General features: G+C 44.7%; 24 non-coding genes across 24 annotated transcripts; 11 read left to right on the top strand and 13 right to left on the bottom strand.

The window, feature by feature from the left end:
• Positions 1-6,128: 6,128 nt before the first annotated feature.
• trnay-gua (transfer RNA tyrosine (anticodon GUA)) lies at positions 6,129-6,221 on the top strand. The gene is made up of 2 exons: positions 6,129-6,165; positions 6,186-6,221. It is a non-coding gene; the product is annotated as a tRNA-Tyr (tRNA).
• A 41,296-nt stretch (positions 6,222-47,517) lies between these two features.
• On the bottom strand, positions 47,518-47,591 carry trnan-guu (transfer RNA asparagine (anticodon GUU)). Its single transcript has one exon. It is a non-coding gene; the product is annotated as a tRNA-Asn (tRNA).
• Positions 47,592-52,331: 4,740 nt separating this feature from the next.
• Positions 52,332-52,413, top strand: trnas-uga (transfer RNA serine (anticodon UGA)). The gene has a single exon. It is a non-coding gene; the product is annotated as a tRNA-Ser (tRNA).
• Positions 52,414-56,622: 4,209 nt separating this feature from the next.
• trnat-agu (transfer RNA threonine (anticodon AGU)) lies at positions 56,623-56,696 on the bottom strand. The gene has a single exon. It is a non-coding gene; the product is annotated as a tRNA-Thr (tRNA).
• Positions 56,697-65,940: 9,244 nt separating this feature from the next.
• On the bottom strand, positions 65,941-66,022 carry trnas-gcu (transfer RNA serine (anticodon GCU)). The gene has a single exon. It is a non-coding gene; the product is annotated as a tRNA-Ser (tRNA).
• An 8,586-nt stretch (positions 66,023-74,608) lies between these two features.
• trnav-cac (transfer RNA valine (anticodon CAC)) lies at positions 74,609-74,681 on the bottom strand. The gene has a single exon. It is a non-coding gene; the product is annotated as a tRNA-Val (tRNA).
• Positions 74,682-82,657: 7,976 nt separating this feature from the next.
• Positions 82,658-82,730, bottom strand: trnar-acg (transfer RNA arginine (anticodon ACG)). The gene has a single exon. It is a non-coding gene; the product is annotated as a tRNA-Arg (tRNA).
• A 2,630-nt stretch (positions 82,731-85,360) lies between these two features.
• On the top strand, positions 85,361-85,452 carry trnar-ucu (transfer RNA arginine (anticodon UCU)). Its single transcript is given in 2 exon segments — positions 85,361-85,397; positions 85,417-85,452. It is a non-coding gene; the product is annotated as a tRNA-Arg (tRNA).
• Positions 85,453-98,440: 12,988 nt separating this feature from the next.
• On the top strand, positions 98,441-98,514 carry trnai-aau (transfer RNA isoleucine (anticodon AAU)). The gene has a single exon. It is a non-coding gene; the product is annotated as a tRNA-Ile (tRNA).
• A 526-nt stretch (positions 98,515-99,040) lies between these two features.
• Positions 99,041-99,130, bottom strand: trnap-ugg (transfer RNA proline (anticodon UGG)). The gene is given in 2 exon segments: positions 99,041-99,076; positions 99,095-99,130. It is a non-coding gene; the product is annotated as a tRNA-Pro (tRNA).
• A 1,874-nt stretch (positions 99,131-101,004) lies between these two features.
• Positions 101,005-101,078, top strand: trnai-aau (transfer RNA isoleucine (anticodon AAU)). The gene has a single exon. It is a non-coding gene; the product is annotated as a tRNA-Ile (tRNA).
• Positions 101,079-101,604: 526 nt separating this feature from the next.
• Positions 101,605-101,694, bottom strand: trnap-ugg (transfer RNA proline (anticodon UGG)). The gene is given in 2 exon segments: positions 101,605-101,640; positions 101,659-101,694. It is a non-coding gene; the product is annotated as a tRNA-Pro (tRNA).
• A 1,874-nt stretch (positions 101,695-103,568) lies between these two features.
• On the top strand, positions 103,569-103,642 carry trnai-aau (transfer RNA isoleucine (anticodon AAU)). Its single transcript has one exon. It is a non-coding gene; the product is annotated as a tRNA-Ile (tRNA).
• A 526-nt stretch (positions 103,643-104,168) lies between these two features.
• trnap-ugg (transfer RNA proline (anticodon UGG)) lies at positions 104,169-104,258 on the bottom strand. Its single transcript is given in 2 exon segments — positions 104,169-104,204; positions 104,223-104,258. It is a non-coding gene; the product is annotated as a tRNA-Pro (tRNA).
• Positions 104,259-106,132: 1,874 nt separating this feature from the next.
• On the top strand, positions 106,133-106,206 carry trnai-aau (transfer RNA isoleucine (anticodon AAU)). The gene has a single exon. It is a non-coding gene; the product is annotated as a tRNA-Ile (tRNA).
• Positions 106,207-106,732: 526 nt separating this feature from the next.
• On the bottom strand, positions 106,733-106,822 carry trnap-ugg (transfer RNA proline (anticodon UGG)). The gene is given in 2 exon segments: positions 106,733-106,768; positions 106,787-106,822. It is a non-coding gene; the product is annotated as a tRNA-Pro (tRNA).
• A 1,890-nt stretch (positions 106,823-108,712) lies between these two features.
• Positions 108,713-108,786, top strand: trnai-aau (transfer RNA isoleucine (anticodon AAU)). Its single transcript has one exon. It is a non-coding gene; the product is annotated as a tRNA-Ile (tRNA).
• Positions 108,787-109,312: 526 nt separating this feature from the next.
• On the bottom strand, positions 109,313-109,402 carry trnap-ugg (transfer RNA proline (anticodon UGG)). The gene is given in 2 exon segments: positions 109,313-109,348; positions 109,367-109,402. It is a non-coding gene; the product is annotated as a tRNA-Pro (tRNA).
• Positions 109,403-111,276: 1,874 nt separating this feature from the next.
• trnai-aau (transfer RNA isoleucine (anticodon AAU)) lies at positions 111,277-111,350 on the top strand. The gene has a single exon. It is a non-coding gene; the product is annotated as a tRNA-Ile (tRNA).
• Positions 111,351-111,876: 526 nt separating this feature from the next.
• On the bottom strand, positions 111,877-111,966 carry trnap-ugg (transfer RNA proline (anticodon UGG)). The gene is given in 2 exon segments: positions 111,877-111,912; positions 111,931-111,966. It is a non-coding gene; the product is annotated as a tRNA-Pro (tRNA).
• A 1,866-nt stretch (positions 111,967-113,832) lies between these two features.
• On the top strand, positions 113,833-113,906 carry trnai-aau (transfer RNA isoleucine (anticodon AAU)). The gene has a single exon. It is a non-coding gene; the product is annotated as a tRNA-Ile (tRNA).
• Positions 113,907-120,033: 6,127 nt separating this feature from the next.
• On the top strand, positions 120,034-120,119 carry trnak-uuu (transfer RNA lysine (anticodon UUU)). Its single transcript is given in 2 exon segments — positions 120,034-120,070; positions 120,084-120,119. It is a non-coding gene; the product is annotated as a tRNA-Lys (tRNA).
• Positions 120,120-134,830: 14,711 nt separating this feature from the next.
• On the bottom strand, positions 134,831-134,901 carry trnag-gcc (transfer RNA glycine (anticodon GCC)). Its single transcript has one exon. It is a non-coding gene; the product is annotated as a tRNA-Gly (tRNA).
• Positions 134,902-138,353: 3,452 nt separating this feature from the next.
• On the bottom strand, positions 138,354-138,435 carry trnas-gcu (transfer RNA serine (anticodon GCU)). The gene has a single exon. It is a non-coding gene; the product is annotated as a tRNA-Ser (tRNA).
• Between the last annotated feature and the right edge of the window lie 5,744 nt (positions 138,436-144,179).

Below are 144,179 nucleotides of genomic sequence, written 5' to 3'. Positions count from 1 at the left end.
GTGCTCAAAGTAAAAAAGATTTTCGGTCCAGATGTGATGCCTCCGAGATTACTGAGGGAAGTCAGGGTGTAGATAGCGGAGGCTCTGACCACAATCTTCCAATCCTCCTTGGATATGGGAGTGGTGTCTGAGGACTGGAGGATTGCAAGTGTTACACCCCTGTTCATAAATGTGGGAGAGGGATAAACCCGGCAATTACAGGCCAGTCAGCCTAACGTCGGTGGTGGGAAACTTCTAGAGACCAGAATCGGGGACAAAATTAATTCTCACTTGGAAGAACGTGAGTTAATAAATGACAGTCAATATAGATTTGTTAAAAGTAAAATCACGTCTGACTAATTTGATTGAGTACGTCAATGAAATAACGGAGAGGGTTGATGAGGGTAGTGACTCGATGTTGTGTCCATGGACATTTAAAAGGCGTTTGGTAAAGTACCACCGAATGGACCTGTTGGTAAAATTGAAGCCCATGGCAGCATGGATACAAAATTGGCGGAGAGACAGAATGCAGAGAGCAGTGGGGAACAATTGTTTCACAGACTGGAAGGAAGTATACAGTGGTGTTCCGCAGGGATTGGTATTCGGACCATGACTCTTTTTGATATGTATTAATGACCGAGACGTGTAACTAGTGGGGTGCTGCAAGGATCAGTGCTTGGGCCTCAGCTATTTACAATATATATCAATGACTTCGATGATGGGACCGAGTGTAAAGTATCCAAGTTTGCTGATGATATAAAGCTAGATGGGAAAGTAAACTGTGAGGAGGGCACAAAGAGTCTGCAAAGGGATATAGACAGGTTAAGTGAGTGGGCAAGAAGGTGGAAGATAGAGTATAATGTGGGGAAATGTGAGGTTACTCACTTTGGTAGGAAGAATAGAAAAACAGAATTTTTTTTAAATGGTGAGAAACTATTAAATGTTGGTGTTCAGAGAGATTTGGATGTCCTCGTACAAGAAACACCGAAAGATAACATGCAGGTACTGCAAGCAATTCGGAAGGTAAATGGAATGTTGGAATTTATTGCAAGGGGGTTGGAGTAGAAGAATAAGGAAGTCTTGTTGAAATTGTACAGGGCTTTGGTGAGACCACACCTGGAGTACTGTGTACAGCTTTGCTCTCCTTATCTAAGGAAGGATATACTTGCCTTGGAGCTGGTGCAGCAAAGGTTCACTAGATTGATTCCTGGGATTAGAGGGTTGTCCTATGAGGAGAGATTGAGTAAAATGGGCTAATTCATTCTCTCTGGAGTTTGGAAGAATGAGACATGATTTCATTGAAACTTCTCAGATTCGGAGAGGGCTTGAGAGGGTAGATACTGAGAGGATGTTTCCCCTGGCTGGACAGTGTCGAACTAGGGGCATAGTCTCAGGATAAGGGGTCGGCCATTTAGGACTGAGAAGAGGAGGAATTTCTTCACTCAGAGGGTTGTAAATCTTTGGAATTCTCTACCTCAGAGGGCTGTGAATGCTCAGTCGTTGAGTTTATGCAAGGCTGAGATCGATAGATTTTTGGACTCGAAGGGAATCAAGGGATATGGGGATCGGGCAGTAAAGTGGAGTTGAGGTCGAAGATCAGCCTTGATCTTATTGAATGGCAGAGCAGGCTCAAGGGGGCGTACGGCCTACTCCTGCTCCTATTCCTTATGTTCTTATGAACCGTCACATTTTCTTCCTCATTTACAGACTCTCCCTGACCTTCACCATTTCTCTTTCATTTCCAGATGCTCCCTGACCAATCATCGTTTCTCCTTCATTTACAGACGCGCCCTAACCTATCTCCATTTTACAGATGCTCGCTGACCGATCACCATTTCTCCTTCATCGAGAGACGCTCCCTGACCGATCACCATTTCGACTTCATCCACAGACACTCCCCGACCGATCACCATTTCTCATTCATTTACAGAGGCTTCCCGACCGATCACCATTTCTCATTCATTTACTGACACTCCCCGACCGATCACCATTTCTCATTCATTTACAGACGCTCCCTGACCGATCACCATTTCTCATTCATTTACAGACACTCCCTGACCGATCACCATTTCTCATTCATTTACAGACGCTCCCTGACCGATCACCATTTCTCCTTCATTTACAGACGCTCCCTGACCGATCACCATTTCTACTTCATTTACAGACGCTCCCTGATTCGATGAGTCACGAGGTTTGACGCTGACTCTGCGCATGCTCGGAGGCCGCGGGCCGTGTGTTGAGTTTCGGGTCTGATCTAAACCGGAGCCCCCGGAGTGTAGAGAGAGAGAGGAGAATGTTCACTGTTTGATATTCGGGCCCGGGGCCGCACTCGGGGTTTGTGAAGCCCCCGCCCCCTCCCCCGGGGTTTATTAACCCGCTCCCCCCGCCCATCTCTCACCTGTTGCGGACACGATCTCGGCCTCACTCCCCGCCCGCCGCGCATGCTCAGCTCACACTGCCCGGGTGATTGACGGGAGCTCCGGACCAATAGGAAGAGCGGAGAGGGACTGGAGGACCGAGCGGGCGGTTGGTCCTCCAACCAATGGGAGTGGGTGAGGGGCGGGACTTGCGGCACCGAGTGGGCGGGGCTGAGCCCGGATCTCCCTCATTGGCTGAAACTCTGCCTCATTTTGAAAGCTGATTGGTGTGAAACTCTTGGGGAAAACTGGCCCTTTGTGTTGTGGAGAAAAACCGATGGAACCGAGTGGGTGGAGCAAAGATTTCAACATTGGGAATGAAATGGATTAATTCAGGACAGACAGCAGGGATTATTGGAGGGAATAACACAGTGTGGGGATAAAATGCAATGGAGGTTGTGAAGATGGATTGTTAAAAAGTGTTTGAGAAGATGCCGGACAGGAGGCTTGTTGATCAGATTCAAGCTCACGGTATGAAAGGGAGTGGGTCAGTGTGGATGGGAAGTTGGAGAAAGGGCAGAGTGGTGGTTAATGGATGTTTTTCAGACTGTGGGGATGTAAACAGTGGTGTCCCCCAGGGGCAGTGTTGGGACCATTGCTCTTCTCAATATCGAGAAATGACCTGGGCTTGGGTACAAGGGCAGAAGATCAACATTTCCTGACAACACCAAGATAGGGAGCATTAAGAACTGTGAAGAGGAATGTTAGCAACTTCAGTGTGGCATCGGAACATAAGGAACAGGAGTAGGCCATTCAGCCCCTCGAGCCTGTTCCACCATTCAGTGAGATGGGTGTCAGTGACTGTGGGGTTGGATTATATCAGACAGGAGGATGTTGGTATCAGTGACTGTGGAGTTGGTTTTAATCAGTTCGGAGGAGATTTGTGTCAGTGCCTGTGGTGTTTTTTTCATCAGACTGGAGGTGATTGGTGTCAATGACTGGGTTCAGGAACTGGAATTAGCCATTCAGCCCCTGAAGCCTACTCCGCCATTCAATTGGATCAGGACCAATCTGTATCACAACTCCATTTACTTGACTTTGCTCCATATCCCTTGCAACCCTCACACAACACAAATCTATCAATCTCAATATTGAAAATTTCAATCGAGCCCCAGCATCCACAGCCTCTCAGGGAAGTGAGTTTGTGTGAAAAATTGCCACCTTATTTTGCTCTTAAATGACCTCGCTCTAATTTTAAGATTATCAAGAAGGTGGCAGATGGAGTACAATGTGGGGAAATGTGGAAATTATTCACTTTGGTAGGAAGAATAGAAAAGCAGAATATTTTTTAAAAGGTGAGAGTCTAAGAAATGTTGGTGTTCAGAGGGATTTGTGTGTCCTTGTACACAGAGCACAGAAAGTTAACATGCAGGTACAGCAAACAATTAGGAAAGCAAATAATATGTTGGCCTTTATTTTAAGTGGGTTGGAGAATAAGAGTAAGGAAGTCTTGCTGCAATTATATAGGGCTTTGGTGAGACCACACCTGGAGTACTGTGTGCAGTTTTGGTCTCCTTACCCGAGCAAGGATATACTTGCCTTAGAGGGAGTGCAACAAAGGTTCACTAGATTGATTCCTGGGATGAGAGGGTTGTTGTATGCGGAGAGATTAAGTAGAATGGCCCTATATTCTCTGGAGTTTAGAAGAATGCGAGATGATCTCATTGAAACATCTAACATTCTTGGAGGGCTTGACAGGGTCGATGCTGAGAGGCTGTTTCCCCTGGCTGGAAAGTCGAGAATGAGGGGGCATAGTCTCAGGATAAGTGATCGGCCATTTAGGACTGAGATGAGGAAAAATTTCTTTAATCAGAGGGTGGTGAATCCTTAGAATTCTCAACACCAGAGGGCTGTGGATGCTCAGTCATTGAGTATATTCAAGAATGAGATCAAGAGATTTTTGTACACCAAGGGAATCAAGGAATCAGGCAGGAAAGTGGAGTTAAGATAGAAGATCAGCCATGTACTTACTGAATGGCAGAGCAGGCTCGAGGGGCCGTATGGCCCACTCCTGCTCCTATTTCTTTTGCCCTCTTGTTCTGGATTCCCCCTCCAGAAGAAATCATTTCTCTGTATCTACCTTATTGTTAACCTTTATTATCTTAAACATCTCGATGAGATCACATCTCAATGTTTTAAAATCAATGGAATAAAAACTAAGTTTATGCAACACGTCCTCATAATTTAATCCCTTTAACCCCGGCATCATTCTGGTGAATCTGCACTGTATCTTTCCCAAGGCCGATTGATCTCTCTCTTTCGGTTCGGTGCCCAGTTCTCCAGGTGGGGTCTGACCAAGGTTCTTTGCAACTGAAGCATCACTTCTGTATTCCAACCCCACTCAAGATAAAGGTCAACATTAAATTAGACTTGTTGATTATTGTCAAGATTTGTAAGGTATTTGCAAAGGATTCGAGGGAATCTTAGAGTTGGGATTTTTCTTTATTCTGTCCACTCAAGGAGTTTGATAACAGACTCTTTTGAATTTATTGCTGGATTATTGAGCCGTGATGTGTTTTCTTGTTTGTATTTTGTTAAATACATTTGCAGAGTGGATTTAAATTTAAGCCGAGATTCCCAGGCCTGATGCTCTATTCACGCATTGAAGGTGATGGAGATGCTGTGGGACACACGATAAGTCCAGTAGCTGAAAGTGATTCACAGGCTGGGTTTTGTGTTTAGTGATCCCGGGTACATTACCAATACCTTCCCTGGATCCCAAGGCTGCAAAATGCACTCAGGAAGGACCGGGGAACTGGGACTTGGCCATGAGAGTAATTGAAGGTATGCGAACTGAAATAATTTACAGTGAGAAAGGAGAAAAGGCATAATAATCGGTAATTAGGACATCAATTAGTCTCTTATCTTGAATTCAGCAAGTAATTGAACCATTCTGTTTGAAACAAAGTTGATTTATTTGACATAAATCCAGAATATTGAATTTCAGTCCAGTTATAGCGGTTATTAACATCAGCAGAAACAAATCCAAATTGCCAGTATGAAGTTCTGCTGCTGAAACCCTCATCCATGCTTTTGTTTATCTCTAGACTCGACTATTCCAATGCTCTCCAGGCCCGGCCTTCCACTTTACACCCTCCGTAAACTTGAACCCACAATATCCAGATCGATAATCAGTCGCATTATTCATTGTGTCACTGGCCCAGGCTGTGGAGAACACGGAGCAGCTCACACTCCCACAGCACTGCGGTATGAGCAGGTACCGAGTCAGCCTCAGTCATGAGCAGTGGAATCCACGAGTCCGGGTGTGTCAAAGGTGCACGGTGAACAATCACCAAAGTGAAGCATTTTGCGCTTCCCTTCGATACCTCAGCTGGTCAAGTGACAAGACTGTCGTGGAAAAAAGACATAGTCATCCTTATGTCATTTGTTGAATTCCGGCTTGAAGGAGTACGTGTGCTTTTGCAATAAGCAGCAATTAGTTCAAGGTCACTCTCTTAACTTTACAGGCACCTTACAGATTAACATGTTGCCATGAAGGCACAGGACGCCTCTTTTCCTTTCTCAAACTTTAAAACTTTTTGTGTCTGCCCAAACAAGGCTGTTTTGCCTCTGCTCACCAGCAGGGAGTGCTTTTGAGCAGCAATACTTCAAAACACTCAGCTCTCGCTTTCAGGCAAAAGAAGTCTTTGATCAGCACCGGACTCCATGAGTCTGAACATGTCAACAGGCGCACGGTGAACAATCACCAAAGACAATCCTTTCTATCGCTTCCCTTCGATAGCTCAGCTGGTAGAGCGGAGGACTGTAGTGAATTAAACAATTAAAGTAATCCTTAGGTCGCTGGTTCAATTCCGGCTCGAAGGAGTGAGTGTGCTTTTGGAATAAGCAGCAATGACCTCAAGGTCGTTCTCTGAACTTTGCAGGCACCTCCCAGATTAACATGTTGCCACTGAGTCACAGGACACCACTTTTCCTTTCTCAAACCTGAAAGCTTTCTGTGTGTGCCCGAGCACGGCTGTTTCACTCGAGCATTTCCCTCTGCTCACCAGCAGGGAGTGCCTTTGAGCAGCAACACTTCAAATCGCCCTCAATTTCAGGCAAAAAGGTCTTCGATCAGTCAGTCAGTCAGGGCTCACGCTGCTCCCTCAAGCTCGGGCGGCTGTTGCTTTCCGGTGACCTCGTCTTCCTTCCGCAGGCTCGGGCTCTTCTCAGCATCATTCATGATTACTGTGGCTTCCCGTTCTGCTGTTCCTCACTTGTTGATGCTCGATACCGCCGATTGGAGCAAAGTATTTAATATATTCAGGGAGCGGCAACCCAAGGCAAGATTTCTCTGCTGGTCGTGGAGCAGCTTGGAGGCGAGTGCGAGGCGGGAACTGTGAAGGACGATTTACAAACAGCAAACGAGGAATTAGCTCAACTGGCAGAGCGCTCACTTGGCATGTGAAGAGTAGCGGGATCATTGATTATATTCTCCACTCACCGATTGCCTTGGTGCAATTATACAGAAACAAGAGTGTTGTCAGCGAGTCCATAGCCCATGTACTTCCTAAACTTCACTGTGTGTTTGGGTACAGTGAGGACAAGGGGCAGCAAATCTTTTGATGTGCTGCAGTCAGCAAAAGTTCTTGATTTTGCTATGCAGTAAAGATGGAAAGATGAGGTGAGAGATGGAAAAAAAGCTTCGTAATCACTGAGGTCTTCTGTGAAGATTGAATTCAGGACTCTCAGATTATGACACTGATGCATTGCTTGCTGCACTGAGAAGGCACTTACCAGGTATGTAGCCAGGCAGCACAACCAAGTAGGACAGCTTGCAAGGTATTGAATGCGATAAAATAATGCACAGTTTTCAAAAAAAAACCAAGCTAGATAGGAGTCAAACCTACAGTGTTGTCATCCGTAGTCAGATGCGTTATCCATTGCACCACTGGCCCAGGCTATAATGAGTTAGTAGCAGTGGGAGACAGTGGGCATGGCAGAGGTACTAAATAAATACTTTGCATCTGTCTTTGCCAAGGAAGAAGATGGTGCCAGAGTGTCAGTAAAGGCAGATGTAGTTGAGATACTTGATTGGCTAAAAATTCATAAAAAGGAGGTACTTGAAAAGCTGGCTGGACTTAAAGTGGAAACGTCACCTTGTCCGGATGGGATGCATTCCAGGTTGCTGAGGGAAGTAACGGTGGAAATTGTAGAGGTACTGCCCATAATCTTCCAAACATCCTTAGATATGGGGGTGATGCCAGAGGACTGGAGAATTGCAAATGTTACACCACTGTTCTCGAAAGGGTGAAAGATAAAACCCAGCATCTACAGACCAGTCAGTTTAACCTCAGTGGTGGGGAAAGTTCTAGCAGCGATGATCCGGGGCACAATTAGCAGTCACTTGGACAAGGATTAGGGAAAGCCAGCACGGATTTGTTAAAGGCAAATCGTGTTTAACTAACTTGATACAGATTTTTGATAAGGTAACAGAGAGGGTCGATGAGGGCAATGCAGTTGATGTGGTGTGTATGGACTTCCAAAAGGCGTTAGTTAAAGTGCCGCACAATGGACTTGTCATCAAGATTAAAGCACATGGAATAAAAGGGGCAGTAGCAGCATTGATACAAAATTGGCTAAATAACAGGAAACAGAGAGTAGTGGTGAACAGTTGTTTTTCGGAATGGAGGGAGGTGGGCAGTGGTGTTCCCCAGGGGTCGGTGCTGGGACCACTGCTTTTCTTGATATATATTAATGACTTGGACTTGTGTATACAGGGCACAATTTCCAAATTTGCAGATGACACAAAACTTAAAAGTGCAGTGAATAGTGAGGATAATAAACTGTGAGGAGGAGAGTGATTTACTTCAAGAGGTTCCCAATTCGATTCGGAAATGCAGTGGATCCGTGACTCTAACACAGGCGGACACCCTAAATGGGAAGATATGGAGGAAAAATTAGGATAAATGAGATGGTGGCCGGGTATGAGACGGGATATTAAAGATCTTGTGGCGGGATGTGTGATTTGTGCTCGATCTAACCCTGTAAGGAAACACAATCGGGCGGCTCGGATGTGACAACCACCCTCGGGTCCATGAGATCGGATACAGATTGATTATACAGGGCCCTTACCGACTACCTCACCCGGTCATCAATATCTCCTGGTTGGGGGAGATCCATTCTTAAGGCTCTTCCCACCCGCAATCAGATGGCTGAAACTACCGCTACTAAACTTGTTTATGATGTCTTTACTCAGTGGGGAATCCCTCGGATAGTGGATTCTGATAATTGATCCTCATTTGTCGGGGCTGTGGTAAAAGGTATCCTGGAAATACTCGAGATTGATCAGAAGTTCCATATTACTTTCCACCCCAAGCAGCAGGACAAGTGGAAGGTATGAATGGCCCCATCAAAAAGGAATTGGTCAAATCTCTGAATCGGACCTGTTCCAATTGGGACTTGGTCCTTCCCCTTGTCTTGATGCGGATCCGTGCTAGGATGTGCAAATCTACAGGGTTTGCACGAAGCACGGGCCGTCCAATGCAATTCTGGAAGAATCTTCTTCCTCCATTTGCCCCTGATGATCAGACACAGGTCTTGTATCAGAAGTGGATGCAACGCTTTAAAGAGCATCACCTCGCTGTACAAGTGAGTGTGGGAGCTACTGACGAAACTAACCTTGTCCGTAGGATTGTACGGTGTGATGATAGGTCAGATATTTCTGAAATGGAGCTTGGACAGAAAGTTATGGTCCTGAATCCAAGGCCCATGGTACATTTTGGTTCCACAAAATGGAAAGTTCGGTTTGCAGTCGTTGACAGACTGGGCCCCTCTTTATATGCTGTCAACATGGGGTAATTGGGCGTCTCATGGAAGCAGGTAACGCAAATTAAAACGTTTGGAATACAGAAGGGGAAATGAGGGGAAAAAAACAGCATTAAGATTCTTTAGCCTATGGCAGAAGTTCTTTTGTTTTCAGTGTCCTGTCTCTGTAGGAAGTCGGTGTGATGCTGTCTTTTTATAAAAGCCGGTGTCAATGTTTCGATGTTATTGGCTGTCGCTACATTTTCCCTCATGATTAAAGGATCAACTGCTGTCTCTGTGATAACAAACTGGTGAAATCTTGTAGATTGCGCTGCAGCATTGTTTCACAGAGTGGACTATTTAAAAGAAATCTGGATTTAGTTGTATTAGGACCTTTGTGCATCTTTTGCAGGCACAAGGACTGAAAAGTAGAAAGGATTTTTTTTCTTTTTCATTTGGCAAAGTTTTGAAAGAAAAGTTTAATTGAAAGCTGTGAGAAGCTGTTTGACACTGGTCAGTGATGTCTGGGTCCGTCTTCTTCCTGCCTAAAAATTGACGCCTTCCACAAGCAGCTGTGTCTTTTTTTTGGTTTCTGGTATGTGCTTGACTCGGCTTAAATCTTGGCAACATTCAGGAGAAGGACAAAATGTTGGAGTGAGCGATGAAAACTTTGTTTCTCCGACAGATGACCGCTGATAAAGAGTCTCCGAGAGTGAATCCAGCCACGATCCAAGGAGATGGTTCTACTCTCTTGTCTGTGGTGCATTGTTGCTCATGGTGGGGACAATATTGTTGGTGTCTGTTGGTCCGCAAAAAGCTTTCATCTTTGAAACTTCTGTCTCTGTCCCATCGAGCCCTATTAAACATGGGGCTGACTGGGTGGAAGGAGTAAATGATCAATGTCGTATCTCTGGGACTGCTTTTACCGATGTGACCCGAAATGAGACTTTGTGTATAATGGCTCGGTGAAATGTTTGGAGAGTCAATGGATGAATTGTGGTCGCAGAATTAAGATCCTTATAGGAATGGAATGCGGGGACAATAATATGTTTACGCCAGGGTGCTTACGGTGTAAATTAATTAATGATTCAGGCTTGATGCGTTATGAAGGAGGAATGTGCGTCGCAGGTACAGTCTATTAAGCGGTGCAGTGACGATCGTAGGGGCCACTATGATCGGTTACAATATCCATTATGAAGTCGTTCACAAGAAGGCCTCCATGTGGAGTGACATCAGTGGTCTGAGGTAACTGTCTGATAACGGAACCACCCTCAGTGTCTTGCGCTATGTGTGGTGGCATGATAATGAATCCTCTTACACGTAAACCTTTTCAATAAACACTCGAATATTGCCGTGAACATCTGTGTACATTCTTCACATACTCGCACAGGCAATATTGGGAGGTGACATGTAACGCTCCCACCGTCCTGACAGGCTTGTGTGGGACAGCAGGTGAAAGGATGTCGGTTTCTATAAGGGTGAACCCTTTGCCCTGCCTCAATGTGGATCCTAAACCACTCCTGTACCGGGAAGTGGCACAACAGTGTCACTGCATGATGTGAGCCAGCCCCAGATCAGGGCAGGTCCTCTTGTTCCGATGCTCCACCTGAATCTTACATTATATCAGGTTATGAATCAGAAAATAGTGCACGTTTCAAATCCATTTTCTTTGCTTGATGTGTCGCGGAAGTATAATAATTGTTCACAGTACGTGTCCAGTGTCCAAGTCAGGGTAAAACATGACCTTCTAAATACCCTAGCGACCGGAGCGGAATCTCCAAATGCCATGATTAATGAAGTCCAAGTGAACAAATTACAAACACTGGGTAAAGATGTAAAAGCAATGGCTCATCCCATTAAAGATGCGCTCGGGGCTGAATTTATATATTTTGTTTAATTCGTTCATAGGATGTGGGCGTCGCTGGCGAGGCCAGCATTTATTGCCCATCCCGAATTACCCTTGAGAAGGTGGTGGTGAGCCGCCTTCTTGAACCGCTGCAGTCCGTGTGGTGAAGTTTCTCCCACAGTGCTGTTAGGAAGGGAGTTCCAGGATTTTGACCCAGCGACGATGAAGGAACGGCGATATATTTCCAAGTCGGGATGGTGTGTGACTTGGCGGGGAACATGCAGGTGGTGTTGTTCCCATGTGCCTGCTGCTCTTGTCCTTTTCGGTGGTAGAGGTCGCGGGTTTGGGAGGTGCTGTCGAAGAAGCCTTGGCGAGTTGCTACAGTGCATCCTGTAGATGGTACACAGCTTGGCTACGTGGCACCGCTGGTGAAGGGAGCGAATGTTTAGGGTGGCGGATGGGGTGCCAATCAAGCGGACTGCTTCCTCCTGGATGGTGTCGAGCCTCTTCAGCGTTGTTGGAGCTGCACTCATCCTGGCAAGTGGAGAGTATTCAATCACACTCTTGACTTGTTCCTTGTAGATGGTGGAAAGGCTTTGGGGAGTCAGGAGGTGAGTTACTCGCCGCAGAATACCCAGCCTCTGACCTGCTCTTGTAGCCACAGTATTTATATGGCTGATCCAGTTATATTTCTGGTCAATGGTGACCCCCAGGATGTTGATGGTGGGGGATTCGGCGATGGTAATGCCGTTAATGTCAAGGGGAGATGGTTAGACTGTCTCTTGTTGGAGATGGTCATTGCCTGGCACTTGTCCTGCACAAATGTTACTTGCAACTTATCTGCCCAAGCCTGGATGTTGTCCAGTTCTTGCTGCATGCGGGCTTGGATTGCTTCATTATTTGAGGGGTGGCGAATGGAACTGAACACTGTGCAATCATCAGCGAACATCCCCATTTCTGACCTTATGATGGAGGCAAGGTCATTGATGAAGCAGCTGAAGATGGTTGGGCCGAGGACACTGGCCTGAGGAACTCCTGAAGCAATGTCCTAGAGCTGAGATGATTGGACCCCAACAACCACTACCATCTTCCTTTGTGCTAGGTATGACTGCAGCCAGTGGAGAGTTTTCTCCCTGATTCCCATTGACTTCAATTTTACAAGGGCTCCTTTGTGCCACACTTGGTGAATTGTTGCCTTGATGTCAAGGGCAGACACTCTCACCTCACCTCTGGAATTCAACTCTTTTGTCTGTCTCTGTTTGGATCAAGGCTGTAATGAGGTCTAGAGCCGAGTAGCACTGGCGGAACACAAACTGAGCATCGGTGAGCAGGTCATTGGTGAGTAAGTGATGCTTGAAAGCACTGTCGACGACACTTTCCATCACTTTGCTGATGATTGAGTGTGGACTGATGGGGTGGCAATTCGCCAGATTGGATTTTATCCTGCTTTTTGTGGACAGGAAATAACTAGTTAATTTTCCAAACTGTCTAGTAGATTCCAGTGAAGCAGCTGTACTGTAACAGTTTGGCTAGAGGCGCGGCTAGTTCTGGAGCACAAGTCTTCAGCACGACAGCCGGGATGTTGTCGGGGCCTATGGCCTTTTCTTTATCCAGTGCACTCAGCCGTTTCTTGATATCACGTGGAGTGAATCGAATTGGCTGAAGACTGGCTTCGGTGAAGGTGGGGATATCGGGAGGAGGCCGAGCTGGATCATCGACTCCACAATTCTGGCTGCAGATGGTTGCAAACGCTTCAACCTTGTCTTTTGCACTCACATGCTGTTCTCTGCAATCATTGAGGATGGGGATGTTTACCGATCCTCCTCCCCACGGTTAGTTGCTTAATTGTCCACCACCATTCACGACTGGATGTGGCATCACTGCAGAGCATTGATCTGATCCGTTGGCTGTGGAATCGCTTAGCTCTGTCTGAAGCATGTTGTTTCCGCTGTTTAGCATGCATGTAGTCCTGAATTGTAGCTTCACCAGGTTGGCACCTTATTTTTAGGTACGACTGGTGATGTTCCTGGCATGCTCTTCTACACTCCTCATTGAACCAGGGTTGATCCCCTGGCTTGTTGGTAATGGTAGAGTGAGGAATATGCCGGGCCATGAGGTTACAGATTGTGCTGGAATACAATTCTGTTGCTGCTGATGGCCCACAGCGCCTCATTGATGCCCAGTTTTGAGCTGCTGTATCTGTTCTGAATCTATCCCATTTAGCACGGTGGTAGTGCCACACAACACGTTGGATGGTGTCCTCAGTGCAAAGACGGGACTTCACCTCCATGAGGACTGTGCGGTAGTCACTCCTAACAATACTGTCATGGACAGATGGATTTGCCACAGGTAGATTGGTGAGGACGAGGTCAAGTAAGTTTTTCCCTCGTGTTGGTTCGCTCACCACCTGCCACAGGCCCAGTCCGGCAGCTATGTCCTTTAGAACTCGGCCAGCTCAGTCAGTAGTGGTGCTACCGAGCCACTCTTGGTGATGGACATTGAAGTCCCCCACCCAGAGTACATTCTGTGCCCTTGCTACCCTCAGTGCTTCCTCCAAGTGGTGTTCAACATGGAGGAGGACTGATTCATCAGCTGAGGGAGGGCGGTCGATGATATTCAGCAGGAGGTTTCCTTGAATGAAGGGGAAATGGTGATGGGTCAGGGAGTTTCTGGAAATGAAAGAGAAATGGTGATCGGCCAGGGAGAATCTGCAAATGAAGCAGAAGTGGTGATAAGACACGGATAGTCTGTAAATGAAGGTGAAATGGTGACGTGTCAGGGAGCGTCCGTAAATGAAAGAGGTATGATGATCAGTCAGGGAGTGTCTGTAAATGAAGGTGAAATGGTGACGGGTCAGGGAGCGTCCGTAAATGAAAGAGGTATGATGATGTGTCAGGGAGTGTCTGTAATTGAAGGAGAACTGGTGATGGTTCAGGGAGTGTCTGTAAATGAAGGAGAAATGGTGATCGGTAAGGAATCGTCTGTAAATGAAGAAGAAATGGTGAATGTCAGGACGAGTCTGTAAATGAGTAAGAAAATGTGACGGCTCATAAGAAAATAAGGAATAGGAGCAGGAATCCGCCATAAGCCCCATTGAGCCTGCGCTGCCATTCAATGAGATCAAGGCTGATCTTTGACCTCAACTCCACTTTACTGCCCAATCCCCATATCCCTTGATTCCCTTCGACTCCAAAAATCTATCAATCTCAGCCTTGCATATACTCAACGACTGTGCATTCACAGCCCTCTGAGGTAGAGAATTCCAAAGATTTACAACCCTCCCAGTGATGAAATTCCTCCTCATCTCAGTCTTAAATGGCCGACCCCTTATCCTGAGACAGTGCTCCTACTTCTACACTCTCCAGCCAGGGGAAACATCCTCTCAGTATCTACCCTCTCAAGCCCTCTCAGAATCTTACAAGTTTCAATGAAATCACCTCTCATTCTTCGAACCATAGAAAAGATACATTACAGAAGGGGGCCATTCGGCCCATCGTGTCCACACTGGCTCGAAGAACAACCAGGTGCCTACTCTAATCCAACCTTCCAGTACCCGGTCCGTAGCCCTGCAGCTTACAGCACTTTAGGTGCAGGTCCAGGTACTTTTTAAAAGAGTTGAGGGTCCCTGCCACTACGACCAATTCGGGCAACAAATTCCATACACCCACCACCCTCTGGGTAAAAAAGTTTTTCCTCATGTCCCCTCTAGTCCTTCCGCCAATCAGCTTAAATTTATGTCCTCTAGTTCTTGAACTCTCTGCCAGGGGAAACAAGTACTTCCTGTCTCCTCTATCTGGGCCCCTCATAATTTTGTACACGTCAATCAAGTCACCACTCAGCCTCCTCTGCTCCAAGGAAAACGACCCCAACCCATCCAATCTCTCCTCGTAGCTGCAATTTTCAAGCCCTGGCAACATTCTTGTAAATCTTCCTTGCACTCTCTCCAGAGCAATTATGTCCTTCCTGTAATGTGGTGACCAGAACTGCACACAATACTCCAGCTGTGGCCTTACCAGCGTTTTACGCAGTTCTATCATTACATCCCTGCTATTGTTTTCTTTACCTCGGCAAATAACGGAGAGCATTCCGTATGCCTTCTTCATAACCTTATATACCTGTACTGCCACCTTCAGGGACCTGTGCACGTGCACTCCATGGTCTCTCACTTCCTCACCACTCTCAATATATTCCCGTTTACTGCACATTCCCATTTTACTGTTTGCCCTCCCTAAGTGCATTGCCTCACACTTCTCCGAGTTGAACTCCATTTGCCACTTTTCCACCCACTCCACCAACCCATTGATATCTTCTTGGAGTCTACAGCTACCCTCTTAACTATCAATTACACAGCCAATTTTTGTGTGATCTGCAAATTTGCCAAACATGCCCCTAACATTCAAGTCCAAATCATTAAGATAGACCACAAAGAGCAACGGACCCAACACTGAGCCCGATGGCACAACACTGGAAACAGATTTCCATTCTCAAAAACATCCATTGACTTTTACCCTTTGTTTCCTGTTACTGAGCCAATTTTGGATCGAATTCGCCACATTTCCCTCTATCCCATGGGCTTTTACCTCTCTGACCAGTCTGCCATGTGGGACCTTGTCAAATGCCTTACTAAAATCCATGTAGCCAACACCCACTGCACTACCCTCATCAATCCTCCTTGTCACTTCCTCAAAGAATTTAATCAGATTTGTAAGGCATGACCTTCCCTGAACAAATCCATGCTGACTATCCCTTATTAAACCATGCCTTTCCAAGTGACAGTTTATCCTATCTCTCAGTATTGAGTCTAATAGTTTGCCCACCACCGAGCTAAGACTGACCGGCCTATAATTATTCGCCCTTTCCCTCGGACCCTTTTTAAAAATGGTCTTACGTTTGCAGTCTTCCAGTCCTCCGGTACCTCCACTGTATCTAGTGAGGATTGGAAAATGATCCTCAGAGCATCCGCTGTTGCCTTCCTGGCTTCCTCCAATAGTCTAGGAAACAATCCATCCGGCCCTGGTGATTTATCAACTTTCAAGGATTCCAGTCCCTCTGGTACTTCCTCTCTTCTTATGTTGACCTTATCCAATATTTCACAACTCTCCTCTTTAACTATTACATCCGGATCATCCCGTTCTTTGGGAAAACGGAGACAATATATTCATTTAAAACCCGATCCACATCCTCTGCATCTACACACAAGTTACCCTTATCATCCCTGATAGATCCCACCCTCTCATTAGCTATCCTCTTGTTCTTAATGTACTGATAAAATATCTACCATTCTTCTGAACTCCAGAGAGTATAGGCCAATTCTATTCAATCTCTCCTCATAGGACAACTGTCTCATCCCAGGAATCAATCTAGTGAACCTTCGCTGCATATACCCTTCCTTAGATAAGGAGAGCACAACTGTCCACAGTACTCCAGGTGTGGCCTCACCAAAGCCCTGTACAACTGCAACAAGACTTCCTTATTCTTCTACTCCAACCCACTTGCAATAAATTCCAACATTCCATTTGCCTTCCGAATTGCTTGCTGTACCTGCATGTTATCTTTCGGTGTTTCTTGTACGAGGACACCCAAATCTCTCTGAACACCAACATTTAATAGTTTCTCACCATTTAAAAAATTCTGTTTTTCTATTCTTCCTACCAAAGGGAGTAACCTCACATTTCCCCACATAATACTCTGTCTGTCACCTTCTTGCCCACTCATTTAACCTGTCGATATCTCTTTGCAGACTCTTTGTGTCCTTCTCACAGCTTACTTTCCCACCGAGCTTCATGTCGTCAGCAGACTTGGATACATCACACTTGGTCCCATCGTCGAAATCATTGATATATATTGTAAATAGCTGAGTCCCAAGCACTGATCCTTGCAGCACCCCACTAGTTACACCTCTCTGTCATTAATATATATCAAAAGACTCATGGTCCTAATACCAACCCCTGCGGAAAATCACTGTATACTTCCTTCCAGTCTGTAAAACAACGGTTCACCACTGCTCTCTGCATTCTGTCTCTCCGCCAATTTTGTATCCATGCTGCCATGGGCTTCAATTTTAACAACAGGTCCATTTGGTGGCACTTTACCAAACGCCTTTTAAATGTCCGTATACACAACATCGAGTCACTACCCTCATCAAACCTCTCCGTTATTTCATTGAAGAACTCATCAAATTAGTCAGACATAATTTCACTTTCAACAAATCTATATTGACTGTCATTTATTAACCCACGTTCTTCCAAGTGAGAATTAATTTTGTCCCGGATTCTGGTCTCTAGAAGTTTCCCACCACCGACGTTAGGCTGACTGGCCTGTAATTGCCGGGTTTATCCCTCTCCCACATTTATGAACAAGGGTGTGACACTTGCAATCCTCCAGTCCTCGGACACCACTCCCATATCCAAGGAGGATTGGAAGATTGTGGTCAGAGCCTCCGCTATCTGCACCCTGACTTCCCTCAGTAATCTAGGAGGCATCCCATCTGGACTGAAAGACTTTTTTACTTTGAGCACTGCCAATCTTTTAAGTACCTCCTCTTTATCTATTTTGATCGTCTCCAATATCACTACGACCACCTCCTTTACTGTACAATGGCAGAATCCTCTTCTCTGTTGAAGACGGATTTGAAGTATTCATTTAGAGCCTCAGCCATGCCCCCTGCCTCCACAAGAAGATCTCCTTTTTTGTCCCTAATCAACCCCACCATTCCTTTGACTCCCCTTTTACTATTTGTATGTTTATAAAAGACTTTTGGATTCCCTTTTATGTTAACCACCAATCTATTCTCATACTCTCTCTTTGCACCTCTTATTCCCTTTTTTAGATCTCCTCTGTACTTTCTTTGTTCAGCCTGGTTCACTACGATATTATGAACCTTACATTCGTCATAAGCCTCCTTTTTCTGTTTCATTTTAATCTCTATCTCTTTAGTCCTCGAGGGAGCTCTAGCTTTGGATGCCCTTCCTTTCTCCCCCGTGGGGATCTGTCTGCTCTGTACCTGAACCCACTCCTCCTTCAAGGCCTCCCATTGTTCAATTACTGTTTTGTTGCCAATTTTTGATTCCAATCCACCTGGACAAGATCCCTTTTTAACTCACTGGAATTAACCCTCCTCCAGTTAAGCCTTTTCACATTTGTTTGTTCCTTGTCCTTTTCCGTAACTATTCTAAACCGAATGAGATTATGATCACTGCTGCCCCACTGAAACATGCTCCACCTGCCCCACTTCATTCTCCACACCGAGCCCACTGCTGTACTCACATTCACTCTCTCACATTTGCTCTCCCGCATTCGCTCTCTCACATTCGCTCTCTCACATTCACTCTCTCACATTCACTCTCTCACACTCACTCACATTCGCTCTCTCACATTCACTCTCTCACATTGACTCTCTCACATTCACTCTCTCATATTCACTCTCTCACATTCACTCTCTCACATTCACTCTCTCACATTCGCTCTCTCACATTCGCTCTCTCACATTCACTCTCTCACACACTCTCACATTCACTCTCTCACATTCACTCACTCACATTCGCTCTCTCACATTCACTCTCTCACATTCACTCTCTCACATTCACTCTCACATTCACTCTCTCACGTTCACTCTCTCACGCTCTGCACATTCACTTTTTCACATTCACTCTCACACTCACTCTCTCACACTCACTCTCTCACGCTCTCTCTCCCTTTCACTCAGGGTTTAAGACCACTGAAAGATGATGCGATGGGTTTGGATTTCAGCACAGGGACGAGTGAGAGTGTGTGGGACGGGGATTTACAGCTTTGGGGGAACAAGAGAGGAAAGAATGTTCCATAGAAACTAGAATTGTCTGTTCCGAATTTTTATCCTGTAGTTACAGTGATGATTTTTGTAAACTCCTTTTACAGGGTATGAGAAGGTGAGGATTTGCAGACAGGAAACTCAAACCAAAGATCATGTCAAGATCTGACAGAGTCACTCGATTCATCAGGACCTGAATATCATCGGCCTTTGAATGTGGAAGGAGAAATGTTTGTCTGTTCTGTCTCTGGGAGAAGATTTCAAACATCATTGTGAGTGGAAAAGCACCGAGACACACACACCCGAGTGAGAGTGTTCCAGTGCCCTGACTGTGGAAAGAGTTTTAACCAGTTGCACAGCCTGAAAAAACCTCACATCATTCACAGCGGGGAGAAACCGTACACGTGTTCTGTGTGTGGACGAGGCTTCAACTGATCGTCCAACCTGGAGAGACACAAGGACACCCGGACCACGGAGAAACCGTGGAAATGTGGGGACTGTGGGAAGGGATTCAATTACCCGTCAAATCCTGAAACTCATCGACGCAGTCACACTGGGGAGAGACCGTTCACCTGCTCCGTGTGTAAGAAGAGATTCACTCGGTCATCCCACCTTCTGTCACACCAATGTTTTCACACTGGGGAGAGACCTTTAAATGTTTTGACTGTGAGAGGGCTTTAAAAGCACAAATGATCTGTTGAGACACCAACGCACTCACACTGGGGAGAGACTGTTCACCTGCTCCGTGTATGGGAAGGGATTCACTAATTCATCCCACCTTCTGAGACGGGTTGCACTCAAGCAGAACCGGGACCAATATCCTCGCGGGGGTTTTGCTGGGGGCGGGGGGTTAAACTAGTATCGCAGAGGGATGGGTTCCAAAGGGCAGGTACAGATAGGACAAATTCTGACCAGGAAACGGGAAGTGGAAAAGCAGTTACTTATGTCGTTAGTCACTCAGAAAGGCAAAAGAAGCAAAGGTTAAATGGTGTTCAGCACAGGACTTTGATGGGGTTAAAGGGCATATACTTCAATGGAAGGAGTATTACAAACAAAGCGGATGGGGTGATATAAATAGAGTACAAAATTATGTGGGGCCTCAATAGAGTAGACAGGAAGTACCTGTTTCCCCGAGCGGAGAGTTCAAGGACTAGAGGACAGAGATTTAAGCTGATTCGCGGACGGATTAGAGGGGTCATCAGGAAAATCTTTTTTATCCAGAGGGTGGTGGGTGTATGGAATTCGCTACCCGAATTGGTGGTGGAGGCAGGGACCCTCAACTCATTTAAAAAGCACCTGCACCTAAAGTGCTGTAAGCTGCAGGGCTATGGACTGGGTGCTGGAAGGTGGGATTAGAATGGGCACCTGGTTGTTCTTCGAGCCGGGATGGACACAATGGGCCGAATGGCCCCCTTATGTTCTGTATCTTTTCTATGGTTCTATTAGCTAAGGTCACAGATAGACACATGGCAGCATGATATCATTGCTATAACGGAAACCTGGCTTAAAGAGGGGGATAATTGACAGCTCTGTATCCCTGGATATAGAGTTTTCAGGCAGGATAGAGTGGGTGATAAAATGGAGGGTGGTAGCATTATTGGTTAAAGAATCAATTACAGTTGTGAGGAGGGATGATATGCAAAATGGATCATTAATCGAGGCCATGTGGGTTGAGCTAAGAAATAAAAAAGGGGCAGTCACACTACTAGGAGTGTACTATAGACCCCTGAATAAGGAAAGGGAGATAGAAGAACAAATAAGTAGGCAAATTTCTGAGTGCAAAAATAAGAAGGCAATAATAGTAGGGGATTTCAACTCCCCTAACATCAACTGGGATTCAAACAGTGTGAGGGGCACAGAGGGTGCAAAATTCTTGATCGGTGTACAGGAGAACTTATTAGCCAGTACGTGACAAGCTCAACAAGAGGGGATGCAATTCTAGATTTAGTCCTGGGAAATGAAGATAGGCAAGTGGGTGAAGTGACAATGGGTGACTATATTGGGGATAGTGATCAATTCAGTTAGTTTTAGTATTATTATGGAAAAGGACAGAGTTAAATCAGGAGTAAACGTTTTAAATTGGGGGAAGGCAAATTTTACAGCACTAAGAGGTGATTTGGCAGAAGTGGACTGGACACAACTGCTTGAGAAATCAGTGGCAAGCCAGTGGGAGGCACTAAAAAGTGAAATTCTACGGGTACAATGCAGACACGTCCCCTCAAAGAAAAAGGGTGACACTGCCAAATTTCGAGCCCCCTGGTTGTCGAGAAGTATATGGGGCAAGATAAAGCAGAAAAGGAAAGCTTATGACTGTCACAGAAAACTAAATACCGCAGAAAGCCTAGGGGAGGATGGAAAGTACAGGGATGATGTAATAAAGGAAATAAGGAAAGCAATGGTAGGGCATGAAAAATACTAGCTAGTAAGATTAAAGAAAACCAAAGATGTTTTATCAGTACATTAAGAACAAGAGGATAGCTAAGGAAAAGATGGGACCTATCGGGGATGATAGCAGTAACTTGTGTGTAGAAGCAGAGGATGTGGGTCGGATTTTAAATGAATATTTTGTCTCCGTGTTCACAAAGGAAGGGGATGATCCAGATGTAGTAGTTAAAGAGGAGAGGTATGAAATATTGGATAAGGTAAACATAACGAGAGAGGAAGTACCAGAGGGACTGGAATCCTTGAAAGTTGATAAGTCACCATGGCCAGATGGATTGTTTCCTAGGCTATTGAAGGAAGCCAGGGAGGAAATAGCGGATGCTCTGAGGATCATTTTCCAATCCTCTCTAGATAAAGGGGACGTACCGGAGGACTGGAAGACTGCAAACGTAGTACCATTGTTTAAAAAGGGTACGAGGGAAAGGTCAAAAAATTATAGGCCGGTCAGCCTTACCTTGGTGGTAGGCAAACTATTAGAATCAATACTGAGAGATAGGATGAACTGTCACTTGGAAAGGCATGGTTTAATCAGGGATAGTTAGCATGGATTTGTTCAGGGAAGGTCATGCCTTTCAAATCTGATTGAATTCTTTGAGGAAGTGACAAGGAGGATTGATGAGAGTAGTGCAGTGGATGTTGTCTACGTGGATTTTAGTAAGGCACTTGACAAGGTCCCACATGGCAGACTGGTCAGAAATGTAAAAGCCCATGGGTGGTGTGTGTATGGAATTTGCTGCCCGAATCGGTGGTCGAGTCAGGGCCCCTCAACTCTTTTAAATAGTACCTGGACCTGCACCTAAAGTCCTGTAAGCTGCACGGCTACGGATCGGGTGCTGGAAGGTGGGATTAGAATGGTTGATCTTCGAGCCAGCACGGACATGATGGGCCGAATGGCCCCCTTCTTTGATGTATCTTTTCCATGGTTCTCTGGTTAACTTAAATCCAGTAATAGCAGGTTTTGGTTGTTGTCAGAAATAGTCCCTTCATGGTCGCCAATTGTAGGATTTAAACCACTATTTTCAGGATTATAATCTAATCCAATCTAAGGACTGGTTCCTGACAACAACAAGATCACCACTGGTACTGGTATTATGGTTAAAGGCATATCACAATTCGTACAAAAAAGGTGATACGTAACAAAGAGGAATAGTCACTGTGTTCCTTGAAACCTCGGAAGTCTCCCTCCAAGTGACTGCAGCACCGTGTCTCTCTCTTGCTGTGATCTGTTGAATGAAGAGTTCTCTTCTTCCTTGCCAGAATCTCGCGTGCCTTCCTCCGCTTTTGAGGTCTCTTCTAATCCCCTTTTTCAGTCTATCTGGCAGTTCACTCTCACATTCACATCTCTCACTTTACCATTATTCATGTCTCTCAACCTTCGGAAGTTACATTCCAAGCATAACTCCTGGTACCATCGGTGCCTTGTTGTGACAGACTTAACAGTACCTTATCTTAGAGCAATGCCAGCCTTCACAGAACCGTTTGTATAAACACACTTCTATTCACTACCTTGTGGAGGCTCGAGATAGAGAGGCCTGAGCCTGCGTGACTCCTTGATTTAATTAACCTTCAGTCCCAGTTATCTACATCTTTTAGACATTATGCTATTCCAGCACATTCCTCCCTTAGTGCCTGTGATTTCCCCAAGGTCTGTTACTTCCCACTTTAATGTTGTCAGCATCCTATTAGTTTTAACTGCAAACTTGACTATAATAACCATCATGCATCATTCTCGGCCCACCAGCACTTTCTTATTGAATACACGTTACATGGTTCATACTATATTAAAACACAGTAGTTTACATATATAAATACATAGATTCATAATACCTTTCATTCTACTTCTATTGATTATAATTATACTAAATTATATCTGTTAATGGGTTAATCCTTACACATTGTTCTTGTTCTTCCTGACTCTTAAACACCATTGTACAGGACCCTTCTGTTCCGTGCCGAGAAGCCCTGAACCAAGGAAGAGAGCGGCTGGGACACATTTCTTACACGCCTCAAGATTAACCCGCATGGCGACTTTGCTGCCAGGGAAGAGAGACGACAAAGACCAAAGTGCCGTTTGCCCCTCTCAGTGTGGCCCTGAAGGACTGTGTCCAGGCTGAAGTTCTGTTCTACCGGACAATCCTCCCCCCAGATTGACCTTTCTGAACTCCAGTCAGGTGATGCTAAACACTCAGGTGGGAAAGACCAAAATCTACAACAAGGTGTTTAAAACAAAGCTGATTTATTTAACGTGTCCAGAATATTAAACTCTAGCCCAGTTATAGGGGTTATTAACATCAGCAGAAACAAACCCCAGCTGTCAGAATGAATATGGTTCAGTCCTGGATGTGATTAACAGCAGAATCCAACCCTGCAGTCATATGGGGAAAACTCTCCAGTGGCTGCAGTCATATCTAGCAAAAAGGAAGATGGTAGTGGTTGTTGGAGGCCAATCATCTCAGCCCCAGGACATTGCTGCAGGAGTTCCTCAGGGCAGTGTCCTAGGCCCAACCATCTTCAGCTGCTTCATCAATGACCTTCCCTCCATCATAAGGTCAGAAATGGGGATGTTCGCTGATGATTGCACGGTGTTCACTTCCATTCGCAACTCCTCAAATGATGAAGCAGTCCGAGCCCGCATGCAGCAAGACCAGGATTTTGACCCAGCGGCGATGAAGGAACGGCGATATATCTCCAAGTAGGGATGGTGTGTGACTTGCAGGGGAAAATGCAGGTGTTGTTGTTCCCATGTAGCTGTTGCTCTTGTCCAGGCTTGGGCTCATAAGTGGCAAGCAACATTCGTGCCAGACAAGTGCCAGGCAATGACCATCTCCAACAAGAGAGAGTCTAACCACCTCCCCTTGATATTCAACGGCATTACCATCGCCGAATCCCCCACCATCTACACATCCTGGGGGTCACCATTGACCAGAAGCTTAACTGGATCAGCCATTTAAATACTGTGGCTACAAGAGCAGGTGAGAGGCTGCGTATTCTGCGGCGAGTGACTCACCTCCTGACTCCCGAAAGCGTTTCCACCACCGACAAGTCACAAGTCAGGAGTGTGATGGAATACTCTCCACTTGCCTGGATGAATGCAGCTCCAACAACACTCAAGAAGCTCGACACCATCCAGGACAAAGCAGCCCGCTTGATTGGCACCCCATCCACCACCCAAAACATTCACTCTCTTCATTGCAAGTGCACTGTGGCTGCAGTGTGTACCATCCACAGGATGCACTGCAGCAACTCGCCAAGGCTTCTTCGACATCACCACCCATACCCGCGACCTCTACCACCTAGAAGGCCAAGAGCAACAGCGACATGGGAACAACACCTGCACGTTCCCCTTCAAGTCACACACCATCCCGACTTGGAAACATATCGCCGTTCCTTCATTGCTGCTGGGTCAAAATCCTGGAACTCCCTTCCTAACAGCACTGTGGGAGAACCTTCACCAAACTGCAGCGGTTCAAGAAGGCGGCTCACCACCACCTTCTCAGGGGCAATTAGGGATGGGCAATAAATGCCGACCTCGCCAGCGACGCCCACATTCCATGAACAAATTTTTTAAAATGTGAACTCGGTGGTGTCTCAGCACGTGTGGTGACTGAGTGAATCCCTTCCCACACACGGAGCAGGTGAACAGTCTCTCCACAATGTGCGCGAGTTGATGTGTCAGCAGTTCATTTCTGCTTTTAAAGCTCTTTTCACAGTCACTGCATTAAAAGGTCACTCAATAGTGTGAACAAGTTGATGTCTCAGAAGGTGGGATGAATTAGTGAATCCCTTCCCACACACGGAGCAGGTGAACAGTCTCTCCCCAGTGTGAGTGTGTTGGTGTTTCAGCAGATCATTTGTGCTTTTAAAGCCCTTCACAGTCAGAACATGTAAAATTCTCTCCCCAGGGTGACTACGTTGGTGTGTCAGCTGATTCCTGTTGCTTTTATATCTCTTCCCACAGTCAGAACATTTAAAAGGTTTCTCATCAGTGTGAACTCGTTGGTGTCTCAGAAGGTGGGATGACCGAGTAAATCTCTTACACACAGAGCAGGTGAACGGCCTCTCCCCTGTGTGAGTGCGTTGGTGTCTCCACAGTTCATATTTGCTGTTCGAGCTCTTCTCACAGTCAGAATATGTAAAACGTCTCTCCCCAGAGTGAACAAGTTGGTGCATCAGCAGTTTGGATGAAAGAGCGATCCCCTTCCCTCACACAGAGCAGGTGAACGGCCTCTCCCCAGTGTGAGTACGTTGGTGTGTCAGCAGATTCCTTTTGCTTTTAAACCTCTTCCCACAGTCAGAACATTTAAAAGCTCTCTTATCAGAGTGAACTTGCTGGTGTCTCAGCAGATTGGATGACCGAGTAAATCTCTTCTTACACACAGAGCATGGAAATGGCCTCTCCCCAGTGTGAGTGCGTTGATGTGTCAGCGGATTAATTTTGCTTTTAAACCTCTTCTCACAGACAGAACATTTAAAAGGTTTCTCATCGGAGTGAACTCGCTGGTGTATCAGCAGGTTGGACGACTGAGTGAATCTCTTCCCACACACAGAGCAGGAGAACGGTCTCTCCCCAGTGTGAACTTGCTGGTGTCTCAGCACGTTGGATGACCGAGTGAATCCCTTCCCACACAGAGCAGGTGAATGGCCTCTCCCCAGTGTGAGCGCTTTGATGTCTCAGCAGATTAATTTTACTTTTAAACCTCTTCTCACAGTCAGAACATTTAAAAGGTCTCTCATCGGAGTGAACTCGCTGGTGTATCAGCAGGTTGAATGACTGAGTGAATCTCTTCCCACACACACAGCAGGAGAACGGCCTCTCGCCAGTGTGAACTCGCTGGTGTTTCAGCAGGGTGGAGGACTGAGTGAATCTCTTCCCACACAGAGAGCAGGTGAACGGCCTCTCCCCAGTGTGACTGTTTCGATGAGTTTCCAGCTCTGAAGGGTAATTGAATCCCTTCCCACAGTCCCAACATTTCCACGGTTTCTCCGTGGTGAGGGTGAACTTGTGTCTCTCCAGGTTGGACGATTAATTGAAGCCTCGTCCACACACAGAACACGTGTACCGTTTCTCCCCGCTGTGAATGGTCTGATGTTTTTGCAGACTGTGTCACTGGTTAAAGCTCTTTCCACAGTCAGTGCACTGGAACACTCTCACTCGGGTGTGTGTGTCTCGATGCTTTTCCACTCACACTGATGTTTGAAATCTTCTCTCACAGACAGAACAGACAAACATTTCTCCTTCCACATTCAAAGGCCGATGATATTCAGGTCCTGATGACTCGTGTGACTCTGTCAGATCTTGACGTGATCTTTGGTTTGAGTTTCCTTCTGCAAATCCTCCCCTTCAAATACCCTGTAAAAGGAGTTTATAAAAGTTATCACAGTAAGTACAGGATAGAAATTCAGAACAGACAATTCTAGTTTCTATGGAACATTCTTTCCTCTCTTGTTTCCCCAAAGCTGTAAATCCCCGTCCCACACACTCTCCCTCCTCCCTGTGCTGAAATCCAAACCCATTGCATCATCTTTCAATATCCCTAAACCATGAGTAAAACGGTGGGAGAGCATGAGAGAGTGAATGTGAGAGAGCGTGAGAGGGTGAATGTGAGAGAGTGAATGTGGGAGAGTGTGAGAAACTGAATGTGAGAGAGTGAATGTGAGAGAGTGAATGTGATTACAGCAGTGGGCTCGATGCGGAGAATGAAGTGGGGCAGGAGGAGCATGTTTCAGTGGGGCAGCATTAGGTTTAGAACAGTTATGGAAAAGGACAAGGGACAATCAAATGTGAAAATTCTTAACAGGAGGAGGGCTAATTCCAGTGAGTTAAAAAGGGATCTTGTCCAGGTGGATTGGAATCAAAAATTGGCAGGCAGAACAGAATTGAATGGGAGGCCTTCAGGGAGAAGTTGGTTTGAGTACAGAGTCGACAGATTCTCACGAGGAGGAATGGAACAGTCTCCAAAGCTGGAACTCCCTGGATGACTAAAGGTATAGAGATCACTATTTCTCCTTCATTTACAAAACTTCCCTGCCCGATCATCAGCTCTCCTTCATTTACAGACGTTCTTTGACCAATTAGCATTTCTCCATCATTTGCAGACATTCCCTGACCGATCATCAATTCTCCTTCATTTACAGACGCTCCCTGACCGATCACCATTTCTCCTTCATTTACAGACGCTCCCTGACCGATCACCATTTCTCCTTCATTTACAGACACTCCCTGACCGATCACCATTTCTCCTTCATTTACAGATGCTCCCTGACCGATCACCATTTTTCCTTCCATTCCAGATGCTCCCTGACCGATGACCATTTCTCCATCATTTACAGACGTTCACTGACCGATCACTATTTCTCCTTCATTTACAGATGCTCCGCGACCGATCACCATTTCTTCTTCATTTACAGACGCTCCTCACTCAATACTATTTTTACTTCATTGACAGATGGTCCCTAACCGATCACCATCTTGCCTTCACTTACAGCTCCCCCCCTAAACGATCACCAGTTCAACTTCATTTATAGACGCTCCCTGACCGATCACTATTTCTCCTTCATTCACGATGTGGAGATGCCGGTGATGGACTGGGGTTGACAAATGTAAACAATTTTACAACACCAAGTTATAGTCCAGCAATTTTATTTTAAATTCACAAGCTTTCGGAGGCTTCCCCCTTCGTCAGGTAAATGTTACGAAGGAGGAAGCCTCCGAAAGCTTGTGAATTTAAAATAAAATTGCTGGACTATAACTTGCTGTTGTAAAATTGTTTACAATCCTTCATTCACAGACAGTCGCTGAACGATCACCAGTTCTACTTCATTTACAGACGCTTTCTGAACGATCACCATTTTTACTTCATTTACAGACACTCCCTGACCAATAACTATTTCTCCTTCGTAAACAATTTTACAACACCAAGTTATAGTCCAGCAATTTTATTTTAAATTCACAAGCTTTCGGAGATTTTCTCCTTCCTCAGGCAAATGTTTCAAGATCTCCTTGAAGCCTACGCATTTATACATATTGAACAATAATAAATGGTGTTTACAGACTGCCCCTGCAACTGCCCGTTGCCAAGGCAATCACCGTGTTCAGACAGAGAGGTGTTACCTGCAGAACCTCCGAATACACATTCAATAAAAAAACAAACAGGGAAAAAAAAGAGAAAAAAAAAACACAGGCATCGTATCAGGCAACGGAACCCTGTGTGAGAACCTCTCTGGATACATCGAGGGCATCCTGAAACCCATCGTACAGGGAACCCCCAGCTTCTGTCGTGACACTACAGACTTCCTACAAAAACTCAGTACCCACGGACCAGTTGAACCAGGAACACTTCTCACCACGATGGACGTCTCGGCACTATACACCAGTATCCCCCACGATGACGGCATCGCTGCGACAGCATCAATACTCAACACCAACAACAGCCAATCTCCGGAAGCCATCCTACAACTCATCCGCTTCATCCTGGATCACAATGTCTTCACCTTCGATAACCAGTTCTTTACCCAAACACACGGAACAGCCATGGGGACCAAATTCGCACCCCAATACGCCAACATTTTCATGCACAAGTTCGAGCAGGACTTCTTCACTGCACAAGACCTCCAACCAACACTATACACCAGATACATCGACGACATTTTCTTTCTATGGACCCACGGCAAGGAATCACTAAAGAGACTACACGATAACATCAACAAGTTCCATCCCACCATCAAGCTCACCATGGACTACTCCTCAGAATCAGTTTCTTTCTTGGACACACGAATCTCCATCAAAGACGGGCACCTCAGCACCTCACTCTACCGCAAGCCCACGGACAACCTCACGATGCTCCACTTTTCCAGCTTCCACCCTAACCACGTCAAAGAGGCCATCCCCTATGGACAGGCCCTGCGAATACACAGGGTCTGCTCAGACGAGGAGGAACGCGATGGACACCTACAGACGCTGAAAGACGCCCTAGTAAGAACGGGATATGACGCTCGACTCATCGATCGACAGTTCCGACGGGCCACAGCAAAAAATCGCATAGACCTCCTCAGGAGACTAACACGGGACGCAACCAACAGAGTACCCTTTGTCGTCCAGTACTTCCCCGGAGCGGAGAAACTACGCCATGTTCTCCGCAGCCTTCAACATGTCATCAATGAGGACAAACACCTCGCTATGGCCATCCCCACACCTCCACTACTCGCCTTTAAACAGCCACCCAACCTCAAACAGACCATCGTTCGCAGCAAACTACCTAGCTTTCAAGAGAACAGCGTCCACGACGCCACACAACCCTGCCACGGTAACCTCTGCAAGACATGCCAGATCATCGACACAGATACCACCATCACACGAGATGACACCACCCACCAGGTGCATGGTTCATACTCCTGTGACTCAGCCAACGTTGTCTACCTCATACGTTGCAGGAAAGGATGCCCCAGAGCATGGTACATTGGCGAGACCATGCAGACGCTGCGACAACGGATGAACGGACACCGCGCAACAATCGCCAAACAGGAGGGTTCCCTCCCAGTCGGGGAACACTTCAGCAGTCATGGACATTCATCCACCGACCTTCGGGTAAGCGTACTCCAAGGCGGCCTTCGAGACACACGACAACGCAAAATCGTCGAGCAGAAATTGATAGCCAAGTTCCGCACCCATGAGGACGGCCTCAACCGGGATCTTGGGTTCATGTCACGCTACACGTTACCCCACCAGCGAACAAATGTTATCTGTTTTTAATATAATGGGTCATTTGCTGGCTCTCTCTGCCTTCCGGATGTTTCTGCCTCTCTCTGTGTTTTTTTTTTCTCTTTTTTTTCCCTGTTTGGTTTTTTATTGAATGTGTATTCGGAGGTTCTGCAGGTAACACCTCTCTGTCTGAACACGGTGATTGCCTTGGCAACGGGCAGTTGCAGGGGCAGTCTGTAAACACCATTTATTATTGTTCAATATGTATAAATGCGTAGGCTTCAAGGAGATCTTGAAACATTTGCCTGAGGAAGGAGAAAATCTCCGAAAGCTTGTGAATTTAAAATAAAATTGCTGGACTATAACTTGGTGTTGTAAAATTGTTTACAATTGTCAACCCCAGTCCATCACCGGCATCTCCACATCATGACTACCATCGACACCACAAACTGCCGGCTCACAGTGGAAAGGATATCCAAGAAGATCGCGCATTTAGACACAGACATCAAGTTTTTACAGAGCTGCAAGAAAGCAGACAAGATCCCGAAAGGACTCCAGATCACGAACCCACTCAAGTCCACATACAACTCGGATTACGCTGAGAGACTCTGCCGCCGTACCTCTCGCACACTCCGCAACCATCTCATACACCAACTCTACAGCAGACGCCACAACCTCGAAACCAAGATAGAGTCCATACTCTCAACCTGTACTCAGGACACAGCAGACCAGCTACGTTATACCGCCAAACAGACGAGGCAACGGAACTACGCTGCCTACATGAAAACCAAGAGCAGGAAGCTTGAGAAACTCGGCATCACCACCAGCAACGACCAAGCTTCCCCTGGTACCACGGTTGCAACCACAGGGAAGTCTATTGTCAATTTATCCGACCACACCCTTCAACCAGACGAAATCGAAGTTCTCAGCCGAGGGCTCAATTTCTGCCCCACTACCAAAATGGACCCCACTAGTCTCGCGGCGGACACAGAGGAATTCATCAGGAGAATGAGGCTCCGGGAATTCTACCACAAACCCCAAGATTTCAGCAGCGAACCCAATGAGACAATCGACGATCTGGAACAGCAGACAGAGGGATCCGCGGTACAGCAACCGAAGAGGAAAGAGTCAAACTGGACTCCTCCGGAGGGTCGCTGCCCTCAGCTGGACATGTATGCTCAAGCTGTCAGGAAATGCGTCAATGCCAGATTCATCAGCCGCACTCAGAAGACAGTCCAGAATGTCACCCGAGCACAACGCAACGCCATCAACGCTCTCAAGACCAACCGCAACATCGTCATCAAACCAGCGGACAAAGGAGGAGCCATCGTCATACAGAACAGAACAGACGATTGCAAAGAAGCATACCGACAACTGGACAACCAGGAACACTACAGACGGTTACCCGCAGATCCGACCAAAGAACACACCCACCAGCTCAACAAACTGATCAAGACCTTCGATCCAGACCTTCAAAGCATCCTACGCATTCTCATCCCACGTAATCCCCGCGTGGGAGACTTCTACTGCCTCCCAAAGATACACAAAGCCAACACACCCGGACGTCCCATCGTATCAGGCAACGGAACCCTGTGTGAGAACCTCTCTGGATACATCGAGGGCATCCTGAAACCCATCGTACAGGGAACCCCCAGCTTCTGTCGTGACACTACAGACTTCCTACAAAAACTCAGTACCCACGGACCAGTTGAACCAGGAACACTTCTCACCACGATGGACGTCTCGGCACTATACACCAGTATCCCCCACGATGACGGCATCGCTGCGACAGCATCAATACTCAACACCAACAACAGCCAATCTCCGGAAGCCATCCTACAACTCATCCGCTTCATCCTGGATCACAATGTCTTCACCTTCGATAACCAGTTCTTTACCCAAACACACGGAACAGCCATGGGGACCAAATTCGCACCCCAATACGCCAACATTTTCATGCACAAGTTCGAGCAGGACTTCTTCACTGCACAAGACCTCCAACCAACACTATACACCAGATACATCGACGACATTTTCTTTCTATGGACCCACGGCAAGGAATCACTAAAGAGACTACACGATAACATCAACAAGTTCCATCCCACCATCAAGCTCACCATGGACTACTCCTCAGAATCAGTTTCTTTCTTGGACACACGAATCTCCATCAAAGACGGGCACCTCAGCACCTCACTCTACCGCAAGCCCACGGACAACCTCACGATGCTCCACTTTTCCAGCTTCCACCCTAACCACGTCAAAGAGGCCATCCCCTATGGACAGGCCCTGCGAATACACAGGGTCTGCTCAGACGAGGAGGAACGCGATGGACACCTACAGACGCTGAAAGACGCCCTAGTAAGAACGGGATATGACGCTCGACTCATCGATCGACAGTTCCGACGGGCCACAGCAAAAAATCGCATAGACCTCCTCAGGAGACTAACACGGGACGCAACCAACAGAGTACCCTTTGTCGTCCAGTACTTCCCCGGAGCGGAGAAACTACGCCATGTTCTCCGCAGCCTTCAACATGTCATCAATGAGGACAAACACCTCGCTATGGCCATCCCCACACCTCCACTACTCGCCTTTAAACAGCCACCCAACCTCAAACAGACCATCGTTCGCAGCAAACTACCTAGCTTTCAAGAGAACAGCGTCCACGACGCCACACAACCCTGCCACGGTAACCTCTGCAAGACATGCCAGATCATCGACACAGATACCACCATCACACGAGATGACACCACCCACCAGGTGCATGGTTCATACTCCTGTGACTCAGCCAACGTTGTCTACCTCATACGTTGCAGGAAAGGATGCCCCAGAGCATGGTACATTGGCGAGACCATGCAGACGCTGCGACAACGGATGAACGGACACCGCGCAACAATCGCCAAACAGGAGGGTTCCCTCCCAGTCGGGGAACACTTCAGCAGTCATGGACATTCATCCACCGACCTTCGGGTAAGCGTACTCCAAGGCGGCCTTCGAGACACACGACAACGCAAAATCGTCGAGCAGAAATTGATAGCCAAGTTCCGCACCCATGAGGACGGCCTCAACCGGGATCTTGGGTTCATGTCACGCTACACGTTACCCCACCAGCGAACAAATGTTATCTGTTTTTAATATAATGGGTCATTTGCTGGCTCTCTCTGCCTTCCGGATGTTTCTGCCTCTCTCTGTGTTTTTTTTTTCTCTTTTTTTTCCCTGTTTGGTTTTTTATTGAATGTGTATTCGGAGGTTCTGCAGGTAACACCTCTCTGTCTGAACACGGTGATTGCCTTGGCAACGGGCAGTTGCAGGGGCAGTCTGTAAACACCATTTATTATTGTTCAATATGTATAAATGCGTAGGCTTCAAGGAGATCTTGAAACATTTGCCTGAGGAAGGAGAAAATCTCCGAAAGCTTGTGAATTTAAAATAAAATTGCTGGACTATAACTTGGTGTTGTAAAATTGTTTACAATATTTCTCCTTCATTTACAGACGCACCCTGACCGATCACCATTACTCTTTTATTTACAGACGCTCCCTGACCGATCACCATTTCTCCTTCATTTACAGACGCTCCCTGACCGATCACCATTTCTCGTTCATTTACAGACGCTCCCTGAGAATTCCCAGTTTACACCGCGCATGCGCGGGGCCGCGGCCTTTTGTTGAGAGTTGGTCCGGAGCGAAACAGGAGAAACCGGAAACCGGCGGGTAGTGAGGGGGGGATAATGTTCACTGTTTTATATTCGGGTCTGGGGCCGCACTCGGGGTTTGTGAAGCCTGAGCCTGGGCCTGAGCCCGGACCCGGGCCCCGGGGTTTATTGATCCTCTTGCTCCGATCCTCTCACCTGCACCGAACGCGCTCCTCCCGCAGCCTCCATTGACCGCGCATGCTCAGGACACACTGCCCGATATAAAGTGTCACTACTGCGCCTGCGCTCTGTGCTCCACTGATTCAGATAGGGCACAATCTGTACCGCGCGGCATGCTGGGTGATGCAGCCGCCATTGATGATCTTAATATCTGGCCGAAAAGCGAAGACATTGGAAGCAGAGAGAGCGCGTTTGGACAAAGGACAATAAAATAAACTGAAACCGCAGCCCTTCGTGCCATTTAAACCGACAAAAACAAACAGCGTAGACGCCCACAACTTTGTTGCACTCCAGAACATATTTTGTCGGGACTTTTAATTTCGTTTTATTAAATGTTGCAACTGACGGGTTCAATTAATGTTAATTTTCCAACTGCACCGCAGGACCGCCAGTCTCACCATTAACCCGGTCTTGGTGATTAAGGAGAGTACCGGACCAATTGGAGGAGCGGAAATTTATGGGAATTTCCTGCAACTGGTGGGGTGCCGCAGGGATCAGTGCTGGGGGCCTCAACTATTTACAATATATATCAATAACTTTGATAAAGGAACAGAGTGTCCTGTGGCCAAATTAGCTGATGATACAAAGATAGGTGGAAAAACAACTTGCGATGAGGATACAAAGTGTCAGCAAAGGGATGTTGACTGGTTAAGCGAATGGGCAAAAATTTGGCAGATGGAATCTTATATGGGAAAATGTGAAGTCATCCACATTGGGAGGAAAAATAAAAAAGCAAAACATTATTTGAATGGAGAAATACTAAAAAAAATGCTGTAGAACAGAGGGATCTGGGTGTCCTCGTACATGAAACACCAAAAGTGAACATACAGTTGCAGCAGGTAGCCCGGAAGGCAAACGGAATATTGGCCTTTATTTCTAGGGGGATGAAGTGTAAAAGCAGGGAAGTCATGCTACAACTGTACAGGATGCTGGCGTGACCACATCTGGTGTACAGCATACAGTTCTGCTACCCTTATTTAAGGAATCACATACTTGCATCGGAGACAGTTCAGAGAAAGTTCTCTCTGTTGATTCCAGGTATGGAAGGTTTGTGTTATGTGGAAAGATTGAACAGGTTTGGTCTATACTCATTGGAATTTAGAAGAATAAGAGGAGATCTTATTGAAACATGCAAGATTCTGATGGGACTTGATAGGGTAGTTGCTGAGAGGATGTTACCCCTCATGGGGAAATCTAAAACTAGGGGGCATAGTATAAGAATAAGGGTTCGGCCGTTTTAGACGGAAATTAGGAGGAATTTCTTCTCCCAGAGGGCCGTGAATCTTTGGAATTCTTTACCCCAAAAAGCTGCAGAGGCTGAGTCATTGAATACATTCAAGGCTGAGTTAGACATATTTTTGATCAGCAAGGGAGCTAAAGGATATGGGGAAAGGGCGGGAAAGTGGAGTTGAGGTAAAAATCAGATCAGCCATGATCTCATTGAAAGGCTGAGCAGGCTCGAGGGGCCGAATGACCTATTCCTGCTCCTGTCTCTTATGATCTTATGGTAAATTGACTGAAGGGATGAGCGGACAGTTGATCCTCCAACCAATCGGAGTGTGTGAGGGGCGGGAGTTGCGGCACTGAATGGGCGGGTCTAAGCCCAGTTGTTCGTCATTGTCTGAAGCATCATTTTTAAAAATTAATTTATCTTAAGCTCCAGGAGAAAACTCGACTTTTCTTTTGTTGCTTGAAGTAAATGAACCCAGATGAGGTGGAGCAAACATTTCAACATTTGTTGGAAATACACATTAATTAAGAACAACCAACATGGATTATTTGAGATAACTCAAGTCCACTGATAAAGGGAATGTAGCGGAGGTTGTGTAGTTGGATTGTGAAAAGGTGTTTGATAAGATGCCGGACTGGAGGCTTGTTGATAAAATTAATACTCACAGTATTAAAATGAATGGGGCAGTGTGGATAGGAAGTTGTGTAAAGGGCAGAAAACAGAGAGTAGTGGTTAATGGATGTTCTTCAGACAGGACAGATGTAAACAGTGGTATCCCCCAGGGTCAGTGTTGAGACCATTGCTCTTCTCATTGTAGAGAATGATCTGAGCTTGGGTATGTGGGACACAAGGTGAAAATCTCTAGATGACGCCAAAATTGGCAGCGTGGGGAACTGTGAAGAGGAGTCAGTGACTTCATTGTGACGTCCACATGTTCGTAAACAGGCAGGTGAAGTTTAATGGAGAGAAATGTGACGTGATACATTTTGAGAGGAAGAAAAATGAGATGAAATGTAAACTAAATGGTCAAAGTTTTAAAGTAGAGGAGCAGAGAGACTTAGGGGAGGAAGGTCCTAACTAATGCATTGTCTTATTAATTAACAAGTCTGAGAGTCAGCAACTTTAATACCTTATTAAGAAATATATGAGCAAATTCTCTTTCCTCTACCGCACCAGAGTAAACATGCAAGTCCCCCGTGCACGCGAGGTGATCCCTTTGGATAGAACCTTAGGCACCCTGAGCTTGATCTCTGTGTCTCCAGTCACGACTGCCCCTTACATCAGTATCCCCTCACTTTTATACACTGTTGTGACCCATCCCTGTCACTGGAGCTGGAACTTCCCCAGTCTGTGGTTTACAAGGACACATTGCTTGGTTCCTAGCAGTTATTTTTCTTCAGTAGCGTTCTCATGACCCCTGAACTACCCTGCTTACTGTTAATTAGAATCATGGAATCAAAAGAATTTACGGCACAGAAAGAGACCGTTCGGCCCATCGTGTCTGTGCCAGCCGAAAAAGAAATATCCAGCTTAATCCCACTTTCCAGCTCTTGGTCTGTGGCCTTATAGTTGACAGCACTTCAAGTACATACCCACGTACTCTTTAAATGCGATGAGGGTGTCCGCCTCTACCATCCTTTCAGGCAGTGAGTTGCAGACCCCACAACCCTTGGGCGAAAGAATTTCTCCTCAGCTCCCCAATAATCCTCCGACCAATCACTTTAAATCTATGCCCCTGGTTACTATCCTCTCTGTGAAGGGATATGGGTCCTTTCAATCCACACTAGGCCCCTCATAATTTTGTTCACCTCAATTAAATCTCCATTCAGCCTCTTCTGTTCCAAAGAAAACATCCCCAGCCTATCCAATCTTTCCTCTTGGCTAAAATTCGACAGTCCAGGCAACATCCTTGTAAATCTTTCTTGCCTTGTATAAAATGTCTGCTATTTGAAAGTCGTAACATTGATCAAAGTCTGCGTTCCGTTTTCTTGCCATTTCTGTCATGATTTGGAAAAGATCTGCTGCCTGACACTTTAAATGTTACCAATCTTTAACTGTAGCTCACAGTGTCCGAACAGTCACTGTTATCATCAGCCTTTTTATGTATCTTACAGATTCTAGAAAGGTCCCTATGGAATGGAAGGTACCAAATGTAACTCCGCTATTCAAGAAAGGAGGGAGAGAGAAAACAGGGAACTACAAGCGATTAGCCTGACAATAGTAGGATGGAAAATGCTAGAATCTATAACTCGGGACGTGGTAAAAGGGCACTTAGAACATCATAATATGGTTCGGCACATGCAACACGGTTTTATGAAAGGGAAATCGTGTTTGACAACTCTATTAGAGGTTTTGAGGGTGTAGATAGCAGGGTAGATAAGGGAGAACCGGTGGATGTAGAATATGTGGATTTTCAAAAGGCATTCGATAAGGTGCCACACAAAAGTTTGTTTACCAAGATTAGGGCTCATGGGTTTGTGGGTGATATATTAACATGGATTGGGGATTTGTTGACGTACAGAAAACAGAAAGTCGGAATAAAGAGGTCATTTTCGGGTTGGCAGGTTGTAACTATTGGGATGCCGTGAAGATCAGTGCTTAGGCCTCAGCTATTTACAATCTATATTGATGACTTAGATGAGGGGACCGAGTGAAATGTATCCAAGTTTGTTGACGATACAAAACCAGGTGGGAAAGTAAGCTGTGAGGAGGATGCAAAGAGGATGCAAAGTGATGCGGACAGATTAAGTGAGTGGGCGAGAAGGTGGCAAATGAAGTATAAGTTGGGGAAATGTGAGGTTATTCACTTTGGTAGGAAGAATACAAAAGCAGAATATCTTTTCAAAGGTGAGAGACTACGAAGTGTTGATATTCAGAGGGATTTGTGTGTCCTTGTACATGGATCACAGAAAGTTAACCTGCAGGTGCGGCCAGCAATTTGGAAAGCAAATGGTATGTTGCCCTTTATTGCGAGGTGGTTTGAGTACAAAGATAAGGAAGCCTTGCTGTAATTAGGTAGGGCTTTGGTGAGACCGCATCTGGAGTACTGTGTACAGTTTTGATCTCCTCACCTGCGGAACGATACACTTGCCTTCGAGTGGGTGCAACAAAGGTTCACTGGATTGATTCCTGGGATAAGATGGTTGTCCTGTGAGGAGAGATTGAGTAGAATGGAACTATATTCTCTGCAGTTTACAATAATGAGGTGATCTCATTGAGTCATATAAAATTCTTAGAGGGCTTGACAGGGTAGATGCTAGGACGCTGTTTCCCCTAGCTGGAGAGTCTCGAACTAATGGTCACAATCTCAAGATAAGGGACCGGCCATTTCGTACAGAGATGAGGAATAATTTCTTCACTGAGGGGGTTGTGAACCATTGGAATTCTCTACCCCAGAGGGCTGTGGATGCTGAGCCATTGAACAGATCCAAAACAGAGATGGATAGATTTTTGGACACGAAGGAACTCAAGGGTTATGGAGACAGGTGGAGTCGAGGTCGAAGATCAGCAATGACCTGATCAAATTGGCGAAGCAGGCTCGAAGGTCTGGATGGCCAACTCTTGCTCCTTTCGCTGATTTTGGTCCGCTGGCAAAGCAGAACTTGCCAGCTGTTTTAAAAGTTTTAGCCTGAACAGGGACTTAAACCTGGACCCTCAGATCACTAACCTAGTTTAACAGTCTGATGCTCTACCGACTGAGCTATCCATCATACCGATTCATGGTCGGACTCTGAATTATCCCTGTCGATGTCGAATTCGGGTGAGGATCCCTTTTATACAATTTTCAGCAACGTGTTGAGGAGAATCTTTGTTTCTGTTGAACATGATGTCAGAAACATGGACAGCGAACTTGTGATTTTGCAATTCTTCTCGTTTCAACAAAATGTCTTGTCATTCGTTAGCAGCAATAAAAAAAACGCTTCACCCAATGGCTCAAAAGCTAAACTTGTTCCACACGGGAGCTGGAAAAGGCCTCTCGACATTTCAGCCGATCAACAATTGAAAGCTGAATAATTTCACCCGTCACACCGTGACACCAGGCAACAGATTTGCCTCCCGAATTTTCCCTACACGACACTTCAAACCGATGAATACCTGCTTCACGGAAAGAAGAATTGTGTTTTTGGTTCTTTAGATTTAAACATCTCGTGCCTGCCGCTTTACCATTTCAGCTGTCGCCAATTGCCCTCTCTCCTCTTACAAACAAATAAACTCTCACCTGCTATTGCAAGACGGTGGGCCAGAGGAGCATCAGTGCCCACATGGGGACATGAAGAAGTCGATGCGTTATGGAACCGGTTGTACCTTGAACTCCAGTCAAAATGTTTAAAAGGTTCAACTACTTTCGATGGCGCTGGAGCTCACAACCCCAGCATTTCTCGAGCGTATAATTATTGTAGAAATAACGCGCGCTGACCGATTGCGCCACTGGAGCCGCGCACGGTCTGTCTCACCAGTGCTCCCATCAAACAGCTTCATCCTCGGTCTCTCAATTATCGCTTCGTGATCTTTCCCACACAGAAGCCTCCAACCAAGAGGCGATTCGTTAAACATCCGCAGTGATCTTTAAAAGCCGTGGAATCTGAAACAAAGCCCCAGACGATCAGAACTTTTAATGATATTATTATTATTCACTTAAGGACAATTATTTCCATGCTACTTTGAGGATTTGGGGAAATTGGGAGCTGAAACTAAGAAACTCTCTCTGGGCTGTCGGTGATTGAAGAGATGGGCGTCATTTCATTTAAAAACCGAGGCTCGGAACTTTCTGATGCAGAAGTTTGACAGAAGATTGTGGTTAGTGGCAGTTGACGGGGAGATCGAGAGGAGAGGGAGAAAAGTCAAAGTCACAGCTGTGACAGCTCAAGTGCTCTGCTTATCTGTAATATTTAGAAAGTAATGTCAAATACAGGACAAACCAGTTCGGTGTGGTTATTACTAAAAGTCCCGGGTTCAAAGACGGATTTGTGAAGAGGTAACGGATTTAACCGCCAGACCGATATCATTCCCCATGAATCTGAAGCGTCTTGCGGAAAACGGCAGTGCGAACTGTTATGTTCGTGACATGACTTGAAAGACCCTCCAATTACCGACAGTGTCTTTGAACGAGTTGTGCAACAAAACCGCGATAGAAGCTGCTTTGCATTCGTCAAACGTGTAGGTGACGATATTGGGGTTGATCGGGGTCGATTTCAATTATTTGAAATCTCACCATGTGACCCGAAGATTGATGGCAGATTCGAGTTTTTCCTGTAAGTCCTGAATTGAAGGGAAAGGCGCAACAAGCAGGTCGGAGAAATGAAGAGCAGAAAATGTGGATGAAACTTGCACGAGTGAAAATCCCTGTCTGTTGGAAGACTCAGTCCCCAGTGGTGGAGAGGATTGGTATTTCAAGCTGTTTCACAGCTCACACACACACCATTGGCTCATTTAATCACCTTCAACAACTCGATGACATCATCACTTAATCTTCTATACACAAGGAAATACAAACCTTGTCTGTGCAACCTGTCCGACATAACTTAACTATTTTAGCCCCGGTATCGTTCTGGTGAATCTGCGCTGCACCCCCTCCAAGGCCAATATATCCTCCCTGAGGTGTGGTGCTCAGAACTGAATGCAGGACTCGAAATGTGGTCTCAGCAGAGTTTATATAACTGGAACATAACTTCCACCCCTATGAATTCCAACTCCCTTAAGATAAAGGCCAACATTCCATTCGCCTTTTGGGTTATTTTTTGCTACTGTCCACTGACTTTTAGTGATTTCTGCACTTGGACCCTTAAACATATTTCCTCCTACACAGTTCCTAGCTTCGAACCAGTTGGAAAATATTCTAACCTATCTTGCTTCGGTCCAACGTTCATACTTCCCCATATTGAAAGATTGAACAGACTGGGGCTCTTTTCCATCGGAAAGAGAAGGCTGAGGGGTGACCTGATATGGGACTGCAAGATTATGCAAGGGTTTGATAGGTCAGATGCAGAACAGGTGTTTGAACTTTTGGTGGTGATGATTCAAAAACTTGGGGCCATAAATAAAAGATAGTCACTAAATAATCCAATATGGCATTCAAGAGAACCATATATACCCAGAGACTCGTTAGAATGTGCAACTCGCTACCTCAAGAAGTAGTTAAGACGAATAGCATGGATGCGTTTACGGGGAAGCTAGATAAACACATGGAGGAGAAAGGAATATAAGGTTTTCCTCATAAGGTGAGATGAAGAGGGGTTGGAGGAGGTTCGTCTGCAGCATAAACACCGGCAGAGTCTAGTTGGGCCGAATTGTCTGTTTCTGAGATGTACATTCTATGTAATTCTATGTAAGCTCCTTCTGCCACAGTTTCACCAACTCACTTAATCTATCAATTTCCCTTATAACTTTATGCTCCGACCTGCACCACTCACTGTGCCACCTAACTTGGTGCCGTCGACAAACTTGGATATACGGCACTCATTCATTCATCTACGTCATTTATGCATATAGTAAAAAGCTGATGCCCCGGTTCAGATCCCTGGGGGACACCACTAATCACATCCTGTCAATTTGAGCACAGATCCATTATCCCTACTCTCTGTCTCCTAACTCCCAACCAACTCCCTACCCATGTCAATGGGTTGTTTTAATTTCCATGTGCTCCCATTTGTGTTAACAGTCTCTTATGTGGCACCTTATCGAATGACTCTGGAAGTCAATATACATATAACACCCAGAGACACTCCATTATCTACCACGTTATTATATCTTCAAAAAGTTCAACTAGTTTCGTTGGACTTGACTTCGTCTTTACAAATCCATGCTGGCTCTCTCTGATCAATTCATGTGTATCCAAGTGCTCAGTCATTCTTTCTCGAATAACAGATACTGGTAACTTCCCCACAACAGACGCCAGAATAATAGGTCTGTAATTTTCTACTTTATCTCTCCTCCCCTTCCTAAATAATGGAGTGACAGTGCCAATTTTTCAATCCATGGAACAATTCCTGATTCAAGAGAGTTTTGAATGATCATTACTGAAGCATGTACAATTTCCTCACCGATTCCTTTTAATCCCCTGGGATGGTAACCATCAGGTCGTGGAGATTTGTTTATCTTTAGTCCAATTACTTTCACCATTCCCATTATTTTACTTACACTGAATCCCCTTGATTTATTTTCAGTTTTCCTCGTGTCTCTGGGATATTACCCTCATACTCTTCTTTGAGTGTTTAGCAAGTCTGCCATTTCCTGATTTTCAATTACAATATCGCCCCCATCAGTCTTTCAAGGGCCCACACTACTCTAAGTCACCCTTCTTTCTCTTTGTGTACTGTTAATACCGTGAGAGTGTCCGTATTTTCCTTCACAAGTTTTTCTCGTTTTCCCGTTTTGCACCTCTTAAGATTTTTTAAAATTTCAGCACCACAATAAACAACACTTCGCTGTGAAATTTGCTTCATTAGTTCTTCAGTGTCAGAGCGAGAATTGTCTGATCCTCTAATTTGTTTAATGTAACAAACAAACACAAGCAAACATATCCATCCGTGTATCAACGCATTGATGGGCACACAAAGATAAACACAGCCTGAAACGTAGTCAGTATCGGGATTCACAGGGAAACGGGCAAGCGAAACAGACAAAGATGGAACAGTCTGAACCCCCAACAGAATGTGGCGTGTGGCTGATAGATATTAATGAGAGTAGGTAAAAACCAATACCAGGAATTGTCTCCTGTTTACTAGACAGGATCTCCTGTCGAGTAAATAGGAGATCCTGGGTTCAATTCCCAGCAGCGCTTTTATGTAGTTTATAATGTTTAGTGAATCTGACAAGCGAAAACATGCATTGCGGTGTTTGTCCTTGTTCAGAGAGCCAACACAGAACTGATCAGAATGTCGCTTCATAAATGCCCCTTCATTTTTCAGATCGACCTCTCATGGAATGTGACCGTAACACGTCAATGTCAGGACACGCTCTTGTCTCTGTGTTGGTTATGGTCGGGGTATAATTCTCAATTCGAGAGTCAAAGCACGGAGAAGCCTGAATTTAACCCCAGACTTTTGACCTTGACCTGCGGTTCAAACTTTTGCAAAGAGGGGAAAGAAGTCCCCAAATCACTCCACCTGAATCTCAAGCACCTTCGGAAGAAGTTCAGTTCAAACAATCAGGACTTTAAAGGCACCTCAATGACCTGCACTTTCATTGAACGAGCTTTGCTTACAATTGCATTCGACCTTGAAATCGCTCTGGGCTTTCATCTCACTGAAGCAGAGTGTGGCCGCTTTGAATCTGTGAGCATGTCGGTGACGAGGTTCGCTTTGATATTGGTCGCTTTCAAATTTTTAAATTTCACCAAGCATCGGGGAAAAGAAACCGAGAATCGAATTGTCCCTGTAAGTGATGAATTGAAGGGATTGGTGCTCCAAGCAGATCTGGAAAATGCGCAGTGCAGTCGCTCAGGAGTTCCAAATCCACCCTCTCGCCACTCAGCGATCATATTAACTGAACTTTACTCTGGCCCAGTGTCACCGCGCTGAAATCGAGTATTTATCCGGCACGTTTCTCTTAACTTCACAGTTGCTGATTTAAGAGTGAAGACCGGCTCGTTGGATTTTCACTCCTGCAAGCTTCAATCATTCATTTTGGACTGACAGTAGACAAATGTTATATTGGTCACTGCAACCTCAAAGATTGGCTGAGTGAATTATTGGTTCAGTCGGTAAATTCTTCACCTGTCTCGTGGTGCTATCGTTTGACGCGAAGGTTTGATGGTTTGAGCCCTAATTTTATTTTCCCTAAGGATTCATCGCCTCAAAGCTCCAGGGTTTCAATGTGTGTTTTGTCTGCAAGAAAATGTACCGTGATGATTGCCGGCTGAGCAGGGCTGATATTCCACCATTTACCCTGCGGTCGGAGAGCAGGCACATCAATCATATAAAGGAATGGAACATTGGCTTCACGGAAATCACAATTCATAACCCATTTATTTCAAGCGGGTTTATTTTAAATGAGTTAACGCCTGCCTTAAATGGTCGACTCAGGACTGTCACACAAAGAGGTTAAATCTTCAGAGAATAATTACCACAGTCATTTTTAGACTGGATGCCGCACGGCCACTTTGCTATCAGTGAACAGAGACAAGAAAGACCAAAGTGCTGTTTGCCCCTCTCAGTGTGGCCCTGAAGGACTGTGTCCAGGTTGAAGTTCTGTTCCCATCGGACGATCCTGCCCCCAGATTGTCCTTTCTGAGCTCCAGTCAGGTGATGCGAAACACTCAGGTGGGAAAGACCAAGATCTACAACAAGAAGTTTAAAACAAAGCTGATTTATTCAACAGATATCCAGAAAATTAAACTCCAGCCCAGTTATAGGGGTTATTAACATCAGAAGAAACAAACCCGAAATGTAAGAATGAAAATGGTTCAGTTCTGGATGGGATTAACAGCAGAATCCAACTCCTGCAGTCACTTTTGAACTCCCTGGTGTCTCAGCACGTGTGATGACTGAGTGAATCCCTTCCCACACACGGAATCATGGAATCATAGAAAATTACAGAACAGAAGGAAGCCATTCGGCCGAGCGTGTCTGTGCCGGCCGAAAAAGAGCTATCCAACTTAATCCTACTTTCCAACACTTGGTCCATAGCCCTGCAGATTACGGCACTTCAAATGCACATCCAAGTACTTTTTAAATGAGTTGAGGTTTTCTGCCTCGACCACCCTCTCAGACAGTGAGTTCCAGACCCCTAACAACCTGTCCGCTTTTGTGTATCCTGTTACTTTTTCACCGCTATCCGGAAGTCTATAAACAACTCCCACCAAAGTCTTGTATTCTATTCTGTTACTCATTTCTACGCAAAGCCTTTCTACTGCGTGCTCACCTTTACTGATATATCTTCTTTCTTATGCAGTAATAGTATCCCTCCTCAATATCGCTACTCCACCGCCTTTTCCAATGTCCCTATCCTTTCCAAACGGCTTATAACTTGAAATATTTATCTCAGTCATGCCCAGTTTGTCGTCAGGTCTCAGTGATGAGCACTACGTCATGCACTATAAGCTTAATTTACGCTTCTAATTCACTTGTTTTATTTCTTATGCTACGTACATTAATGTATAGAACATTTAATTGGGCATTAGAACTTGTCCGACCTTTATGCCCTGATGTTGTGTTTAACATACTTGGTAAATAAGGTTGGTGAGCTGCAGACACAAGTGGTAACATGGGATTATGTTATAGTGTCAATAATGGAGACCTGGCTCAAACAAGCGGAGGAGTGGCCACTTAGATATTCCAGGCTACAACGTATTCAGGAAAGGCAGGGGAAAAAAGGAGGGGGGGCAGGGCTAGAGGGGAGCAGGCACTATTGATCAAAAATACTGTGACAGCGGTAGAAAGGGTTGACATGCTTAAGGGTTCAAAGGCAGAATCTATTTGTTTAGAATTAAGGAACAATTGAGGAGCTATTACGCTGCTGGATGCATTCTATAGGGGGACCAAATAGTGGGAAGGAGATCGAGGAGCAAATTGGCAGGTAAATTGGAGAAAGATGCAATAATTTTAGAGTAGTGATAAAAGGGAACTTCATTTATCAGAATATAGATTGCGAAATAGCAGTGTAAAAGTCAAAGAGGGCGAGCAATTCCTGAAATGTGTACAAGAGAAATTTCTTAATCCGTATGTTTTCAGCCCAACGAGGAAGGAAGCAGTGTTGGATTTATTTAGGGGAAAGAAGTGGGGCAAGTGGAGCATGATTCTCTGGGGGAGCATTTGCAGCAGGTTTAGTGTAGTTATGGAAAATGCAAGGAAAAATCAGGGAGGAAAATACTCAACTGGGAAGAGCGAATTGCAGCGAGTTGAAAAGGGATCGGGTCCAGGTGGATTGCAATCAAAAATTGGCAGGTAAAACAGTAAATGAGCAATGGGAGGCTTTGAGTGAGGAGATAGTTCGGGTACAGACTGGATACATTCTTACTCGGGGAAAGGTTGGGCATGGAAAACTAGAGCTCCCTGGATGACAACAGAGTATTTGAGACAGCATTTTGTACATTCTGAACACCAATGTCCGGACAGGTGTGTCCGCGGTTATCAAACACAACCTCGTCACCTCCACGCTGACAGATAAAAAGCGGCCACATTCTGCTTGAGTGAGATGAAATCCGAGAGCGGTTTCAAGGTCAATTGCAATTGCAAGCAGAATGCATTCAGAGGACGTGAGAACATTGAGATACCTCCAAACACCCTGCCAGTTTGAACAGCAGCTCAAGATCAAAAGTCTGGGGGGGAAATGAGGGCTCGTCCGGGATTTCTCACATATTTAAAACAACAAACCCGAAGCGAGAATCATACCCCTAGACCAACGAGCCCGCTGAAAAAAAAAAGCAACAAGCAGTGGTTTCTGAGTATCAGCGGCCACTTTCCCCAAATCTCCCTTAAAGTACCGTAAACAAAAATGTGTCCGTACATTAGTGAAGAATCATAAAGCCAATTTCTTCACTGTTGTGTTTTGTTTAGGTCTCCTTACGCTGAGAAAGATGATTGGGGACAGTTGATGAGTTATGGGTGTGAGGGCGCAGAAACTCCGGTGTGAGGGCGCAGAAACTCCGGTGTGAGGGCGCAGAAACTCCGGTGTGAGGGCGCAGAAACTCCGGTGTGAGGGCGCAGAAACTCCGGTGTGAGGGCGCAAATACTCCGGTGTGAGGGCGCAGAAACTCCGGTGTGAGGGCGCAGAAACTCCGGTGTGAGGACGCAGAAACTCCGGTGTGAGGACGCAGAAACTCCGGTGTGAGGGTGCAGAAACTCCGGTGTGAGGGTGCAAATACTCCGGTGTGAGCGTGCAGAAACTCCGGTGTGAGGGCGCAAATACTCCGGTGTGAGGGTGCAGAAACTCCGGTGTGAGGGCGCAAATACTCCGGTGTGAGGGCGCAAATACTCCGGTGTGAGGGCGCAAATACTCCGGTGTGAGGGCGCAAATACTCCGGTGTGAGGGTGCAAATACTCCGGTGTGAGGGTGCAGATGCTCGTATTTAATGGTGCAGATACTCCGGTGTAATGGTGCAGATATTCCGGTGTAAGGGTGCAAATACTCGGATTGCAGGGTGCAGATACTCGGATGCAGGGATTTGTTGCCGCGACTGAAATGCGGCTTAGAACTGTTGTTTTTATCCAAGGCAGCGCTGCAGGATCCTTTCATGATCTCTCACAAATCAACTGAAACCCATCGGAATGTGAATACAATTTTGCGTTTCCAAAATAAAAGGGAGTGACATTTATTGTGGAAACAGTCTGGTGTCGCTCACTGCAGAAATATCCATGTCAGAGTGAAGCGGCTCTCCTGCAACCTTCGGACCTTGTCTGTGAAGAAGAATTCAGATTTCCGCGAAGCCAATCACAGGTGAAATGGTGGAAGATCGGCCGTGCTCAGCTGGCCATCGAAACCGGGCATTTGTTTTGCAGCCAAAACAAACATCAGAACCAGGAAATGCGAGACCATGAAGATAAAAGTTTCCCCACCGTCCCTGGGTGGGATCGAACCACCAACCTTTCAGTTAACAGCCGAACGCGCTAACCGATTGCGCCACAGAAACAGCACACGTTTGCTGTTGAACTCCTGATTCAATTAACTAAAAATTCAGGTTGCAGCGATCAAAATAAATTCTCTCCACTATCAGTTTACTTTTCCAAAATAAAGTGTGTGAAGTTTGCACGAGTGAAAATCCGTGCTCTATTATTCCTGAACATTAAACTCACCTTGCCATTAAACACCTGTGTGTTGGAAGACTCAGTCCCCTCGTGGTCGAGAGGATTGATGTCTCGAGCTGTGATTCGCCATTCTCTATTCCAGTAATATTCAGGTTTGCTGAAAATGAGATGAGATGAAATGAGCAGGTCCGACGAGCAGGTCTGTGACACGACTCGGTGTTTACAAAGATGTCTCTTGCACTTACAGTGAAGCGGACGGCAGTTTTCACTCTTAAACCAGTAACCATGATGTTCAGAAAAAGTGTGGCCGAGACATACTCGATTTCAGCGCGCTGACACTGGGTCAGAGTAAAGTTCAGTTCATGCGATTGCCGAGTGGCGAGAAGGTGGATTTGGAACTCCTGTGCGGCTGCACTGCGAGTTGTCCAGATCTGCTTGGAGCGATATTCACTTCAATTCATCACTGACAGGGACAATTTGATTCCAAGATTCTTTTTCTCTGCTGCTTGGTGAGATTTCAAAATTTGTAAACGACCCATACCGACCCCAAACTCGTCACTTCCACTCTGACAGATGTAACGCGGTCACACTCTTCACTTCAGTGAGATGAAAGCCGGGAGCGATTTCACCGTCGAATGCAATGGCGGACAAAACTCATTCCAAGAAAGTGCAGGTCATTGAGGTGCCTTTAAATTCCTGATTGTTTGCATTGAACGTCTTCCCAAAGCGTTTAAGATTCACGTGGAGCGATTTGGGGACTTATTTTCCATCTTTGCAAAAGTTTCAACCGCAGGTCAAAATCAAAAGTCGAGGGCGGAATGAGACGCCTTCCTGAAATTTGAGAGCCAGGGAAGCAGACTTTAGAGCAAGGTTCTGTTTATTGAGAAAAAGCAGATACAATATTCATCCCGGAACGATCCAGAATCTGATCAGCTCGAAAAGTAACGGTTACCCCGTGATTTGAACACGCAGCCTTCTGGTGACGCAATAAGTCATGAAGATTGAAGCAGGAAGTTGAAAAGTGGGAATTGATCGATTCAGTGAGTGGGCAAAACTGCGGCAAATATAGTTCAATGTGGGGGAGAGCGAGGTCATCCAATTTAAATCTAAGAAAGATAAATCAGAATGTTTTCTAAATGGTGAGAAACTAGGAACTGTGGAGGAGCAGAGAGATTTAGGAGTCCAAGTACAGAAAGAGCTACCAACTAGCGTTCAGGTACAGAAATTAATTAAAATGTCTAATGGACCGTCAGTACGGCCGGTTAACTCAGTTGCTTAAAGTATGTTGTAACGCCTTAATCACGGATTCGATTCTTATAATTTACTTTATTTATTTCGGCTTTTTATAACTTTTAAAATCGAAGCTTTACAAAAAAATATATAAAGACAGATTCGAGGGGACAGTTTTTTGAATAATATCCATTGTCACTTTGCCCCTGGACCGGAGAAACACGTCTTTCTTTTTATTCGGGATTTTTTGGCAACTGACCCTGTGACGCAATGGCGAGTGTGTTGGACTTCCACTTGTTTTGTTTGATAAGCCATTCAAAGTTTGTGGATTCGAGTTGCAACGGCGTTGGATTTTAGTTCGGGAGCTGGGAAGTGAAATTTTACAGCAAAACCGCAACAGGATCATTAATGTCCGTCAAGGATGTGAAACTGTCCCCGACACTTGATCTTACACAAGTGGCTCCAGTCCCAGCCGAATTCATGATTCTTAAACCACTCTGAGCTGGATTGGCGAAACTCTCTCAAGAAGGAGACTCAACATCTGCTCAGACCGAAAGTCAATCTGCTCGACTTCCGTCTCTTCAGACTGCATGTTCCTTCAGACAGGTTTCCAACTGGACACATGCATCCTGCTGCCGTGGCAGCATTGGTGCTTCAGGGGTAGAATTCTTGCCTGCAGTAATTCTATTCCTGTAAAACTAGCTCCTGAAGTGTAGGATGGAAAGTATCCTGGCTGAGCGGCCTCTGGCTCTGGTTAAAAGCTCCAGTTAAATCCCACGATTTGTTGATGTGTCAAAGTCATAGTTTGTGTCTCTAAAACCGCAGCCTCCCTCCTGTAAACAAGTAATACGAAACATCTCATCTGCGCTTACAACCGCGTCGTCCGGAGGAACCACATGGCAATTCAGATAATTAAATGAATTTTGGAACACATCAATTGTACATTCAACTCCGGTCGAAATGTTCACAAGGAAAAGGATTGTTTGATCTTGCTGAGATTCGAATTAAAAACCCCGGTATTTCCTGAGCCTGTAACTCAAATAAGGACCGATTGCGCCGCTGGAGCCCGGTCACTCTGATCACATGACCCACTCTGCTGGAAAGAATCTGAAGGTGAGATTTCCTTACCTGTGGAAACGTGTCCTGTCCCCGTGATGAAACTAATATCTGCACTTTCACTTTCAGCTTCTTTCACATCCTTTGCTCCATCGCACGACAATCGGGTTTTCTTTGAACAAGTCAAAATGGATATTTGCAGAAATTCTGTCAGTGGAAAATTCGAATCGAGAAACGCCCCAAACATTGAAACCAGCGATTTAAACCACCAGCTCACACTTCCACAAAACAAGGCCTGTCTTTAAAGGTCCGTTTAATGATGAAATAAATTAAATTAATTGAAGCTAATTGACCGCATTTGCCTCGTGCTAGGGTTCTTCGCCTTGGAGCAGGGAAGGTTCAGAGGAGATTTGATAGAAGTGTTCAAAGTCATGACGGGTTCAGATAAAGTAAATAAAGAGAAACTGCTCCCGTTGGCGGAATGGTCGAGAACTTGAGGGCACAGATTTACGGTGGTTGACAAAAGAACCAAAGGCGATATAAGGAAAAACGTTTTAAATCAGCGAGTAGTTATAATCTGGAATGCATCTCCGGAAAGTGTGGTGGAAACAGATTGAATCGTGACTCTCTAAAAGGAATTGGATAAGTATTTGAAGGAAAAATATTAGCGGGTCTACAGGGAAAGAACGGGGGAATGGGACGAACTGGATTGCTCTTAAAGAGAGCCGGGGAAGGCTCAATGGGCCGAATGGCCTCCTTCTGTGCAGTAACGATTCTATGAATGTATGATTCCATCTCGCTCAAGCTTCATTTCAAATTCTGCTAACTTGATAATCAAGCTTTTTTTCTATACTTAGATCTCTCTATCTCTCCCTGTCTCTGTTCCTCTCTGTTTTCCCCTGATGGACTTCTCAGGCTTCGTTGAACGGCCAAAGCTCATCGAACCTGCGACACCAGCAGAGAACGGTAAAGATCGAAAGACTGAGACGGTCGGAAAAGTAAAGGACCAACCCAGATGATGAATTCGTAGCCAATGCCCACATATTGATGTCTCTTCGTCCTCATAGTGAAAACATCAGTACTTTTAGCCCAGTATAAAAACAAAGTCTTTTATTTATAAAGCGCTTTTCACGACCTCAAGACCTCCCAAAGCGCTTCACAGCCAATGAAGTATTTTAGAAGTGTAGTCACTGTTATACTTGTGGGAGAGTGGATAATCTGCGGATGCCGAGACAGACAACAATGTCGCTTTAGAGCAATTAATTCTGCAAAGTCTCACTTGATAATACAACTCGCACATTCGAAACGAATGTGGTAAAGAGAGGCTAATATTGTTGATATGAAATAGTTAATGTACGTCTTCACATTGCCGTACATCGGAATAGAAAAAGTGATAGGATGGACAGAATGGTGGCCGATCGGCTGTGGGTGGCACAGAATTCTGCATTGGTTTCACCACTCTGTTATCAGTGGCTCGTTGGTCTTCGGGTATGATATCTCGCTTTGGGGATTTGCTGATTGTTATGTGAGAGATCCCGGATGAGCCCTGCGGTGTTACCATTTTTAGTTCAAAATCACTAATTGGCTTCTCACGTCTTGTCAGCGGTGTAGTCGGCAGGATTGTCTTAATTCCAGTGCACGGAGGACAGAATGCAGAGGTTCTGTCGACGACAACACACATGGAGAAAGGAAAATGTCACAAGATGGTGTTCAAATTGAAGCTGAATGTCAATGTATCCCAATTCACGTGAACTCATGAATGGAGAATGAAAAATGCTCCTCTATTGGGCGGTGATCGAACCTGGGCCTCCCGAGCAGAAATTAAGAATTTTATTACTGAAATAACAAAGTCCGCACAGCAGCCGGCGGCAGGCGCTCGCTTCGAAACCTGTCTAAAAGAACATACAGTCTCAGAGTTCTCCTGTCATAACCTTCTTCATTCTCTTCTGCAGCCGTGTCGGATTTGTCACTTGCAGCTGCGATGACCCAATGATTAAGGCGTAGGACTTGCAATGTGATTTTCCTCCCCAGCTTCGACGCAACACACGTGAAGAATGGAAAATGTCTCGAAATGGTGCGCAGTTTGAAGCTGAGGGCGAATGTCGCACAATTCACGCGATCGTATGAATGGAGAATGAAAATAATCCGAAACGAACCGGAAATCGAACCCCGGTTTCTCACGTGATAAATGATAATTCTATCACCGAGACAGCAAAGTCAGCACATTAACAAGCTGTAAGTTTCCAGTTGGAAACCTGTCTGAGAGAACAAAGTGTCACAGATCTCGTGTGATAACCCTACGCATTCTGATTTATAGCTGTGCATCATCGATGTTTGAAGCTGCGATGGCCGAGTGGTTAAGGCGTTGGACTTGAAATCCAATGGGGTTTCCCTGCACAGGTTCGAATCTTGTTCGCAGCGCTACTTTTTAAAATTTGTTCAGTATTCAAATTAATCTGAACTTGAACGAACGGACCTTGTTCGCTCCCTCAGAGAGGTGCTCCATCGCCAACGACGCTTTTAACTCGGAGCCCAATGATCTCTTGCAAAATTGCAAGACACGTGAAGGAATCTCTCCCAAGCTCCATTCTAAATTCTGCTCGTTCGCAGAACTTGACATTTATACAATTTATTTCTGTGTTTTAATCTCTCCCTGTCTCTGTCTCTTGACTTTGCCTGTTTTCTCCTGATGGACTTCTCAGGCATCGTGAACAGCGAAGAATGATGGAACCTGCAACACCAGCAGAGAAGGGTAAAGATGGAAAGACTGAGACGGTAGGAAAAGAAAAGGTGCAACCCAGCTGATGAATTCGCAATTAATGTCCACACGTTTATGTTTCTTCCCCTCACAATGAAAAAATCAGCAATTTGAGTACAGTACACTTATGGTAGAGTGTATAATATGCGGATGTTGAGACCGACAATCGAACCTTTGCCGTGGTGATGAAAGCGCCGAATCCTAAACACTAAACCCCAAGGAAACGCTGAAAATTCGTTGCTGCGAACAAGCAGAGCAACGCGGCCTTTCCTACTTGGCCCTTTGTAATTCAGGTCATTTTCCTGCCAGACAAACTGCTCGCACAAAATGGCATTTTCTGTTTGAAATAATATCGCGACAGAGGTGATGTTCAGGCAATGACATCACCAAGTGCAAGTAGGCATGTACATGAAATGGAAAGTGAGGTAAAATACGACCACAAGCTGCTGATGGACATGTTTCCGTTTCCAAAATTAACGCACCGAATGCAGCTCCTGGGAAAGCTGCAAGGTCACGCAGGTCCATCGTGAATCATTTGAAGCAACTGACAGTTTAAAGTGGCATCTCCTGCTGCTTCTGTGGGGAGTGAGAGAGAGGCACAGTCGGTATTTGCGTGCAGTTTGATTTTGCACAGAACTGCACAGAGAAACAGCAAATATACCGGGGCTGTGAGATGTTCTATATTATTCATATTTAGCCACTGGAATATCCGCAGTCAGAAGCTGAAAAGAAGGAGAGATAAGAGGCCTGAGAATAAACACAGAGCTGAATGAATTATGAAAGAGCGAAAGAAAAAATAATGTCATCAGTTCCACTTTGTCTCGTGCGCAATCTTGGGAGCTCCCCAATGGCCTGGTGGTGAGAATTCGGTCCTCTCACCGCCGCGAGGTTCGATTCCCAGTTATGGAATTAACTTTAAAAAGAGTTATGAACTTATTAAATTAATTACATGAAGCTAATTGAATCCTGTTCGTAGTTGAATCCCTGTTTTAATCACCATGAATCAATCGATAACTTTCTATTCCAGACTGAAGGCGATGTTGACGTGGTTACCGAGAGACGGTCAAAACTTTAATAAGATTTTTATGCTTTGAATGTGATGAACTTTTTTCATTTTATAGACTGCATCTTAAGAGTGGGATTAAAAACGCAGTGGAGTCGTTGTTAAATTTAACATTAACTGGCAATTGTCGCTGTTTATCACAGGAGCGCCCGAACTGGTTCTCCAATCAAGATGAAAGGAACGCAACGAGGAACATCTGATACAACACGAAAGGCATCGGGCTATGACAAAAATCCCCACCGTTTTGCTTTTCCAAAATAAAGGTGTGAAATTTATTCTCTGAACATAGAAACAGACTGGTCTCGCTCACTACAGAAATCTCCATGTCACAGCGAACCAGCTCTCCTGCTGCGAATGCGGCCTCCCTTCGGGCCTTTCGGGGGCTTGTCTGTCAAGGAGAATTGTAATTACCGTGAAGCCAATGTTCCATTCCTTTATATGATTCATGTGCCTGATTTCCGACCGCAGGGTAAATGGTGGAATATCATCCCTGCTCAGCTGGCAATGATTCCGGTACATTTTCTTGATTCCAAAACATGCGTTGAAACCCTGGAACTTTGAGGCGATGAATCCTGAGGATAAAATAAGGGCTCGAACCATCAAACTTTTACGCTAATGGATAACACCGCCGAGAACAGGTGAAGAGATCACCTGCTAAACCAATAATTCACTGGGCTAAACCTTGAGTTTGTTGCGACCAATATAACAACTGTCTGCAGTCAGTCAAAAATGAATAGTTGAAACTTGCAGGAGTGAAAATCCAACAAGCCGGTCTTCACTCTTAAACCAGCAACTATGAAGAAAAACACGCCGCACAAATACTCGATTTCAGTGCGGTGACACTGGGCCAGAGTAAAGCTCAGTTAATATGATTGCCGAGTGGCTGGAGGGTGGATTTGGAACTCCTGACCGATTGCACCACGCATTTTCCAGATCTGCTTGGATCACCAATCCCTTCACTTCATCACTTACAGGGACAATTCGATTCTCGGTTTCTTTTCCATGACGATTGATGAAATTTTACAAATGGGAAGCGATCAATATCAAAGTTAAACACGCGACCGACATGCTCACAGATACAAAGCGGCCACACTCTGCTTCAGTGAGATGAACGTCAAGGGCGATTTCATGGTCGAATGTAATGGCTAACAAAATTCATTCAACGAAAGTTCAGGTCGTTGAGATGCCTGTAAAGTCCTGATTGTTTCCATTCAACTTCTTCCCAAAGCGTTTGAGATTCATGTGGGACGATTTGGGGACGTTATTTCCTTTTATGCAAAAGTTTCAACTGCAGTTCAAGATCACAATTCCTGGGACCACAGTTGTTCACAATTTATCGGTGCTGGGACCACTGTTCACAATTTATCGGTGCTGGGACCACTGCTGTTCACAATTTATCGGTGCTGGGACCACTGTGCACAATTTATCGGTGCTGGGACCACTGCTGTTCACAATTTATCGGTGCTGGGACCACTGTTGTTCAAAATTTACATTCATGATTTGGACACGGGAATCGGAAGTACAATTTCAAAATTTAGGGAGGACACCTAATTGCGAGCTGTAGTTAATACAAAGGAAAAATGCGAAAAATAAAGGAAGTCATTAGTAAAATTGCAGAATGGGCGTGTAAATGGCAAATTAATTACAATATTTGTTGTGTATTCCCTTGCCTTTTTGCCCCCCCACCCCCGACTAAATGCATTACCTCACACTTCTACAGATTGAATTGCATTTGCCACTTTTCCATCCACCTGTCCGTTCTATGGATATCTTCCTGCAGTCTACAGCTTTCCTCCTCACTATCAACCACAGGACCAATTTTTGTATCATCTGCAAATTTCTTAATCATGCCCCCGACATTTAAGTCCAAATCAATGATCTGTACCATGAAAAGCAGGGACCTATTACGAAGCCGCATGGAACCCCACTCGAAACAGCCTTCCAGTCACAAAAGCACCCGTCGACCACAACCGCTTGCTTCCTGCCACTCAGCCAATTTTGGATTCAACTTGCCAATGTCCCTTGGATCCAATGGGCTTTTACATTTTTGACCAATCTGCCCTGGAGAACTTTGTCAAAAGCCTCGCTAAAATCCATGTAGACTACATCAATCGCGCTACCCTCATCGATCCTCCTTGATACCTCCTCAAATAATTCAATTCAAACGACCTTCCCTTCACAAATCCACACTGACTGTCCTTGATTAATCCGTGCCTTTCTAAATGACGATTCATACTTTCCGTCAGAATTGTGCTCAATAATTTACCCACCATCGAGTTTCGGCTGACTGGCCTGTATTTACTCGATCTATCCCTTTCTCCCTTTTTAAACAATGGTACAACGTTAGCAATCCTCAAATCCTCCAGCACGACACCTTTTGCCAGGGTGGATTGGAAAATGATGGTCAGAGCCTCCACTATTTCCTTCCTTGCTTCTGTTAACATCCTGGGATATATTTCATCTGGGCCTGGAGATTCAGGTGGAGCGATTTGAGGACTTATTTTTACTATTTGCAAACGTTTGTACCGCAGGCCAAGATCACAAGTCGAGGTCCAAATTTGGACGAGTTCCGACTTTGAACCTCAAATCGTGAATTATGCCCCCACCACAACGAGCCCAGAAACAAGAACGTGTCCTTAAATTATCGTGTGGCAGGCACATTCTATGAGAGGTCTGTCTGGACAATGAAAGGGCGTTTTTGAACAGTCATCTTGTTATCCGTTTCCTCCTGAAACCTGAAAAAAGACAAACACCACAGTGTTACTTTGTCGCTTAATTCCACAAATTAGGTAAAATAATAAGCTGCACAAGGCACTGCTGGGAGTTGAACCCAGGATTTCCTGTTTACTGGACAGATGCTTTAACCAGCTAAGCCACAGCGCCAATTGATGATTCAGTAGCCCCACCTCCTCACTAATATCTATCAGCGACACTTCACTATTGGGGGCTCAGGCCGTTTCATCTCTGTCCATTCAGCTTGTCCGTTCACCTGTGCATTCCGACACTGACTGGATTTCTCGCTGTGTTTATCTTTGTGTATCCATCAGTGCGTTGATACACGGATGATTATGTGTGATTGTATTTGTTACATTAAATAAATTAGGGCTTCAGACAATTCTCGCTCTGACATTGGAGAACTATTGAGCCGAACTTTACAGCGAAGTGTTGTTTATTTTGGTGCTGAACCTAAAACATCGTCAGAGAAGCAAATAGGGAAAAAGGAGAAAAACTTGTGAGGGAAAATGGGGACAACTCTCAACGTTTTTACAAGTATATTAAGAGAAAGAAGGGAGGCTTAGAGTAACTTGGGCCGCTTAAAAACAGATGGAGGTGATATTGTAATTGAAAATCAGGAAATGGCATTTGCTCAATTTTTACTTTGCACAGTTGTCACAGAAATGGATGAGGCTAACACAGCAGAGACACGAGGAAAACTGTTAATAAATCACGGGGATTCGTATAAGTAAAATAACGGCAATGGAGAAAATAATTAGGCTAAAGATAGACAAATCTCCAGGACCTGATGTTCACCATCCCAGGTATTAAAAGGAATAGGTGAGGAAATTGTGCATGCTTTCGTCATGATTGATCAAAACTCTCTTGATTCGGGAATTGTTATTTAACGAAGAGCATCTGGATTGGAGGCTTCTGTTTGAGAAAGATCTCGAAGTGATAATTGAGAGACCGAAAATGAAGCTGTTTGGCAGGAGCGCTGATGCTTTCGGTTGTTCGCTGCTCTCGTGTTGCACAATTATTGAGCGTGCGTTACTTATTTATAGCAGTATGGGCTCCTGAAATGACCAGGTTGTGAGTTCGAGCATCTTCTAAAACAATCAAACCTTTTACTCCGAACATTTTGACTGGAGTTCAAGGTACAACTGGTATGTTCCATAACGCATCTACTTCTTAGTGTTCCCATGTGGGCTCTTGGGTTCCTCTGGTCTACCGTCTTGCAATAGGAGGTGCCAGTTTACTTGTTCATAGGGGGAGAGGGGGCTTTTAGCGGCATCTCACATGGCAAAGGGGCCGTTACGAGATATTTAAATCTAAAGAACCAAACAAGCAATTCTTCTTTTCGTTAAGCCGATATTCATCGGTTGGAAGTGTCGTGTGGGGAAAATTTGGAAGGGAAATATTCTGCCTGGTGTCACTGTGCAACGGAAGAAATTATTCAGCTTACAGATGTTACTACGCTGAAAGGTCGAAAGGCCTTTTCCAGCTCCCGTGTGGGACAAGTTCAGCTTTTGAGCCGCTGGGTAAAGTGTGATTTTAATTGCTGCTAACGAATGACAAGACATTTGGCACAAACAAGAAGAATTATAAACTCACGAGTTCACTGCCCATGTTTCTTACATCATGTTCAACAGGAACATTGATTCTCCTCAACACGTTACTGAGAATTTTATCAAACGGACCTCACCCTTGCTCGACGGCTGCAGGGATAATTCAGAGACCTCCCATGAATACGTACGATGGGAGCTTCTGTCGTATCGAGCCTGGGTAGCTCAGTCGGTAGAGTATCAGACTAAAGTGGGTAGTGAGATGATGGTTCAGCGTTTAACTCCCTATCCAGGCTCCAAATTGCTGAACAGCTGGCAAGCTGTGTCTTTGCAGCGGGACCTGCGATGTGTTGTCAAAGCTTCGGTATTATCTTGTATCCCAGGGATGGGCAGTAATGCGCTGTCTGAGGCGGTTCCCGATCAGGAATTCAACTTTTACAAAATACTTTACTGTATTAGTTCACTGTATTAACTTGTCAAAACTGATTAAACACTGTAAAAAAGACGAATATTTGTTCAAATCGCCATTAATCAACCAGTAACTTTCTGTTTCCGGCTGAAAGAAATGCTAACTTTATTTATGCGCTCATTCACCAGGCCGAAATTAGAGAGTTCAGAGGGGAAGTGAAAAAGGAAATATGAGTATAGACTGACGGCCAGCATAAAATGGAATCCAAAAGTTTTAGACAGGCATGTAAACATTCAACGGGTTGTAAGGGGAGGGGAGAGGCCGATTAGGCCCGATAAAGGAGATCTGCTGATGGAGGCAGAGGGGATGGCCTCGGTACAAAATGAGTACTTTGCATCTGTCTTTCCCAAGAAGATGCTGCCAGTGTCTCAGCAAAGAAGGTATAGTTAAGATACTGGATGGTCTAAAAATTGAAAAAGCAGAGGCACTTGAACGGCTGGCTGTAATTAAAGTGGATAAACCACCAGGTCCGGATGGGATGCATGCTAGGTTGCTGAGGGAAGTAAAGGTGGAAATTGCGGAGGTACTGGCCATAATCAACAAACATCCTTAGATATGTGGGTGGTGCCAGAGGACTGGAGAATTGCAAAGGTTACACCCTTGCCCAAAAAAGGGTGTACGATTAAACCCAGCAACTATCGGTCAGTCAGTTTAACCTCAGTGGTGGGGAAACGTTTAGAAACGATAACCCGGGATAGAATTAACAGTCACCTGGACGAGGGTGGAATGATTAGGGAAAGCCAGCACGGATTTGTTAAAGGCAAATCGTGGTTAACTGACCTGTTAGAGTTTTTTGATGAGGTAACAGAGAGGATAGATGAGGGCAATTCAGTTGATGTGGTGTATATGGACTTTCAAAAGGCGTTTGATAAAGTGCCGCATGATAGGCTTATCATCAAGATTGCGGCCCATGGAATAAAGGGGGCAGTAACAACATGAATACAGAATTGACTAAGAGCAGGAAACAGAGATTACTGGTGAACGGTTGTTTTTCGAACTGGAGAGAGTTGTACAGTGGCGTTCCCCAGGGATCAGTGCTGGGACCACTGCTTTTCTTGATATATATTAATGACTTGGACTTGAGTGCACAGAGCACAATTTAAAATTTGCAGATGAAACAAAACTTGGAATGGTCGGAAACAATGATAAGAATAGTGATAGACTTCAAAGGATATCGGTAGGCTGGTGGCATGGGCGGCGACGTGGCTGATGAAATTTAATGCAGAAAAATGAGAAGTGATACATTTCGGTTGGAAGAACGAGGAGAGGCAATATAAACTCCAGGGCACAAATGTAAAAGCGGTACAGGAACAAAGAGGGGTTTATGTGTACAAATCGTTGAATGTGGCAGGGCAGATTGAGAAAGCGGTTAAAAAGCGTACGGGATCCTGAGCTTTATAAATAGATGTATAGAGTACAAAAGTATAGCTGTCATGATGAAATTTTATAACACACTGGTTTGAACACAACTGAATTATTGTGTCCGGTTCTGGACATGGCACTTCAGGAAAGATGTGAAGGCCTGAGAGGGGTGCAGATAAAAAATACTAGCATAATTCCATGGACGAGGGACTTTAGTAACGTGGATAGGCAAGAGAATCTGGGGTTGTTCTCCTCGAAACAGAGACGGTTTTGTAGAGATTTGATAGAGGTATTCAAAATCATGAAGTGTCTGGACAGAGGAGATGGAGAGAAACTGTACCTATTGGCGGAAGGATCATGAACCAGAGGACATAGATTTAAGGTGATTGTCAAAATAACCAAAGGTGACATGAGGAAAAACTTTGTTACACAGCGAGAGGTTCGGATCTGGACTGCCCGAGGGTGAAATGTAGGCAGATTCAATCATGGCCTTCAAAGGGGAACTGGATAAGTACTTGAAAGGAAAAATAATGCAGGGCTTCGGGGATAGGTTCTAGCTGGATTGCTCTTGCAGAGAGCTAGCACGGACTCGATGGCGCGAATGGCCTCTTTCCGTGCTGTAACATTTCTATGATTCAATTCTATGTGTAGGATGTAATGCAAAGGGAACAGAGCGTGCCACAAATCGACACGACTCTCAGTATCCTCCCAAGCAATGTAGTTTAAGAGCAGCTAATTCTGAAACGTCTCACTCGATAACTCAAGTCGTGGACTCGAAAGCAATTTGGTAAAGGGAGGCTAATATTGGTGAATGGAAATAGTTGGTGTACAACTTGATATTGCTGTCCACCCAAATAGAAAACGAGATTGGATGGACAGAAGTGGTCTGAAAGGATGGCCGATCGGCTGTGAGACGCAACGAACATTTATACTGGCTGCACAGCGAAACTAACAGCGGCTCGTTGGTCTAGGGGTATGATTCTCGTTAGGGAGTTTCGTTTGCGTAATATACGAGAGGTCCCGGGTTCAAATCCTGGTCGAGCCACTTTTTATTGGCTTCTCACATCTTTTCAGTTTTGTTGTTGGGAGAACTGAATTGTGGCCAGAGGATGTTTGAGCTCCAGTGGACTGAATGCCGAAGTTTCGTCGGCGCAACACACATGAAGCAAATAAAATGTCTCAAGATGATGAGGAGATTGAAACTTAATTTGGATTTTTCCCAATTCAGGCGGATATTAGATGACGGGATAGAAAGGCACATCTCCAATTTGCCGATGACACCAAGATGGGCAGCATTGTGAGCAATGCAGATGAAAGCATAAAATTACAGAGAGGCATTAATATAATAAATGAATGGGCAAAATTGTGGCAAATGGTTCTGAATTTCGTCAAGTGTGAGGTCATCTACTTTGGACCTAAAAGGATAAATCAGAGTACTTTCTAAATGGTGAAAAGCTCGAAACAGTGGAGGTCCAAAAAGACTGAGGGGCCCATGTACATAGATCATTAAAATGTCATGGACAGGTAGAAAAATAATCAAAAAGGTTAATGGAATGTTGGTCTTTATATCTAGACGACTAGAATACAAGGAGATAGGCATTATGATTCAGCTGTACAAAGATCTGTTTCGACCACACCTGGAGTGTTGTCTTCAGTTCTGGGCAACGCACCATCGGAAGGATATATTGACTATGAAGGGAGTGCAGCGTCGATTTACTCGAGTGCTGCCTGGACTCCACAGTTTAATTTACGCGGAGAGATTACATAAACTCGGGTTTGCCTCGAAATAAGTACTTTCAGTGCTGATTTGATCGAACATTTCAAAATATTAAGGGGAACTGGTGGGGGAAACAGAAAAAAAATATTTTCGCCCGTTAGCGTGTCGAGGACTCGGGGACAGAGCCGAAACATTTGGGTCAGGACTTTCAGGCGTGAAGTTGGGAAACACCTCTGCAAGCAAAGGGAGGCAGAAGTTTGGAACTCTCTTCCACAAACGGCAGTTGATGCGAACTGAATTGTCAATTTTAAGACTGAAATTGATAGATTTTTGTTGACCAAAGGCATTTAGGGATATGTGGCTGAGGCGATAATATGCAGTTAGGTTACATATCAACCAGGATCTCATTGAATTGCGCAACAGGCTCGAGGGGCGAAATGGTATACTTTTGCTCCTCAGTTCCTCATTGTTCCAGAATGATCCTGCATTGTATTGGGAATCGAACCAAGGTCTCCAGCGTAACAAGTAAGAATTCGACCCCTGCACAACCAATGCGCGCGTTTGTAACAGCAGCATGTGTCCATTTGGAATCCGATCTGAATGAACATGCCGTTTACAGCTGCGGTGGCCGAGTGTTTAAAGCGTTGGACTCAAAATTCAATTGAGGTTTTCCTGCCCAGGTTTGAATTCTGCTCGCAGAGCTGCTGTTTAAAGATCACTTCAGTGCTGAAATAGGTTAATTGGAGTTAATTGACCGCATTTATCTCTCTCCCAGAATGAGAGATTCTCCAGCGAGGCCTATGATTTTAACTTGTGTCCAATCTTCTCTTGCAAGATTTCAAGACCCAAGAAGGAATCTCTCCCAATCTGTAACTTAAATTCTGCTAGTTTGCAAAACCTGACATTTATACTCTTTATTTTCTTTGTCTGCATCTCTCCATCTCTCCATGTCTCTGTCTCTTGTCTCTCTGTATTGTCCACAATGGACTTCTCAGGCTTCCTTGAACGGCGATGGCTGATCTATCCTGCAACAATAGCAGAGAAGGGTAATGAAAAAAAAGACTGAGACAGCAGGAAAAGGAAAGGTGCAAACTAGCTGATTAATTCGTAGCTAATGTCTCCACATTCATGGCTCTTCGTTCTCATAGTGAATGAAAGCAGCAATTTGAGTAAAGTGTACTTCTGGTGGAGTGTAAACCATGACGACACCGAGACAGACGACAATGTCGTTTCAGAGTAATTCATTCTGTAAAGTGTTACTTGATAAAACAAGTCGTACATTCAAAACAAATTTGATAAAGAGTGACTAATATTGTTGATATGAAATAATTAGTGTAGAACCTGATATTTCTCTGCATGGTATATCGTACAAGAAAGCGAGATTGGATGGCCATGGTGTTCTGAAAGGATGCGGATCGGCTGCGTGCCAGCGAAATTTTACATTGGCTGCACGGCTCTGTTACCAGTTGGACTTTGGATCTGATTCCCGCTCAGGGAGTTTTACTGGCTCAAATCCCGGATGACCCCTGTTGTGTCCCCGTTTTTGGTCAATAATCACCAATTGGCTTCTCACATATTTTCAGCGATGTAAAAGGCAGGTTTGACTAATCTCCAGCAGAGCTTGTTTGAGCACCAGAGGACAGAATGCAGAGGGTTTGTTCACGAAACACACGGAGACGAAATGAAGATAATCTTTCAAGAAGTTGTACAGATTGAACCCGGAACATGAATTTATCCCAATTCAGGCGATCTCATGGGTGCAGAATACAAAAAGGTAAAGGAAGCTGCATTGGCCTGGAACCAACCCCTGGTTTCCCGCCGGCAGGCGAGGGTTCGACACTGAGCCACCAATGCACACACGGCTGCAGGCTGCACGTGTAGCTTTGAATACGTGTCGAGAACATGCAGTTTGACAAAGTTCCTGTGATAAGCCTGCGCAGTCTGCTCGACAGCCGCGTGCTACCTGTGGCTGACCAAAAGAGTAGGTCAAGCATGGCCTTGAAATTCACTGGGGTTCGAAATCACTTCACACCGCCACTGTGAAATGCTCAAATAAAGAAGAGCTGTCGTTACCAGGCAGTGTTTACTTCTCTCAGAAATAAAGTTATAATCCAGCCCTACAAAAACCTCTAAGATTTCACGACATTCGACAAATTTCCTCTAAGCTGCAGCTTAAATTCTGCTCAATCACAGAATTGGAGATTTATACGATTTTTCTTTGCATGTATCTCTCTATCTCTGTCTGCGTTTCTTCACTTTAGGTGTTACTCCCTAATGGACTTATCCGGCTTCCTTGAACGGCCAGGTCTGCAAACCAGGGATGGGAAAAGGCTGTCGGATCTTCGTCCAATTGTTGGATTTCGACGGGATGAGTTTTGCTATTTTCCGTCTCGGTTTTCGGAAAATATAAACCCAGATGGGATTTCCCCTGCTCGGGTCCCGTCACCTTCGGGTGCTGGGAATGAACCCGATCGATCACTCGGTCTTAATATCTGTATTCTCATTGTTTAACAATAAAATTACAGTTATTTTCAGGACACATTTTAGAAATTAACACATAACAGACTTATTCAAAAACGAGAAGCACGTGGGATTAAAGGACCGGTGGTCACGTGGGCAAGTAATTGGCTGAGGGACAGGAGGCAGAGATTAGTGGTGAACGGATGTTTTTCTGACTGGGGAGAAATATGCAGTGGAATCCCCCAGGGGTCGGGGTTTGGATTATTGCTTTTCTTGTTATATATAAATGACTTGGATGTGGGAATAGGGAGTACAATTTCGAAGTTTGCGGATGATATAAAAGTTGGCAACGGAGTAAGTAATGAGCAAGATAATAGCAGACTTCAGGAGGACATGGACAGACTGGTGAAATGGGCAGTCACGTGACAGATTTAACGCTGATCAGTGTGAAGTGATGCACTTTTGGATGAAGAACATGGAGAGGCAGTTTAATCTAAATCGAACAATTTATGGGGGTTCCAAGAGCAGAGGGGCCTGGGGGTTCATATTCATAAAACAGGATAAGTTGATAAGGCGGTTAAGATAGCGTTTGGGATACGTGGCTTTGTAAATAGAGGCATTGAATATAAAAAATGGAAATCATACTCATCCTTACAAATCAGTGGTTCGGCCTCAGCTGGAGTATATTGTACGGATCTGGGCACCAAACGTTAGGATGAAAAGGCATTGAAGAGGATTCAGAGCAGGTTGACCTGGATGATACCAGTGATGAGGGACTTCAGTTATGTGGAGAGATTGGAGAAGCTGGGATTATTCTCCTTACAGCAGAGATGGTTAACGGGAGACCTAATAGAGGTATTCAAAATAATGAGGGTTTTGAAAGAGCAAGTAGGGAGAAACTGTTTCCTCTGGCAAGTGGGTCGGTAACCGGAGATCACAGTTTTAAAATAATTGGCAAAAGAACTAGAGGGGAATTGAGGAGAATTATTTTCGCACAGAGGGTTGTTAAGATCAGGAACGCACTTCCTGAAAGGATGGTGGAACCAGATTCCATTGGATCATTCAAAAGGCAATTGGGCATAATTGAAGAGGACTAATTTGCAAGGTTATGGGGAATAATCTGGGGTGTGGGTCTAATTTGGACAAGTCTTCGAAAAAGCCGACACTGGCACGACGGCCGAATGACCTCCTTCTGTGATGTAAGATTCTCTGATTCTATGATTACCTTCTGAATCATTGCAATTGAAGCTATTCATTGTTGAGCAACCAAGAAAATTATAACCGTGATATTCGGCTTCTCCATTCCCTTATGAATATCGCAGATTATAATGTCCAGGCGGGGGTGGGACTGAATGGGGGATAGAGTGCGGAGATTGGAATGGAAGCCCAGCAGAATGAACTTGGTCTCATCAGTTTTTGTTATTTTTCCTACCAGTTGCCCGAAGCAGGCGGTGAACCTTCTTCTCGAGAGAGGATCGTCATTTCAGTTCAGAAGGAAAAAGGGTATCAAGAAAATTGGGTAAAACGCACACAGAATGATCCGGGACTTACAGCACACCCCTTTTAAACAGACACAGACATGGAATGATCCGGACATAAATCATAATTATGGTGCATAAGTTTCTCTTACGTTGACCATAAGATTTACTCTTTTTACAATGACACCAATGTACAATCTGATACTTCGCGACCTGACAATCTCAACACCATCCTGGAAGGAACTGTTGCTGATATCAGCAAACAATGCAAAACCCACCGTCTGCCGTTTCGAGAAGAATGGGACTTCAACCAGACCTTCTGGGTGGACTGAATGAGAGAAATAAAACTTAAACATCATAACGACGAGGATGGAATTCGAACCCACGCGTGCAGAGCACAATGGATTAGCAGTCCATCGCCTTAACCTCTCGGCCACCTCGTCGCATATGGAAATAGGCGAAAGCACCTTTATTCAAAATGAAAATACTGGCTATGTTGCCAACCTGAAACTGCAAACGTGCATCTCCTCAGCAGGTCAGGCAGAATCTTTCGACATAGAAACAGAGTTAATGTTTCAGGTCGATGGCCATCACATGAGTATTCCAACTCACTCAACTTGCGCCTTGTCGATGGTTGAACGGCTTTCGGGAGTGAGAAGGTGAGTCACTTGGCGCAGAATATCCAGCCTCTGACCTGCTCTTGTCGCCACAATATTTATGTAGCTGGTCCAGTTAAATTCCTGGTTCATGGTGACCACCAGTATGTTGATGGTGGGGGATTCGGCGATGTTAATAACGAATCCCCACAGAAGAGATTTACTATAATGATTCCAGGGATGAGGGGCATAATTTCATGGATAGATTGGAGAAGCTGGGATTGTTCTGCTTGGAACAGAGACGGTTACGAGGAGATTTGATAGAAGTATTCAAAATCATGAAGGATCCAGACAGAGTTGATAGAGAGAAACTGTTCCCATTGGCGGAAGGTTCAAGGAGCAGAGAACATCGATTTAAGGTGTTTGGCAAAAGAACCAAAGGTGACATGAGGAAAAACTTTTCTGCACAGCGAGTGTTTAGGATCTGGAATGTACCGCCCGAGGGGGTGATGGAGGCAGATTCAATCATGGTCTTCAATAAAGAACTGGATAAGTATTTGAAACGAAAGAAAATACAGGGCTACAGGGAAAGGGTGGGGGAGTGGGTCTATCTGGATTGCACTTGCAGACAGCCGGCACGGACTCGATCTGCCAAATGGCCTCTTTTCGTGCTGTGACCTTTCTCTGATTCTATTCTATTTGTCAGAGGCGATGCAAAGCGACCGGAGCGTGACGTAAATCGACCTGCTCATGTACATTCCCTGATAATAAATCCTAGTGTGATGCAAAGAAGAAATTCATAATTATGGTGCATATCTTTTATATTATACTGACTATAAGAGGTACTCGGTTCACCAGGGCGCCATTGTGCACATTGATTGATACTTCGCCGAGATCACCCCTTACAGTCCCAACACCTCCGTCCAAGAAACAGTTGGGTGGCAACCCAGACTTTGCTGAATTGTGCAAACAGGTGTAAACCAGCAATGCGGAAAAGCACTTCTTATTAAAGAAGGGTTTTTGGTGAGGCGGCCAAAATGAAAAACTCTACAAATTCTGGCAGCAGTAAGATTCGAGCCCACATAATTCAGAGATGGAAATCAGCATCTTCGACAGCGAAGTTACTCACGCACATGGCAAATCCTTCAGTTCTGATGATTGAGGTCATAGAGCTGAAACGTTCCCTCTGGTTCTTTCTCCACAGGTGCTGCCTGACCTGCTCAGCGTTTTCAGCATTTTCTGTTTTCATTTTTGTGCTTTCACAATGGCTGTTTTCCTGAAAACACCCAATTTGACCCAAGGACAAAGCTCCCACTTTACTTTCCTCACGCGCTTTAAAGTCTGTCGTTTCCGAACAAAATCCCCTCCGCGCCGGACATTCAAAGGACCTTTCGCTCACGGTCAATCTCCTGTAATCGACACCTTTTCACCATTCCCGCTCTTTTCATTTCTCCTCATTCCTTTTCAATCGGACATTTCCACAGACCTATTAAGATCAAGCGGAACATTTCCGACCTTCCTGCACCGCCCAGATTGCCAAAAGTGCACCTTTCAGCCGTCATTCGCAGCTCTGTCGCGCCGCCCGTCTCTCCCGCACATCAACTCCTCGGGGAAAAGCGCCAACGATCATGAAAACAAAACCCGTGTCACAAGATACCCCATGGAAATTTCACGGAAAATATGCGCTGTACTTCCGAATGCCAGCCATGCTTTCTTTGAGCTTGTCTCTGGAGCAGATCGAAATGTATCGACTGGTTTCAAGGCACAAATGAACATTGATGCGAACGGGACATGTGTCCCCGAGAAACAGCGGTCGATGCAGTGCAAACTTAAAGGTGTAAGACTGTGAAAGTGAGTGTTAGAGTAGGCAAGGCCGCAGGAAAGTCTCAATGAAATAGACCATGATTGTGGAAGGAAAAAAAGCTGGAAGAAGCGGCGGGTCGGAATTTTGGATCTTTCAGCAGAGAAACATGAGAGAACAAAGACAGGATACAGACAAAGGTGCTGGAGGCAGAAAGAAAAATAATAAAATAAGAGAAATGAAAAGAGAGTGAAAGAAAGGATGGGATAGAAGGCGATGAAAGAAAGAGAAAGAAAGAAGGGAGCGAGGAAATCAAGCGTGCAATACTCAGCCCGCTAATGGGCGCTGCTCCCAAACGGCTGCACTTCGCTCCACAGACCCTCATCCCATTCACACCATCCTACAATACACTTTCAATGCTGTGCAGTGGAACAGAGTTTGAAGGTATAAAGAAACACACACCGTCCTACAATTCACTTTCAATGCCTGTGCAGAGAGACAGGGAGTTTAAAGGTATAGAGACACTCACACACCGTCCTACGATACACTTTAAATACATGTGTAGTGAGACAGCTAGTTTAAAGGTATGGAGACATTCACCTTTTTTTCAAAAGCAGCACATCCCAGCAATAAGAGAGAGCGTGGGTCAGGCTCGTTCTCCTGATGTAGCTGAGGCTTGTCAGTCAACAGTCCCCTCCTCCCATTATTGGCTGTGGAGGAAGTACAGTGTAGATTTAATGGAATACCTTCAGCCTGACCGAGGTTAGGCTGACTGGCCAGTTATTACTAGATCGACGCCTTTCTCCCTTTTTAAACAACGGCACATCTTTAGCGGTCCTCCAATCCTCCGGTATCGAAACTGTTACCAGGGAGGATTGGAAAATTATGGTCGGAGCCTCCGCTATTTCCTTCCTTGCTTCTATTAACATCCTGGGATATATTTCATCCGGCCTGGGGATTCAGGTGGTGTGATTTGGGGACTTTCATTTTCCTGTTTGCAAATGTTTGCACCGCAGGTCAAGATCACAAGTCCAGGTCCAAATTCGGACTACTTCCGGGTTTAAACTTCAAATCGTGAATTATACACCAACCCCAACCGCCCAGAAACAAGAATGTGTCCTTAAATGAACGTGTTACAGACACATTCTATGAGAGGTCTGTCTGAATAATGAAAGGGCGTTTTTGAGCAGTCATCTTGATATCTGTTTCCGCCTGAAACCTGAACAAATACAAATTCCAGAGTGTTATTATGTCGCTAAATTCCACAAATTAGGTGAAAATAATAAGTTGCACAAGGCACTGCCGGGAGTTCAACCCAGGATCTCCTAGTTTACTAGACCTGATGTTTTAACCAACTAAGCCACAGCGCCAATTGATTACGGTGTGCCCCCACCTCCTCTCGCTAATATCTATCAGCGACTCGTTACTGTCTGTTTGGGGTTCAGACCGTTTTATCTTTGTCCATTTCGCTTGTCCGTTTACCTGTACATCCCGATACTGCCTGCATTTCTCGCTGTGTTTATCTTTGTGTATCCATCAGTGCTTTGATACACGGATGATTATGTGTGCTTGTGCTTGTTACATTAAATAAATTAGGGGATCAGACAATTCTCTCTCTGACAGTAAAGAACTATTGAGCCTAACTTTACAGCAAAGTATTGTTTATTGCGGTGCTGAAACTAAAACAAACAGAAGAGGTACAAACAGGGAAAAGGAGAAAAACCTGTGAGGGAAAATGAGGACAACAATCAAGGTTTTTACCAATATATTAAGAAAAAGAAGAGTGACTAAGAGTAATGTGAGCCCGTTAAAGTCAGATGGAGGTGATATTGTAATTGAATATCAGGAAATGGCAGAATTACGAAATATTTACTTTGCATCGGTCTTCACAGAAAAGGACGAGGCGAACATACCAGAGACACGAGGAAAACTGTTAATAATTCAAGGGGATTCAATATAAGTAAAATAATGGCAATGGAGAAAATAATTAGATTAAAGATAGATAAATCTCCAGGACCTGATGGTTACCATCCCAGGGGACTGAGAGGAATAGGTGAGGAAATTGAACATGCTTTAGTCACGATCATTCAAACACTCTTGATTCAGGAATTGTTCCTTTGATTGAAACATTGTCAATGTCGCTCCATTATTTAGGCTGAGTAGCAGAGATGATGTTGCAAATTATAGACCCATTAGTCTGACGTCTGTTGTGGGGAAGTTACTAGTTTCCGTTCTTAGGGAAAGAATGACTGAGCACTTGGATAATTATGGATTGAACAGAGAGAGCCAGCATAGATTTGTGAAGGGTAAGTCAAGTCTAACAAAACTCGTTGAACTTTATGAAGGTGTAACTAACGTGGTAGATAATAGAGTATCTATGGGTGTTATATGATATTGACTTCCAAAGGCATTGGATAAGGTACCATATAAGAGACTGTTAACGACAATGAGAGTGCGTAGAATTTAAGGCAACCTATTGAAATGGATTCGGAGTTGGTGAGAAGGTGGGAGACAGACACCCAGTATATAAATGACGTTGACAATGGAATAGAGGGCCGTCTATCCACGTTTGTCGCTGACACCAAGTTAGGTGTCTCAGTGAGTCGTGTAGATGGAAGCATAAAGTTACAAAGGGAAATTGATAGATTAACTGAGTTGGCAAAACTGTGGCAGATGGAGCAACATAGAATTACATGGAAAGTACATCACGGAAACAGGCAATTCGGCCCAACTAGACTATGCCGGTGTTTATGCTGCAAACAAGCCTCCGCCATCCCCATTTAATCTAACCCTATGAGCAAACCCTTATATTCCTTTCTCCTCCATTTCTTTTTCTAGCTTCGCTGTAAACGAATCCATGCTGTTCGCCTAAACTACTCCTTGTGGGAGCGAATTGCACATTCTAACTTCTCTCTGGGTAAATGTGTTCCTCTTGAATGCCATGTTGAATTAAATAGTGACTACCTTATATTCATTGCCTCACTGATTTGGAGTCCCCACCTCCACAAATGCAAACACGTTATCTACGTCTAACCTATCAAACCCTTGGATAATCTTAAAGTCCTATATCAGGTCACCCCTCAGCCTTCTCTTTACTATACAGAAGAGCCCCAGTCTGTTCAAAATTTCAATATGGAAAAGTGTGAGTTCATCTACGTTGGACTGAAGCAAGACAGGTCAGAGTATTTTCTAAATGGTGAGAAGCTAGGAACTTTGGAGGAGCAGAGAGATTTAGGGGTCCAAGTACAGAAATCGCTAAAATCCAGTGGAATGGGTGAAAAATTAATCTGAATGTCTCATGGCATGTTGGCCTTTATCTCAAGGAAGCTGGCATTCAAAGTGGGGGAAGTATGTTACAGATATAAATCCTTGCTGAGACCCCATTTAAAGTATTGCATTCAGTTCTGGGCACCACATCTCAGGAAGGAAATATTGGACTTGGAGTGGGTGCAGCGCAGATTCACCAGAATGATACCGGGGCTAAAATGGTTCAATTATGAGGACAGGTTGTGCGGAGGTCGGTCCTCATTTTTCTCTTATGAATCCGGCCCCATCCGTTTACTGTGGACGGGAACGCGTCTGATACTAAGTCAGTCAGAATCGGATGCAAATCACATCACGGGCACAGCGGGTCTGGGACTGGCGACTGGTTTTACATTGAGTCTTTTTTAAGGAATAGGCTGTACATTGTTTGTATAATAATAATAAGTTTGATACAATTAAGGTTTTTTCCGTTATTTCCCATTTCCACTCTCACCAGTTTTATATAGTAACAGGTAACAATGTTTAAGGGATGTGATGTACAGTGTTGGAGGAATCAGTGTAATTTAACTTGATAAATTGAAGAATCTCTTGTCTATCCCAGGCTCTTACCTCAGGTTTCGACCCTCAGCTAGTTTAAAATCGGTGACTCACTGATATCAATAAACCAGTAACAACCCCGAAACCTCAGCGGGTATATTTGTTCCGATGCTGAGTGACAGTCCCAATTTCCATTGAAATTACAATCAGCAAATCCCAGAGGCTGTTTCGGGTTTGACAAACTGTGAAACAGATTGTTTAAATAGCCGAAAAGAGGGAAAACCTGGTGGTAGATATAAAGTTTTATACATTATCTCTTTCTGTTTCAGATTTACAATTTCTCTTTGTGTGTTGCTGACAGGAGCGGCTATAATGGAGCACAGTGACTGGTTGACGAGCTGCACTGAATCATTGGTCTGTGTTACAGACCGGCTCGTTGGACCTGCTCATTTCGACTCATCCCATTGTCAGGAAACGGGAAATTACTGAAATTGAGGCTGGTGAATAACTGCTCGAAATACCAATCCTCTCCACCACTGGGGACTGAATCTTCCGACAAACAGGGATTTTCAATCGTGCAAGTTTCATTCACGTATTCAGCTCTTTGTTTCCCTGATCTGATTGTTGCGCCTTTCCCTTCAATTCACGACTTGCAGGAAAAACTCGATTTTACAGTCGATTTTCGGGTCATGACGTATAGTGATATTTCAAATAATTGAAATCGACCTTTATCAATCCCAATATCGTCACCTACACGTTTGACAAACGCAAAGCGGCTTCAATCACGGTTTTGCTGACACAACTCGTTCAAAGATACTGTCGGTAATTGGAGGGTCTTTCAAGTCATGACACGAACGTAACGGTTCGCACTGCCGTTTTCCCCAAGACACTTCAGATTCATGTGGAATGATTTCGCTTTGGGGGTTAAAACCATTCCCTCTTCACAAATCCGCGTTTGACCCCGTGTATTTTAATATTTTTGATAAGCGATACCAATTCGGTTTGCCCCGTACTGTACATTACTTTTTAAATATTACAGATAAGCAGGGCACTTGAGCTGTCACAGCTGTGACTTTGACTTTTCTCCGTCTCCTCTCGATCTCACCGGCAACTGTCACGAACCACAATCTTCTGTCACACTTCTCCATCAGAAAGTTCCGAGCCTCGGTTTTCAAATGAAATAACGCCCATCTCTTCAATCAACGACATCCCAGGGAGAGTTTCCCAGTTTCGTCTCACACTTTCCCCAAATCCTCCTTAAAGTACCATCAAAATTGTCCCTAAGTTAATAAAAATATAATTAAAAGTTCTAATCTTCTGGGGTTTTGTTTCAGATTCCACGGCTTTTAAAGGTCACTGCGGATATTTATCAAAGCGCATCTTGATTGGAGGCTTCTTGGAGAAATCGGAGAAAGATCTCGAAGCTCTTGTAGCGCAAGCGGTCAGCGTGCGGCACTTTTATCAGCTTCAGAAATGCCCAGGTTGTGAGTTTGAGCCTCACCGAGAACAGTCGAACATTTTACTCCGAACATTTTGACCGGAGTTCAAGGTACAACTGGTCTGTTCCGTCACGCATCTACTTCTTAGTGTTCCCATGTGGGCACTTGGGTTCCTCTGGCCTACCGTCTTACAACAGTAGGTGCGAGTTTACTTGTTCACAGGGGGAGAGGGGGCGATTAGCGTCAGCTGATATGGCAAAGGCGCCGGTACGAAATCTTTAAATCTGAAGAACCAAACACACAATTCTTCTTTTCGTTCAGCGGATATTCATCGGGTGGAAGTTTCGTGTGGGGAAAATTTGGAAGGGAAATCTGCTGCCTGGTGTCACTGTGTAACGGATGAAATTATTCAGCTTACAGATGTTAATACATGAAAGGTCGAGAGGCCTTTTCCAACTCCCGTGTGGGGCAAGTTTAGCTTTTGAGCCACTGGATAAAGGGTTATTTTAATTGGTGCTAACGAATGAGAAGACATTTGGCACAAACAAGAAGAATTGTAAACTCAAGAGTTCACTGTCCATGTTTCTTACATCATGTTCAACAGAAACAAGGATTCTCCTCAACACGTTACTGAGAATTTTATAAAAGGGATCTTCAACTCAGTTCGACGTTCACGAAGGATAATTCAGAGTCCTACCATAAATTTGTACAATGGATCTTTTTCGTATATTGAGCCTGGGTCGCTCAGTCGGTAGACTCTGAGATTTCTATAAGCGGCTCGTGATTTGAGTGTGCAGAAATCAAATCCTTGTTCAGGCAATAAACTTTGAAACAGCTGGCAAGTATCTATGTTTGCGGGACAAATGATGCCTGCGATGTGTTGTCAAAGCTTCGGTGGTATATTGTTTCCCAGGGATCGGCAGTATTGCGCTGTCTGAGGCGGTATTTGCGGCCTTCCGCCAGCAACCTGCGATTGGAGGGAGCGGGGCCGGACAGGCGGCCTGAATGTCGTTGCTGTCGTGGCCTCACTCAATCCGGGAGCTGGGGAACATCGAACTTCGAAAAACGGATGTGTTTGTTGCCGCGGTTGCCATGCTGTTTAGAACGATAGTTATTAACCGAGGCAGCTCTTCAGGGTCCTTTAAAAATCTCTCACAAATCAACAAAAACCAGTCGCAATGAGTAGCTTTGAGAGGAGATTTCTGCACAGGCAGGGCAGGAAACTGAAGTGAGGGAGATATATTTTCGGTATCTGTGCAATGTTTGAGTGTGTGCAGAACTGGACAGAGAAAGGAAAATATACAGGTTCTGTATTTTATTCATATTTCACTGCAGAGTGAAATCTTGCGTGTTTTCATATTTATTGATTTTTAGTGGATGACGTTTTGAAAATGTTTCCGCCCGGTTTCGAACCGGGGACCTTTCGCGTGTGAGGCGAACGTGATAACCACTACACTACGGAAACTCTGCTGTGCAAACGGTTATACGAAATGCTCGGAAGATAGTTGCCGTCTTCAAATGTTCTCAGTGCTGGGAGACGGGGCCGGGTCCCATTCAGGGGATTAAGTTTTACAAAATAGTTTGTTGTATTAATTTCGCAAAACTCATTAAACTCAGTAAAAAGACGAATAGTTGTTCAAATCGCCATTAATCAACCAATAACTTTCTGTTTCGGACTGACAGAAATCCAGCATGTTTTTCATTCATTCATTCACCAGGCTGAATATGGAAAGTTCAGAGGGGAAGTGAAAAAGGAAATGACGGGCAAAGAGAGAGTGTGAGAATAAACTGGCGGCCAACATAAACTGGCATGTAAACATTAAACGGGCAGTAGGAGCCGTACTCTGATAAGGGACCATAAAGGAGAGCTATTCATGGAGGCAGAGAGGATGGCAGAGATATTATATGAATACATTATATACGTCTTTACCAAGGAAGAAGATGCTGCCGGAGTCTCGGTAAAGGTAAATACAGTTGAGATCCTGAATGGGCTAAACATTGATAAAGAAGAGGTACTCGGAAGGCTAGCTGTACTTAAAGTAGATAAGTCACCCGGTCCGGATGGGATGCATCGTAGGCTGCTGAGGGAAGGAAGGGTGGAAATAGCAGGAGATACTGACCATAATCTTACAAACATCCACAGATACGGGGGTGGTGCTGGAGGACTGGAGAATTGCAAACGTTACATCCTTGTTCAAAAAAGATGTAAGGATAAAGCCAGCATCTATATGCCAGTCAGTTTAACCTCAATGGTGGGGAAACTTTTAGAAACGATAATCCGGGACAGAATTAACAGACGCTTGGACGACTGTGGATTGATTAGGGAAAGCCGGCATGGGTTTGTTGAAGGCAAATCGTGTTTAACTAACATGATAGAGTTTTTTGTTGAGTTAACAGAGAGGGTAGATGAAGGCAACGCAGTTGATGTGGTGCATATGGACTTTCAAAAGGTGTTTGATAAAGTGCCGCACGGTAGGCTTATCAGTAAGATTGAGGTCCATGGATTAAAGGGGGCAGTAGAAACATGGATGCAGAATTGGCTGAGGGACAGGAAGCAGAGAGTAGTGGTGATTGGTTGTTTTTTGGACTGGAGGGAGGTGTACAATGGTGTTCCCCAGGTGTCAATGCTGGAACCACTGCTTTTCTTGATTTATATTAATGACTTGGACTTGCTTGTACAGGGCACAATTTCAAAATTTGCAGATGACACAAAACTTGGAAGGGTAGTGAACAGTGTGAAGGATGGTGACAGACTTCAAGAGGTTATATATTGGCCTGTGGCATGGGCGGACAAGTGGCAGATGAAATTTAACACAAAATATGCGACATGATACATTTCGGTAGGAAGAACCAGGAGAGGCAATATAAACTAAAGGGCGCAACTCCAAAATGGGTATAGGCCCAGAGAGATCTGGTGGTTTATGTGCACAAATCGTTGAAGGCTTCAGAGCAGGTTGAGAATGCGGTTGAAAAGGTATACGGGATCCTGGACTTCATAAATAGAGGCATCGAGTAAAAAAGTATGGAAGTCATGATGAACCTTTATAAAACACTGTTTCGGCCACAACTATGGTATTGTGTCCGGTTCTGTGCACCGCAGTTCAGGAAAGATGTGAAGGCCTTACAGAGGGTGCAGGAGAGATTTACTAGAATGATTGCAGGGATGAGGGAATTTAGTTACTTGGACAGACTGGAGAAGCTGGGGTTGTTCTCGTTGGAACAGAGAAGGTTGCGGGGAGATTTGATAGAGGTATTCAAAATCATCATGAGTCCAGACAGAGTAGATAGAGAGAAATTGTTCCCAATGGTAGAAGGGTCGAGAACCAGAGGACATAGATTTCAGGTGATTGGTAAAAGAACCAAAGGTGACATGAGGAAAAACGTTTTTAAATAGCGAATGGTTAGGATCTGGAATGCACTGCCCGAGGGGGTGGTGAAGGCAGATTCAAAGGCAACTGGATAAGTGCTTGAAAGGAAAAAAAATGCAGGGCTACAGGGAAAGGGCGGGAGAGTGAGACAAGCTGGATTACGATTGCGTGGAGCCGAATGGCCTCCTTCCGTGCTGTAAACATTCTACGATTCTATGAGATTTGAGCGTCGCTGGCAAGGCCAGCATTTATTGGCTATCCCTAATTGTGCTTGAGAAGGTGGTGGTGATCCAGCTCCTTGAACCGCTAAAGTCCGTGCGGTGAAGGTTCTCCCACAGTGCTGTTCGGAAGGGAGTTCCAGGATTTTGACCCAGCGACAATGAAGGTACGGCGATATATTTCCTAGGCAGGATGGTGTGTGACTTGGAGGGGAACATTGAGGTGGTGTTTTTCCGATGTGCCATATGCCCTTGACTTTCGAGGTGATAGAGGTCGCGGGTTTGGGTGGTGCTGTCGAAGAAGCCTCGGCGAATTGCTGCAGTGCATCCTGTAGATGGTACACACTGCAGCCACGGTGCGCTGGTGGTGAAGGGGGTGAATGTTTAGGGTGGTGGATGGGGTGCCAATCAAGCGGGCTGCTTTGTCCTGGATGGTGTCGAGCTTCTTGATTGAAGCTGGAGATGCACTCATCCAGGCAAGTGAAGGGTATTCCATCACACTCCTGACTTGTACATTGTAGATAGTAGAAAGACTTTGGGGAGTCAGGAGATTAGTCACTCGCCGCACAATACCCAACCTCTGACCTGCTCTTGTAGCCTCCGTATTTATGCAGCTGGTCCAGTTCGTTTCTGGTCAATGGTGGCCTCTCCCAGGCTGTTGATGGTGGGGAATTAGGCAATGGTAATGCCGTTGAATGTCAAGGGGAGTTGTTAGACTCTCTCTTGTTAGAGTTGGTCATTGCCTGGCACTTGAATGTTACTTGTCACTCATCTGCCCAAGGCTGAATGTTGTCCAGGTTTTGCTGCACACGGGCACGGACTGCTTCATTATTTGAGGGATTGCGAATGGAAATGTGCACTGTGCAATCATCAGCGAACATCCCCATTTCTGACCTTATGATGGAGGGAAGGCTATTTATAAAGCAGCTGACGATGGTTGGGCGTAGGACACCGCCCTGAGGAACTCCTGCAGTGGTGTCCTGGGGCGGAGACGATTTGCCTCCAACAACGACTACATTCTTCCTTGGTGCCAGGTACGATTACAGCCACTGGAGAGTTTTCCCCCTGATTCCCGTTGACTTCAAATTTCCTCGGGCTCCTTGAAGACACATCGGTCAAAGGATGCCTTGATGTCAAGGGCGGTAACCCTCACCTCACCTCCGGAATTTAGCTCTTTTTCCAGGTTTGGACCCAGGCTGTTATGATGTCTGGAGCCGAGTGGTCCTGGCGAAACCCAAACGGAGCATCGGTGAGCAGGTTATTGGTGAGTGAGTGCCGCTTGATAGCACTGTCGACGAAAACTTCCATCACTTTGCTGATGATAGAGTGTAGACTGGTAGGGTGGTAATTTGCCGGATTGGCTTTGTCCAGCCTTTTGTGAGCAGGACATCCCTGCACAATGTTCCACTTTGTTGGCTTTCCACCTTCGTTATCAAGTGACAGTCTAAACTTAAATGAGTTTGCTGTGTTTTCCCTGTGTTGAATTGTCACCCGTTCTCATTTTACAGACGGAATTTTAGGACTTGGTTAAAAATGTTCCGTGCTTGTGATGCAAGTTATCTGGTGCAGCCTTTGTTAAATTCCCCACCTTAGTAATACAGAAGGGCAACGTCTGCTCCACTCTATCATACAACCCCAACTGGTGCCGCCTCAGTTAATGTACATTAACTAGTGCCCCCCACTCTTGTACAACCTCAAGTGAGTATATACAAAGAGTGTGTGTTTGTTTGACTGTGATGTTTATGCAGCGGCCGCCGCCAATCTTTCCGTTGCTATGGAAAGTTTGTTAGAGACGAAAATCGAATCCCACCCTGACAGTCCTGGAGCATCAATGTCCGGACTCAGTGCACTCGCCCATCCTCTATGTCATGTTGTCCAAGAGAAATTGCTGACTAGCCGCAGGTGTGGCCATGGTGGCATTGTTTAAGTCACATGAACGAAAACATCTTGCACACACACAATATACAGTGAGGTGTACTTCACATGTGTATATTTCCTTACAAACATCTCCCACCATTCAGTAACCTAGGAAGTAAAGCACTCACAACGATCAAAAACATTCGCACACTCTGCTTTTCACCATTTTATCAACAACTCACAAAAAGTTTGAAGTCCACATGCGAATATGAGTATTGAGATCACAGGTCTAAAGACTGTGTCCATGACTCATTTTGATTTAATAATCGCAATTGCAATTAGCCATATCTGGATTCCCATTTAGCCAGATGAGGCTCGTGGCAAAGATATTGGAACAACTGGTCAAAGACACAATGGATTGATTCCACGGGCCGTGTTCTGCTGACCCCAAGCACGACACATTCTCAGAACAAATAAAAACAAACCTGCCGTGGACGGATGTCGGGTTTGTTTTCTGGAAGCAGCAAATCAACTGGGCAGAAAAATCACCTCCATCCTCAGGCACAAGAAAAAAAATCGTACAAGCAAAGGACTGAATGTGAAGATTGAGGATTCAAAACCACACCACCAGGCGAAACTGCGATCTGAATACAGCGCCCTCAACCGCTGGCTCATCCTGACTCCAGAATCTCGAGTTTACTGACCCCGATTTTCTCAGTGAGGCAGTTTCACTCTCTCTGGTTCTCGCTTAATCCTGCTGGAAGGCCAATTTCAATGGGTTGAGAACGCATCTGGCCAGGGTAAATTAGAATCAAAGATTGACATGGAAAACTGTAACTGAACAATAGGCGGCCTTTAAAGAAGTGATGGTTCAGGTACAGTCGAGGTACATTCCCACCAGGGGGAAAAGTAGGGCAAATAAAGCCAGAGCTCCCTGGATGACGAAAGAGACAGAGATTAAGGTGAAACAGAAAAAAGAGGCGTAGGACAGATGTCAGGTTGATAATACAAGTGAGAACCGGGCTGAATATAGAGAGTTCAGAGGGGAAGTGAAAATGGAAAAAAAGGGGCATGGAGAGAGTATGAGTATGGACTGGTGGCTAACATAAAAGGGAATCCAAAAGTCTTCTTTTGGCACATGAACAGTAAACGGGTAGGAAGAGGAGGGGTGGGACCGATTAGGGACCAAAAAGGAGAGCTACACATGGAGGCAAAGGGCATGGCTGTGGTAATAAATGAGTACGTTGCATTTGTCTTTACCAAGGAAGAATATGCTGCAAAGTTACAGTAAAAGAAGTAGTTGAAATACGAGATGGGATATACATTAATAAAGAGGAGCTATTAGGAATTCCAGCTGTGTTTAAAGTAGATCAGTCACGTGGTCCGGATGGTATGAATCCTAGTTTTCTGAGGGAATTAGGGGTGAAAATTGTGGAGGTACTGGCCATAATCTTCCAATCATCCTTAGATACGGGGGTGGTGCCAGAGGACTGGAGAATTGCAAATATTATACCCTTGTTCAAAAAGGCGTGTATGGATCATCCCAGGAACTATAGGCCAGTCAGTTTAACCTCGGTGAAGGGGGAACTTTTAGAAACGATAATCCGAGACAAAGTTAATCGTCACTTGGACAAGTGTGGATTAATTAAGGAAAGCAGCACGGATTTGTTGAAGGCAAATCGTTTTTAACTAACTTGATTGAGTTTTTTGTTGAGGTAAGAGAGATTCGATGAGAGCAATGTGGTTGACATGGTATATATGGACTACCAAAAGGCGTTTGATGAAGTGTTGCTTAATAGGCTTGTCATCAAAGTTGAAGCCCAAGGAATAAAAGAGGCAGTGGCAGTACGAAATTGGCTAAGTGACAGGAAACAGAGAGCAGTGGTGAACGGTTGTTTATCAGACTGGAGGGAGGTGTACAGTCGTGTTCCCCACGGGTCGGTACTAGGATCACTGCTTTTCTAGATATATATTAATGAATTGGACTTTGGTGCACAGGGCACAATTTCAAAATTTGCAGATGACACAAAGCTTGGAAGTGTAATGAACAGTGAAGAGGATAGTGATAGTACAAAGACAGGCTGGTGGAATGGGCGAACATATGGCACATCAAATCTAACGCGGAGAAAAGCGAAGCGATACATTTTAGTTGGAAAAACGAGGAGAGGCGAATTAAACTAAAGCGTTTAATTCTAAAGGAGCTGCAGGAACCGAGAAATCTGGGGGTTTGTGTGAACAAATCTTTAAAGGTGGCAGGGCAGATAGAGAAAACGGTTTTAAAAAGCATATGGGATCCTGTGCTTTACAAATTGAGGCAAAGAGAACAAAAACAAGGAAGTTACGATGAGCTTTTGTAAAACACTGGTTCGGCCACAACTGCAGTATTGTGTCCAGTTCTGGGCACCGCACTTTGCGACGGGTGTGAAGGCCTTAGAGAGGCTGCAGAAAAGATTTATTAGAATTGTTCCAGGGATGAAGGACTTCAGTAACGTGGATAGACTGGAGAAGCTGGGGTTGTTGTCCATGGAGCAGAGAATGTTGAGAGGAGATTTCATCGATGTATTTAAAATCATGAAGGGTCCAGACAGAGTAGAGAGAGAGAAACTGCTCCCATAGGCGGAAGGGTCAAGAACCAGAGGACAAAGATTTATGGTGATCGCAAAAGAATGAAAGTCGACATGAGGAAAAACGCTTTTACACAGCGAGTGGTTAAGATCTGGAATTCACTGCCTGAGTGAGTGCTGGAGGCAGATTCAATTGTGGCTTTCAAAAGGGAATTGGATAAGTACTTGAAGGGAAAAAAATGCAGGGCTACGGGTAAACTGCGGGGGAGTGTGACGAGCTGGATTGCTCTAGCAAAGTTCCGGCATGAACTCGATTGGCCGAATGGCCTCCTTCCGTGCTGTAACCATTCTAGGATTCAAAGAAGCAGAAACCAAATAACTCAAACTGCCGAAACCCGAGATCTTTAGTCAAACGCCCTCCCAACTGAGCTATTTCCACCCCACTGTTAATTGATCTTTGTGTCCTTATGTTGGAAGAACATATAACCCCAGGGGGAATTGCCCCTCCCGGTCATTCCGCACTTCATGTATGAACATCACACTCATATCTCCACACCCACAGTTCATATATAAACATCGCACTCATAAAAACACACCCATAGTTCATATATAAACATCGCACTCATATATACAAACTCATAGTTCATCTATACACATCGCACTCATATATACACACCCACAGTTCATACATAAACATCGCACTCATTTATACACACTCATAGTTCATTTATAAACATCGCACTCATATATACACACTCATAATTCATATATACACATCGCACTAATATATACACACCCACAGTTCATATATAAACATCGCACTCATATATACACACTCATAATTCATATATACACATCGCACTAATATATACACACCCACAGTTCATATATAAACATCACACTCATATCTACACTCCCACAGTTTATAAAAAAACAGCGTACTCCTCCTCCACACCCAATTTAAATGTATCCAAAGTCCTGTTTATGGTTCTCACCAATGTCTGAACACTGAAAGTTTAACTGTTTTCCAGATACTGTCCGTCCTACTTTGTATTTTCAGCATCGGATTTCCTGCAGACCGGCAAAGGGAGCGGAATAGCGGTCCTGTCGGTGAATGCTGCTTTCAACGAACGTCTCGGCGTCCAGGAGCTGGCGGGGATTGGAAAGCTCTTGTGTCACACGAAGTGTCTGAACGGCCCGGATACACCTGAAGGTCATCAGCGCGGTGCCTCCACGTCGTGCTGCAATGTTCGTGTGTCTGACATCAAACTAAAAGGCGGCTTGTTGGTAAACGTTGTGGTCACAGTTTCTTTTTGTAATTGAACCTAAATCTTTCAAGATGGAATGTTTTCTTTCCTGCTTCACCATAAACAATATCTTATTACGAAATTTAATTCTTCGTTCCCCAGTGTCAGAGATAAAATTGCATGAACCCGAGCCAGGTAGGAGTCGAACCTACAATCTTCTGATCCGTAGTCAGACGCGTTATCCATTGCGCCACTGGCCCAAGTCATGGGAGTTGATGTATTTTATTTCACTTTTCATTCAGAATCAACCGACAGGTTGACAGATGAAAACAGCGAAATGTGCAAGCGCAATCGAAATGAACCAAACGGCCTCAAAATCCAACACACAGTGGCGAGTATCTGACAGGTGTCAGTGAGAGGAGATGGTGAATTTGCAGCTTGATTTGGCTCCGTGGCTTCGCTGCTCAAAGGGCCTGTTTCGTCGGGTCCTTTATTGTCTTAAGCCTCCGATGTGATATTTACCCAATTTGTGAGTTCAACAACAAAATGATCTTTAACAAAATAATATTTGTATTAGTTTCGGAGTCAACAAGGAAAGGATTCCAGAACTGCAGTGCGGAAGTGCTCCTTCATTGAACAGATGGAGCTCTCACACAATGTCTCCGAAACACGTTTCGAGGATACTGTTCCAGAGGCTGATTTTACAAACTAATTTAGTTACAACCAGCAACCCATCTCCATTAAATTTGCGAAGCGAAACTCGTTTCAGAGCAGTTTTCGCTCTTCAGCTTTTGTAAAATTAGCAGAAACTCATTTTGAACACATCATAGTATTAATGAGAATATCAGGCACATGACAATTGGGATGGAACCGTCTCTTACAATAAGTACAAAGTATAATCGATTACAAAGTGAAAAAGCCAATCCAGTCTCTCAGTCTCTCTGTCACTTTCTCGGTGAGTGAACGTAAACCAACAGAAGAAGCTAAAACAAAGAACTGAGCAGTTTTGTTTGTTTCCTTTTCCTTCGGGCGAGTACAGTTGAAGAGAATGATTTCTGTTTCCTGCTGGACAAATAACTGGAAAGAGCAGTGTATCAGGTTCCCATGGTACCCAGTGAAATATCCACGTTTATATATCACATTTTCACTGATACCTTCCTTCCTCACTAATTATAGGAAACTTTTGGTAAGGTTCAATCACACTTCAGAAGTCCAGAAGCGCAAAGAAAGCTGGACATCTCATAGTGACGTCACCTACAGGCGAGGGAGGTTTGCAGGTTTTACCTGGAGCTGTAATTGTATAAACTCCTTCCAATGTGCAAACTCCCCTCACCAACAGCAATTCAATTCTTACTGATCTGAGACTTTGGTCATTTATGGTGATTAAATTTTGTGGAGTTAAAGCATCAGTAAAATCCGTTCTGCGTTATGTACATAGCCCTTCAGTCAATATAAAACATAGTCATCCGACCTACCATGAGCAATGCCACACGGGGTATGTTAGGAGACAGTTCTGCCTCCAGCAGTTGTTCTCTCGGTCACACATCCGGCATCACCTCTCGGTCTCACACTTCAGAGTCACGCCTGCATATAAACACATTTCTGTTTCAGATTTTTACCTGAAGGTCGACAAATCACAAGTCAAGAGGTAGGGAACAAACAAATCAAATATTTAAGAACGTTAACGGATAGAAAATTCACCATAAATGACTGAAAAAAATGAAGCAAACGGATCAAGATCAACAATTATCAAAAGGTAACAATTAAAGAAAGGAGAAGGGGAACCGATCAAATCGCTCCAAATAGTTTTTGAAAAATCCTTTTGGTTTTCATCTTAGTTTCTCTGTTATGTTGGGGACGGACATCTAGAAATATTTTTCGCACCATCAGAAAGACAATTAGAATACAAATTTCACAAAGTCAGCCTTAATCTTACTTATACGATCGCATGCTATGTGTTTGTAAAACCTGCAATTGTTTTACCATTCTTTAAGTTTGGAGAGATGCTCTGAATATATGTTCCACATTGAAACGTAAGTGGATTAATAAAATAAAATGAGGAAATTTGTTGAAGAACATGAAGAGCTGCTGTTCCATGTTGGATATCGCGATATATTTAATTACACAGCTGTCATTTGTGAAATGATGGAATGTATTTATTTCTATATCTGTACGGGTAAGGAAATCCCCACTGGATCATTTCCAGGAATCAGACAAGTAAAAAATTAGTTTGTCAAACCCAAAACACCCGTTGGGATTTGCTGATTGAAAATTTCAATGGAAATAGAGACCATCGCAAAGCATTGGAACAAATATACCCGCTGAGGTTTCGGGGTTGTAACTGATTTATTTATATCACTGAGTAACCTATTTTAAACAGGGTGAAGCTACAAATCTAATGATAAGGGTCTGGGTTAGAGAAGGAACAGATGAAAGTATCAAATTTAATTACACTGATTCCACAAACGCTGCACACCACATCCCTTGAACATTGTTAACTGTTTCTACATAAAACTGGAGAGGGTGTAAATAGAAAGTAACAGAAAAAAAGCTCATTAATGTATCAAACTTAATTTTGATATTGTTGCACAAACACTGAACATCCCATCACGAAAACACTGTCCCGATCTAAAATCTATCGACATGACCCTGAGCCACAGTGAAAATGCTGTGATTTCAACCTGGTTCAAAACACGCAGCCTTCTGATTTCGAGTCAGACGCGACTGTTCTTGCACCAGGCCCACAACAAGCGGCTGGAACCAGATCCATTGGAGGGTGATCGGTGCAGACTGCCGCCGCGGCTCTCGGAATGTGAAAGGCGGAAGCAGGAGCAGCCTGACCGCCTCAACCACAGCACAAGATCCCCGCTTTCGATCGCACTGCCTAACGGACTCTGTGGCGCAATGGATAGCGTGTTGGACTTCTACTGAATGATTGGAGGAGGTATTCAAAGGTTGTGGGTTCGAGTCCCACCAGAGTTGAATTTTAGTTTCGGGAGCTGGGAAGTGAAATTTTGCAGCAAAACCGCAACAGGATCATTAATGTCCGTCAAGGACGGGAAACTGCCCCCGACACTTCATCTTACACAAGTGGCTCCAGTCAAACCAGAATTTATGATTCTAAATCCATTCTGAGCTGGATTGGAGAAGCACTCTCAAGGAGGAGACTCAACATCATCTCAGACCGAAAGTCAATATGCTGGACTTCCGGTTCTGTCAGACTGCATGTTCCTTCAGACAGGTTTTTAACTGGACACATTCATCCTGCTGCCGTGCGAGCATTGGTGCTTGAGGGGTACAATTCTTGCTTGTAGTAATTCTGTTCCTGTAAAACTAGCTCCAGAAGTATCGGATGGAAAGTATCCTGGCTGAGCGGTCTAAGGCGCTGATTTGAAGCTCTAGTTAAATCCCACGATTTGTCGATGAATCAAAATCGTAGTTTGCGTCTCCAAAACCGCAGCCTCCCTCCGACAAACAAGTAATACTGAACATCTCATCTGCTATTGCAACAGCGTAGTCCGGAGGAACCACGTGGCAATACAAATGAATAGATGCATTTTGGAACACACCAATTGTACCTTTAACTCCGATCGAAATGTTCACAAGCAAAATGATTGCTTGATCTCGGTGAGACTCGAATTAACAACCGAGGTATTTCCCGATCCTGTCCTGTCATGTCAGGACCGCGCACTGACCGATTGCGCCGCTGGAGCCCGGTCACTCTGATCACCTGTCCCACTCTGCTTTAAAGAATCTTAAGGTAAGAGGCCTTTACCTGTGGAAACGTGTCCAGTCACTGTGATGGAATTAATATCTGCACTTCCACTTTCAGCTTCTTTCACATCCTCTGCTCCATCGCACGACAATCGGGTTTTCTGCGAACAGGTCAAAATGAACATTGCCAGAAATTCTATCAGTGGTAGGATTTGAACCCAGCGCCCACGCAGCGATTGGATTTATTATGTTCAAGCAGTGAGCTCCGTTCGCACAACGCCTTGCCAGTCTGTCACGTTTTGTTTAATGCCCAAATAAATAAATTGGAGCTAATTGACCGCATTTACGCTGTGCCGCGGTTATTCTCCGTGGAGCAGAGAAGGTTCAGAGGAGATTTGATAGAAGTGTTCAAAGTCATGAAGGGTTCAGATAAAGTTAATAAAGAGAAGCTGTTCCCATTGGCGGAAGTGTCGAGAATCAGAGGACACAGATTTGAGGTGATTGGCAAAAGAACCAAAGGCGACATGAGGAAAATCTTATTTACGCAGCGAGTAGCTATGATCTGGAATGCGCTGCCTGAAAAGGTGATGGAAGCAGATTCAATCGTGGCATTCAAAATGGAATTTGATAAATATTTGAAGGGGAAAATGCAGGGCCACGGGGAAAGGGACGGGGAATGGGACCAATGGGATTGTTCTTACAAAAGGCAGGTAAGGAATTGATGGGTCGAATGGCCTCCTTCTGTGGTGTGTTCATTCTATGATAAATATTATTTTACACACAGTGAATGGACCATCCCAAAAAGACTGCCCCGCGATAAAACAGAGTGATACTGAAGCGTGGTGAAAATGCAACAACCCCAACGTAATTCGAACACGCATTTTTTGGATTTAGAATCAAACCCGCTACCGTTGCGCCACGAGATTCACAACGAACGCTTGGAGCCGGATCCATAAGAGGGAAATCAGTACCGGCACCGCAGGGACTCACAGAGGCGGAAGCAGTCGCAGCAACAGCGCAGGAGCCCCGCTCTCTCATCCAGCCGCTGCCCGGTGCCGGCCTGAGCCCTGTCTGGGATCCGCCTGCCGGTCTCTTTTACTGAACGGGACCGATCCAGTTTCAGCTCACACACAGGCTCAGGAATCCAACTCCTGAAAGATTCACTTATTTAAACCTTGTTTAGATTCAGTGAATTGGGATTTAATTCAATCCTCATCTTCCCTCCCCTCTGTCAGTTCAGGACTTTATTTAAACCGATACTTGGCGCTCTGTTTTACAGGGTGCAGGCGGTTTAAGCATTTCTCAGTCCCACTACTCCCATTAGTAACACTTTTTGCTGCTCAACCCTCAAATCCACAAAGTTATTGTCACTGCTGCTGCACAGGATTAAAGGAAGGGACGGATCCAGAAGCTGTTTAAAATTATTACTGACAAATCAGGAAAAAAGGCAAAGGATACGGTCTGCTTCTCTGCCTGTCTGTCTGTCTATCTGCCTGTCTACCTGTATATCCGTCTGAATGCGTCTCTGCCTTATTCTCAGGCTTTTTGATTGCTGGCTGCAGGCCTCACTCCCCGACTGAATGACCAAGTACCGGATTGTGTGTCGGAATGAATGACTTTGACTTACCGTCTGCCTTTTTATGGACCTGAATGGCCACATTTCTGTATTCATGTCTTCGCTCTGTGTCACAATCCTGTCTCTGTCTCTCAGGAAGACAATACACACACAACATTCACACACCGAATTTGACTGAACGCAACTTTAATCTGCTGCAGTGTGTACCATCCACAAAATGCACAGCACCAACTCGCCAAGGCTTCTTCGACAGCACCTCCCAAGCCTGCGACCTCCAACACCTAGAAAGACAACGGCTGCAGACACATGGGAAGAGCACGTTCACCTCCAAGTCACACACCATCCCGACTTGGAGTGCTGTCGTCATTCGTCATTCATTCATCGTCGCTGGGTCAAAATCCTGGAACTCCCTATCTAACAGCATTGTGGGAGAACCTTCACCGCACCGACTTCAGCGGTTCAAGAAGTCGGCTCACCACCACATTCTCAAGGGCAATTAGGGATGGGCAATAAATGCTGGCCTTGCCAGCGACGCCTAAATCCCATGAATTAACATCTTAGTTCCTTCTGGAGTTTAATGATTTTGAAATTTGGAAGATTTTTTCCTGTGTAACTTGTGAGGTTTTGATCATTGAGATGTTTGTGAAGGAAAGCGGAAGAGGATTGGCGGCGTTTAGTGTGGGACAGAAGTGATGTTGTCTAACGGAGAAGCGACACAGTGCTATGAACTGAGCAAAGGTTTCCCTAGTTTAGCGGTCGTCACGTTCGCCTGACATGCGAAAAGTCCCCGGTTGGATCCCAGGCGGAAAAGTTATTTGGGAAGTTACTCCTGATGGCCCTCCAGGTCTGAGCATCACCTGTGAAAATGCGCCGCCAATTGTTTGTTCCTGTTCAATTTAACAACGGCTCTATCACAGTCCTGGTGTCATAAACACTGAACATTTTAAACAGACTCTTAAATTACTGTCTGGGAAATGAGAACCGATGAAAGTTCGTAACATGCAAAGCACAAAGTTTCGCTGTCACTTGTTAACCATGTCTGTATTTCCACCGGTCTGCAGCAGAAATTTATCGTTTCATTAACGACGATTACAATTATTCATCTTTCACAGAGAATGATCGATTTCGTGTATTAAATTCGTAATGTTCATAATTGGTTTGTTAAAATTATTTCCTTGACCGAGAATCGAACCCGCAGCACAAAAGGGAAACCATTCTCTCGTAAACACCAGCTGCCAGCCAGAAGATCAGTAAAAAACTCAGTTGACGCAATGATTTCTGGAGATGGACCCCTGAATTTCTCCGCTCCTCGACAGTTCCTAACTTCTCTCCATTTAGAAAATACTCTGATCTTTCTTAGTTTCTCAGTGGATTATATCACACTTCCCCACATTGGACTCCATCTGTCACAGTTTTAGCCTCTCATTTAATCATCAATGGCCCTTTGCTGCTTTCTGCTCCAATCTACACGATTTACCGTGTCACCTAACTTGCTGGTTTAAGGGTGAAAACTGCCCTCCGCTTCACTGCAAGTGCAAAGAGGCAACTTTGTAGATGCCGTGTAGTGTTACAGAACGGCAGGTTAGACCTGCTCGTTTCATCTCATCTCATTTTCTGGTAACGGGAATATTACTGAAATGGAGCCTGGTCAAATAACAGCTCAAAAAACCAATCCTCTCTACCACCAAGAGCTGAGCCTTCAAACATACAGGTATTTATGGGGCAAAGTGGGTTTGATGCTCAGAAATAATACAGCACAGATCTTCACTCGTGCCAGCTGTACACCTTTTATTTTAGAAAAGTAAACCGATTGCAGACAGCTGCTGCATTGGTCGCTGCAACCTCAAGCTTTCGCGCGGTGAATTAATGGTTTAGTATAAAGCACATGGTGTTTCTGTGGTGTAATCGTTTAGCGCGTTCGGCTTTTATTTGCAAGGTTGCTGGTTTAAGCCCGACCAGTATAACTTTTACCTCAGGATGCATTGCCTCACTGCGCCAGGTTTCCAATGTGTGTTTCGTCTGCAAGAAAATGCACGGTCAAAATTGCCAGCGGAGCACGGCTGATATTCCACCATTGACCCTACGGTCCGATATCAGGCACATGACAAATATTTAAAAATCCGAGATTGGCTGTACGGAACTCAGAATTCTTCTTCACAGACAGGGTCCGAAGCGAGGACTCAATGGTTTCCGTAGAGCTGGTTCATTCAGATATTGATATCTGTGCAGTGAGCGAGACCAGACTGCTACCGTGTTTTCACAATGAACGTCACTCCTTTATTTCGGAAAAGCAATATGGTTTGCACATTCCGACCGTGTTCAGCTGATTTGTGAGTGATCATTAAAGGCTCCTGCAGCGCTGTCTCGGCGAAAAACACCAGTTCAAAACCGCATTCCAGATGGGACAACAAACCCACCAGTTTTCCGTTATTCCCCAGCTCCCGGAGTGAGAGAGGCTGCGACAGCAGGATTTATGGAGGACCGAAGAGAGTGAAACTTTATTTCGGCTTTCGTGGGAAATCAAGTGAAAGTGGATAAGAGCTCCAGGATTTGAACCAGTGAAACTCCCTGAGCGAGAATCAGATCCAAAGACCAACTGGCAACAGAGCCGTGCAGCCACTGTAAAATTTCGCTGCCACGCAGCCGATCAGCCATCCTTTCAGAACACCATGGACATCCATTCTCGCTTTCTTCTACAATATATGATGTACAGCGAGATCAGATTCAACACCAATTATTTCAAGTCAACAATATTATCCTCTCTTCAACAAATTCGTTTTGAATGTACGACTTGTATTATAATGAAACACATTGCAGAATGAATTGCTCTGAAGCTCCATAAATGTGGAGACATTGGCTATGAATTCATCAGCTGGGTTGTAACTTTACCATTCCTAACATCTCAGCCTGCTGGTGTTGCCGGTTTGATCAGCTTTCACATTCCTGGAAGCCTGAGAATTCTATAAGGGAACGAAACCGAGAGACAAGAGACAGAGTCAGTGACAGATACAGAGATGCATGCAAATAAACAAAGAGTATAAATGCCACGTTCTGCAAACTAGCAGAATTCAAGATACTGATTGGGAGATATTCCTTCTCGTGTCTTGAAATCTTGCTGGAGAACAATGGGCGGCCGCCACGGTGGAATGCCTCTCCTGCTTTGAAAAAGGTAAATGCGGTCAATTAGTTCCAGTTTATTCATTTGGACATTGAACAGATCGTTGAACAGTAACTAACCGAGTAGAATTTAAACCGGTGCAAGAAAATTCCAGTGGGGTATGAGTCTAACTCTTCAAACACTGGGCCATCGCAGATGCACACAGCAGTTCTTGCACAGCTGCAGGCCAGTCTGCGTCGGGTTGTCACAGGACCTCTGCCAGACTGCATGTGTTTTCAAACAGGATTCCAAATGGACACATGCAGCAAATAGCCAAGTGAGGATTGGTGGTATTGGTGTTGAATTCTCGCCTGCTGATTATGCGACCCGGGTTTGATACCTGGCCAATGCAGGATCGTTTTGCATTCTGCACCAATGAGGAACACGGGAACAGGAGTCGGCCATTTCGCCCAACGAGCCTGTTCCGCCATTCAGTCCACAAAAAGCAGGACAAATCGAATCTGGCCAATTGCCGCACCATCAGTCTGCTCTCCATCAACAGCAAAGTGATGGAAGGTGTCGTCGACAGTGCTATCAAGCGGCACGAACCCACCAATAACCTATTAATCGATGCTCAGTTTGGGTTCCAACAGGACAAACAGGCTCGAGATCTTATGACAGCCTTGGTCCAAACATGGACAAAAGAGCTGAATTCCAGAGGTGAGGTGAGAGTGACTGCCCTTGACATCATGGCAGCATGTGACATCAAGAAGCCCTATTAAAATTGAAGTCAATGCGAATTAAGGAGAAAACTCTCCAGTGTCTGGAGTCATACCTAGCACAAAGGAAGACGGTGGTGGTTGTTGGAGGCCAATCATCTCAGCCCCAGGACATTGCTGCAGGAGTTCCTCAGGACAGTGTCCTAGGCCCAACCATCTTCAGCTGCTTCTTCAATGACCTTCCCTCCATCATAAGGTCAGAAATCGGGGTGTTCGCTGCTGCTAATGTTTAATTTGATTCGCAACCCCTCAGATAATGAAGCAGTCCGTGCACGCATGCAGCAAGACTTGGATAAAATGCAGGCTTGGGCTGATAAGTGGCAAGTAACATTCGTGCCAGACAAGTGCCAGGCAAGAGACTTTCGAACCACCTCCCCTTGACTTTCAACGGCATTACCATCGCACAATCCCTCACATCAACATCCTGGGGGTCATAATTGATCAGAAACTTAACTGGACCAGCCATATAAGTACTGTGGCTACAAGAGCAGGTTAGAGGCTGGGTATTCTGCGGCGAGTGAATCACCTCTTCACTCCCCAAAGCCTTTCCATCATCAACAAAGCACAAGTCAGAAGTGTGATGGAATGCTCTCTACTTGCCTGGATGGATGCAGCTCCAACAACACTCAAGAAGCTCGATACCATCCAGGACAAAGCAGCCCGCTTGATTGGCACCCCATCCACCACACTAAACATTCACTACCTTCACCACCGTCGCCCCGCTGCTCCAGTGTATACCATCCTCCAGATGCACTGCAGCAACTCGTCAAGGCTTCTTCAACGGCGCCTCCCAAACCCACGACCTCGACCACCTAGAAGGACAAGGGCAGCATGTACATGGGAACAACACCGCCTGCACGTTCCTCTCCAAGTCACACACCATGCCGACTTGGAAATATATTGCCGTTCCTTCATCGTCACTGGGTAAAAATCCTGGAATTCCCAATTTAAGAGCATTGTGTGAGAACCTTCACCGCACTTACTGCAGCGGCTCAAGATGGCGACTCACCACCACCTTCTCAAAGGCAATTGGAGATGGACAATAAATGCTGGCCTTGCCAGAGACGCCCACATCCCATGAATATTCAAAAAAATGGCTGACCTGTGACCTAACTCCAAAAACCCACCTTAGCCCCATATCTCTTAATACCTTTGGTTAGCAAAAACCTGTCAATCTCAGATTTAAAATTTACAATTGATCTCGCATCAACTGCCGTTTGCAGAACTGTGTTCCATACTTCTACCAACCTTTGCGTGTAGAAGTGTTTTTTAACTTTTCTCCTGAAAGTCCTGGCTCTAATTTTTAGGCGATGTTCCCTAAACCTTGACTCCCAACCAGCAGAAATAGTTCATCTCTATCTACCCCTTCAGTTCCCCTTAATATCTTGAAACTTCGATCAAATCATCCCTTAATCTTCTGAATTCCAGGGAATGCAACCTTAGTTTGTATAATCTCTCCTCGTAATTTAACGCTTGGAATCCAGGTATCATTCTAGTAAATCTATGCTTCACTCTTTCGAAGGCCGATATATCCTTCCTAAGGTGCGGTGCCCAGAATTGATCACAGTACTCCAGGTTTGGTCTAACCAGAAGCTTCATATCGCTGCAGCATAACTTTTACCCCCTTGTATTCTAGCCCTCTAGATATAAGGGGCAACATTCCATTAGCCTTTTTGATAATTTTATGCACCTGTCCATGACATTTTAATGATGGATGTACATAGACCCCTAAGTCCCTTTGAACCTCAACAGTTTCGAGTAATTCACCATTTCGAAAGTATTCTGATCTAAACTTTTTGGGTCCAAAGTGGACGGCCTCACACGTCCTTCCATTGAAATCCATTTGCCACAGTTTTGCCCATTCACTTAATCTAGTAATATCTCTCTGTAATCTCATTCTTCCATCTACACTGCTTCCGATTCTGTCTATCTTTGTGTCATTAGCAAACTTGGATATGTGGTTCTCGATCCCGTCATCGAATATCAATGAGACCGCCCAAACTGGGGTAAATTCACAATCAGCTTCAATCTCCACATCATCTTGAGACATTTTATTTACTCCGCGTGTGTTGCGCCTTGGAAACTTCTGCACTTTATCATCTGGACATCAACTATCATTCAATTCTCACAACTGCAAAGATGTCAGAATCCAATTGGTGACTTTTCACTAAAAACATTGATGTAACAGGAATCGTCCGGAATTTGAACCCGGGACCTATCGCATATTCAATTAATGAAACGCCCAAAGCGAGAATCATACCCCAAGACCAACGAGCCACTGGGTGCAAGACCGTGCAGCCAGTATAAAATTTCACCACCCTCTTCAGCCGATCGGCCATCCTTTCAAACCGCTCCTGTCCATCCAATCTCGTTTTCGATTCCTATGTACAGCAATATCAAGTAGTATACTAACTATTTCCAGTCACCAATATTAGCCTCTCTTTACTAAATTCGTTTACAATGTACGACTTGTTTTATCAAATAAGACTTTTCAGAATTAGTTAATCTGAAGCTACATTGGCATCTGTCTCGGCATCGTCAGAGTATACAAGCTACCAGAGGTATACTTTAGTCAAATTGCTGTTTTCTATCGCTGTGAGGGCGAAGAGACACAAATGTGGAGACATTAGCTACGAATTGATCAGCTGGGTTGCACCTTTACTTTTCCGACCGTCTCAGTCTTTTTTTCCTTTACCTTTCGCTGCTGGTGTTGCAGGTTCGATCAGCCTTTACCGTTCCAGGAAGCCTGAGAATTCCATCAGCGGACAAAACAAAGAGACAAGAGACAGGGAGAGATAGAGAGATACATGTAAATAAAGTCGCTTATAAATGGGTGGTTCTGCAAAGTAGCAGAATTTTAGTTGCAGATTGGGCAAGATTCTTTCTTGTGTATTTGAATTTTGCAAGCTTACATTGGGCACCCAATTAAAAACGCCAGCTACGCTGGAGTATCTCTCATGGTCTGAGAGAGATAAATGAAGTCAATCAGATCTAGTTCATTCATTTGAGCATTGAACGGATCTTTCAATAATAATTTAGCCACCAGAATTCGAACCTGCGAAGGAAAACTCCATTTGATCTTTAATTTATTGCTTCAACCACTCGGCGATCGCAGCGGCACATGGCAGTTCTTGCATGGCTCTCGGTCAGACTGAGTTGGGTTATCACAGGAGCTCTGTCCGACTGCATGTTCTTTCAGATAAGATTCCAAAAGGACACATGCATTTACTGATGATGTAAGTATTGGTGGTTCAGGGGGCGAATTCTCGCTCACCACCTGAAAGGTTTGATTTCTGACCAATGCGGGATCCTTTTGCCTTCCAACAGCATCCACCGAAAACCGGACCACGTGAAACTTTCTTGGCGCCTCATTGGGCAAATCAGGGTCAGTAAATCACAGTTTCGGAGTTTGGACAGCCGAGCGGGTCTGAGGCGTTCCTTTTCGGTCTCCACCTCTCCTGGAGGCGTGGGTTGGATTCTGAATTCCGGCATTTAATCCTTTACAATTACCGAGATTTTTTTGTTCCTTTGGCTTTGGTTGATTTTTCTGAGCTGTTGATTTGATCCTTCCAGAAAATCAACCCGATATCCGTCCACGGCAGGTTTATTTTTAAGTAAACCAGCAAGAAATATAAGAACGGATTGTCCTTCACAGCAGCTGCTTCGCACTCGCCTCCAAGCAGCTCCACGACCAGCAGAGAAATCTTGCCTTGGGTTGGCCCGCTCCCTGAATACATTAATTAATTTGCTACAATCGACGGTATCAAGTATCAGCAAGTGAACAACAGCAGAACGGGAAACCACAGTAATCATGAATGATGCTGCGAAGAGCCCGAGCCTCTGGAAGACAGATCAGGTTACCGGAAAGAAACAGCCGCCGCGAGCTTTCGGAAGCAGGGAAAGTCTGTCTGTCTGACTGACTGGGAAAAGATTTTTTGCATGAAAGTGAGTGCGGTTTGACGTGTTGCAGCTCGAAGGCGCTCCCTTCTGGTGAGGAGAGGCAAATGCTCCAGCAAAACAGCCGTGTTCGAGCAGACACAGAAAGCCTTAAGATTTGAGAAAGGAAAAGAGGCGTCCTGATCCACAGCGCCAAAATTTTGAGCTGTAAACTTCCGAGAGCGTCCTTGAGCTAATTGCTGCTTGATCGCTCCTGTGAGACGGAATTGAACCAACGATCGTAAAGATCTACTCCTTTCAAGTGTTCTGTTCGACCAGCAAAGCTGTCGGAGGCCAAAAAAAAACGTACCTCTCTTTGGTAATTGTTTAGTGAGCGCCTTTTGATGCTCTCAGTCTCGTGGTGTCCCGTGCTCATGACCGAGGCTGACTCGGGACCTGTTCATCTCGCAGCGCTGTGAGAGTGTGAGCTGCTGCTTACCTTCTGCAATCTGAGCCAGTGGTGCAGTAAATAACGTATCTTCTAATAGATTAAAAATATTATAGGTTCGACTCTTACTCGGGTTAAAGGCTTCTGAATTTTTTGTGTTACTTTATGACTTACAATGTGTAAAATGATAAAAATTCATCACATGCAAAGAGCAAAAATCTTATTAAAGTTTTGACTGTCTCTTGATAACCATGTCAGTATCTCCTTCAGTCTGAAATAAAAAGTTACCTGTTGATTAATGCTGATTCAAACAATGATGCAACGACGAACTGCGATTAATTTGCTTCATGCAGTTAATTCAATAGGTTCTTAATTCTTGTATAACGTTCATTCCCTGACTGGGAATCGAACCACGTGGCGGTGAAAGCACCGAATTCGAACCACCAGCCCACCGGGGAGTTCTCAACATTCCGCACCAGACACTGTGCAACTGATGACATTTATTTCTCTTTCACTCTTTCGTGATTCATTCAGCTCTGTGTTTATTCTCAGGCCTCTGATCTCTCCATTCCTTTCAGCATTTGATTCCGGATATTCTTGTAGTTAAATATGAATAAGATACCATATCTCACAGCCCCGGTATATTTGCTGTTTCTCTCTGCAGTTCTGCACAGAAGCAGCAGGAGATGCCACTTTAAACTGCTCGCTGCTTCAAACGATGCCCGATAGACCTGCGTTGTCTTGCAGCTTTCCCAGGAGCTACATTTGATTCGGTGCGTCAATTTTGGGAATTTGAATGATTTTCACCGGCAGCTTGTGGTAGTATATCACCTCACTTTCTATTTCGTGTATATGGCTACTTGCACTTGGTGCTGTCATTGCCTGAACATCACCTTTTGTCCCGATCGTAGTTCGAATAGAAAATGCAATTTTGTGCGAGCAGCTTGCCTGGCCCGAAAATGACAAGTGGGAAAGGCCGCGTTGGTCAGCTTGTTCGCAGCAAAGAATGTTCAGCGTTACCTTGTGATCGAGTGTTTAGCATTGGGCGCTTTCATCGCCACGACAACAGTTCGATTGGTGTCTGTCTCAACATCTGCCGATTATACGCTCTATCAAAAGTATACTGTACTCAAATTGCTGATTTTTTCACTGTTAGGGCGAAGAGACATTAGTGGACATTAGTTATGAATTCATCAACTGGGTTGCAACTTTGCTTCTCCTACCGTCTCAGTCTTCCGATCTTTACACTTCTCTGCAGCTTCGATCATCCTTGGCCGTTTCATAAAGCCTGAGAAGTCCATGAGGTGAAAACACAGAGAGTCAAGAGACAGATTAAAGTATAGAAACAAATATCAAGTTCTGCGAACGAGCAAGAATTTAACATGGAGCTCGGGAGAGATTCCTTCAAATGTCTTGTAAGAGACGATTGGACACTCGTCTGCTGAAATATCTGTTTGAAGGAGAGAAATGTGGTTGGTTAAATCTGGTTCATATTTATTTGAGCTTCAAACAACATTGAAAAACTGGACCTCGCTCAGAATCAATCGTCAAATATTCCAAAGCGAGAATCATACCCCAAGCCTAACAAGACACCGAGAACAAACCACCGGTAATAAACCACCGGTAATAAACCACTGCAGCCACTGCACAATTAAATAGCAGCCGCAGCCGATCGGTTATCCTTTAAGATTTCTTCGATCCATCCAATCACGTTTTCGATTCCGATGAAGAGAAATGTCGAGTTGCACACTAACTATTTCCTCCGTTCTCTTTCGCAAACATATCGCTGAACAAAACTTCACAAGTCACTCAGGAAAAATAATTCAGTTCAACATCATTAGCTTCCGAAGGACCTGCGAGGACAGACTGACGAAACCTGCGTTCAGTCGTGAAGCTTGTGGGTGTTTTGTCACCCGAAGGGACAGAGACAGGCCTGTGACAAAGGGCGAAGGCAGGAACTCAGAAATGTGGCCATTCAGGGCCATAAATGGGCAGACAGTCAGTCACAGAAATTGATTCCGACACACAGCCCGGTAGTTGTTCAGTCAGTCGGGGAGCGAGGCCTGCAGACAGCAAACAAAAAGCCTGGCCTGAGAATAAGGCAGAGACCCAATCAGACGGATAGACAGACAGACATCTGACACAACGTCAAAACGCAGCGTGATCGAATCACGTTGCGGTGATATCATTTTCACAGTAGCTCAGGGTCATGCCCACAGGTTTTATAGCGGGGCAGTGTTTTATGGATGGGCTGTTCATTGTTGGTAAAATAATATTGATCGGAATTTAATTTGTTACATTAAAGTGCTCTTTGTTTGTTAATTTTGATCTACATCCTCGACAGTATATACAGAAACAAGTAACAACGTTTAAGGGATGTGATTTATTCAATATTCGTTGTAAAACCCTGTCAGATGGTGTAAAAATAAACACAAACTACCCAACACGCGGGTAAGCCCATAAAGCTAAGATGGAAACATGGCCGGTTAGCTCAGTTGGTTAGAGCGTGGTGCTAATAACGCCAAGCTCGCGGGTTCGATCCCCGTACGGGCCATAAGGTTCCTATTGCAATATTTTGGTAACTTTTAAAAGTTTGGCAGACTTGAGAAACAAGCGAATCCACACAAAATGTCATGTGGTCAATTAATTGGAGCAACATCCATTAATATGTTTTCTGATCTATCTTTTTGAGGTCCAAAGTGGACGGCCTCAAACTTGTTTACGTTGAAATCCATTTGCCGCAGTTTTGCCCATTCACTTAATCTAGTGATATCTCTCTGTAATCTCATTCTTCCATCCAAACTGCTTATAATTCTGTCCATCTTTGTGTCATCGGCAAACTTGGATATGTGGTTCTCGATCCCGTCATCTAATATCAATGAGACCGCCTAAATTGGGGTAAATTCACATTCAGCTTCAATCTCCACATCATCTTGAGACATTTTATTTACTCCGTGTGTGTTGCGCCTTGGAAACTTCTGCACTTTGTCCTCTGGAGCTCAAATATAATTCAATTCGAACAACTGCAAAGATGTCAGAATCCAATTGGTGACTTTTCACTAAAAAGCAGTGAGATAACAGGGCTCGTCCGGGATTTGAACCCGGGACCTCTCGCATATTCCATTAGAAAAACGCCCAAAGCGAGAATCATACCCCTAGACCAACGAGCCGCTTGCTAGAAAGCCCTGCAGCCGGTCTAAAATTTCACCATAGTCTTCAGCCGATCGGCTATCCTTTCCAACCGCTTCTGTCCACCCAATCTCGTTTTCTATTCCTATTTGCAGCAATATCAAGTTGTACACTACCTATTTCCAGTCACCAATATTAGCCTCTCTTTACTAAATTCGTTTACAATGTACGACTTGTTTCTTCAAATAATACTTTTCAGAATTAGTTAATCTGAAGCTACATTGGCATCTGTCTCGGCATCGTCAGAGTATACAAGCTACCATAAGTATATTTTACTCACATTGCTGTTTCCTTTCACTGTGAGGGCGAAGAGACAAAAATGTGGAGACATTAGCTCCGAATTTATCAGCTGGGTTGCACCTTTACTTTTCCGACCGTCTCAGTCTTTATTTCCTTTACCTTTCCCTGCTGGTGTTGCACGTTCGATCAGCCTTTCCCGTTCCAGGAAGCCTGAGAAGTCCATCAGGGGACAACATCGAGACAAGAGACAAGGAGAGATAGTGAGATTCATCTAAATAAAGTCGCTTATAAATGGGTGGTTCTGCAAAGTAGCAGAATTTTAGTTGCAGATTGGGCAAGATTCTTTCTTGTGTATTTGAATTTTGCAAGAGTACACTGGGCACTCAATTAAAAGCGCCGGCCACGCTCGAGTATCTCTCATGCACTGAGAGAGATAAATTAAGTGAGTTAGATCCAGTTCATTCATTTGAGCATTGAACGAATCTTTAAACAATAATTCAGCGAGCAGAAATCAAACCTGCGAAGGAAAACTCCATTTGATCTTGAATTTAACGCTTCAACCACTCGGCGATCGCAGCGGCACATGGCAGTACTTGCATGGCTGTAGATGCCACTTTAAACTGACAGTTGCTTCAAACGATGCCCGATAGACCGGCGTTGTCTTGTAGCTTTCCCAGGAGCTTCATTTGATTCGGTGGGTCAAGTTTGGGAAATTGAATGATTTTCAGCGGCAGCTTGTGGTAGTATATTACCTCATTTTCATTACCGGTAATGAACCACTGCAGCCACTGCAGAATTCGGTGCCACCCACAGCCGATCGGCCATCCTTTCAGACCTCTTCTATCCATCCAATCACGTTTTCTATTCCGATGTAGAGAAATGTCGAGTTGCACACTAACTATTTCCTCCGTTCTCTTTCGCAAACATATCACTGAACAAAACTTCACAAGTCGCTCAGGAAAAATAATTCAGTTGAAAATCATTAGCTTCCGAAGGACCTGCGAGGACAGACTGACCAAACCTGCGTTCAGTCGTGAAGCTTGTGGGTGTGTTGTGATCCGAAGGGACAGAGAAAGGCCTGCGACACAGAGCGATGGCAGGAACTCAGAAATGTGGCCATAAATGGGCAGACAGTCAGTCACAGTCATTGATTCTGACACACGGCCCGGTAGTTGTTCAGTCAGTCGGGGAGCGAGGCCTGCAGCCAGCAAACAAAAAGACTGGCCTGAGAATAAGGCAGAGACCCAATCAGACGGATAGACAGACAGACATCTGACTCAACGTCAAAACGCAGCGTGATCGAATCACGTTGCGGTGATATCATTTTCACAGTAGCTCAGGGTCCTGCCCACAGGTTTTATAGCGGGGCAGTGTTTTATGGATGGGCTGTTCATTGTTGGGAAAATAATATTGATCGGAATTGAATTTGTTACATTAAAGTGCTCTTTGTTTGTTAATTTTGATCTACATCCTCGACAGTATATACAGAAACAAGTAACAATGTTTAAGGGATGTGATTTATTCAATATTCGTTGTAAAACCCTGTCAGATGGTGTAAAAATAAACACAAACTACCCAACACGCGGGTAAGCCCATAAAGCTAAGATGTATACATGGCCGGTTAGCTCAGTTGGTTATAGCGTGGTGCTAATAACGCCAAGGTCGCGGGTTCGATCCCCGTACGGGCCATAAGGTTCCTTTTGCAATATTTTGGTAACTTTTAAAAGTTTGGCAGACTTGAGAAACAAGCGAATCCACACAAAATGTCATGTGGTCAATTTTTTGGAGTAACATCCATTAATATGTTTTCTCATCTATCTTTTTGAGGTCCAAAGTGGACGGCCTCAAACTTGCTTACGTTGAAATCCATTTGCCGCAGTTTTGCCCATTCACTTAATCTAGTGATATCTCTCTGTAATCTCATTCTTCCATCCAAACTGCTTATAATTCTGTCCATCTTTATGTCATCGGCAAATTTGGATATGTGGTTCTCGATCCCGTCATCTAATATCAATGAGACCGCCTAAATTGGGGTAAATTCACATTCAGCTTCAATCTCCACATCATCTTGAGACATTTTATTTACTCCGTGTGTGTTGCGCCTTGGAAACTTCTGCACTTTGTCCTCTGGAGCTCAAATATAATTCAATTCGAACAACTGCAAAGATGTCAGAATCCAATTGGTGACTTTTCACTAAAAAGCAGTGAGATAACAGGGCTCGTCCGGGATTTGAACCCGGGACCTCTCGCATATTCCATTAGAAAAACGCCCAAAGCGAGAATCATACCCCTAGACCAACGAGCCGCTTGCTGGAAAGCCCTGCAGCCGGTCTAAAATTTCACCATAGTCTTCAGCCGATCGGCTATCCTTTCCAACCGCTTCTGTCCACCCAATCTCGTTTTCTATTCCTATTTGCAGCAATATCAAGTTGTACACTACCTATTTCCAGTCACCAATATTAGCCTCTCTTTACTAAATTCGTTTACAATGTACGACTTGTTTCTTCAAATAATACTTTTCAGAATTAGTTAATCTGAAGCTACATTGGCATCTGTCTCGGCATCGTCAGAGTATACAAGCTACCATAAGTATATTTTACTCACATTGCTGTTTCCTTTCACTGTGAGGGCGAAGAGACAAAAATGTGGAGACATTAGCTCCGAATTTATCAGCTGGGTTGCACCTTTACTTTTCCGACCGTCTCAGTCTTTATTTCCTTTACCTTTCCCTGCTGGTGTTGCACGTTCGATCAGCCTTTCCCGTTCCAGGAAGCCTGAGAAGTCCATCAGGGGACAACATCGAGACAAGAGACAAGGAGAGATAGTGAGATTCATCTAAATAAAGTCGCTTATAAATGGGTGGTTCTGCAAAGTAGCAGAATTTTAGTTGCAGATTGGGCAAGATTCTTTCTTGTGTATTTGAATTTTGCAAGAGTACACTGGGCACTCAATTAAAAGCGCCGGCCACGCTCGAGTATCTCTCATGCACTGAGAGAGATAAATTAAGTGAGTTAGATCCAGTTCATTCATTTGAGCATTGAACGAATCTTTAAACAATAATTCAGCGAGCAGAAATCAAACCTGCGAAGGAAAACTCCATTTGATCTTGAATTTAACGCTTCAACCACTCGGCGATCGCAGCGGCACATGGCAGTACTTGCATGGCTGTAGATGCCACTTTAAACTGACAGTTGCTTCAAACGATGCCCGATAGACCGGCGTTGTCTTGTAGCTTTCCCAGGAGCTTCATTTGATTCGGTGGGTCAAGTTTGGGAAATTGAATGATTTTCAGCGGCAGCTTGTGGTAGTATATTACCTCATTTTCATTACCGGTAATGAACCACTGCAGCCACTGCAGAATTCGGTGCCACCCACAGCCGATCGGCCATCCTTTCAGACCTCTTCTATCCATCCAATCACGTTTTCTATTCCGATGTAGAGAAATGTCGAGTTGCACACTAACTATTTCCTCCGTTCTCTTTCGCAAACATATCACTGAACAAAACTTCACAAGTCGCTCAGGAAAAATAATTCAGTTGAAAATCATTAGCTTCCGAAGGACCTGCGAGGACAGACTGACCAAACCTGCGTTCAGTCGTGAAGCTTGTGGGTGTGTTGTGATCCGAAGGGACAGAGAAAGGCCTGCGACACAGAGCGATGGCAGGAACTCAGAAATGTGGCCATAAATGGGCAGACAGTCAGTCACAGTCATTGATTCTGACACACGGCCCGGTAGTTGTTCAGTCAGTCGGGGAGCGAGGCCTGCAGCCAGCAAACAAAAAGACTGGCCTGAGAATAAGGCAGAGACCCAATCAGACGGATAGACAGACAGACATCTGACTCAACGTCAAAACGCAGCGTGATCGAATCACGTTGCGGTGATATCATTTTCACAGTAGCTCAGGGTCCTGCCCACAGGTTTTATAGCGGGGCAGTGTTTTATGGATGGGCTGTTCATTGTTGGGAAAATAATATTGATCGGAATTGAATTTGTTACATTAAAGTGCTCTTTGTTTGTTAATTTTGATCTACATCCTCGACAGTATATACAGAAACAAGTAACAATGTTTAAGGGATGTGATTTATTCAATATTCGTTGTAAAACCCTGTCAGATGGTGTAAAAATAAACACAAACTACCCAACACGCGGGTAAGCCCATAAAGCTAAGATGTATACATGGCCGGTTAGCTCAGTTGGTTATAGCGTGGTGCTAATAACGCCAAGGTCGCGGGTTCGATCCCCGTACGGGCCATAAGGTTCCTTTTGCAATATTTTGGTAACTTTTAAAAGTTTGGCAGACTTGAGAAACAAGCGAATCCACACAAAATGTCATGTGGTCAATTTTTTGGAGTAACATCCAATAATATGTTTTCTTATCTATCTTTTTGAGGTCCAAAGTGGACGGCCTCAAACTTGCTTACGTTGAAATCCATTTGCCGCAGTTTTGCCCATTCACTTAATCTAGTGATATCTCTCTGTAATCTCATTCTTCCATCCAAACTGCTTATAATTCTGTCCATCTTTGTGTCATCGGCAAATTTGGATATGTGGTTCTCGATCCCGTCATCTAATATCAATGAGACCGCCTAAATTGGGGTAAATTCACATTCAGCTTCAATCTCCACATCATCTTGAGACATTTTATTTACTCCGTGTGTGTTGCGCCTTGGAAACTTCTGCACTTTGTCCTCTGGAGCTCAAATATAATTCAATTCGAACAACTGCAAAGATGTCAGAATCCAATTGGTGACTTTTCACTAAAAAGCAGTGAGATAACAGGGCTCGTCCGGGATTTGAACCCGGGACCTCTCGCATATTCCATTAGAAAAACGCCCAAAGCGAGAATCATACCCCTAGACCAACGAGCCGCTTGCTAGAAAGCCCTGCAGCCGGTCTAAAATTTCACCATAGTCTTCAGCCGATCGGCTATCCTTTCCAACCGCTTCTGTCCACCCAATCTCGTTTTCTATTCCTATTTGCAGCAATATCAAGTTGTACACTACCTATTTCCAGTCACCAATATTAGCCTCTCTTTACTAAATTCGTTTACAATGTACGACTTGTTTCTTCAAATAATACTTTTCAGAATTAGTTAATCTGAAGCTACATTGGCATCTGTCTCGGCATCGTCAGAGTATACAAGCTATCATAAGTATATTTTACTCACATTGCTGTTTCCTTTCACTGTGAGGGCGAAGAGACAAAAATGTGGAGACATTAGCTCCGAATTTATCAGCTGGGTTGCACCTTTACTTTTCCGACCGTCTCAGTCTTTATTTCCTTTACCTTTCCCTGCTGGTGTTGCACGTTCGATCAGCCTTTCCCGTTCCAGGAAGCCTGAGAAGTCCATCAGGGGACAACATCGAGACAAGAGACAAGGAGAGATAGTGAGATTCATCTAAATAAAGTCGCTTATAAATGGGTGGTTCTGCAAAGTAGCAGAATTTTAGTTGCAGATTGGGCAAGATTCTTTCTTGTGTATTTGAATTTTGCAAGAGTACACTGGGCACTCAATTAAAAGCGCCGGCCACGCTCGAGTATCTCTCATGCACTGAGAGAGATAAATTAAGTGAGTTAGATCCAGTTCATTCATTTGAGCATTGAACGAATCTTTAAACAATAATTCAGCGAGCAGAAATCAAACCTGCGAAGGAAAACTCCATTTGATCTTGAATTTAACGCTTCAACCACTCGGCGATCGCAGCGGCACATGGCAGTACTTGCATGGCTGTAGATGCCACTTTAAACTGACAGTTGCTTCAAACGATGCCCGATAGACCGGCGTTGTCTTGTAGCTTTCCCAGGAGCTTCATTTGATTCGGTGGGTCAAGTTTGGGAAATTGAATGATTTTCAGCGGCAGCTTGTGGTAGTATATTACCTCATTTTCATTACCGGTAATGAACCACTGCAGCCACTGCAGAATTCGGTGCCACCCACAGCCGATCGGCCATCCTTTCAGACCTCTTCTATCCATCCAATCACGTTTTCTATTCCGATGTAGAGAAATGTCGAGTTGCACACTAACTATTTCCTCCGTTCTCTTTCGCAAACATATCACTGAACAAAACTTCACAAGTCGCTCAGGAAAAATAATTCAGTTGAAAATCATTAGCTTCCGAAGGACCTGCGAGGACAGACTGACCAAACCTGCGTTCAGTCGTGAAGCTTGTGGGTGTGTTGTGATCCGAAGGGACAGAGAAAGGCCTGCGACACAGAGCGATGGCAGGAACTCAGAAATGTGGCCATAAATGGGCAGACAGTCAGTCACAGTCATTGATTCTGACACACGGCCCGGTAGTTGTTCAGTCAGTCGGGGAGCGAGGCCTGCAGCCAGCAAACAAAAAGACTGGCCTGAGAATAAGGCAGAGACCCAATCAGACGGATAGACAGACAGACATCTGACTCAACGTCAAAACGCAGCGTGATCGAATCACGTTGCGGTGATATCATTTTCACAGTAGCTCAGGGTCCTGCCCACAGGTTTTATAGCGGGGCAGTGTTTTATGGATGGGCTGTTCATTGTTGGGAAAATAATATTGATCGGAATTGAATTTGTTACATTAAAGTGCTCTTTGTTTGTTAATTTTGATCTACATCCTCGACAGTATATACAGAAACAAGTAACAATGTTTAAGGGATGTGATTTATTCAATATTCGTTGTAAAACCCTGTCAGATGGTGTAAAAATAAACACAAACTACCCAACACGCGGGTAAGCCCATAAAGCTAAGATGTATACATGGCCGGTTAGCTCAGTTGGTTATAGCGTGGTGCTAATAACGCCAAGGTCGCGGGTTCGATCCCCGTACGGGCCATAAGGTTCCTTTTGCAATATTTTGGTAACTTTTAAAAGTTTGGCAGACTTGAGAAACAAGCGAATCCACACAAAATGTCATGTGGTCAATTTTTTGGAGTAACATCCATTAATATGTTTTCTCATCTATCTTTTTGAGGTCCAAAGTGGACGGCCTCAAACTTGCTTACGTTGAAATCCATTTGCCGCAGTTTTGCCCATTCACTTAATCTAGTGATATCTCTCTGTAATCTCATTCTTCCATCCAAACTGCTTATAATTCTGTCCATCTTTGTGTCATCGGCAAATTTGGATATGTGGTTCTCGATCCCGTCATCTAATATCAATGAGACCGCCTAAATTGGGGTAAATTCACATTCAGCTTCAATCTCCACATCATCTTGAGACATTTTATTTACTCCGTGTGTGTTGCGCCTTGGAAACTTCTGCACTTTGTCCTCTGGAGCTCAAATATAATTCAATTCGAACAACTGCAAAGATGTCAGAATCCAATTGGTGACTTTTCACTAAAAAGCAGTGAGATAACAGGGCTCGTCCGGGATTTGAACCCGGGACCTCTCGCATATTCCATTAGAAAAACGCCCAAAGCGAGAATCATACCCCTAGACCAACGAGCCGCTTGCTAGAAAGCCCTGCAGCCGGTCTAAAATTTCACCATAGTCTTCAGCCGATCGGCTATCCTTTCCAACCGCTTCTGTCCACCCAATCTCGTTTTCTATTCCTATTTGCAGCAATATCAAGTTGTACACTACCTATTTCCAGTCACCAATATTAGCCTCTCTTTACTAAATTCGTTTACAATGTACGACTTGTTTCTTCAAATAATACTTTTCAGAATTAGTTAATCTGAAGCTACATTGGCATCTGTCTCGGCATCGTCAGAGTATACAAGCTACCATAAGTATATTTTACTCACATTGCTGTTTCCTTTCACTGTGAGGGCGAAGAGACAAAAATGTGGAGACATTAGCTCCGAATTTATCAGCTGGGTTGCACCTTTACTTTTCCGACCGTCTCAGTCTTTATTTCCTTTACCTTTCCCTGCTGGTGTTGCACGTTCGATCAGCCTTTCCCGTTCCAGGAAGCCTGAGAAGTCCATCAGGGGACAACATCGAGACAAGAGACAAGGAGAGATAGTGAGATTCATCTAAATAAAGTCGCTTATAAATGGGTGGTTCTGCAAAGTAGCAGAATTTTAGTTGCAGATTGGGCAAGATTCTTTCTTGTGTATTTGAATTTTGCAAGAGTACACTGGGCACTCAATTAAAAGCGCCGGCCACGCTCGAGTATCTCTCATGCACTGAGAGAGATAAATTAAGTGAGTTAGATCCAGTTCATTCATTTGAGCATTGAACGAATCTTTAAACAATAATTCAGCGAGCAGAAATCAAACCTGCGAAGGAAAACTCCATTTGATCTTGAATTTAACGCTTCAACCACTCGGCGATCGCAGCGGCACATGGCAGTACTTGCATGGCTGTAGATGCCACTTTAAACTGACAGTTGCTTCAAACGATGCCCGATAGACCGGCGTTGTCTTGTAGCTTTCCCAGGAGCTTCATTTGATTCGGTGGGTCAAGTTTGGGAAATTGAATGATTTTCAGCGGCAGCTTGTGGTAGTATATTACCTCATTTTCATTACCGGTAATGAACCACTGCAGCCACTGCAGAATTCGGTGCCACCCACAGCCGATCGGCCATCCTTTCAGACCTCTTCTATCCATCCAATCACGTTTTCTATTCCGATGTAGAGAAATGTCGAGTTGCACACTAACTATTTCCTCCGTTCTCTTTCGCAAACATATCACTGAACAAAACTTCACAAGTCGCTCAGGAAAAATAATTCAGTTGAAAATCATTAGCTTCCGAAGGACCTGCGAGGACAGACTGACCAAACCTGCGTTCAGTCGTGAAGCTTGTGGGTGTGTTGTGATCCGAAGGGACAGAGAAAGGCCTGCGACACAGAGCGATGGCAGGAACTCAGAAATGTGGCCATAAATGGGCAGACAGTCAGTCACAGTCATTGATTCTGACACACGGCCCGGTAGTTGTTCAGTCAGTCGGGGAGCGAGGCCTGCAGCCAGCAAACAAAAAGACTGGCCTGAGAATAAGGCCGAGACCCAATCAGACGGATAAACAGACAGACGGATAGACAGACAGACATCTGACTCAACGTCAAAACGCAGCGTGATCGAATCACGTTGCGGTGATATCATTTTCACAGTAGCTCATGGTCCTGCCCACAGGTTTTATAGCGGGGCAGTGTTTTATGGATGGGCTGTTCATTGTTGGGAAAATAATATTGATCGGAATTGAATTTGTTACATTAAAGTGCTCTTTGTTTGTTAATTTTGATCTACATCCTCGACAGTATATACAGAAACAAGTAACAATGTTTAAGGGATGTGATTTATTCAATATTCGTTGTAAAACCCTGTCAGATGGTGTAAAAATAAACATAAACTACCCAACACGCGGGTAAGCCCATAAAGCTAAGATGGAAACATGGCCGGTTAGCTCAGTTGGTTAGAGCGTGGTGCTAATAACGCCAAGGTCGCGGGTTCGATTCCCGTACGGGCCATTAGGTTCCTTTTGCAATATTTTGGTAACTTTTAAAAGTTTGGCAGACTTGAGAAACAAGCGAATCCACACAAAAAGTCATGTGGTCAATTTTTTGGAGTAACATCCATTAATATGTTTTCTCATCTATCTTTTTGAGGTCCAAAGTGGACGGCCTCAAACTTGCTTACGTTGAAATCCATTTGCCGCAGTTTTGCCCATTCACTTAATCTAGTGATATCTCGCTGTAATCTCATTCTTCCATCCAAACTGCTTATAATTCTGTCCATCTTTGTGTCATCGGCAAATTTGGATATGTGGTTCTCGATCCCGTCATCTAATATCAATGAGACCGCCTAAATTGGGGTAAATTCACATTCAGCTTCAATCTCCACATCATCTTGAGACATTTTATTTACTCCGTGTGTGTTGCGCCTTGGAAACTTCTGCACTTTGTCCTCTGGAGCTCAAATATAATTCAATTCGAACAACTGCAAAGATGTCAGAATCCAATTGGTGACTTTTCACTAAAAAGCAGTGAGATAACAGGGCTCGTCCGGGATTTGAACCCGGGACCTCTCGCATATTCCATTAGAAAAACGCCCAAAGCGAGAATCATACCCCTAGACCAACGAGCCGCTTGCTAGAAAGCCCTGCAGCCGGTCTAAAATTTCACCATAGTCTTCAGCCGATCGGCTATCCTTTCCAACCGCTTCTGTCCACCCAATCTCGTTTTCTATTCCTATTTGCAGCAATATCAAGTTGTACACTACCTATTTCCAGTCACCAATATTAGCCTCTCTTTACTAAATTCGTTTACAATGTACGACTTGTTTCTTCAAATAATACTTTTCAGAATTAGTTAATCTGAAGCTACATTGGCATCTGTCTCGGCATCGTCAGAGTATACAAGCTATCATAAGTATATTTTACTCACATTGCTGTTTCCTTTCACTGTGAGGGCGAAGAGACAAAAATGTGGAGACATTAGCTCCGAATTTATCAGCTGGGTTGCACCTTTACTTTTCCGACCGTCTCAGTCTTTATTTCCTTTACCTTTCCCTGCTGGTGTTGCACGTTCGATCAGCCTTTCCCGTTCCAGGAAGCCTGAGAAGTCCATCAGGGGACAACATCGAGACAAGAGACAAGGAGAGATAGTGAGATTCATCTAAATAAAGTCGCTTATAAATGGGTGGTTCTGCAAAGTAGCAGAATTTTAGTTGCAGATTGGGCAAGATTCTTTCTTGTGTATTTGAATTTTGCAAGAGTACACTGGGCACTCAATTAAAAGCGCCGGCCACGCTCGAGTATCTCTCATGCACTGAGAGAGATAAATTAAGTGAGTTAGATCCAGTTCATTCATTTGAGCATTGAACGAATCTTTAAACAATAATTCAGCGAGCAGAAATCAAACCTGCGAAGGAAAACTCCATTTGATCTTGAATTTAACGCTTCAACCACTCGGCGATCGCAGCGGCACATGGCAGTACTTGCATGGCTGTAGATGCCACTTTAAACTGACAGTTGCTTCAAACGATGCCCGATAGACCGGCGTTGTCTTGTAGCTTTCCCAGGAGCTTCATTTGATTCGGTGGGTCAAGTTTGGGAAATTGAATGATTTTCAGCGGCAGCTTGTGGTAGTATATTACCTCATTTTCATTACCGGTAATGAACCACTGCAGCCACTGCAGAATTCGGTGCCACCCACAGCCGATCGGCCATCCTTTCAGACCTCTTCTATCCATCCAATCACGTTTTCTATTCCGATGTAGAGAAATGTCGAGTTGCACACTAACTATTTCCTCCGTTCTCTTTCGCAAACATATCACTGAACAAAACTTCACAAGTCGCTCAGGAAAAATAATTCAGTTGAAAATCATTAGCTTCCGAAGGACCTGCGAGGACAGACTGACCAAACCTGCGTTCAGTCGTGAAGCTTGTGGGTGTGTTGTGATCCGAAGGGACAGAGAAAGGCCTGCGACACAGAGCGATGGCAGGAACTCAGAAATGTGGCCATAAATGGGCAGACAGTCAGTCACAGTCATTGATTCTGACACACGGCCCGGTAGTTGTTCAGTCAGTCGGGGAGCGAGGCCTGCAGCCAGCAAACAAAAAGACTGGCCTGAGAATAAGGCAGAGACCCAATCAGACGGATAGACAGACAGACATCTGACTCAACGTCAAAACGCAGCGTGATCGAATCACGTTGCGGTGATATCATTTTCACAGTAGCTCAGGGTCCTGCCCACAGGTTTTATAGCGGGGCAGTGTTTTATGGATGGGCTGTTCATTGTTGGGAAAATAATATTGATCGGAATTGAATTTGTTACATTAAAGTGCTCTTTGTTTGTTAATTTTGATCTACATCCTCGACAGTATATACAGAAACAAGTAACAATGTTTAAGGGATGTGATTTATTCAATATTCGTTGTAAAACCCTGTCAGATGGTGTAAAAATAAACACAAACTACCCAACACGCGGGTAAGCCCATAAAGCTAAGATGTATACATGGCCGGTTAGCTCAGTTGGTTATAGCGTGGTGCTAATAACGCCAAGGTCGCGGGTTCGATCCCCGTACGGGCCATAAGGTTCCTTTTGCAATATTTTGGTAACTTTTAAAAGTTTGGCAGACTTGAGAAACAAGCGAATCCACACAAAATGTCATGTGGTCAATTTTTTGGAGTAACATCCATTAATATGTTTTCTCATCTATCTTTTTGAGGTCCAAAGTGGACGGCCTCAAACTTGCTTACGTTGAAATCCATTTGCCGCAGTTTTGCCCATTCACTTAATCTAGTGATATCTCTCTGTAATCTCATTCTTCCATCCAAACTGCTTATAATTCTGTCCATCTTTGTGTCATCGGCAAATTTGGATATGTGGTTCTCGATCCCGTCATCTAATATCAATGAGACCGCCTAAATTGGGGTAAATTCACATTCAGCTTCAATCTCCACATCATCTTGAGACATTTTATTTACTCCGTGTGTGTTGCGCCTTGGAAACTTCTGCACTTTGTCCTCTGGAGCTCAAATATAATTCAATTCGAACAACTGCAAAGATGTCAGAATCCAATTGGTGACTTTTCACTAAAAAGCAGTGAGATAACAGGGCTCGTCCGGGATTTGAACCCGGGACCTCTCGCATATTCCATTAGAAAAACGCCCAAAGCGAGAATCATACCCCTAGACCAACGAGCCGCTTGCTAGAAAGCCCTGCAGCCGGTCTAAAATTTCACCATAGTCTTCAGCCGATCGGCTATCCTTTCCAACCGCTTCTGTCCACCCAATCTCGTTTTCTATTCCTATTTGCAGCAATATCAAGTTGTACACTACCTATTTCCAGTCACCAATATTAGCCTCTCTTTACTAAATTCGTTTACAATGTACGACTTGTTTCTTCAAATAATACTTTTCAGAATTAGTTAATCTGAAGCTACATTGGCATCTGTCTCGGCATCGTCAGAGTATACAAGCTATCATAAGTATATTTTACTCACATTGCTGTTTCCTTTCACTGTGAGGGCGAAGAGACAAAAATGTGGAGACATTAGCTCCGAATTTATCAGCTGGGTTGCACCTTTACTTTTCCGACCGTCTCAGTCTTTATTTCCTTTACCTTTCCCTGCTGGTGTTGCACGTTCGATCAGCCTTTCCCGTTCCAGGAAGCCTGAGAAGTCCATCAGGGGACAACATAGAGACAAGGAGAGATAGTGAGATTCATCTAAATAAAGTCGCTTATAAATGGGTGGTTCTGCAAAGTAGCAGAATTTTAGTTGCAGATTGGGCAAGATTCTTTCTTGTGTATTTGAATTTTGCAAGAGTACACTGGGCACTCAATTAAAAGCGCCGGCCACGCTCGAGTATCTCTCATGCACTGAGAGAGATAAATTAAGTGAGTTAGATCCAGTTCATTCATTTGAGCATTGAACGGATCTTTAAACAATAATTCAGCGAGCAGAAATCAAACCTGCGAAGGAAAACTCCATTTGATCTTGAATTTAACGCTTCAACCACTCGGCGATCGCAGCGGCACATGGCAGTACTTGCATGGCTGTAGATGCCACTTTAAACTGCCAGTTGCTTCAAACGATGCCCGATAGACCGGCGTTGTCTTGTAGCTTTCCCAGGAGCTTCATTTGATTCGGTGGGTCAAGTTTGGGAATTGAATGATTTTCAGCGGCAGCTTGTGGTAGTATATTACCTCATTTTCATTACCGGTAATGAACCACTGCAGCCACTGCAGAATTCGGTGCCACCCACAGCCGATCGGCCATCCTTTCAGACCTCTTCTATCCATCCAATCACGTTTTCTATTCCGATGTAGAGAAATGTCGAGTTGCACACTAACTATTTCCTCCGTTCTCTTTCGCAAACATATCACTGAACAAAACTTCACAAGTCGCTCAGGAAAAATAATTCAGTTGAAAATCATTAGCTTCCGAAGGACCTGCGAGGACAGACTGACCAAACCTGCGTTCAGTCGTGAAGCTTGTGGGTGTGTTGTGATCCTAAGGGACAGAGACAGGCCTGCGACACAGAGCGATGGCAGGAACTCAGAAATGTGGCCATAAATGGGCAGACAGTCAGTCACAGTCATTGATTCTGACACACGGCCCGGTAGTTGTTCAGTCAGTCGGGGAGCGAGGCCTGCAGACAGCAAACAAAAAGCCTGGCCTGAGAATAAGGCAGAGACCCAATCAGACGGATAGACAGACAGACATCTGACTCAACGTCAAAACGCAGCGTGATCGAATCACGTTGCGGTGATATCATTTTCACAGTAGCTCAGGGTCCTGCCCACAGGTTTTATAGCGGGGCAGTGTTTTATGGATGGGCTGTTCATTGTTGGTAAAATAATATTGATCGGAATTTAATTTGTTACATTAAAGTGCTCTTTGTTTGTTAATTTTGATCTACATCCTAGACAGTATACACAGAAACAAGTAACAATGTTTAAGGGATGTGATTTATTCAATGTTCGTTGTAAAAACCTGTCAGATGGTGTAAAAATAAACACAAACTACCCAACACGCGGGTAAGCCCATAAAGCTAAGATGTATACATGGCTGGTTAGCTCAGTTCGTTAGAGCGTGGTGCTAATAACGCCAAGGTCGCGGGTTCGATCCCCGTACGGGCCATTAGGTTCCTTTTGCAATATTTTGGTAACTTTTAAAAGTTTGGCAGACTTGAGAAACAAGCGAATCCACACAAAATGTCATGTGGTCAATTTTTTGGAGTAACATCCATTAATATGTTTTCTCATCTATCTTTTTGAGGTCCAAAGTGGACGGCCTCAAACTTGCTTACGTTGAAATCCATTTGCCGCAGTTTTGCCCATTCACTTAATCTAGTGATATCTCTCTGTAATCTCATTCTTCCATCCAAACTGCTTATAATTCTGTCTAGCTTTGTGTCATCGGCAAACTTGGATATGTGGTTCTCGATCCCGTCATCTCATATCAATCAGACCGCCTAAATTGGGGTAAATTCACATTCAGCTTCAATCTCCAAATCATCTTGAGACATTTTATTTACTCCGTGTGTGTTGCGCCTTGGAAACTTCTGCACTTTGTCCTCTGGAGCTCAAATATAATTCAATTCGAACAACTGCAAAGATGTCAGAATCCAATTGGTGACTTTTCACTAAAAAGCAGTGAGATAACAGGGCTTGTCCGGGATCTGAACCCGGGACCTCTCGCATATTCCATTGGAAAAACGCCCAAAGCGAGAATCATACCCCTAGACCAACGAGCCGCTGGCTAGAAAGCCCTGCAGCTGGTCTAAAATTTCACCATAGTCTTCAGCCGATCGGCTATCCTTTCCAACCGCTTCTGTCCACCCAATCTCGTTTTCTATTCCTATTTGTGGAAGTGACAATTTCGAATCCTTCGCATTTGAAAATCACAGAACAATGCCAGGTGATTCCTGCCCGTTGCCAAGGCAATCACAGTGAGCAGACAGAAAGGTGTCATCTAAAAGGCCACTGAATGTACAACCCCCCCCAAAAAAAAAAGAGAGAGAGACAGAACGAAGACAGTCAATGACCCGTTATATTAAAAACAGATAACATTTGTTCGCTGGTGGGGTTACGTGTAGTGTGACATGAACCCAAGATCCCGGTTGAGGCCGTCCCCATGGGTGCGGAACTTGGCTATCAATTTCTGCTCGACGATTTTGCGTTGACGTGTGTCTCGAAGGCCGCCTTGGAGTACGCTTACCCGAAGGTTGGTGGCTGAATGTCCTTGACTGCTAAAGTGTTCCCTGGCTGGGAGGGAACCCTCCTGTCTGGCGATTGTTGTGCCGTGTCCGTTCATCCATTGTCGCAGCGTCTGCATGGTCTCGCCAATGTACCATGCTCTGGGGCATCCTTTCCTGCAACGTATGAGGTAGACAACGTTCGCCAAGTCACAGGTTGTATGAACCGTGCACCTGGTGGGTGGTGTCCTCTCGTGTGATGGTGGTATCTGTGTCGATGATCTGGCATGTCTTGCAGAGGTTACCGTGGCAGGGTTGTGTGGTGTCGCGGACGCTGTTCTCCTGAAAGCTGGGTAATTTGCTGCGAACGATGGTCTGTTTGAGGTTGGGCGGCTGTTCAAAGCTGAGTAGTGAAGGTATGGGGATGGCCATAGCGAGGTGTTCGTCGTCATTGATGACATGTTGAAGGCTGCGGAGAACATGGCGTAGTTTCTCCGCTCTGGGGAAGTACTGGACGACAAAGGGTACTCTGTTGGTTGCATCCCGTGTCAGTCTTCTGAGGAGGTCGATGCAATTTTTCGCTGTGGCCCATCGGAACTGTCGATCGATGAGTCGAGCGTCATATCCCGTTCTTACTAGGGCGTATTTCAGCGTCTGTCGGTGTCCATCGCGTTCCTCCTCGTCTGAGCAGACCCTGTGTATTCACAGGGCCTGTCCACAGGGGATGGCTTCTTTGACGTGGTTAGGGTGGAAGCTGGAAAAGTGGAGCATCGTGAGGTTGTCCGTGGGCTTGCGGTAGAGTGAGGTGCTGAGGTGCCCGTCTTTGATGGAGATTCGTGTGTCCAAGAAAGAAACTGATTCTGAGGAGTAGTCCATGGTGAGCTTGATGGTGGGATGGAACTTGTTGATGTTGTCGTGTAGTCTCTTTAGTGATTCCTTGCCGTGGGTCCATAGAAAGAAAATGTCGTCGATGTATCTGGTGTATAGTGTTGGTTGGAGGTCTTGTGCAGTGAAGAAGTCCTGCTCGAACTTGTGCATGAAAATGTTGGCGTATTGGGGTGCGAATTTGGTCCCCATGGCTGTTCCGTGTGTTTGGGTAAAGAACTGGTTATCGAAGGTGAAGACATTGTGATCCAGGATGAAGCGGATGAGTTGTAGGATGGCGTCCGGAGATTGGCTGTTGTTGGTGTTGAGTATTGATGCTGTCGCAGCGATGCCGTCATCGTGGGGGATACTGGTGTATAGTGCAGAGACGTCCATCGTGGTGAGAAGTGTTCCTGGTTCAACTGGTCCGTGGCTACTGAGTTTTTGTAGGAAGTCTGTAGTGTCGCGACAGAAGCTGGGGGTTCCCTGTACGATGGGTTTCAGGATGCCCTCGATGTATCCAGAGAGGTTCTCACACAGGGTTCCGTTGCCTGATACGATAGGACGTCCGGGTGTGTTGGCTTTGTGTATCTTTGGGAGGCAGTAGAAGTCTCCCACACGGGGAGTACGTGGGATGAGAGTGCGTAGGATGCTTTGAAGGTCTGGATCGAAGGTCTTGATCAGTTTGTTGAGCTGGTGGGTGTGTTCTTTGGTCGGATCTGCGGGAAACCGTCTGTAGTGTTCCTGGTTGTCCAGTTGTCGGTATGCTTCTTTGCAATAGTCCGTTCTGTTCTGTATGACAATGGCTCCTCCTTTGTCCGCTGGTTTGATGACGATGTTGCAGTTGGTCTTGAGAGCGTTGATGGCGTTGCGTTGTGCTCGGGTGACATTCTGGACTGTCTTCTGAGTGCGGCTGATGAATCTGGCATTGACGCATTTCCTGACAGCTTGAGCAGACATGTCCAGCTGAGGGCAGCGACCCTCCGGAGGAGTCCAGTTTGACTCTTTCCTCTTCGGTTGCTGTACCGCGGATCCCTCTGTCTGCTGTTCCGGATCGTCGATTGTCTCATTGGGTTCGCTGCTGAAATCTTGGGGTTTGTGGTAGAATTCCCGGAGCCTCATTCTCCTGATGAATTCCTCTGTGTCCGCCGCGAGACTAGTGGGTCCATTTTGGTATTGGGGCAGAAATTGAGCCCTCGGCTGAGAACTTCGATTTCGTCTGGTTGAAGGGTGTGGTCGGACAAATTGACGATAGACTTCCCTGTGGTTGCAACCGTGGCACCAGGGGAAACTTGGTCGATGCTGGTGGTGATGCCGAGTTTCTCAAGCTTCCTGCCCTTGGTTTTCATGGAGGCAGCGTAGTTTCGTTGCCTCGTCTGTTTGGCGGTATATCGTAGCTGGTCTGCTGTGTCCTGAGTCCAGGTTGAGAGTATGGAGTCCATCCCCGGCATCTCCACATTATAAATGACGCAGATGAATGAACAGAAAGCCGTATATCCAAGTTTGTCGACGACATCAAGTTAGGTGGCACAGTGAGTAGTTTAGATGGGAGCCTAAAGTTACAAAGGGAAATTGATGGATTACGTGAGTTGGTAAAACTGTGGCAGATGGAGCTTACATAGAATTACATAGAATGTACATCACAGAAACGGACAATTCGGCCCAACTAGACAATGTCGGTGTTTATGCTGAGACGAGCATTCTCAACACCTCTTCATCTAACCCTATGAGCAAACCCTAGTATTCCTTTCTCCCCCATGTGTTTATCTAGCTTCCCCGTAAATGTATCCAAGCTATTCGCCTTAACTACTCGTTGAGGTAGCGTGTTGCACATTCTAACGAATCTCTGGTTAAATATGGTTCTCTTATATTCATGGCCCCAAGTTTTGGAGTGCTCACCCCCAAAAGTGCAAACACCTTATCGACATCTGATCTATCAAATCCTTGCATAATCTGAAAGTCCTACATCAGGTCACCCTTCAGCCTACTCTTTAATTTGGAAAAGAGACCCAGTCTTTTCAAACTTTGGACCTAAGCAAAATAGATCAGAATATTTTCTAACTGGTGAGAAACTAGGAACTGTGGAGGAGGAAAGATGTTTACGGGTCCAAGTGCAGAAATCATGAAAAGTCAGTGGGCATTTACAAAAAATAATTAAAAAGGCTAATGGAACATTGGTCTTTATCTTAAGGGAGCTGGAATTCAAAGGGGTGGAAGTTATGTTACAGTTATATAAACTCTGCTGAGACCACATTTCGAGTACTGCATTCAGTTCTGGGCACCACACCTCAGGGAGGATATATTGGCCTTGGAGGGGGTGCAGCGCAGATTCACCAGAATGATACCGGGGCGAAAATGGTTAAATTATGAGGACAAGTTGCATCGACAAAATTTGTATTTCCTTGTGTATAGAAGATAAAGTGATGATGTAATCGAGTTGTTGAAGGTGGTTAAATGAGCCAATGGTGTGTGTGTGAGCTGTGAGACACCTTGAAATACCAATCCTCTCCACCACTGGGGACTGAGTCTTCCAACATACAGAGATTTTCACTTGTGCAAGTTTCATCCACATTTTATGCTCTTCATTTCTCCGACCTGCTTGTTCCGCCTTTCCCTTCATTTCAGGACTTACTGGAAAAACTCGATTCTGCGGTAAATTTTCGGGTCACATGTTGAGATTTCAAATAATTGAAATCGACCCTTTTCAACCTCAATATCGTCACCGACACGTTTGACGAATGCAAAGCGGCTTCCATCGCGGTTTGGCTGCACCACTCGTTCAAAGATACTGTCGGTAATTGGAGGGTCTTTCAAGTCATGAGACGAACATAACAGTTCGCACTGCCGTTTTCCGCAAGACGCTTCAGATTCATGTGAAATGATTACGGTCTGGTGGTTAAATCAGTTCCCTCGTTACTAGAAATGTTAAAAGTCCCGCCTTTGAACCCGGGACTTTTGGTATTTCTGATAACCTATGCGAAACTGGTTTGTCCTGTATTTTACATTACTTTCTAAATATTACAGATAAGCAGAGCACTTGAGTTGTCACAGCTGTGACTTTGACTTTTCTCCCTCTCGTCTGGATCTCCCCGACAACTGCCACTCACCACAACCTTCTGTCTCACTTCTCCATCAGGAAGTTCCGAGCCTCGGTTTTCAAATGAAATAACGACAGCCCTGAGAGAGTTTCCTAGTTTCAGCTCCCAATTTCCCCAAATCCTCAAAGTAGCATGAAAATAATTGTCCTTAAGTTATTAATAATAATAATAATATAATTAAAAGTTCTTATGGTCTGGGTTTTTTTTTCGATGCCACGGCTTTTAACGGTCACTGCGGATGTTTAACGAAACGCCTCTTGGTTGGAGGCTTCTGTGTGGGAAAGATCACGAAGCGATAATTGATAGACCGAGGATGAAGCTGTTTGATGGGAGCACTGGTGACACAGACCGTGCGCGGCTCCAGTGGTGCAATCGGTCAGCGCGCGTTATTTCCACAATAATTATACGCTCGAGAAATGCTGGAGTTGTGAGCTCCATCGCCATCTGAAGTAGTTGAAACTTCTCAACATTTTGACTGGAGTTCAAGGTGCAACCGGTTCCATAACGCATCGACTTCTTCATGTCCCCGTGTGGGCACTGAGGCTCCTCTGGCCTCCCGTCTTGCAACAGCAGGTGAGAGTTTATTTGTTTATGGGAGGGAGAGGGGGCAATTGGCGACAACTGAAATGGTAAAGCGGCCGGCCCGACATCTTTCAATCGAAAGAACCAAAAACACAATTCTTTTTTCCGTGAAGCAGGTATTCATCGGTTTGAAGTGTCATGGAGGGAAAATTCAGGAGGCAAATCTGCTGCCTGGTGTCACGGTGTGACGGGTGAAATTATTCCGCTTTCAATTGTTGATCGGCTGAAAGATCGAGAGGCGTTTTCCAGCTCCCGTGTGGAACAAGTTTAACTTTGGAGCCATTGGGTAAAGTATTTTTTTTAATTGCTGCTAACCTATGAAAAGACATTTTGTACAAACAAGAAGAATTGCAAAATCACGAGTTCACTGTCCATGATTCTTACATCGTGTTCAACAGAAACAAGGATTCTCCTCAACACGTTGCTGAAAATTGTATAAAAGGGAGACTCCCCCGAATTCGACATCGACAGGGATAATTCAGAGTCCGACCATGAATCTGTATGATGGAAATCAAGCCAACAGCGAGCCTGGATAGCTCAGTCGGTAGAGCATCAGACTTTTAAGAACAGGTCGTGATCTGAGGGTCCAGGGTTCAAGTCCCTGTTCAGGCGGAAACTTTTAAAACAGCTGGCAAGTTCTGCTTTTCCAGCGGACCAAAATCAGCGAAAGGAGCAAGAGTTGGCCATTCAGTCCCTCGAGCCTGCTTCGCAAATTTGATAAGGTCATCGCTGATTTTCGACCTCAACTCCACTTTCCCGACCTATCCCCATGTCCCTTCAGTTCCTTCGTGTCCAACATTCTCTCTCTCTCAGTTTTGAATGTATTCAATGGCTCAGCATCCACAGCCCTCTGGGGTTGAGAATTCCAATGGTTCACAGCCTTCTCAGTGAAGAAATTATTCCTCATCTCTGTACTAAATGACCGGCCCCTTATCTTGAGATTATAAACATTAGTTCTAGACTCTCCAGCTCGGGGAAACAGCATCCCAGCATCTACCCTGTCAAGCCCTCTAAGAATTTTATATGTTTGAATGAGATCACCTGAATATTGAAAACTGCAGAGAATATAGGCCCATTCTGCTCAATCTCTCCTCACAAGACAACCCTCTCATCCCAGGAATCAATCGAGTGAACCTTTGTTGCATCCACTCTAAGGCAAGTGTATCGTTCCGCAGGTAAGGGATCAAAACTGTACACAGTACTCCAGATGTGGTCTCACCAAACCCTATATAATTACAGCAAGGCTTCCTTATCTTTGTACTCCAACCACCTCGCAATAAAGACCAACATACCATTTGCTTTTCTAATTGCTTGCTGCATCTGCATGTTAAATTTCTGTGATCCGTGTACAAGGACACACAAATCCCTCTGAATACCAACATTTCGCAGTCTCTCACCTTTAAAAAGATATTCTGCTTTTCTATTCTTCCTACCAAAGTGAATAACCTCACATTTCCCCACGTTATAATTCATCTGCCAACTTCTCGCCCACTCACTTAACCTGTCTGTATCACTTTGCATCCTCTTTGCGTCCTCCTCACAGCTTACTTTCCCACCTAGTTTTGTATCGTTAGCAAACTTGGATACATTACACTCGGTCCCCTCATCTAAGTCATTAATATCGATTGTAAATATCTGAGGCCCAAGCACTGATATTCATGGCACCCCACTAGTTACAACCTGCCAACCCGAAAATGACCTGTTCATTCTGACTTTCTATTTTATGTACATCAACAAATCCTCAATCCATGTTAATATATTACCCCCTATCCCATGAGCCCTAATCTTGTCCAACAAACTTTTGTGTGGCACCTTATCGATTGCCTTTTGAAAATCCAAATATTCTATATCGACTGGTTCTCCCATATCTACCCTGCTATCTGCACCCTCAAAACCTCTAATAGAGTTGTCAAACAGGATTTCCCTTTCACAAAACCGTGTTGCATGTGCCTAATCATGTTATGATTATCTAAGTGTCCTGTTATTAAGTCCCTAGTAATAGATTCTAACATTTCCCTCCTACTATTGTCAGGCTAAATGGCTTGTAGCTCCCTGATTCCTCTCTCCCTCCTTTCTTGAATAGCGGGGTTATTTTGGTACCTTCCAATCCATGGGGACCTTTCCAGAATCATGGGAACTCTGGAAGATAAAACCAATGCATCCACTATCTCTGCAGCCACCTCTTTTAAAACCCTGGATGTAGGCCACCAGGGCCAATGAATTTGTCAGCTTTTCGTCCCATTAATTCCTCCAGTACTTTTTCATTACTAATCTTAATTGCTTTAGGTTCCTCACTCTCATTAGAACCTTGGTTCCCCAATAGTTCTGGTGTGATTTTTCTGTCTTCTACTATGACGACAGATACAAAATACTTGTTTAACGTCTCTGCCATTTCCTTATTCTCCAATATAAATTCTCCTGTCTCTGCCCCCAAGGGACCCATGTTGACTTACGCGTAATCTCTTCCTTTGTACATACTTGTAGAAGCTCTTACAATCCATTTTAATATTTCTTCCTGGTTTACCCTCAATCTATTTTCTCCCATTTTAGCAATTTCTTGGCCATCCTTTGCTGATTTCCAAAACCCACCGAATCCTCAGGCTGACTACTCTTTTTGGCAACAATATAAGCCTCTTTTAACCTAATTCTATCATTAATTTCTCCAGTTAGCCAAGGTTGGGCCACTTTTCCGGTGGTGTTTTTAATCCTCAAGCGAATGTAATTTTGTTGAGAAATTATGAATTATGTCTTTAAATGTTCGCCATTGCGTATCTACCATCATATTTTTAATCTAATTTCCCAAACTACCTGAGCCAACTCACCCCTCATAACAACGTTATTGGTTTTGTTTATATTTAAGACCCTAGTTTCGGACTTAACGACATCACTCTCAAATTCAATATGAAATTCTATCATATTATGATCATTCTTCCCCATGGGATCATTTACTATTAGATTACTAATTAAACTTGTCTCATTGCACAATACGAGATCTAAAATAGCCTGTTCCCTTGTTGGTTCCTCGACATATTGATCGAGAAAACAGGCGCGAATGCATTCCATGAACATCAGACAGCTTATCTTGAGTTGCTAACATGATGTCAACACGATGGGACGTATTATGACTGGAAGACAAGGCCAGATCTGCCATGTGAATTAGATGTTTGCTGCAAACACGGAGAATTAATGAAACCAAGACTTCCCTGCAGAGCAAGGAGTTGGAAAGAAAGATGCTGGGTATTGAGAGGGGAAGGATTTTGTATGTTGCAGGATGAATGGACAAAAGGATCTCAACTCCCTGCTTCTTTTCTACACTGATAAATCGAGACAAAAATCTCACCTGTGTGCTTCTTTCAGATAATGAATGTCTTGATGCTCAAGAGATCACTGATCCAAGCCAATTATCTCCACTCGCACTCTCCTTCCAATCTTGCACACGTTGCTTAGCTTTGAAGTTGTTTATTTTTTCACACTGGGATTCAATTTGAAGAAAACGATGCTGTGATCAGCTGGTGTTGTTCAGGAAATAGAGTGCAAGAAGATACATAAAATGTTAATTGTAACAGTGACTGTTCGAACACTGTGAGATACAGTTAAAGGTCGCCAACATTTAAAGTGTCAGGCAGCAGATCTTTTCCAAATCATGACAGAAATGGCAAGAAAACTTCATGCAGACTTTGATGAGCGGCACGACTTTCGAACAGGAGGCATTTTACAGAAGGCAAGAAAGTGCATTGTGTATCGTTCTTATGTGTTGTCAAATTGAAGAATGATGGGCTGCTGGCTGTTCAGGCAGGAGCGGTGAAATTACTCATGTTGATCAGGAGCGAGCTTTGTGCTCAGTCGGGGGAATTTGGTTGGTGCTATTTTGAACAACACCAGGAAAGTCAAGTTCCCTGATCGGGAATCAAACATGGTGCCGCGGCGGCGACAGCGCCGAATCCTCAGCACAAGACCACCAGCGAATCTGCTGCAATTTTCATTCAAGCAAGCAGACCAACGCTGTCTTTCCGACTTGCCCCTTTGAAACTCACGTCACTTTCGCCCCAGACAAGTTGCTCGCACAAAATGGAATTTACTGTTAGAACATGAAAGAGTTGTTCAGACAACGACAGCACCAAGTGCGGGTAGGCAGGTACATGAAATAGACAGTGAGGGGAAATATTACCACAAGCTGCTGGTGGAACTGTTTCCATTTCCGAAACGCACGCACCGAATCAGTGCAGCTCCTGGGAAAGGGGCAAGGCAACGCAGGGCTGTCATGTCTCACTTGAAGCAATTGACACACAAAAGATTCTGCCATCACGAGCCATCTCCTTCTGTTTCTGTCATTACTTTATCTCCAGCTTCCTCTGCTCCTCCAGATGCCGGTGAAATAGATGTTCAAAGCAAATACTGCGACTCAACGAGTAAAAAACCTTAACTGGAAAGCAGGAAAGGGGGAGAATGATGCTGGGTATTGAGAGACGATGGATTTTTCAGACACCAGGATAAATAGACACAACGGCCTCATCTCCCAGCTTCTTCGGATACTGAATATCTTAATGCTCAAGAGATGTTCTCACTGCCCCAGGCCCATTATCTCCAGTCGCATCTCCCACCAATCTTGCATATGTTGCTTCGCTCTGAAATTGTGCATTTTTTCACACTGGGATTCCATTTGAAGAAAACATTGCTGTGATCAGCTTGTGTTGTTAAGAAGATGGAGCACAAGAAGATACATAAAAGTCCAATGATAACGGTAACTGCTCAGACACTGTGAGTTACAGTTAAAGGTCGGCAACATTAAAAGAGTCAGGTAACAGATCTTTTCCAAATCTTGACACAAATGGCAAGAAAACTTAACGCAGACTTTGATAAATGTTACGACTTTCAAATAGCAGACATTTTATGCAAGGCAAGAAAGATTTACAAGGATGTTGCCTGGACTGTAGAATTTTAGCTAAGAGGAAAGATTGGATAGGCTGGGGATGTTTTCTTTGGAACAGAAGAGGCTGAATGCAGATTTAATTGAGGTGTACAAAATTATGAGGGTCCTAGTGTGGATTGGAAGGACCCATATCCATTCACAGATAGGATAGTAACCAGGGGCAGAGATTTAAAGTGATTGATGGGAGGATTATTGGGGAGTTGAGGAGAAATTCTTTCGCCCAAATGTTGTGGGGTCTGCAACTCACTGCCTGAAAGGATGGTAGAGGCGGACACTCTCATCGCATTTAAAGAGTACGTGGGTATGTACTTGACGTGCTGTAAACTGTAAGGCGACAGACCAAGAGCTGGAAAGTGGGATTAAGCTGGATATCTCTTTTTCGGCTGGCACAGACGCGATGGGCCGAACGGTCTCTTTCTGTGCCGTAAATTCCTTTGATTCCATTATTCTAATTAACAGTAAGCAAGGTAGTTCAGGGGTCATGAGAATGCTACTGAATAAAAGTAACTGCTAGGAACCAAGCAATGTGTCCTTGTAAACCACAGACAAGGGAAGTTCCAGCTCCAGTGACAGGGTTGGGTCACTACAGTGTATAAAAGTGATGGGATACTGATGTAAGGGGCAGTCGGGAGTGGAGACACCGGAGATCAAGCTCAGGGTGCCTGATGTTCCATCCAGAGGGTTCATCTCGTCTGCACGGGGGACTTGCATGTTTACTCCGGTATGGTAGAGGAAAGAGAATTTGCTCATATATTTCTTAATAAGGTATTAAAGTTGCTGACTCTCAGACTTGTTAATTAATAAGACAATGCATTAGTTAGAACCTTCCACCCCTAAGTCTCTCTGCTCCTCGACTTTAAAACTTTGACCATTTAGTTTACATTTCATCTCATTTTTCTTCCTCTCAAAATGTATGACGTCACATTTCTCTGCATTAAACTTCACCTGCCTGTTTCCGAACCTGTGGACGTCACAATGAAGTCACTGACTCCTCTTCACAGTTCCCCACGCTGCTAAATTTGGCGTCTTAGAGAGATTTTCACCTTGTGTCCCACATACCCAAGCTCAGATCATTCTCTGTATTGAGAAGAGCAATGGTCACAACACTGACCCTGGGGGATACCACTGTTTACATCTGTCCTGTCTGAAGAACATCCATTAACAACTACTCTCTGTTTTCTGCCCTTTACACAACTTCCTACCCACACTGCCGCATTCATTTTAATACCGTGAGTATTAATTTTATCAACAAGCCTCCCGTCCGGCATCTTATCAAATACCTTTGCACAATCCATCTGCACAACCACCGCTGCATTCCCTTTATCAGAAGACTCGAGTTATCTCAAATTATCCATGTTGGCTATTCTTAATTAATGTGTTTATCCAACAAATGTTGAAATGTTTGCTCCACCTCATCTGGTTTCATCTGTTACAAGCCACAACAGAAAGGTCGAGTTTGCTCCTGGAGCTGAAGATAAATTATTTTTTTACGATGATGCTTCAGACAATGGGGACATCTGGGCTTAGACCCGCCCATTCAGTGCCGCAACTCACGCCCCTCACACACTCCGATTGGTTGGAGGACCAACTGTTCTCTCATCCCTCCATTCAATTTACCATAAGACCATAAGATCATAAGAGATAGTAGCAGCAGTAGGCCATTCGGCCCCTCGAGCCTGCTCCGCCATTTAATGAGATCATGGCTGATCTGATGTTTACTTCAACTCCACTTACCCGCCCTTTCCCCATATCCTTTGACTCCCTTGCGAATCAAAAATTTGTCGAACTCAGCCTTGAATGTATTCAATGACTCAGCCTCCACAGCTTTTAGGGGTAAAGAATTGCAAAGATTCACAACCCTCTGGGAGAAGAAATTCCTCCTCATTTCCGTCTAAAACGGGCGACCACTTATTCTGAGACTATGCCTCCTAGTTTTAGATTCCCCCATGAGGGGTAACAACCTCTCAGTATCTACCCTGTCGAGTCCCCTCAGAATCTTGTATGTTTCAATAAGATCTCCTCTCATTCTTCTCAACTCCAATGATTATAGACCCAACCTGATCAATCTTTCCTCATAAGACAGCCCTTCCATACCCGGAATCAACCGAGTGAACCTTCTCTGAACTGCCTCCAATGCAAGTATGCCCTTCCTTAAATAAGGTCACCAGAACTGTACGCAGTACTCCAGATGTGGTCTCACCAGCACCCTGTACAGTTGTAGCATGACTTCCCTGCTTTAACACTCCAACCCCCTCGAAATAAAGGCCAATATTCCGTTTGCCTTCCGGATTACCTGCTGCACTTGTATGTTGACATTTTATGTTTCATGTACGAGGACACCCAGATTCCTCTGTACCGCAGCATTTTGTAGTATTTCTCCATTCAAATAATATTTTGCTTTTTTATTTTTCCTCCCAAAGTGCATGACTTCATATTTTCCCACATTATATTCCATCTACCAGTCACTTTGTGTCCTTATCGCAACTTGCTTTTCCACATATCTTTGTATCATCAACAAATTTGGCCACAAGACACTCTGTTCCTTCATCCAAGCCATTATTATATACTGTAAAAAGTTGAGGCCCCAGCACTGATCGCTGTGGCACCCCACTCGTTACAGGAAATTGCAATAAATTCCTGCTGCTCCTTTTGGTCCGGATATCTCGTTAATCACCATGGCGGGATTAATGGAGAAACTGACGGTTCTGAGGTGCAGTTGGAAAATAAACATTAATTGAACCCGTCAGTTGCAACAATTAATAAAACGAAATTAATACAAGTTACCGAATAAAATATTTTCTGGAGTTCACCAATGTGTGTGTGTGGGGTCGGGGGGGGCTTCTATGCCGTGTGTTTGTGCCGGTTTAAATGGCACGAAGGGCTGGGCTTTCAGTTTATTTCATTATCCTTGATCCAAACGCGCTCTCCCTGCTTCAAATGTCTTTGCTTTTCGTACAGACATTACGATAAGCAATGGCGGCTGTAGCACCCAGCATGCAGCGCGGTAGAGGTTGTGCCCTATCTGAATCAGAGGAGCACAGTGCGCAGGCGCATTAGTGACTCATGATAAGGCATCGTGTCCTGAGCATGCGCGGTCAGTCGAGGCTGCGGGAGGAGCGCGTTCGGTGCAGGTCAGAGGATCGGAGCAAGAGGATCAATAAACCCCGGGGCCCGGGTCCGGGCTCAGGCCCAGGCTCAGGCTTCACAAACCCCGAGTGCGGCCCCAGACCCGAATATAAAACAGTGAACATTATCCCCCCCTCACTACCCGCCGGTTTCCGGTTTCTCCCGTTTCGCTCCGGACCAACTCTCAACAAAAGGCCGCGGCCCCGCGCCTGCGCGGTGTATACTGGGAATTCTCAGGGAGCGTCTGTAAATGAAGTAGAAATGCTGATCCGTCAGGGAGCGTCTGTAAATGAAGGAGAAATAATGGTGGGTCAGGGAGCGTCTATAAATGAAGGAGAAATAGTGATCGGTCAGGGAGCGTCTGTAAATGATGTAGAAATGCTGAACCGTCAGGGAGTGTCTATAAATGAAGGAGAAATAATGGTGGGTCAGGGAGCGTCTATAAATGAAGGAGAAATAGTGATCGGTCAGGGAGCGTCTGAAAATGAAGGAGAAATAACGATCTCTACACCTTTTGTCATCCAGGGATCTCCAGCTTTGGAGGCCGTTCCTTTCCTCCTCGTGGGAATCTGTCTGCTCTGTACTCAAACCAACTCCTCCTTGAAGGCCTCCCATTGTTCAATTACTGTTTTGTTGCCAATTTGTGATTCCAATCCACCTGGACAAGATCCCTTTTTAACTCACTGAAATTCGCCCTCCTCCAGTTAGGAATTTTCCCATTTGTTTGTCCCTTGTCCTTTTCCGTAACTGTTCTAAACCTAATGAGATTATGATCACTGCTGCCCCACTGAAACATGCTCCACCTGCCCCACTTCATTCTCCACACCGAGCCCACTGCTGTACTCACATTCACTCTCTCACATTCACTCTCTCACAGTCTCTCACGCTCACTCTCACATTCACTCTTTCACTCTCTCACATTCACTCTCTCACATTCACTCTCTCACATTCACTCTTTCACACTCTCTCACATTCACTCTCTCACATTCACTCTCTCATATTCACGCTCTCACATTCACTCTCACATTCCTCTCTCACCCTTTCACTCATGGTTTAGCACCACTGAAAGATGATGCGATGGGTTTGGATTTCAGCTCAGGGAGGAGGGAGAGTGTGTGGGATGGGGATTTATAGCTTTGAGGAACAAGAGAGTAAAGAATGTTCCATAGAAACGAGAATTGTCTGTTCTAAATTTTTATCCTGTACTTACAGTGATAACTTTTATAAACTCCTTTTACAGGGTATTTGAAGGGGTGGATTTGCAGACAGGAAACTCAAACCAAAGACCACGTCAAGATCTGACAGAGTCACTCGATTCATCAGGACCTGAATATCATCGGTCTTTGAATGTGGAAGGAGAAACGTTTGTCTGTTCTATCCGTGGGAGAAGATTTCAAACATCAGTGTGAGTGGAAAATCACCGAGACACACACACCCAAGTGAGTGTTCCAGTGCACTGACTGTGGAAAGAGCTTTAACCAGTTACACAGACAGAAAAAACATCACACCATTCACAGCGGGGAGAAACCGTACACGTGTTCTGTGTGTGGACGAGGCTTCGACTGATCGTCCAACCTGGAGAGACACAAGGACACCCGGACCATGGAGAAACCGTGGAAATGTGGGGACTGTGGGAAGGGATTCAATTACCCATCACAGCTGGAAATTCATCGACGCAGACACACCGGGGAGAGGCCGTTCATCTGCTCCGTGTGTAAGAAGAGATTCACTGAGTCATCCCAGCTGCTGACACACCAACGAGTTCACTCTGATGAGAGATCTTTTACATGCTCTGACTGTGGGAAGAGCTTTAAAAGCAGCAACATACTTCTGAGACATCAGCACGGTGACACTGGGGAGAGGCCGTTCATCTGCTCTGTGTGTAAGAAGAGATTTACTCGTTCGTCCACCCTGCTGAAACACCAGCGAATTCACACTGGGGAGAGGCCATTCTCCTGCTCAGTGTGTAAGAAGAGATTCACTCAGTCATCCACCCTGCTGAGACACCAGCGAATTCACACTGGGGAGAGGCCATTCTCCTGTTCCGTGTGTAAGAAGAGATTCACTCAGTCATCCAACCTGCTGAAACACCAGCGAGTTCACACTGGGGAGAGGCCATTCTCCTGCTCAGTGTGTAAGAAGAGAATCACTCAGTCATCCAACCTGCTGAGACACCAGCGAGTTCACACTGATGAGAAACCTTTTAAATGTTCTGACTGTGGGAAGAGATATAAAATCAAAAGGAATCTGCTGACACACCAACGTACTCACACTGGGGAGAGACTTTTTAAATGTTCTGACTGTGAGAAGGGCTTTAAAAGCACAAATGATCTGCTGAAACACCAACACACACACTGGGGAGAGACTGTTCACCTGCTCCGTGTGTGGGAAGGGATTCACTCAGTCATCACACGTGCTGAGACACCAGCGAGTTCACATATGACTGCAGGGGTTGGATTCTGCTGTTAATCCCATCCTGGACTGAACCATGTTCATTCTGACAGTTGGGGTTTGTTTCTGCTGATGTCAATAACCCCTATAACTGGGCTGGAGTTTAATATTCTGGATATCTGTAAAATCAATTAGCTTTGTTTTAAACTCTTTATTGTTGATTTTGGTCTTTCCCACCTGAGTGTTTAGCATCACCTGGCTGGATCTCAGAAAGGACAATCTGGGGGGAGGATCGTCCGGTGGGAACAGAACTTCAGCCTGGACACAGTCCTTCAGGGCCACACTGAGAGGGGAAAACGGCACTTTGGTCTTTCTCGTCTCTCTTCACTGACAGTAAAGTCGCCGTGCGGGTTTATCTTGTGTGTAAGAAATGTGTCCCAGCCGCTCTCTTTCATGGTTCAGATCTCCTCGGCACGGAACAGAAGGGTCCTTTCCAATGGAGTCAAGAAGGACAATGGTGAATGCTGGAAAAGTGCTGTCAAATCAGAGATTGGTGTAAAACTGTGATCGATTCGTGACTGGAAGTGAAACGGCAGGTTTAAGTCTCCAGTCTAAAAATAACTGGTAATTATTCTATGAAGATTTAAATTGTTTGTGTGACAGTCCTGAGTCCACCAATTAAGGAAGGCGAAAATAAACCCATTTAAAATCAGTGGGTTAAAGCGTGCAATAAAATAGCAGAAGAGGTAATTCACATGAGCCTGTTAACTGCTGGTACAATTATACAACAGGCATTTGATCTGTAGGTAAAGAAGGATCTGCGGTGTGTTTCCAGAATTCCCTGTTTTATTGATGTCTTTGTGTTCGACACCAGGATAATGAAAGATACACGACCCTGACCATTCACGGGGTGGGGGCGATCCCGACAGTTACTCTGGGATCACCCCCGCTGCGGAACTCAACCACTGACCCTGCTGAAGGTTGCAGGCTCAGGGAGTGGGGCCTCCAGGAGTGGACTGTAAGAAAGCTGGGTTTCAGTATCCTGACAAATATATGCCGAGGAACCAGAGGAATCCTTACTAAGGAACCGTCTGGGATTTTACCTGTCAGTGGAGGTCTTGTGGTGAATGATTCCTGACTCCCCGAACTGTCTTACATTTCACTCAGGTCAGGCCAGGATGAATTCAGTTCACAGGAGAATTGGGACAAATATCACCCACAATCAAGGGAGACAAAAGCAAACATTAGAGAAGCTCAGAGATCTTTGGAAAAGAAGATGGTGCACAATTTTAATAATAGTCAAAGCTTTTCCAGCTGCGTCAGGAGTCAGAAGACCATGAAAGATGGATAAGGGCCACTGAAAGAAAGTTCAGGACAGATTCCCGGGCTATGGCAGAGCTGTTAAATGACTATTTCTCATCAGTCTACACTCCTGTGGATGATGCTCAGATTCCAGCTGTGGGATGTGCTGTCTACAATAGCATCATAAATATTAAAATAGAAAGGGATGTGATCTTGGATAATATATGAAATCTCAAAATACTTTGTGCTCCAGGTCCAGATGATATCCACCCCCGGGTGTTTAAAGAGATGGGACGGGTGCTCTGTGAGCCCCTTGCCTGTATCTTCAACTGCTCAATAGAGTCAGGGATTGTTCCCTAAGATTGGAAGGTAGCTCACGTAGTTCCCATTTTCATTAACGGGGACAAATCAGAGCCGGGGAATGACAGGCCCATCAGTGTGACCTCGATCAGAGGGAAGATGCTTGAAGGGATCCTTAGAGATGCTGTTTATTATCACGGGGAAAAAGAAGGAGCCATTAGAGATACTCAACACGGCTTCCGGGAAAGAAGGTCGTGTCTCACAAACTTGCTGGAGTTTTTTGAAGAAGTTACCGGATTAGTGGATGAGGGTAATCCGGTTCACATTGTCTATCTCAGGGGTGCGAAACTCATTTTCTATGGTGGGCCTGATCCGATATCCTGGCACTTGGCCTGGGCCACATTCAACAAAAGTTGTAAACTAGAAATAGATGAAGATGGACTATATTGGTGCTTACTTGCATTTGGGTTTCATTTACTGCTACTGCGGCTCCCGATACCTGGCACCTCTTAGCTTGAACCATTGCATCAACATTTGGAGTAAATGACTGGGCTGAGGCCTGTCTTGGATAAAAACATGAGGACCACTTGTCATTACAGTACTTTGTGCCCCAAACACTAACCGTGGAAGTGAATTTCACAGTCTCACAACTCCCTACGTAAAGAAGTTGCTCTTGAACACTGCTCTATAACAGATAGCAGGGGTTAAGGGTCGCTACTCAGACTGTATAAGGTGGAATGAGGTGTTCCACAAGGTTCGGTTCTGGGACACTGTTCACAATTTACATAAACGATTTGGACTCGGGAATCGGAAGTACAATTTCAAAATTTACGGATGACACCAGATTAGCGGGGCGGGGGGCTGTGGGTGGGTGGGGTGGGGTATAGATAATATTGATGAAGATTGCGACCAAATACAAGAAAACATTAATAAACTGGCAAAATGGGTGTATAATTAGCAAATGAATCTAAATGCAGATGCGGGTGAAGTGGAGCATTTTGGTAGAAAGAACAAGGAGGCCGCATGCTACTTGGACAATAAGAGTCTAAATGTCCTTGGTTCCAAAGAAAACAATCCCAGCCTATCCAATCTTTCATCATAGCTAAAATTCTCAACTCCTGGCAACATCGTCGTAAATCTCCTCTGTACCCTTTAATATTCTCTCTCTCTCTCTCTCTCTGCCATTTGGGTCTCTTTCTCTCTGTCTGTGTAATTGACACAATGTTTATTCAGTGTACTGGGACGTACTGTTCTCCGTGACTGGCCTGTTTGAACAACACGACACCTTTTGATTGGTGTGATGCTGTCCCAGCCTAATATAAGATATGCAATTTGAGAACCTTTCACTCATTCACCAGACGAAGGGGATAATCTCCGAAAGCTTGTGATTTTAAAATAAAATTGTTGGACTATAACCTGGTGTTGTAAGATTCCTTACATTTGTCCACCCCAGTCCATCACCGGCATCTCCACATCATGGCCCTCTCTAGAGCAATCACATCTTTCCCCTAATGTGGTGACCAGAACTGTACGCAGTACTCGAGCTGTGGCCTTACTCGTGTTTTATGTAGTTGTCAGATAACCTCCCTGCTATTATATCCTATGCCTAGGCTAATAAAGGAAAGTATCCCGAATGTCTTCTTAACCACCTTATCTACCTGTCCTGCTACCTTCAGTGATCTGTGGACATGCACTCCAAGTTCCCGCTGTTCGTCTCCACCTCTCCGTATCCTCCCAAGCAATGTGGTTTCAGAGCAACTAATTCTGGAACGTCTCACTTGATAATACAAGTCATAAGTCGAAACCAATTTGGTGAAGGGAGACCAATATTGGTGACTGGAAATAGTTAGTGTACAACTTGATATTACTGCACACCGGAATAGAAAACGAGATTGGATGGACAGAAGAGGTCTGACAGGATGGCCAAGCGGTTGTCGGAGGCAGTGAACGTTTACACTGGCTGCACAGTGAGAGCGGCTCGTTGGTCTCGGGATATGATTCTCGCTTCGGGGGTTTTATTGATTGATATGCGAGAGATCCTGGGTTCAAATCGCGGACGAGCCCTGCTGTCTCGCTGCTTTTAGTGAAAAGTCTCCAATTGGATTCTGACATCTTTCCAGTGTTGCTGTTGGTAGAATTGAATTACATCCAGAGCATGTTTGAGCTCCAGAGGACAGAGTTCGGAAGTTTCCATGTCACAACACAAGTGAAGTAAATAAAATGTCTCAAGATGATGAGGAGATTGAAGCTGACTGTGAATTTATCTCAATTCAGACGGTCTCATTGATATTGGATGATGGGATAGAGAGCCAAATATCCAAGTTTGCTGATGACACCAAGATGGGCAGCATTGTAAGCAGAGTAGATAGAGGCATAAAATTACAGAGAGACAGTAATATAATAAATGAATGGGCAAAACTGTGGCAAATGGATTTGAATTGACGCAAGTGTGAGGTCATCCACTTTGGACCTAAAAAGGATAGATCAGAATACGTTCTAAATAGAGAAAAACTCGAAACTGTGGAGTTCCAAAAGGACATAGGGTCCATGTACATAGATCATTAAATATCATGGACAGGTACAGAAAATAATCGAAAAGGCTAATGGAATGCTGGCCTTTATATCTCGAGGAATAGACGACAAGGGGACAGACATTATGCTACAGCGATACAAACCTCTTGTTCGACCACACCTGGAGTACTGTGTTCAGTTCTAGCACCGCATCTTAGGAAGGATATATTGGCCGTGAATGGAGTGCAGCGTAGATTTACTAGAATGATACCTGGACTCCAAGGGTTAAATTACGAGGAGAGATTACACAAACTGGGGCTATATTCCCCGAAATTTAGTAGATTAAGGGCTGATTTGATCGAAGTTTTCAAGATATTAATGAGAACTGATGGGGTTGATGGGATTGATGGAGAGAAACCATTTCCGCTGGTTGGGGAGTCCAGGATGGGGGAACATGGCCGAAACATTAGAGTCAGTACTTTCAGGATTGAAGTTAGGAAATACTTCCATCAGCAAAAGGAGGTGGAAGTTTGAAAATCTTTTTCGCAAACGGCAGTTGATGCGAGCTCAATTGTTGATTTCAAAGCTGAGATTGAAATTATTTTGTTCACCAAAGGTATTAAGAGATATGCGGCGAAGGCCCATATATGGAGTCACGTCACAGATCAGCCATGATCTCATTGAATTGTGAAACAGGCTCGAGGTGCCCAAATGACCCACTCCTGTTCCCAAGTTCCGCATGGTCCAGAATGCAAAAACTTGCTGCATTGGCCGGGAATCGAACCCGGGTCTCCCGCGTGGCAGGCGAGAATTCTACCCCTGAACCACCAATGCTCATAAAGGCTGCCTTGCTTGTTTCCATTTGAAATGATCGCTGAACGAACATGCCGTTTGCTGTTGGGATGGCCGAGTGATTGAAGCGTTGGTCTCAAAATTCCAATGGTGTTTTTCTCCCTCGATTTGAATTCTGCTCGCAGCGTCACTGTTTAAAGATCTCTTCAATGCTGAAATAGAAAAAATGGAGTTAGTTGACCGCATTTATTTCTCGCTCAGCATGACAGATATTTCAGCGTGGCCGGTGCTTTTGATTGGGTGCCCAAACTTCTCTTGAAAGATTTCAAGACCCGAGAAGGAATCTCTCCCAATCTGTAACTTAAATTCTGCTAGTTTACAAGACCTGACATTTATACTCTTTATTTTCTTTTCGTGCATCTCTCTATCTCCCCCTGTCTCTGACTCTTGTCTCTCTGTGTTGTCCCCGATGTAATTCTGAGGCTTCCTTGAACAGCGAAGGCTGATCTAAACTGCAAAACCAGCAGAGAAGGGTAAACAATTAAAAGATTGAGGCGGTTGGACAAGTAAAGGTGGAACCCAGCTGATAAATTCGGAGCTAATGTACCCACATTTATGTCTCTTCGCCCTCATCGTGAATGGAAGCAGCAATTTGAGTAAAGTGTACTTATGGTAGAGTGTAAACTATGACGATGCCGAGACAGACGACAATGTCGTTTCGGAGCAATTCGTTCTGTAAATTGTTACTTGAAAATACAAGTCGTACATTCAAAACGAATTTGATAAAGAGAGGCTAATATTGTCGATGTGAAATAATTCGTGTACAACCTGATGTTGCTCTACATCGTACATCGTACAAGAAAGCGAGATTGGAGGGACAGGGCGTTCTGAAAGGATGGTGGATCGGCTTCAAGGCAGCGAAATTTTACAGTGGCTGCACGGCTCTGTTGCCAGTTGGTCTTTGGGTCTGATTCTCGCTCAGGGAGTTTCACTGGTTCAAGTGCCGGATCAGCCCCGTTGTGTCCCCATTTTTGGTCAAAAATCACCAATTGGCTTCTCATAGCTTTTCAGCGGTTTTGACTTATCTCCAGCAGAGCATGTTTTAGCGCCAGAGGACAGAATGCAGAGGGTTTGTCCACGCAACACACAGAGACGAAATGAAGACAAGTTTTCTAGAAGTTGTACTGACTGAAGCCGGCAAATTAATTTATCCCAACTCAGGCGATCTCACGGGTACAGAATACAAAAGGTAAAGGATGCTGAATTGGACTGGAACCAAATCCCTGATTTCCCACCGGCAGGCGAAGATACTAACACTGAAAGACTAATGCACACACAACTGCAGGCTGCACGTGTAGCGTTGGGTACATGTCCAGAACATGCAGTCTGGCAGAGTTCCCGTGATAACCCTACGCAGTCTGCTCCACTGCCGTGCAGTTCCTGTGGGTTACGTAAGGAGTGGGTCAAACATAGCCGTGTAATTCAATGGGGGGCTTGAAACCACCGCACACCGCCACTGTGAAATGCTCAAATAAATAAGAGCTGTAGTTACCAGGCAGTGTTTACTCCCTCAGAGCAAAAAGGATAATCCAGCCCATTGTTCACCTAAAAGATTTCACGACATGAGACTGAATTTATTTTAACCTGTACTTTAAATTCTGCTCAATCACAGAATTTGGAGATTTATACTATTTTTCTTTGCATGCATCTCTCTATCTCTGTCTGTGTTCCTTCTTTCTCTCTATTTCCCCTGATGGAATTATCAGGCTTCCTTGAACGGCCAGGTCTGGAAACCCGGGATGGGACAAGGCTGTCGGATCTTCAGTCCAGTTGCTTTATTTCGACGGGATGAGCTTTGCTGTTTTTCGTCTCCGCTTTCGGAAAATATAAACCCAGATGGAAATTCCCCTCCTCGGGTCCGGTCACCTCCCGGTAATGGAAATGAACCCGATCTATCACTCGGTCTTAATATCTGGATTCTCATTGCTTAAGATTAAAATTACGGGGCTACAGCTATTCTCAGGACACATTTTAGAAATTAACACATAACAGACGTATTCGGAAACGTGGGATTAAAGGGCAGGTGATAACCTGGGCACATAATTGGCTAAAGGGAAGGAGGCAGAGAGTAGTGGTGAACGGATGTTTTTCTGACTGGAGAGAAATATGCAGTGTGATCCCCCAGGGGTCGGTATTAGGACTATTGCTTTTCTTGTTTTTATAAATGACTTGGATGTGGGAATAGGGAGTACGATTTCGAATTTTGCGGATGATTCAAAACTTGGCAACGGAGCAAATAGTGAGGAAGATAGTAGCAGATTTCAGGAGGACATAGACAGACTGGTGAAACGGGAAGTCACGTGACAGATTTAACGCGGATCAGTTTGAAGTGATGCACTTTTGGAAGAAGAACAATTTATGGCTGGTTGCAAGAGCAGAGGGACCTGGGGTGCATATTCACAAAACAGGGCAAGTTGATAAGGCGGTTAAGCAAGCGAATGGGGTACTTCGCTTTGTAAATAGGACATTGAATATAGAAACAAGGACGTCATACTAAACCATTACAAATCATTGGTTCGGCTCAGCTGGAATATATTGTACGGTTCTGGGCACCACACTTTAGAATGAAAAGGCATTGAAGAGGATTCAGAGCAGGTTGACCTGGATAATACCAGGGTTGAGGAACTTCAGTTATGTGGAGAGATTGGAGAAGCTGGAATTATTCCACTTACAGCAGAGAAGGTTAAGGAGTGAATCTAATGGATGTATTCAAAGTAATGAGGGGTTTTGAAAGATCAAGTAGGTAGGAATTGCTTCCTCTGGCAAGTGGGTCAGTAACCAGAGGTCATTGATTTAAAATAATTGGCAAAAGAACTAGAGGGGAGTTGAGGAGAATTTTAACCGTGAAATTCGGCTTTTCTATTCCCTTATGAATATCGCAGATTATAATGTCCAGGCGGGGTGGGACTGAATGGGAGATTGGAATGGAAGCTCATCAGAATGAACTTGGTCTCATCAGTTTTTGTTATTTTTCCTACCAGTTGCCCGATGCAGGCGGTGAACCTTCTTCTCGAGAGAGGATCGTCATTTCAGTTCAGAAGGAAAAAGGTATCAAGAAAATCGGGTGACACAGACACGGAATGATCCGAGACTGACAGCAATTCCCATTTAAACTGACACAGACACGGAATGATCCAGGACTTACAGCACATCCCTTTTAAACAGACACAGGCACGGAATGATCCGGACATAAATCATCATTATGGTACATAAGTTTTTCTTACGTTGACCATAAGATTTGCTCCTTTTACAATGACTCCGCTTTTCTCATTGATACTTCGCGACCATTCTCATTTCAACACGTTCGTGGAAGGAACTTTTGCTGATTTCAGCAAACAACGCAAAAACCTCTGCCCGCCGTTTCGAGAAGGATGGGACTTCAACCAGACCTGCTGGACATACTGAATGACGGAAAGAAGACTGAAACACAATAACGACGAGGGTGGGATTCGAACCCACGCGTGCAGAGCACAATGGATTAGCAGTCCATCGCCTTAACCTCTCGACCACCTCGTCACATAAGGAAACCTGCGAAATCCCTTTTATTCAAAATGAAAATACTGGTTATGTTGCCAATCTGAAATAAAAACAGTCAATGTGGATATCCTCAGCAGGTCAGGCAGAATCTTTCGACATCGAAACATAGTTAACGTTTCAGGTCGATGACCATCACATGAGTATTACATCACACTCCTGACTTGCGCCTTGCAGATCGTAGAACAGCTTTGGAGAGTCACGAGGTGAGTCACTCACCGCAGAACATCCAGCCTCTGACCTGCTCTTGCAGCCACAGTATCTATGTGGCTGGCCCAGTTAAGTTTCTGGTCAATGGTGATCCTCAGGATGTTACTCGGGGGGATTTGGTAATGGTAATCTCCCACAGAAGAGATTTACTGGAAAGATTCCAGGGATGAGGGTCTTTAGTTACATGGATAGATTGGAGAAGCTGAGGTTGTTCTCCTTCGAACAGAGAAGGTTGCGAGGAGATTTGATAGAAGTATTCAAAATCATGAAGAGTGTAGATAGAGAGAAACTGATCCCGTTGGCGGAAGGGTCAAGGACCAGAGCACATAGATTTCAGGTCTTTGGCAAAAGAACCAAAGTTGAAGGAAAAACATTTTTTACACAGCGAGTGGTTAGGATGTGGAATGCACCGCCCGAGGGGGTCTTGGAGGCAGATTCAATCATGGCCTTCAAAAGGGAACTGGATAAGTATTTGAAAGGAAAAAATACAGGGCTGCAGGGAAAGGGCGGGGGAGTGGGTCTTGCTGGATTGCTCTTGCAGAGAGCCGGCAAGGACTCAATGTGCCGAATGGCCTCTTTCCGTGCTGTAACATTTCTATGATTCTATTCTATTTGTGGGAGGCGATGCAAAACGACCGGAGCGTGACGTCAATCGACCTGCTCATGTCCATTCCCTGATAATAAATCCTAGTGTGAGGGAAAGAAGAAATTCATAATTATGGTACTTATTTTTTTATCTTATGCTGACCATAAGAGATACTCGGTTTACCAGGGGGCCATTGTGCACTTTGATTGATACTTCACCGAGATCACACTTTACACTCCCAACACCTCCGTGCAAGAAACAGTTCGGGTGAGAATTTGACTTTGCTGATTTGAGCAAACAGATGTTCGCCAGCAAAGCGGAAAGGCACTTCTTAGAAAAGAAGGATTTTTGGTGAAGAGACCAAACTGAACAGCGCCAGCAAATTCTTACAGCGGTGGAATTCGAACCCTTGCAATTCAGAGATCAAATCTAACATTTTCGAAAACTAAGCCACTGTCCCACATGGAAATCGATTCGTTGCGGCTGAAAGATGTCATAGAGCTGAAACGTTACCTCTGGCTCTTTCTCCACAGGCGCTGCCTGACCTGCTGAGTGTTTTCAGCATTTTCTGGTTTCATTTTTATGATTTCAGAATGGCTGTTTTCCTGAAAACACTCAATTTGACCAAAGGACAAAGCTCGCACTTCACTTTCCCCGCGCGCTTTAAAGTCTGTCGTTTCCGAACAAAATCCCCTCCACGCCGGACATTCAAAGGACCTTTCACTCACGGCCAACCTCCTGTAATCGACACTTTTTCACCACTGCCGCTCTTTGCATTTCTCCTCATTCCTTTTCAATCGGACATTTCCACAGACCTGTTAAAATCAAGTGGAACATTTCCGACCTGACTGCACCGCCCAGATTGCCAAAAGTGCACATTTCAGCCGTCATTCGCAGCGATGCAGCGCCGCCCGTCTCTCCCGTCCATCAACTGCTCGGGGAAAAGCGCCAACGACCATGGAAACAAAACCCAGTTCTTCAGTTAACATCCCCCGTGTCACAAGATACCCCATGGAAATTTCACGGAGAAGTATGCCGCTGTCCTTCCGATTGCCAGCCCTGCTTTCTTCGTTCTTGTCTCTGGAGCAGTCTCGCAGGTGGGAATGTTTCAAGGCACAAATGAACATTGGTGCGAACGGGACATGTGCCCCCGAGTAACAGCGGTCGAAGTGGAGCAAACTTAAAGACATAAGAATGTGAAAGTGAGTGTTAGAGTCGGTAAGGCCGCAGTAAAGTCTCAATGAAATGGACCATGATTGTGGAAGGAAAAAAATCTGGAAGAAGCGGCGGGTCTGAATTTTGGATCTTTCAGCAGAGACACATGAGAGAACAAAGACAGGATACAGACAAATGTGTTGGAGGCAGAAAGAAAAAGAACGAATTAAGAGGAATGAAAAGAGAGTGAAAGAAAGGATGGGATAGAAGGCGATGAAAGAAAGAAAGAAAGAAAGACGGGAGAGAGAAAGACAACCGTGCAATACTCACCCGGCAAACGGGCGCTGCTCCCAATCGGCTGCACTTCGCCCCACTGACCCTCGTCCCATTCACAACATCCTACAATACACTGTCAATGCTGTGCAGTGAAACAGAGAATTTAAAGATATAAAGACACTCACACACCGTCCTACAATACACTTTCAATACCTGTGCAGTGAGACAGCGAGTTTCAAGGTATAGAGACACTCACACACCGTCCTACAATACACTTTCAATACCTGTGCAGTGAGACAGCGAGTTTAAAGGTGTAGAGACACTCACACACCGTCCTACGATACACTTTCAATACCTGTGCAGTGAGACAGCGAGTTTCAAGGTATAAAGACACTCACACACCGTCCTACAATACACTTTCAATACCTGTGCAGTGAGACAGCGAGTTTCAAGGTATAGAGACACTCACACACCGTCCTACGATACACTTTCAATACATGTGCAGTGAGACAGCGAGTTTAAAGGTATGGAGACACTCACACGCCGTCCTACGATACACTTTCAATACATGTGCAGTGAGACAGCGAGTTTAAAAGTATAGAGACACTCACCTTTTTGTTCAAAAGTAGCACATCCCAGGAATATTAGAGACCGAGGGTCAGTTTCCCTCTCCTGATGTAGCTAAGGCTTGTCAGTCAAGAGTCCCCTCCTCCCAGTATTGGCTGTGGAGGAAGTACAGTGTAGATTTAATGGAATACCTTCAGCCTGACCGAGGTTATTCTGACTGGCCAGTAATTACTCGATCTATCCCTTTCTCCCTTTTTAAACAACGGTACATCTTTAGCAGTCCTCCAATCCTCCGGCATCACACCTGTAACCAGGGAGGATTAGAAAATGATGGTCAGAGCATCCGTTATTTCCTTTCTTGCTTCTATTAACAACCTGAGATATATTTCATCCGGGCCTGGGGATTCAGGTGGAATGATTTGGGTACTTTCTATTTTCTGTTTGCAAAAGTTTGCACCGCAGGTCAAGATCACAAGTCTCGGTCAAAATTAGGACCACTTCTGGGTTTAAACCTCAAATCGTGAATTATACCACAACTCCAACGATCCCAAAAACAAATAAATTAACGTGTTACAGACACATTCTATGAGAGGTCTGTCTGTACAATGAAAGGGCGTTTTTGATCAGTCAGTCTGATATCCGTTTCCTCCTGAAGCTTGAACAAATACAAATTCCACACTCTTATTTTGTCGTTTAATTCCACAAATTAGGTGAAAATAATATCTATCAGCGACACGTTACTGTCTGTTTGGGGTTCAGACCGTTTTATCTTTGTCTATTTCGCTTGTCCGTTTCCCTGTGCATCCCAATTTCGCCTGCATTTCTCTCTGTGTTTAACTTTGTGTATCCCTCAGTGCGTTGATACACGGATGATTATGTGTGCTTGTGTTTGTTACATTAAATAAATTAGGGGTTCAGACAATTCTCGCTCTGACATTGGACAACTATTGACCCAAACTTTACAGCGAAGTGTTGTTTATTATGGTGCCGAAACTAAAAAATCGTAAGAGGTCCAAAAAGGGAAAAGGAGATAAACTTGTGAGGGAAAATATTGACAACAATCAAGGTTTTTACACGTATATTAAGAGAAAGAAGGGTGACTAAGAGTAACGTGGGCCCCTTAAAGACAGATGGAGGTGATATTGTAATTGAAAATCAGGAAATGCCAGAGTTGCTAAATATTTACTTTTCATCGTTCTTCACAGAAATGGATGGGGCTAACATACCAGAGACACGAGGAAAACTGAAAATAAATCAAGGGGATTCGTATAAGTAAAATAATGGTAATGGAGAAAATAATGAGACGAAAGATAGACAAATCTCCAGGACCTGATGTTTACCATCCCAGGGGACGAAGAGGAATAGGCGAGGAAATGGTACATGTTTTAGTCATGATCGTTCAAAAGTCTCTTGATTCAGGAATTGTTCCTTTGATTGAAACATTGTCAATCTCACTCCATTATTTAGGATGGGTAGGAGAGATAAAGTTAGAAATTAAAGACCCATTAGTCTGAAGTCTGTTGTGGGGGAGTTACCAGTAACCGTTATTAGGGAAATAATGACTGAACACTTGGATAAATATGAAGTCATCAGCGAGAGCCAGCATGGATTTGTAAAGGGTAAGTCAAGTCTAAAAAAACTAGTTGAACTTTTTGAAGGTGTATCTAACGTGGTAGATAATGGAGTTTCCTTGGGTGTTATATAATATTCACTTCCAGATGCATTCGATAAGGTACCACATAAGAAGCTGTGAACAACAATGAGAGTGCGTAGAATTTAAGGCAACCTAATGAAATGGGTTCGGAGTTGGTTAGAAGGTGGGAGACAGAGAGCCAGAATAATAAGGTATGTACTCAAATTGGCAGGATGTGATCAGTGCTGGGGCATTAGCTTTTGACTATATGTATAAATAACGTAGGTGAAGGTATAGGAAGCCGTATCGCCACGTTTGTCGCTGACATCAAATTAGATATCACAGTGAGTAGCGTTTCTGGGTGTATAAGGTTGTGGTGCAATCGGTCAGCCTGCGGTAATTAGAGGACTCTAGAAATACCCAGGTTATGAATTCGAGTCGCACCTTGGATAGACAAACCTTCCAATCCGAGCATTTTGACCGGAGTTCAAGGTGCAACTGGCATGTTCCATAACGCATCTACTTCTTAGTGTTCCTATGTAGGCACTTGTGGGGACTTGAGTTCCTCTGGCCGACCGTCTTGCAATAGCAGGTGCCAGTTTACTTGTTTATAAGGGAAGAGGGGGCGATTAGCGACAGCTGATATGGCAAAGCGGCCGACACGAAGTCCTTAAATCTAAAGAACCAAACACACAAATCTTCTTTTCGTTGAGTGGATATTCGTCGATTGGAAGTTTCGTGTGAGGAAAATTTGGAAGGGAAATCTGCTGCCTGGTGTCACTGTGTAACGGGTGAAACTATTCAGTTTACAGATGTTAATACGCTGAAAGGTCGAGAGGTTATTTCCAACTCCCGTGTGGGACAAGTTTAGCTTTTGAGCCACTATATAAAGTGTTATTTTAATTGGTGCTAACGATTGACAAGACATTTGGCACAAACAAACAGAATTGTAAATTCACGAGTTCGCTCTCCACGTTTCTCACATCACGTTCAACTGAAACAAGGAATCCCCTCAACACGTCACTGAGAATTTTCAAAAAGGGATCCTCATCATGGTTCGACGTCAACGATGGATAATTCATAGTGCAGGAATCTGCATAATGGAACCTTTTCAAGTCGCGAGTCCGGGTCGCTCAATCGGAAGAACATCGGACTTTAAAAACCGATAATGATCTGAAGGTTCAAAGTCTGGTTCAGGCTGTAAATTTTGAAACAGCTGGCAAGTTCTGTCTTTGCAGCGGAGCAACAACTGCGGGACAGACGAGGCCTGCGATGTGCTTTCAAAGCTTCGGTGGTATC

The sequence above is a fragment of the Heptranchias perlo genome, chromosome 20 (genome assembly GCF_035084215.1).
Source record: "Heptranchias perlo isolate sHepPer1 chromosome 20, sHepPer1.hap1, whole genome shotgun sequence".
Classification (NCBI taxonomy): Eukaryota; Metazoa; Chordata; class Chondrichthyes; order Hexanchiformes; family Hexanchidae; genus Heptranchias; species Heptranchias perlo.
The sequence above is the reverse complement of the archived record's forward strand: the minus strand, read 5'-3'. Positions and strand labels throughout refer to the sequence as shown.